The 144179-nt window shown below is 39.9% G+C and overlaps 1 protein-coding gene across 2 annotated transcripts; it reads right to left on the bottom strand.

Moving 5' to 3' along the window:
- Positions 1-56402: 56402 nt before the first annotated feature.
- On the bottom strand, positions 56403-128523 carry LOC129020605 (zinc finger protein 728-like). 2 transcript variants are annotated; one of them, XR_008495861.2, is made up of 3 exons: positions 128376-128523; positions 107295-107390; positions 56403-56444 (listed from the first exon to the last, which is right to left on the bottom strand). XR_008495861.2 is itself a non-coding variant. In XM_054465181.2 (3 exons), the coding sequence occupies exons 1-3, from the start codon at positions 128376-128378 to the stop codon at positions 107287-107289; spliced, it is 234 nt and encodes a 77-aa protein (XP_054321156.1). In that variant the 5' UTR covers positions 128379-128523. The 2 variants fall into 2 exon arrangements, 1 of the variants encoding a protein (XP_054321156.1); XM_054465181.2 differs by lacking the exon at positions 56403-56444 and adding an exon at positions 108858-108984 and having other exon boundaries at positions 107287-107390.
- Positions 128524-144179: the final 15656 nt, after the last annotated feature.

The raw sequence follows: 144179 nt of genomic DNA, 5'->3' as shown, positions 1-144179 counted from the left end.
ATTTGGTTTTCTGATCCTGCATTAGTTCTGTTAAGACAATGGTCTCCAGCTGCATCCATGTTGCTGCAAAGGACATGATTTCATTCTTTTGGATGGCTGTGTAGTATTCCATGTTGTATATGTGCCACATTTTCCTTATCCAGTCCATTGCTGATGGGCACCTGGGTTGAACAATGAACACTGATTATCAGCCTTTCTGAGTCAAGAGTTTCTGGGTCAAGGATTTGGTGGCTTGGCCATGGAGTTCTGGCCCAGGGTTTCTTGTGAGGTTGCAGTCACATAAAGCCTCACCTAGGGTTGGAAGATACACTTGAGGCTCAGTGGGAAAGCCACCTGAGGCTTACCTACATGGCGAGTTGGTGTTGGGTGCTGGTGGGAAGGAAGTTCCTCCATTCACGGCTCTAGTCTCCGAGCTGCTTGAGTGTCCCCCTGACCTGGCAGCTGGCTTCTCTCAGAGCAAGCAATCCCAGAGAGAGGGCTCCCAGCAGAAGCTATGCTTTTTATGAGCAGCATTATTCCCATACATACAGCATGAGCCATATAGCATCACTCCCGTCACATTCTCCTAATAAGGATCATTACACATGGCCCACACATGGGGAGGGGGTTAGCTCACCTTGCAAAGGGAGGAGGGCCAAAATATTTATGAGGATATTTAAAAATTACCACATAGTGGACAAAAATAAATAGCTTTTAGCGTTTGTGCCTATCTATCCCAATCTTTACACCTTCTTGCTCCGCAACTCCAATCTGGAACACAGGGGTCCTAGGGCCCAGCAGAAGCCTTGGGAGGTGAAGGATAGCCCACAGGGACCCACCAATGCAGGAAAGTGACAGAGATACTCGGGAGACCCTCGGCAGCATGTGTGGACACTGTACAAAGTTGAGGACTCCAGCAGGGCCATGCATCTGGAAAGGCTGCACCTGGCCTGAGAGGCTTGGCTGTATCCCAAACCATGCACTGACAAGGGCGCATCTGTAGCTGAGCTGCAGGTGAGTTGCAGGAAAGGCACCTGCCCTGGCTGAGCCCAGCCCTGAGGAGCTGCGGGAGTGCAGGGAGACAGCCACGTGGCTGGTCCGACCTGTGGGAGGCCGGAGGAGCTCCGGGCCAGTGCCTTCCTCCAGCGCACCAGGAAAACAGGGCCCAGGGGAGGAAGTGACATGCTCAGGATCACATGATGAGCTAGAGGTCATGGTCTTATAGTGAGTCACAGGGCACAGGGGTGCCTAGAGTTTTTCACTCTGCAATGCTGTCTTTCCAATGGGGTGCCCAGCAGAAGCGACTCCTGGCAGATACAGAAACCAGGTGGAGGCAGAGGAGAAAACCACAGTGGGTCTAGGGTGTCAGAATGGCTTCTCCTTCCAGTAAGGGGATGCACGCTGAAAACTCATGAAGAAGGGGCGGCCGGGAGTGCGGAAGTCAGTAGAAATAAGGTGACGGACACAAGGCAGACCCATGAGCCAATCTTTTAAACCAAGATACAAAAACCAAGCCCAGTAAATACAAAAGAAATATTGGCCCAGGAAACAAACCATGGCTGTTTATTAGACTAAAGCACACACAGCTGTGCTCTGTAAATGGCAGTGAAAATGCTAATAGCTCAGTCCAGCGTTCATCGAGGAGCCAGCAGCACCCATGGTGTGAACATTTTCTTGAGCGTCTCATATGCTGTGCTGGCAGAGGGCTGGGTTTGGTTCCCTGGGCCTTGCACTGTGTCCAGCCCAAGTGGCACCAAACTTGGGGTCTTTGAGGAGGCAGCCAATGCAGAAAAGATTGCAGAATTGCTTAAGGGGTAGAAGCTCAGTTTCTGTCTTGTTGAGTATTCCCAGGGATCTGCTGAGGGCTGTGGAAGTGGCTGGAATTCGTCTTTGGGATAATTGGGGGCGGAGGACGGAAACTGCCCAGGCTGGTTTAATTGGGAAAAGGACATGGGGCAGTTCGGGGACCCCATGAGCTGGACGCAAAGCCAACCTCCCCAGGTAGGACTTGGCAAAGCAGCCGCTGTCTCTATCTTCCCTTCTCTGTTGTCTCTCTTCTCTCGCTGCTATCTGGCCTTCTCTGCTCCTTCTTCAAGTTAGAAATGACTGTCTCAGCCCTTCGTCCCTCCCAGCTCGAGCACAAGAAAGACTGACTAGGGATTGATTCCAGCCTCAAGTTCTCAAGTGGGAGGATGCGATTGGCTCAGCCCAGCACAGACAATGGGTAGTTTCCCTGGTCCCCCAGGTCCCACGACCTCGAGTGGGCCAGGTAGCTGTGCCCAGTGGAGATACCTGTATCCCGGGATTCCCTGGTCTCATCTCTGCATGGGCACTGTTCTCAGACAATGGGGTGCCTGTTCTGCGTACACCTTATAAAGGGGCTGTCTCCGGTAGTTGATAAAACTCTCAAAGGCATTTTTTTCCCAGCTGAACCAAGGGAGATTTTGCATCCCATGCTCTCCGTTTGTGGAATACTGAACAGGCACATTGAGGAGGTCATTGCTGGAGAGGAGAGGGAGACACCCTTGAAGCCACATGTTTAGGGACCTGGTCTGTAAGAACGCTGAGGCTCTCCCGCTGAAGACAGGGCTTTCAGCCCCTGGTTTTCCCAGGGGTTGGTTTTTCCCTCAAGTCTATTTAAAGAATGTTAAAACAGACTTGAATTTTTTGGAAGTCCTAGACGGGAGGATCACTTGAGCCCAGGAGTTTGAGACCAGCCTAGACAACATAGGGAGATCCCCATCTCAAAAAAAAAAAAAAAAAAAAAAAAAAAATCCAGGCATGGTGGCACATGCCTGTAATCCCAGCTACTCAAGAGGCTGAGATAGGAGAGTCACTTGAGCCTGGGAGGTCAAGGCCACAGTGAGCTATGATCACACTGCTGCACTCCAGCTTGGACCATAGAGCAAGACCCCATCTCAAAAAAAGAAAGAAAGAAGGAAAGAAGGAAAGAAAGAAAGAAAAAGAAAGAAAAAAAGAAAACCTCTGCAGATCTTGGAGGAAGTGAAGTCTGGGGGTCTGGGGGCTTTTTCCTCCTCCCCATCAGTGACATGTGTGAGAGCCATTGCCGGGGTGGCCGAGGAAGCTGCCTTGCGTTCTGCTTGTAGGCTGCAGCCAGAGACAGGGAGGGCCTCACACACCAGGCTAAGAAAGTTGGATTCCGTTCTGTTGGCAGAAAACAGATATGTTGAAAATATTATTTTAGGAGGGTGGATAAACCCACACAAAACTGGAGCTCTGCCAGGCTCCCTCAAAGCTCTGATTCCATGCTCTAACTGCGAGCGGTGTCCTCAGCGGGTATGTACATTGGGCATCTGTGGAGTCCCTGGAGGTGCCTGCTACTGCTCCTGGCCCATTTCCCCCTCCCAGGGATTGGAGTCCTTGCTGGGTGATGTGCCGTGAAGGGGCTGCACCTGGCGGTATGTGGGTGGCCTTGGCACCCCCAGCCCTTCAAGAGGCTGAGCCTCATCCCGTGAACTCTTTCTCCCAAGGGACATCCCCACCCCAAACATGTCCCATCCACCTCCTGCCACCTCCTCTCTCCCTTGGCTCAGGACTCCACATGCTGGTGCTGGAAGCTGGCTTCGAGGCCCATTTCAGCACCACCCCTCACCTCCAGTTCCTGTTTCACCCTGGGCTGCCTCCCCAGCACAAGACTTCTAAATTCTATCCCTAAGTAACATCAGAGTCCCTTTTGTCTTGGGTGGCAACTTCTGTCTCAGATATCTGTCTGGTGGAATCCTGCCTCCAAAGTGGGCCTTTGTCTGTGCTGGGTGAAAACACTCCAGAGCCTTCCCCCCACAGAGCGGGGCTTCAAACTGAGGTCAGAGGTGGGACTTGACTCCGCAGGCAGGGCTCAGACACCAGACCAAATTGAGGACTAGCTAAAACAGGGATAGGGCAGAAGCAGCTTCCCATCATACACGCCCACCAGAGTGCCATGTCAGTTTACCATTGCCATGGTAACACCCAGGCGGCGTTACCACCACTTTCTATGGCAATGACCCAAAGGTTATTACCTCTACCCTAGAAATTCTGCATAAACCACCCCTTAATCTACATGTAATTAAAAGTGGGTATAAATCTGACTGCGGAACTGGCCTGAGCTGCGGCTCTCAGCATACTGCCTGTGGGTAGCCCTGCTCTGCAGGGGAAATCACTGGGCTGTATCATTCCAAGAGCTGTAACACTGCTGCTTCTATAAAGCTGTTTTCTTCTACCCTACCACTGTCTCACTGTTGAATTTTTTCCTGGGTGAAGCCCCACGTTGGGGCTCACATGTCCTGCATCACAACCCCCATCACTAGTCCGGCAGCCAACGGGGAACAGAAATAATAGCAAAGGCCACTTGTTCAGCTCTCATTGTGTGTTGGCAGTGAATTCAGTGCCTCGTGTGCATCATCTCAATGAATCCTCAGAACAGCCTTATTAGGTAGACATTCTTATCAGCCTCACTGTACAGAGGCACAGAGAAATGAATTCGCTTTCTGAGTTCCCAGAACTCCTAAATGGCAGAGACAGAATTCAGATGCAGATCTGTCAAACTGCGGGGCTCTGAGCTCTTCACCACTCTGCTGGGTGAAGGATATTTGGGCCAGAGGCTTGGAGGACAGCACAGTTAAAAGAAAATTTTAATTTTATTGTAAAGCTGTGCCCTATAATAAAGCCCTCAGCCTCTCACAGGGAACGGCATTGTACACAGGTTACTCACGACGTTGTCTGTTCACTGCCCAGTTTTTCCAGCAAAGCTGTGAGCTCCTTGAGTAAAGGTGGCAGGTCTTATTCATATTTGTGTCTCCAGAACCTGGCACGGTGTCTGGAACTTAGTAAGTGTTAAATACACCAGGCTGGGCACCCAATCCAAGCCAAGCCCACGTTTTCTGGAGCTAGTGGTGGAAAGTGGGAGCTGTTTGGGTACTGGGGTTGCTTGGCTTGAGGATGTAAGCCTGGGGCAAGCTTTCCTGAGAGTGAAGTCAGCTAAGAGCAGGCTGTAAGTGGAGACAGGTGGATGCCCAATGGCATCTTTAAGCACCTGGATCTAGCTTGCCTGAAGTTTGGATCTGCCTCTTTTTATTTGCATAAGGCAATATCTTCTGATGACTGAGCAGTTTGAGTTGGGCTTCCATCACTTGCCATCTGACTAATTGGGGGATCTGCAGTACCTGCTTTGATTGAATGGAAACTCAGCAGAATCTTAAAGAGGCCAGCCCTGCCTCCCATCCCAGTTCCCGGTAACAAGCTCTGAGCCCTCCTGGCTCCTCTTTTTTTTTTTTTTTTTGGATGACGTCTCACTCTGTCACCCAGGCTGGAGTGCAGTGGAGTGATCTCAGTTCACTGTAACCTCTGCCTTTAAGGTTCAAGTGATTCTCCTGCCTCAGCCTCATGAGTAGCTGGGATTACAGGCACCCGCCACCACACCCGACTGGTTTTTGTATTTTTTTTTTTTTTTAGTAGGGATGGGGCTTCGCCATGTTGTTCAGGCTGATCTCGAACTCCTGACCTCGGGTGATCCACCCGTCTCGGCCTCCCAAAATGCTGGGATTACAGGTGTGAACCACCGTGCCCGGGCTCCTTTTTTTTTTGGAGACAAAGTCTCACTCTGTCACCCAGGCTGGAATGCAGTGGTGCAATCTGGGCTCACTTCAACCTCCACCTCCCAGGTTCAAGCAATTCTCCTGCTTCAGCCTCCTGGGTAGCTGGCCCAGTACTTTGGGAGGCCGAGGTGGGCGGATCCTTTTTCTGACTATAGGGTCATGAATCCTTCCCCTGCTGGACCAGCCCAAGCCCAGCCAGAGAGAAAACCCTGAGGCTGGACTTGGCAGTAATTAGCATCATGCTAAAAGGGCTCATATGTCTCCACTTTGTCATTGGCACAGCAGCTCTGAGACCACAGTTGCTGTGAAAGATGAATCCGGAACTGTCATTCAATTACATACATGTTCACTGTGCCTGATTATTAAGCCTTTGTAAAATCAATTCTTTATGGCCTTTTAATCAAGAGCAGATAAACGAGGAGAAGGAGCTTGGGGACAGTCTCAAAGAAAAGCCCAATTACTGTTCCTGGAGGAGGCTGTAGATGTTCCCAGCCCAAAGATTCCAGGAGGTGGGGAGCCCCAGGTCACAGAGGGCAAGGGCCTGGCTCTCACAGGGGCAGGGAAGGAGCGTGTGAGGGGAGGGGAGGGGAGGGGAGGAAGAAAACTGGACAGGGAGGGTGCAGCAGTGATGTGGTGAGGGCAGGGAGGGTAAGTGCTAAGTGATTTCAGGTGAAAACTGGAGTGTGCAAATCCTGATTCTTCCCACTGTTGTGGGATTATTGTTGTTCGTGGCTGGGCACTGGTGGCCTCATTGCTGGCCAGGAGCTCCTGGGCTGTGGTCGAAAGAACTCCCGCCTCTGAAAGTCAATGGTAAGACTGCTTTTTGGTTCTCACTGGCAGATGCTGGTCTGTGCTGATGTTTGCCCTGACTTGCAGTGAAATGAGGAAAACAGACTCAAGTTATTTTTTGTATAGCTATACTTATTCAATTAGAGTTTTTCCCAAGTTCTGACCTTTTCCACCCCTTTGGCCTTACATTGCCCTTTCCACTGTGAAATGACAGTGATTATAAATGGTTGTTGACTTGGCAGAATAAAACGCTTTCAAAGGTGTGTCCACCACCGTAGCCTTCTGAAGTACTGGCATCCTTGCTCCTCTCTTGATAGGACCCAGTTCTGCTCAGATCTCCACTGGGGTCCCCACGTAGGCCAGTTCCGGCCTCCTTCTCTCCCCTGCAGAATGGGGCACCCTTCACGCATCTGGTGAGGAAAGCAGTTTCCCTGGAGACCTCCTAGCTCGGTGGGCCTTATGGATGCTCACAACACCCATGCTTAATCCTGAAGTCATGAGCAGAGCAAGAATTAAGTCCCCAGCCTCACAAATGGAGAATTAAAGCTCAGAGAGGTTCAGCCACAAACCCAGAGTCCCGCACAGCTGGAGACAGAGGGAGGACGAGAGCCATAGTGCCTCGGCCTTGCAGCGCCCAGAGGACAGTGTCCTGCGGCCCAGAACAAAGACCAGCTGGGCACAGTGGCTCATGCTGTAATCCCAGCAATCTGAGAGGCCGAGGTGGGATGATTGCTTGAGGCCAGGAGTTCGATACCAGCTTGGGCAACACAGCAAGAACCCCTGCCTCTACAAAAAATTAAAACATGAGCCAGGCGTGGTGGCATTTGCCTCTGGTCCCGGCTACTCAGGAGGCTGAGGAGAAAGGATTGCTTGAGTCCAGGAGTTGGAGGCTGCTGTGAATTTGATGGCATCACTGTGGTCCAACCTGGGTGACAGAATAAGACCCCAACTGAAAAAATAAAATAAAATTTAAAAAAGTAAAGGTCCTGGGGTCCAGTCCCCAGTGTTGGGTTCTGTCTGTTCTGCTTGTGCACTTGTGGTCCTGGCTGAGGCCCTTACTCTCCAGACAGATTTCCTCTCCTGGCACATGAGATAATAATAATGATGCAAATGTGTGCAGCACAGGGAACACTGGCATAGCACATACTCTTTGTTTTGAGACAGAGTCTCACTCCGTCACCCAGGGTGGAGTGCAGTGGCGCGATCTCGGCTCACTGCAACCTCCACCTCCCGGGTTCAAGCAATTCCCTTGCCTCAGCCTCCCAAGTAGCTGGGATTAAAGGCACCAGCCACCACATCTGGCTAATTTTTGTATTTTTAGTAGAGATGGTTTCACCATGTTGGCCAGGCTGGTCTCGAACTCCTGACCTCAGGTGATCCATCTACCTCGGTCTCCCAAAGTGCTGGGATTACAGGAGTGAGCCATGACGCTCGGCCCAACATATGCTCTTAATAAGACTAGTTCCTTTCCAATTTCCCCAGCACAGATAGTGACACAGGAGGGATGGTGGTCATTTGTGCTGTTACCAAATGTGCCCGGATTCCTGCTCCCTGGGCAATGGGTGGGATGCACTCTCAGCCCTTCTGGGTGGGTGTCTGGGTAGGGCCATGTGGAATGAGTCGAGGGGGTCCTGGGGGATCAGCCGTGGAGGAAGTGATGTGCCTGGGAGCCAGTGCTTGCTTTGCTCCCTTCTGCCTTCATCATCATGGAATCACACGTGGAGACAGAGCTTCCCCAGCCTGAGCCCCTGAGGGTGACGAGGACCAGAGTCCTCTTGGCTGACCCATGTGGGACATTCAGTAAAACAGGGATGCCCTTCACTGTGCTAAGCCCTGGAGATATTGGGGATGTTTGTCAGTGCAGTTTGACTGAGCTTCCACTGACTGATGAAGAAAATAAAGCCACGAGTGAAGGGATTGTTATCAGTGCCCTGGGTTCTTGCAGTCTCCCAGGATAGGAATCAAGATGGATCATCGGACATTGCACTTAAGGAAAGAGAAAGCTTCATTTAGCTTTTGCACAAGGGAAGCCAGCACTGCAAAAGGGCAAGGACGGGCTGCTCTGGAGGGTAGCGTGTGGGCTGGTTCTTTCGGGAAGGGTTTCGTCAGGGCATGGACAGGAGATTTCTCTAGTACTTGGGCACTGGTTCTACATCCTTCTTCATACATTGCATGTAATACAGGTGTGACTTTTAGCGTGAAAGGGAGGAAAAGGTCACTATAAGGTGAGTTTAAGTGCAACCGCACGTGGGGGCGGAGGAAGTCCCTGACCCCCTACGGCAGGAGCTCGTGGCTCACTGCTTCTTGGGTCTTTGTTGCTGGTTGGCTAGAAGTTAGGTAAGCTGTAGCATGAGTAAGGGGCTTTTGTTTTTTTCTTTAAACCACATTAAAACAGGAAACCAGCCTGTTGGCCTGTCTCAATTCCATGGGGACCTCGGTGAGGGTGAGACTGTGCACAGGGAAAGTTAGTTTTTGCTGAGATGTGCCTCCTCCTGTCTCCTCTCTTCTGAAATGCCTCTGCTTCCTTGGGGGACCTGCCAAGGACCCTCGAAGCTACTGCAGCAGCCAGGTTGGAAGCTGAGGGACCTGGCTGGCTCTGAGCTTAACATCAGAGTTTAGCAAACAATGAGGCGTGCTCGGTGCAGGGCTCGGCCTGCTGACTGTACTTCCCATGCAGCAACCCCACAGTCCTCAAACTGCAGCTGCAGGAGCTCCATACATGGCTGGGAATGATAGGAGTGGCTTTCTCTGCAGCTCTAAGTACCAGGGGCCAGCTCCCTCCCTGGAGTTCCACGCCAGTGGGAAACAATAAACCACACAAGTAGCCATTAGTGGAAAGTGCTGTTATTAAGACAATAAAACTAGGTGACGGGACAGAGAGAGACGTGGCTGGGGAGGGCAGCTACAGATGGATGTCCTGGGAAGGTCTCTCTGAGGAGGCGACTTGCAGGATGAGAAGGAACCAGCCAAGGAGAAAAGCAGGCAAGGAGGGAGAGTCAGGGTTTGTGTTGCACTGAGCTTCTGTGATAGACAGTAAGTGAGTATCCACCGTGTGCCAGGCTCTGCGCTGAGTGCTAGGGAGACAGTCATGAACAAGCGACAGAGATGTGGCCTCAAGTGGTCCACAGATTAGGGGATGCAGAGATATAGACACAACCGCGGGTGACCATCCTGGCTGAGCTGCCAGCCATGCCTCACACAGCTAATCCTTGCAGAGCCTTAGCAAGGGGCACTGCACTACGGTTGTCATTATATAGAAGAGGAAACTGAGGGCCCAGAGGGTTGGGTAACTGCCCAGGGACTGTGAATACTGGAAGGAGTGGGACCTTGCCAGCGATAAGCCATTCCCAGGGCCGAGGGGTGGGCTGGGAGCAGGATAGAGGAGCCTCCGTGCACACTCTACAGGAAGCAGACCAGCTAGGCTTGTGCTCACAGGTTGCTCCTGGGTGACCCCCAGAGTCCCACTGCTTGGGCCCCCCTAGCTGCTACCTAGGCTGGGTAGCAGCCTAGGGCTACCCAGGGCAGGGGGTGTTAGTGCTTTCAAGAACTGAGCCTTTGTCCCTGGGGAGCAGCGATGGGAGGGATGGATGAAAGAATGCACAAAAATGGGACTGGGTCAGGAGGCCCCAGTGGCCGCCCTGACTGCCTGGGGGATCCTCTCAGTGCCCTGAACCAAGTCCCAGTACAACCTCCTGCACCCTCCCAGAGCTCAGCTCAGCTCCCACGAGCAATGGACAAGTCATTGTGACACATGGATCATTTGGGGACAGAAGCCTCCCTAGTTCTCCACCATGAACACCATGAGCCAGGCTGATAAATATTAATTTCTGCAAATAAGCACCATTGGGGGTCTCCTTTACTTGAGAACGTAAAAGACAAGAGTCCTCCCCCACTCTTCCTGCTGGGCTGGAGGCCGGTGGCGTTGCTCCCATCACCTTCAGGAAGCGAGTGCTTAGCATGTTTTCACGCGAGAGCCACACCTCCTCCTCAGACAGGGCAGTACCAGTAGATGCTGGTGGTAGAAATCAGGGCCTGAGGGATGCTGTCCTCCTAGGGCACCACCCTTCAGAGGGACAGACTCCGCATTCACCGCTGCCAGCTTAGAGACAAGAGTGTGCTGAGAAGAAGGGCAAGAGCAGAGACACCATGGCGCCTCAATCAGGGGAGAGCAGAATATGATGGTGGGGGTGCTGGCAGGACCAGTGACAGTAGGCATCCTGCAAGTTTAGGCGGGTGGGCCACCTACAGAGGGCCACACTTTGCTTTGGGATCCCCTTGTTCTCCCTCCAACACTGCACCCTCCTTTTGCAGCGCTGTGAACTCCCCTTTGGAGATAGGGCCCCGTTGCTTGGATCTCGTTCTGACTCCTCACTGTGGGCAAACCTAGCAAATGTGTCCAAGATCTCATCTGTCATGGAGCATGGAAGAGGGGGCAAGGTGGAGGCTCATGGGAGTGGGACGTGAGCCACTGTAGGAACCATGATGACCACATTCATCCTGGCCTGGACGTTCTCTGTAGCCAATGGGGCAGGGCCTCCATCATGATGCTTGATCCTCAGATGGCCCTACTCATACCAACACTGCCGTTTATAGAGAGTAAACAAACCAGGGCAGAAGGAGTCTTTGGGACGTTCAATCCCACATGCCCAGAAAGATGCAAGCCCTCCCTGCTTGCTGTCAAATTTTTCCTCCCCACAATGGGCTTTCCATAGAATTCTCCACAAAGTCTGGGTCTAGGTGCACTGCTTCATGGTTAACTGTCAGGTGCCATTGAGAACCTGCACACTGGCCATTCTGGAGTAAATAAATGAAACTGTTTGCAGGCGACCTCAGCCCCACAGAAGTCCTCGTAATGCTTTCAGGATGTGAGGTGTAGGTGTTCATTTCTGCAACCTTTGGTGCTCTGGCATTGGAGCTGAGCAAATGATTGGGAATGCAGGAAAGCTGCACCCCCCCATACCAAGGGAACTGAAACACAGCTCGCTTGCAAATGTGCTGAAGGAGCCAGCCTCCAAGCCTTCCCAAACCCTTTGGAGTTAATAGGATTTCCAAGAACATCTGCTTTGATGTATTGTCCATTTTGCATCTAAATGTTGTATAATGGCAGCTGTTGAGAAATCATGAATATCAGCGGTGCTGAAAGCCTGTGGAAATCACACCCCTGGCAGCAACTCCAGGTGAGGTTGGACTGTCTGCCAAAGGGGATGTGGACCCGACCCTCGCTGAAGGTTTCAGTAAGTGGGGCCCTGTCTGCTGCTGGTTGGCTGGGGAACTTTTGCAACTATCCAAATGCACCCTTATGTTTCCTGCAACTTTACTTTTATTCTAAGAATTGCAAAGCAACAGCTAAGAAATGGGTAAGAAGAACAAGAATATGAGCTGTGATTCCACAGTTTTAGGGCCAAGGGGGCGTGCTCTGACAGAAACCAGGGGAGTGGCCAGAGTCTTGGTGAGAACCTGGCATGAAGGCCTGACCTCATAACCTCACCTGTGGGAACTGCAAGGCGCTGAGACATCTCCAACTTCTGCTGCAGCCGTCTTCCTTCCCACTCACGGACCTGCTGCCCTTTTGGCTGCCCCTGTGTCCTGGGCGTGGCAGGCCCAGTTCCACCTCAGTCCAGATTGCACCTGTCTGCCTTTTGTGTGGCTCAATTTTTCACATCCACCCCATATTGACTTGGAGTCACTGCAGGGATGCCCTCTCTGACCACATCATTTAAAAGAGCCCAGGATTCTTTATTCCCTTATCTTGCCTACTTTCCTCCATTGCATTGATCACTGACTAAAATCACACGTCTTTTGTTTGCTCATTTGTTTATCGCACACAGCCCCTCTGAAAATGTGGGTTCCATCATGGCAGCCAGGGTCTGCCTTTGGGTGGAGATCCGTTCAGCAAGCGTGAGTGGACAAGGCTGCCATAGCCTGCAAGGCTGGGCTAGGACCCCTGGAGTCAGGAGAAAGAAACCCTGCAGAGTCAGGGCTGGAGCTGCCAAGACCCTGGGCTGAGGGACCATGTGGTTTGCTTCTTGAGGTCTCACTTTTCTGTTTGATAAAACCTGAAAGGAATGATTTGCTCAGGGCCCCTGGACGTTTTCACACTCAAGAAACAGTCATCTGATCTGGCATTTTCTGGAGGGATTCAGGTGGAACATGAAATAACTTAAAACATTTTCTTTTAGTTAAATATTTTGAATGTATTAGGGGAATATATATATATATATATACACACACGCACATTTATAGACACACACACATATAAACTCACAAATTAAGGTGTTAGTTTTATGAGGCTAAGGTATTTGAGGATTTAAAAAATGCATGCCTAATTCACAGAAAAGTCTAAAGCAGGACTTTGGAAACTATGGACCATGGGCCAAATCCAGCCCACTGCCTGTATTTGTGCATAGGTTTTATTAGAGCATAGCCATGCTTATTCATTTACATAGTGTCTGTGGTTTATTTGGTGGTATAACAGTGGAGTTAAGTAGTTGTGACAGTGACAGTACTGCCTGCAGAGACTAAAGCATTTACTATCTGGCCCTTACAGAAAAAGTAAATAGCAAACAATTGGAAACAAAAATCAAGGAAATTCATGAGAGGTGAAGAGCTGGCCTCTTGTCAGCAGTGCAGTGGGAACTGAAACTGCACACTGGTCATGCCCCATCTGTTTTGAGTACAAAGCCTCCTGCTGGGTCTCTGCCAGGATGGTGGGGCCAGATTCTGCCGCACCCACCTGAATGCTCTCCCTTTGTTTAGGGGCTCAAAATGTCCCTCTGGCCCCACCTTCAAGGCCAAGTTGGAAATAGAGCCAGTTGCCCAATCAGAGAGAGGGTAGATTTATAAGGCAATTCAAGACCTTCAAGGTGGAGCTAGCTTCTAGCAAAAGGAAAGGCAGAGAGTCAGGAGACCGGTGGCCTCCGGGAAAGTGAACACCATGCTGATGCTGGACCAAGCGCTCATAGCCAAGGACAGGCCACGCCAGGGTGCACCCTTCTCTTCTGTTTGTGCCTCATGAGGAAACTGCAGCTTCATAAGCAAGTCAGTGATTTTAGAGACCCTTAACAACACCAAGGCAACTTTTCAGATATCCAGAGAGACCACTCTCAGAAAGAAAGTTCATTTTTTAAATTTTTTATTTAATTTATTTTTGAGATGGAGTCTTGCTTTGTCACCCAGGCTGGAGTGCAGTGGCACGAACTCAGCTCACTGCAACCTTGATCTCCTAGATTCAATTGATTCTCCTGCTTCAGGCTCCCCAGTAACTGAGATTACAGGCATGCACCGCCACCATGCCTGGCTGATTTTTGTACTTTTAGTAGAGACAGGGTTTCACTATGTTGTCCAAGCTGGTCTTGAACTCCTGACCTCAAGCGATCTGTTCACCTGGGCTTCCCAAAGTGCTGGGATTACAGTCATGGAGTCACGGTCCCCAGCAAGAAAGAAAGTTCTTGGTCCCCAGGAAAAGAGTCCTGAATGGGCCTCAAGTGGGACTGGAGGGGAAGGAGGAGGCCATTGTGATTAAAAGGAGGTGATCCAGGTCAGACAGAGCACCCACGGCCTTGCACATGAATAGTAATTATACTCGGAGCAAAGGGCCATTTGGAAGAATGACATAATAGAACTCCCAAACTGGTCGGTATAATTTCCCCTGGCACCCAGCATGCATGAATAACACGCGCAGTCAAACAAAAGAGTAATCAGATGAAATATTCCTTTAATAATACGTTTGCCAGATCAAATATTGAAAATAGGAGACGGAAAGAAGGAGCAGCCATCTCCCCAGTGGTATCAGTTCCATAAATATTGTTTCATTAAGCTGTCTGTGTCGGTTCAAAGAGATGGATTTGGAAATGTGGCCAAGGTTCCAGACTGCCTGTTGCGATGAGGCGGAAGACTCTGCGCTGCCAGCGTCACCTCGCCTCCCCACGATGCGCTCGCCGCCCCAGTGAGGGGCCATCAGTTAACAGCCGGAGCTGGCCCGACATCTGTCCAAAGGACGTGTGTTTATTTATTTGGAGTCAAGCCTCTTCCATCGGTGCACCAGTGGCTTCCATCCCATCCAAACAGCGGGGAATTAATAATGATGGCATTTGACTTTCTCAAGACCTTCCCTTGGCAAAGTTTGCATTCATCTTACTGGCATCTCTCTGAGGTTGGAGGTAGGATGGAGATGGTGGAGGCTCTGTTGGTAACCCAGGTCTGTGTTCTGTAAGGAAGCAGCTCAGGGTGAAAGCCGGGCCCTTCCAGGCCCTGGGCTTTGATGGAGTGGTGTACGCAGGGATGGAGGGGCTCCTTGGTGAGGGTAATCAAAGGATTTGGAGGGTTGAGCTGCATCTCAATTTTAGGTCACAGATATTTGCTGTTGGGTCCAAGCTCCATCCTAAGGGGTGGGAAGAATAATTACTTAAAAATCAATTGTCAGGAATAGTCCTTTGAATATAAATGAGACGTGCCTGGGTGTGGTTGCTCACAGCTGCAATTCCAGCACCGCAGGAGGCCAAGGTGGGAGGATCCCTTGAGCCCAGGAGTTTGCAACCAGCCTGGGCAACGTGGTAAGATAGTATCTCTGGAAAAGAATTAAAAATTACCCAGGAGTGGTGGCACACACCTGTAGTCCCAGCTACTCAGGAGACTAAGGTGGGAGCATGGCTTAAGCCTAGGAGGCCAAGGCTGCAGTGAGCTATGATCACACCACTGCACTTTAGCCTGGGTGACACAGCAAGATCCTGTCTTAAAAAAAGTAAAATAAAAATAATTAATGTGATGCATTGTCTTGACTCAGGCTATCTATGCCTGTCAATAACTGCAGGAAAGTTTGGATTTTGTGTTAGAGATCCAGGACTAGTCAACTCCTAAAGATGCTGATGCAGGGTCTAACTAACTGACCAGTGATGAGCCTCTATTGTCTGATGCATAAAGAACCTCGATTCCTAAGTTTATGAAATCGTTCTTCTCAACTTCATATCTGTCCTTTGCTAAAACATTGTTTTTGGGAAATAGAGCTCAGAAAACAAATTAAAGGGTTGAATTTGGTCAAACCTTATTTGATCTTCAAGGCCAAAGAGCTGGTTTGATTGAATGTTAAGCATTTTAAAAATGAAATGTTATATAAATATATATTAAATACATCCTATGTGCTAGGCTCCATAGGTGTTTTGGCAACTTCTGATGACTTCTAGGATGAATCTGACCTGGACCTTCACCAAATGCTTCACCCTGGTGGGGTGTGTGTGGGGGTCACTGTCTGTCACGGGTGCCCCCTAAGCTTTGCATCTTCCTTCTGTCTGTAGCTTGAGGCCAGTAGATGCCATGCTTCTTATCTGCTTATGTTTACCTTGAAACACTTTCCACATCCACACTGCTTCCCTAGCCACCTCCCCTTCTAACTCTAGGACTGCAGGATTGGGACAGGCTAGACAGGAACAAACATAAGGCAAGTGATGCTGTCGGAAGACCAGACACACTCCCTCCACCTCCATACACACTTCCCACCCAGGACCACCCAGATGCCATGGGTCAACTTGTCACAGGGGCCATCCTTTATGTATTGAAACTTTGAGAGATTTGCCTATGGAAACTTTCGGGGTTGCTTAGCAGTCCCTATGGCCCTAGATGGGGGTGCTTCACACCAGGCACAAGCAACATGCTCCTCTCCTCCCACCGCACCTAGTGAGCTAAGTCCTGCCTGCGCTTCACTTAGAAGGGCTTGTCTGGGCCAGGCGCAGTGGCTCACGTCTGTAATCCCAGCACTTTGGGAGGCTGAGGTGGGCAGATCACTTGAGGATAGGAGTTCGAGACCAGCCTGGCCAAGATGGTGAAACCCCGTCTCTACTAAAAATAAAACATTTAGTTGGGCTTGGTGGTGCATGTCTGTAAATCCCAGCTACTTGGGAGGCTGAGACAGGAGAATCGCTTGAACCTGGGAGGCGGAGGTTGCAGTGAGCCAAGATAGTGCCACCGCACTCCACCTGGGTGAAATATCGAGACTCTGTCTCAAAAAAAAAAAAAAAAAAAGCAAAAGAAAAAAGGAAAAAAGAGCTTCTCTGACGGTCCTGCCCATCTGCGCATGCATTCTCCCCTGTGGCAGACAATGCTGTTGCATGCCCCTCCTAGATCCCCTTTGGCCTGCACCATGAACACACGATGTGGTTCCTGCCATAAGTGCTAAGACTCCGCCGAAGCCTTTTCTCTGGCTGCAGGAACCTGCTTTGCTACCTGCATGCATGGCTGGCTGGAACTGTCCTGGAATCAAAATCTCCAGGAGCAGCCCTCAATCAATGCTGGCAAGAGTCGGTGGACAAATGACCCAGCTCCTCTGCCCCTTGAGTGCAGCCATTGTGAGGTGTGGTCCCCAGCAAGACTGTGCTCTGGCTGCCCACAGCAGTAACTGCTCACTAATGCACCCTCTGTGGGCTTTCTCCTCCTCGCTATCTCACCCTCCACTCTGTCATCTGTGGGCCCTGGGATCATCTCCTAACACACATCTTGCTAGGAATTCTTGTATCAATTTCTTTCTCTGGGGAGCCCAGCTGAAGTCACTGGTCTTGTGAACTCACTGGACACTGAGTCCTGCCAAGGACCCTCATTAATGCTGTACACACCATGCTTTGATTACGCAGTGTGCCCTGATCTCCAGTGCTCAGATACTAAGTCATTCCTCAGGGCTTGTTTCTGACGTCTCCTTCTCCAGGAACCCCTCCTGCACATTCGAGTGGATTCCACTGGCCCTGCCTCTGCTTCCTCATGGCACATGGCTTGTGCCCCTAGAGTGGGGAATATTTGGTCTGTTTGGTGATGGAGTTGGTTGTATGTGTCTTGGCCTCCCCACCACCCCAACCCCCAGGACTGTGTGCTCTTTGGCACTGGGTCTGTGTCTGCAATTTAGGATCAGAGATTCCCCACTCAAAAGCCTGGAGGGTCCAGTCAAATAACAAATACCAAGTCCTGTGGGCCAGGAGTTTATTGGAGGGGAGCATGGGGCCTGGGATAAAGCTGGAGGGCAAGCCATGCCTGTGTTTCAATTGAAAAGAAAGAAAAAACTGTGCCTAGCAGACATAGAACACCTGTGGGGCTGGATGTTGAGTTGAATGAAGCCGCCTTTCAGGGCAGAGGGTTTGTGTTTCTCATCATAGCCTGACAGCCCTGACACCTGACAGCCACTGCATAGAGAGGGTGTGTCATGGGAGTTTTATCAGGATGATGGAGAGAGTGAAAGGCCTGGGGCCAGGAAGGAGGCTGGATGGAGAGACAGCCTGTCCCTGACTCAGACACCAATGTTGAAGAATAGCCTGGCTGCAGGTGGGCCAGGCCACCCCAGGAAAGGGCACATTGTTACCTACAATCTGGTCACCTCCTTCTTTCTACTGGGTCTTCCCCAACCAGTGCACGGACCAGGAGATCCAGCCACTTGGGTTTTTCTGTCCCCCTCACACTTCAGCAGCTACAGGGGGATGCAGGTATTGGTACCTGTGGGATTTCTGGGTCCACCCCTCTGGCTGACCCAAGGTCTGTTTCTGGGATGCTCTGATTTCTGTGTGCCCTGGGGGAGCCCAGAGGCCACACAGAGGCCATTCCCAGGCCACATGGAAGCTCCATCACAACAAATTCAGTGGGGGTGAAGTGTTGGGGGCATTTCCTAAACGCTTCAGGGCTGTGGTTACTGAGGATGGAGCTCTGTGCCATGCAGGGGAGAAGAGTTGGCTCGACAAAGGCAGTAAAGGACTGCTTTACCTGAGAAGTGCCTCCACCTTGCAGAGGACCCAGGCAGATCCAGGGCTTGCTGTTCTGGGCCAGTTCCATTGGACATGCCGGCCCTTCCTGTCTGCAGGCGGGACAAGGGGAGGCTTGGCACTCTGTGGTGCTTGGCAGGGGTCTGGAAAGAGACTGAGTGCACCCATGTGGTCTGGCCTCTCATCTCTTGGGACCCCCAGGTCCCTGGCAACTCCCTTCCTGGTGATATCCTGGCAGGTTTGCTCAGTTTAGCATCAGGGTTCTGCCTCCCAACTGCAGGGTCTGCAGGTTGAGGGGAAGTGGACTCCCAGGTGAGCAATGCTGCCCTTGGGTGGGGTTGAATAGGAAAGCTGCTCCCTAGGCCCAATAAGGGAAGGAGGCCCCAGGGCAAGTGCCTGCTGCTTATACTCATGAAAGGAAGCACCTCCTTCTGTTACTAGCTGAAAAGTCTTGATGGTGAGTTTTTTCATTGAGCAAAATGCACAAATAGAGCAATAAAAGAATGAAACAACGAAAGCACAGATTGATTAAAGCAAAACTACCCTCTGCAGAGTGGGAGTGGACTCGAGCAAGCAGCTCAAAAGCCCCGATTGGAATGTTCTTTAGGGTTTTTATTAAGCTAGAAGAATTTGGTAACACCCCTAGATACTCTTTAGAGGCCTCCAGTTGGTTACACTCTATGCAAATGAAGGATTGGCCCATGATCAATTAGAGGTATTTCCCGTTTGTGACGTAGGGGAGACGGTGTTTTGTAGAGGGTGGGGTCTCTGACCTCTTGTCACTTGGGCACGGAGAGGTGGGGTTTTCCTTTTGGTCCGATTCCAAGAAGTCACCCTCGGGTTGGCTTTAGGCTTGTTGTCTCCAGACCCTATTCTTCTGTCTCAATTCTGGAGCAGGGGGTACCAATCTTGGGAAATTGATAGCTCAAAAGACGCACCTCCCCAGGCCATGCCGGGTGATGCCAAGCTTCACGGAGGGACGCAGGCACTGTCTGGGGGCCAGTGGCCTTGCCATCTGCAATCAGAGAGAGGTTGCCCACCTGTCAGCTACCTAAGGGACAGTCTCCTTTCCCCTGCTGGTGGCTCCATGGGGCCATTGTGTCCACGCTCCATGATCTGTGTCTCCCAGCCATCTCGGGGGTGTGTTCTACATGAAAGAACAACATGTCTAATTGTACAGCGTCAATTCACAGAATTCGTCACACAGACCTATCCATCATGTCTAAACCATTCCTAAAAGCATTAGGATAATATATCATCATTTTGTATTAAATGAAGAAGCAGCCCCTTTCTCAGAATGGCTGTTCCCTCGTAATTATGATAAATGGAAAATCCTGGACAGGTGAATTTTAATAGGCATCCAAGTACACTTAGATTAATTAGATTACATTTTTTAAAAACTTTCCTCTTTTGCTCCATAAATCTAAATGGGGGCCTCTAAAAGATAACAACCATCCACACACTAAAATGCATTATGATGTCATAAAAGATTATTGATGCACATATGTAGTTAGACATTATGTTGGATGCGGCAGAATGGCGTAAAACATGGCTGGAGCTGTTCTGAAGCATGTGTTTGCTGACAGTGGTTAGTGGGACTCCCTGGCTAAAGTGTGCAAGGCGAGTGGATGGGAGGAGCTCAGTGCATATTTCCACTTCCGAGTGGATCTCGTCGGCAACATTTCCCTCCCTGGCCCTTTCAAAAGCAGGGAGCTTGATTAGAGACACACCAACCACATCTTCTGGCTCTGAGAGATACAGAACACTGTTTTTTGTTGTTTGTTTGTTTGCTTGTTTGTTTGTTTTGAGACGGAGTCTTGTTTTGTCACCCAGGCTGGAGTGCAATAGCACCATCTTGTCTTACTGCAACCTCCGCTTCCCGGGTTCAAGTGATTCTCCTGCCTCAGCCTCCCTAGTAGCTGGGACTACAGGCACATGCCACCACGCCTGTCTAATTTTTGTACTTTTAGTACAGATGGGGTTTTACCATGTTGACCAGTCTGGTCTCAAACTCCTGACCTCAGGTGATCCATCTGCCTTGGCCTCCCAAAGTGCTGGGATTACAGGAGTGAGCTACCACGCCTGGCCCAGAATGCTATTTGACAGCCAGAAAGGGAACCATGGGGTGGGGGAAGAGCAGTATCATCCGATAAGTCTTGGGATTGAGGAGACATCAAGGTCACCTTCAAGTCCTGCCTTCCTTTCCTACCTCTGACCCTGAGCTTCTTGTAATTTCTTTTTTATTCACTTTTATATTTAATCATGGATGCTTAATAGTTTCACATGTTTATGGGGTACAGATGATATTTTTGATACAAGCATATGATGTGTTGTGATTAGATCAGAGCAACTGGGGTATCCATCACCTCAAGCACTGACTATTTCTTCGTGTTAGGGACACTCCAATTTCATTCTTTTAGTTATTTTGAAATATACAATAAATTGATTTCTATGGTGAGAAAAGAAATGTTCTGCCATGGGGGACACATAACATTGGCCTTTATGGAAAGTTTAACATTTGGAAAGAGCTAAAAGGCAGACAAAGATCCTGAGGAAGGAGAAGAGGCACTGAGAGCTCAGTTGATCACCCTCATAGCCCCTGACAGTCACCAGCGTAGGAACCCTGTGCTGGGCCAGCAGCATCTCAGCTGGTCTCAAACCCCCTTGAGACATGCACTGCTGTCCACTTGGAAACAGTAGGAAAACGAGGTTCAGCAAGAGAAAGTTGTTGGCCAGATTTAGCAAATGAAAATCAGAGCACTCAGTTACCTTTGCATTTTAAATAAACAATGGATAATGTTTTAGTATGTGTTATATGTGGAAAAATCTGTTATGTATCTGAAATTCAGATTTTTGTGTTTTACTGGATATTTGTGTTTTACCTGGTAACTCTGGCCCAAGGGCAAAGCTACATAGCTGTTAATTGGCAGCATCTGGACTTAAATCCACTCCGGTGTGGTCATTTCTGTGTTTTGCCATACATTTCCTGCCTAACTGGACTAACTGGTCACCAAACTACATATCAAGGTTACTCTCTGTCATTAAACTGGGGCTGTGGTAGCAAAAACACCAGCTTGACATTCTTGTTGGCTGAGCACCCTGTGGGAATAAAACAACAAGGTCTCTGATCTCAACGTGGCATAGGACTGCCAAACCTGATGCCATGCTGCCTTCTGGGGCTCTGATGGAGAAGTCACCTGCACACACGCCACTGCCTGAGACATAGCACATCCTGTGGCTAGGGCCAATAAGGAGTGGCTGTGATGTGGCCCAGGGCACGCAGGGGCAACCATGTCCCCCCGGTCTCTGTTAATGTCGCTGGAGTTCGTGATCAGTGGGACTGCCTTGTTTTGGGCCACCCTGTTATTTTTTGTTTGTTTGTTTTTTGAGATGAAATCTTGCTCTTTTGCCCAGGCTGGAGTGCAGTGGTACCATCTAGGCTCACTGCAACCTCCGCCTCCTAGGTTCAAGCAATTCTCCTGCCTCAGCCTCCTGAGTAGTAGCAGGGATTATAGGCACGAGCACCACATCCAGCTAATTTTTTATTTTTAATAGAGATGGGGTTTCACCAAGCTGGTCTCTAACTCTTGACCTCAAGTGATCCTCCCTCCGAGGCCTCCCAAAGTGATGGGATTATAGGCATGAGCCACTGTGCCCGGCCCAGCCACCTTGTTTTTAGTCCCTTCCCACTCACCAGCATGCATGTTCTGTCCTCAAGGATAAACTTATTCTTCCTCTGCTATCTTTGCTTTCTAACCTCTCCAAACACCGGCAAATAAACCATGTGTGTCAGCTTCAAGCACAAGAAATATTTGTTTCTCCTTGTCCCAGTCGTCTCCCCTCTTTCGGTTTTGATACCACCTGCAAAGGACAAAATTCATCCTACAAGGATCTTTAGAGTTTCTCTTGCATTTTCTCTGATGTGTGGCTCCTTGCAGCTCAGGGAATTATACCCCACTGTTCACATTTTCAACCAGTTAGGCAGGAATTTTCCTCAGAAAGCCTGGCTCCGTCAGGGACTGTGCATATTTAAAGACTGTAATTAAGGGACTGTCAGTCAGAATTCCCATTACAAGTACTTGCTTTGAAGTTTATGACTTGGAGTCCTCAGCTCACAACATGTTTGGAAATGTGACATTTGGATGCATGGTTCAGGAAGATTCTTATTTGCAAAAAAGAGGGGGTTTCATTTTCAAGCTGTAAACGGGGTGATTGCAAACTTAGCTGACACACAGGCATTGAAGAGAGCAGGACCCGCAGTTGATTAAAGCAGAAGGAGGAGGCGGGAGGCAGATCCCAGTTAGTGTATCTGGGTCTGCTCTTGGGAGAAACGAGGTGGGTCCAAGGAGGTGAGGCACACCCTACACACTCCAAAAATAACTGTTCCTGGTTTCTTTCATTCAACTACCATTTACTTATCTTTACACTTGATCTTAGCCACGAGGCCAAGAAGCAACCGTTTATTTATCTTTAATTTGAGAAATTGCAAAAGCACGGAAAAACACAAACAGGATATGACTCCATTCATTCAATAAAGACTTACTGAGAAAAAATATAGATTCCCATTTAATTCTATTAAGGACTGGGTTGCATAATTTCTACAATTCTGCAGTAATGCAAAATAGTATACACTGTAAATTTAGTTCTTATAATCTAATTATTCTATAATGACAGGAACTTACTTTTGCATGTGATGTTTACCTGGAGAAGAGTTCATGGAAACTACCAGTAGAGATTAATTTCTGATTTAAGCCATAGGCTTGCATCATTTGTTTCCGTTTGGGCTGGATGTGCCACTCTACCTCTGATTTGGACCCTGGAGGCCCATCTGTTTCCTGAAAAACCCCCTCACACCTTTTCTTCCTGAACTCCAGACCTCGTTAGGTGAGAACAGAAAGGCAGGGTCAGGGTGGGTTTCTTTCTCTTTTCTACCTTCCAGAACAGTTGCATCTTTTTTCTTTATTCATGAATAACACACAATTTGCTATTAATCACCTCACAGCAATTGAAGTGTATTCAATTTGACACTCAGGCACTGTGCTGGGAATGGGGCAAAAAGAGTGAATTCACAACAGACCCGACTGCGTGGCTGAATCTCACAGATGCTGCGCCGTGCAAATGAAGACAGACACGCAAGATTGTGTGCTGCCTCAGTCCGTGCCTATGAAGCCCCACAGCCACAAACACTGAGCTGTGGTGTCAGGAGAGATCAGTGGTTGCCTTGGATGGGGCATGAAGGCATTGACCTGGAAGGGGCACAGAAGAGCTTTCTGGGGTGATGGGGATGTTCTATATTTTGATGGCAGCTGTGGCTACATGAGTATAATCCACGGGTGAACATTTCTTGAAACACATCAAACTACACACTTAAATGGTTGCATCTCAGTGCATGCAAATTAGGCCTCAACAAATTATTGCACGGACTAAATTTTTAACAATATGGGGAAAAGCTTGTCCCCAAGGAACTGAAATCTCATGAAGTCACGCAAATGCTCGCACGCACACACGTACATGCACGCACACACAGAACTAGGTGCTGCATGAGCACAGAGACGAACTAGATAATCAGTGCTCGGATCAGGTGGGGGTGAGCAAGGAGAGCTACTGTCAAATGTGAGATGGACAATGTAGGGAAGGGCATTTTAGATGGAGGAATGGCCTGTGTCTATTCTACCATCAGACATTCATTATGTACCTGCTTTGTCCCAAGTCCTGAGGACAGAGAATACCCCTTCTCCTTCCAGAACAGTTCCCCACTCAGTGGAGGAGAATGACCCACAATTGGTGAAGTACACACCAGTGGCACAGCATGAGCAAGGGGACAGAGGACTGGACATGCTCAGGCTTCGAGAGGAGAGGGTGACATGGTGTGTTGGAGCACAGAGTTTGTGAGCAGGGAAGGGTGTGGAGGGTGGTGGGGCCAGCTCTTGCAAAAGTTTTTGTGTTGGACTAAGGGGCTGGAGCTCCAACCTGAAGCCAAGAGAGGAGGGTGATTTCAGCATAAAGGTGGAGACGGAGGAGAGTGACATGCTCAAAGCCTTGGTTCAGAAAAATTGTCCCAATGTTTCTACCCTGGGCTGTCTGGCTGGTTGCATGCACACCCTGTGTCAGAAGAGGGCGGGGGGATTGAACAGGAGCTAGGGACACCAGCCAGGAAGCTGTTGCATGGTGAAAAATGGATCCCCCAGGGCTGGGACCAGCCTGTGATATGCTTGTTTGATGGCTAACGAATAAACAGCCACACAATAGAATATTATTTACCACTACCAACAAAAAGAAATAAAGTTCTGATATAGGCCAAAACAAAGATAACTCCCGAAACACTACACCAAGTGAAAGAAGCCAGTCACAAAAGACCATGTTTGGTATTATTTCATTTATATGAAACATCCAGAATAGGCAAATCTATAGAGACAGAAAATACTGTCTAGGCTTGGTGGGGGACAGGAGAAAAATGAGGGGGTGACCACTAAGGGGCACACTATTTCTTACTGAAATGATATAAATGTACTCAAAATTAGATTCTGGTGATGCTTGCACAACTCGGTACTGTATACATAAATAAATGAACAATACAGAATCTAAATATAGGTGTTTCAAAGCAAATTGGGTCATTTTCTAGCATTTAAAAATTACATTTCACAGAAAATTCAGACATCCAGCTTATCTTGGGGAGAAAGAATGAGAGAGAGGAAGAGAGAATGAGAGTGAGAATGAGACAGAGACAGAATGAGAGAGGAGAGTGAATGAAAGAATGATAGAGAATGAGAGAGAGAATGAGAGGGAGAGAGAATGAGAGTGAAAGAGAGAGAATGAGAAAAAAGAGAATGAGAGAGAGAAAGGGAGAATGAGAGTGAGAGTGAGACTGAGACAGAGAGGAAGAGTGAATGAGAGAGAGAAAGAGAGAATGAGAGAGAGAAAAGGAGAAAATGAGAATGAGAGAAAGAGAGAATGGGAGAGACAGAATGAGAGAAAAGAATGAGATAGAGACTGAGAGAGAATGAGAGAGAGAATGAGAGAAAGAGAATGAGACAGAGAATGAGAGAGAATAATAGAGGAAGAAGGAGAAAGAATGAGAGAGAAAGAGAGAATGAGAGAGAGAAAGAAAGAGAGAGAGATGGAGATGTGACAACTCTGGCACCCCTACATCTGTGGCCACCCTCAGTGGAACTGGGTGTCAGCATGAGCCATCTAGTTTACCACAGTCCCCAACACAGCCTACTCTTCACCCCAGGACTGGTTTCTGTGGCTGTTTGAACGTGTGACTCCCCAGTTAAAGCAAGCATAGAAAACAAAAATGTTCAGCATCAACATTTTGGTCCTACTATGGGCCTAGGACAGTGGGCATGCCTCTGCAAACAATCTGTGCACTTACAGGCAAGATGAAATAAAACTGGAACCAAGGGAAGTTTATTTTCACAGAGCACCCACCTGAGCGATTTGAGCAGCTTTTCTACATTCCAAAAACCAAAGCCATTGTTTCTTATTTACCAGTCTCTGCACACAGCAACCTGCTGTGCTTTTAACCCCGACAAGGTACATCCCAGCAGGGGCTTGGAATGCTCAGGGGGCTTGCTCCACCTTCTGCCAGGAGGAAGCAGAGATAGGAAGTGATTCTCCAGCTGCAGATTTTGTCCCGTGGCCCCCTGAAGGCACAAGAATTCCATTACAGACCTTCTCTGGTTGGAAGAAAAAGAGGAGGTTGCAGTAATTAAGGGAAGCAGAAGACGGAAGTTAGGGAAGCTTGCTCATTAAGGCAGAACACAGTCTTTGAATGTTTACTATGTGCTAGTGCACCACGCGATTTTAAAATCCAACTCGGTACCCAAACACGAGATGTATCGTTGTCCTCCCACTCAGGAGCACATAACACTCTTATCTCCTTTCCTCTATCCCTCCTTTCTTTATCTTCCATCCTTCTCCTTTCTTTCTCTCGTCCTCCTTCCCTTCTTTTCCTCCCTCCTTCCTCCCTTCCTTCCCTCTCTCCATTCACTTATTCATTCAATATTTATGTAGTGCCCAACTGTAAGAGTTGCCAGAGACACAATAGGGAAAAAAAAAGTAAAAATCCTTGCTTTTGTCAAGCTTAAATTTTAGTGGGAAAATCACAGTGAGATAAAGAAGCACGTTATATAGCATATTAGATGCTGCACATTGTTTAAAATATTAGATGATACACGTTATACAATAGATTAAGTAGAACTGCCAGGTGAAATGTGGTGTGCATGTGTGGATTAACTTATTTCTATTTTACTATTTATGTGTTTATTTTTCAATTGCTGTTTAGAGATATATATCCATTATGGAATGACTAAATCAAGCTAATTAACATGTTCATTACTTCCCATACTTATTTTTTGTGGTGAGAAAATTTAAAAATCAACTTACTCTCTTAGCAATTGTGGAGTATATAATTATATGTAAGTACTCCATAATTATATAACTATAATTACCTTGCTGTACAATAGATCTCCTGAATGTATTCCTCCTGTCTACTTGGAATTTTGTATCCTATGACCAAAGTCTTTCCATTCTCCTACCCCTACCCCAGGCCCTGGTAACCACCATTCCATTCTCTGCTTCTTTAACATTTTAGATTCCACATGTAAGTGAGATCAGGTAGTATTTGTTTTTCCATGTCTGGCTTCTTTCGCTTACCATATACCCTCCAGGTCCTGCCATGTTGCTGCAAATGATAGAATTTTATTCTTTTTTATGGTGGAATAATATTTCATTGTATATGTGCACCACATTTTCTTTACACATTCATCCATTGATGGACACTTGGGATGATTCCATATCTTGGCTATTGTGAATAGTGCTGCAATAACAGTGAGAGTGCAGATGTCTCCTCAATAAACTGATTTCAAATCTTTTGGGTAAATACCCATAAGTGGGATTGCTGGATCATATGGCAGCTTTATTAGTAATTTTTAAAGGAACATCATACAGTTTTCCATAAAGACTATGCTAATTTACATTCCCACCAACAGTGTACAAGGGTTCACTTTTCTCTACATCTTCACCAACACTTGTTATTGCTTGTCTTTTTGATAATAGCCATTCTGACAGGTGTGAGATGATAGCTCATTGTAGTTTTAAATTGCATTTTCCTGATGATTACTTAAGTTAAATATTTTTTCAAATACCTTTTGACCATTTGTATATCTTTTGAGAAATGTGTGTTCAGTCACCTTGCTCATTTTTTTTTTTTTTTTTTTTTTTTTTTTGAGACGGAGTCTCGCTAGCTCTGTTGCCAGGCTGGAGGGCAGTGGTGTGATCTGGGCTCACTGTAACCTCTGCCTCCCTGGTTCAAGTGATTCTTCTGCCTCAGCCCCTCCGAGTAGCTGGGACTATAGGTGCACGCCACCATGCTTAGCTAATTTTTATAGGTGCGCGCCACCATGCCCAGATAATTTTTGTATTTTTAGTAGAGACGGGGTTTCACCATGTTGGCCAGGATGGTCTCAATCTCTTGACATCATGATCTGCCCACCTTGGCCTCCCAAAGTGCTGGGATTACAGACATGAGCCACCGCACCCAGCTCATTTTTAAATTGAATTATTTGTTTTCTTGTTACTGGGTTGCTTGAATTCCTTATACGCTTTGCATATTAGCTCCTTATTGAGTGTATGGATTGCAAATATTTTCTCCCAATTTGTAGACTGTCTCTTCACATAGTTAATTGTTTCCTTCACTATGCAGAAATTTTTAAATTTGTTTTAATCTTATTTGTCTATTTTTGCTTTTTGGGCCAAATCTAAAAAATCGTCACCAAGACTAATGTTATGCAGTTTTTCCCCTGTATTTTCTTTTTATAGTTTTACAATTTTCAGTGTACATTTAAGTGTTCAGACCATTTTGAGTTGATTTGCATATATGGTGTCAGAAAAGAGTCCAATTTAATTCTTTTGCATGCAGACTTACACTTTTCTTAGTACTATTTTCTGAAGAGACTATCCTTTTCCCATGGTGTATTCTTGGCACTTTTGTCAAAAATTAATTAACTGTACATGTATGGATTTATTTCTGGGCTATTTTGTTCCATTGGTCAATGTCTTTATTTTTATGCCAGTACCCTGCTGTTTTAGTTACTATAGCTTTGTAGTATAATTTAAAATCATGTAGTTTAATGCCTCTAGCTTTGTTCTATTTGCTGATGATTACTTTGGCTATTTGGGTTTTTCTGTTGTTTCATACAAAATTTTAGGATCTTTTTTTTCTATTCTGTGAAAAATGACATTGGAATTTTGATAGGATTGAATGAATTTGTAGATCACTTTGGGTATAATAGACATTTTTATGGTATTACTTCTTTCAAGCTATGAACACTGGATAGCTTTCTATTTATTTGTATATTCTTTAATTTTTTTATAAATGTTTTGTTCTCAGTGTAAAGGTCTTTGACCTATTTAGTTAACATTATTTCTAAGTTTTGTGTGTGTGTGTGTGTGTGTGTGTGTGTAGTTATTGTAAATGGCATTTCTCTTTTTTTGGATAGTTCATTGTTAGTGTATAGAAATGCTACTGGTTTCTTTTTCTTTTCTTTTCTTTTCTTTTTTTTTTTGAGACCGAGTCTCACTCTCTTGCCCAGGCTGGAGTGCAGTGGTGCAATCTCGGCTCCTGCAACCTCCACCTCTCCGGTTCAAGTGATGCTTGTGCCTCAGCCTCCCGAGAAGCTGGGACTTCAGGCACACACTACCACTCCCGGCTAATTTTTGCATTTTTAGTAGAGATGGGGGTCTCAATATGTTGCCCAGGCTGGTCTCGAACTCCTGATCTCAAGCAATCTGCCTCCCAAAGTGCTGGGATTACAGGTGTGAGCCACCCCACCTGGCTGAAATGCTATTTATATATATATATATATATATTTTTTTTTTTGAGATGGAGTCTCCCTCTATAGCCCAGGCCAGAGTGCAGTGGCATGATCTCGGCTCACTGCAATCTCCACTTCCTGGGTTCAAGTGATTCTTCTGCCTCAGCCTCCTGAGTAGCTGGGACTACAGGCATGCGCCACCACTCCTGGCTACTTTTTGTATTTTTAGTAGAGACGGTGTTTCACCATGTTAGGCAGGATGGTCTTGATCTCCTGACCTCATGATCTGCCCACCTTGGCCTCCCAGAGTGCTGGGATTACAGGTGTGAGCCACTGCACCCGGCCAATGCTATTGATTTTTTAATGTTGAGTTTGTATCCTGTAAGTTTACTGTATTTGTTTATCAGTTCTAAAAGGTTTTTGGTGGGGTCTTTAGGGTTTTCTATATCTAAGATAATGTCACCAGCAAATGGTGACAATTTTACTCTGTCCTTTCCTATTTGGATGCCTTTTACGTCTTTCTCTTGCTCAATTGTTCTGATGAGAATTTCTAATACTCAGTCGAGTTGAAGTAGTGAAAGTGGGCATAATTCTCTTGTTCCAGATTTTAGAGGAAATGTTTTCAACTTTTTAACATTGAGTATAATGTTAGCTGTGGGCTTGTCATATATAGCCTTTATTGTGCTGAGGCACGTTACCTCTATACGTAATTTCTTGACAGTTTTTAATCATGAAAGAATGCTGAATTTTGTCAAATTCTTTTTATGCATCTATTGAGATGATCATATGGTTTTTGTCCTTCATTCTGTTAATATGGTGTATTACATTTACAGGTTTGCATGTATTGAACCATCTTTGTAACCAAGGGATAAATCCCACTTGATCATGGTGAGTGACCGTTTTAATGTGCTGTTGAATTTGGTGTGCTAGTATTTCGTTGATGATTTTTGCATCTATGTTCATCAAGAATATTGGCCTGTACTTTCCTTGTAATGTCCTTGTCTGGATTTGGTGTCAGGGTTATGCTGGCCTTATAAAAAAGAGTTGAGAAATATTCCCTCTTCTCCATTTCTTTTGGGGGTAGCATTTGAAAAAGATTGATGTTAGTTCTTTTTTTTAAATATTTGGTAGAATTCATCCATGAAGTCATAAGGCCCTGGGCTTTTTCTCAAATGGGAGACACTTTATTACTGATTTAATCTCCTTACTTATTATTGGTCTGTTGAGATTTTTTATTCCTTCATGATTCAGTCTTGGTAGGTTATATGTGTCTAGAAATGTATCTTATTTTTTCTAGGTTATCCAATTTGTTGGCATATAGTTGTTCATAGTAGTTTCTTATGATTCTTTGTATTTCTGTGGTATCAAATATAATGCCTTCTCTTTCATTTCTGATTTTATTTATTTGCGTATTCTCCCCTTTTTTCTTAGTTAAGCTAGAGGTTTGTTGATTTTGTTAATTTTTCAAAAAAACAGTTCTTTCTTTTTTGATTGTATTTTTTTTCTGTCTCTGTGTCATTTATTTCTGCTCAGATTTTTATTATTTTATTATTTCCTTCTTTTTTCTAATTTTGGGATTAGTTTTTCTCTAGTAACTTGGAGAGTAATATCAAGTTGTTTATTTAAAATCTTTCTTCTTTTTTTGATATAGGCATTTTTTGTTGTTTCTTTCATAACTGCTTTTGCTGTATCCCATAAGTTTTGGTATGTTGTGTATCTATGTTCATCTGTCTCAAGATATTTTTAAATTTCTCTTTTAATTTTTTCATTGACCAGTTGATTATTCAGCAACATGTTGTTTATTTTTTATGTATTTGCAAATTTTCCAAAATTCCTTCTGTTATTGATATCTAGTTTTATATTATTGTGGTCGTAAAGTACTTCATACGATTTCATCTTCTTAAATATGTTAAGGGCTGTTTTTTTGATCTAACATGTAATCTATTCTGGAGGATGTTCCATGTATGGCTTGAGAAAAATGTGTGTTCTTTTGTTATTGAATGCAGTGTTCTGTGTATGTCTTTTAGGTCCATGGGTCAAAACTGCTGTTCCAGTCCAATGTTTTCTTTTTAATTTTCTGTCTGGATGATCTATTCATTGTTGAAAGTGGATATTGAAATCTCCATTATTGTATTGCTCTCTATCTTTTCTTTCAGATCCTTTAATATTTGTTTTATATATTTGGTGTCCTAATATCAGGTGCATATGTATTTACATTTTTGTATCCTTTTGGTGAATTGACACATTTATCATGATATAATATTCTTTGTCTATTTTTACAGTTTTTAACTTAAAGTCTATTTTGTCAGATATTAGTGTAGCTATCCCTGCTCTCTTTTGGTTCCATTTGCGTAAAATCATTTTTTTATCCCTTCATTTTCAGTCTATGTGAGATGAGTTCCTTTAGGCAGCATATAGTTGTGTCTTGTCTTTTAAAAAATCCATTCAGTCTCTCTGTCTTTTCATTGGAGAACTTAGTCCATTTACATTCAAGGTAATTATTAATAGATAAGGACTTACTACTATTTTGTTAATTGTTTTCTGGTTGTTTTATAATATTTTACTGTAGTGGTATACTGTTAAGTCTTTCAATTTTTGTTTTGTGTTTCTACTAAATATTTTTTGTTTTGTGGTTACCATATGGCTTACATAGAACATCTTATACTTAAAGCAGCCTATTTCAGGCAGATAACAACTTAACTTTGATTACATAAAACAACTCTACACTTTTATTTCTCCCCCCTCATTTAGTTTCCAATGTCAGAAAGTACATCATTTTGCAATGTGTATCCCTTGTCTACTCATTTCAGCTATACTAGTTATTAACAGTTTTGTCTTCTAACGCTTGTACTAAGAATAAGATTGCTTTACACACCGTAATTATAGTTCTTGAATATTCTGAATATGCCTCTATTTTTTAATACCATTGAATTTTGTGCTTTTGCATGTTATTAATTAGTGGTCATTTGTTTCAGCTTAAAGAACTCCCTTTAGCAATTCATGTAAGGAAGGTTTAGTGGTTATAAACTCCCTTAGCTTTAGTTCATTTGGGGAAGTTTTTATTTCTCCCTCATTTTTGAAAGACAACTTTGCTAGGTAAAGTATTTTTGGTTGTCAGGTATTTTCCTTCATCATTTTGAATATATTATTCCACTTTTTACCGACCTGCAGGGTTTCTGCTAAGATATTTGCAAAGAGTTATACTGACACTCCTTCATATGCAACTGATTCTTATCTTTTGCTGATCTCAAAACTTTTAGTCTTTGATTTTTGATAGATTGATTATATATCTTGGTGAACTCCTTTTTGGGTTAAATTTGATTGGAGACCTCTACACCTTCTTGTACTAGAATGTTGGGATCTATGCCCAGATTAAAAATGTATTTGGCCATTGTTTTTTAAAAATATGATTTGTGTCCCTTTTTCTATTTTTTTCTCCTCTGAAAATCCTATTATATAAAGGTTTTGTCTCTTGATGGTGTCTCACAACTCCTATAGGCTTTCTTTATTCTTTTTTATTCTTTATTCTTTTTGATCCTCTGACTGGATAAATTCAAATGTTTTGTCTCTGAGCTTAATGACTCTTTCTTCTGGTTGATTTCATCTGCTTTGAAGTTTTCTATTGAAATTTTCAGTCCAGGCATTTTATTCTTCATCCCTAGAATTTCTATTTTTTAAATTGTTTTTATTAATTTGTGAAAATTCTTGCTTTGTGTATTATTTTCTAAATTTTGCTTAATTTTTTTACCCAAACATTTTTGTTATTCATTGAACTTCTTTAAGATAATTATTCTAAATTCTTTGCCAGTCATTTTATAGATCTCAATTTCTTTAGGGTTCATTATTGTATCTTTATTAGTAATTTTTGAAGGTGTCAATCAAAACTTCCTTGATTTTTTATAATCCTTGTGTGTTCTTTGGTGGGGCTAGATCTTCAATATTTAGTATAGACTATAATTCTGAAAGGAGCAGCTAGTGACAACCCCTGGCAGGCAGAGCTTGTTGTGGGTTCACCAGTTGGCTGGGAAACTTTGCTCTGATGTTTGGTGGGGCTTCTATCTGGGTTACCCTATCTGAACAGATTAGTTGCTGGGCTTTGCTATTAGTTGAAACTGTTGGCTGGGTACTGTAATAGCCTCTTGTCAGGCTGGTTGCAGGATATATTCCTTTGTTGGACGGTTCTGTTATTTGGAATTTGTGGCTGGACAAGTCTGCAAGCTGGGCTCTGAGGTTAGGTGAGGGTGCTGCTCAAGATGGGTGGGATCAGAGACTATGCTCTTTAGAAATGCACAGTTGAAGATTGCCTACCTATTTGGGCAAAGCAAAGGGGCAGGATTTTGATTGAGTTGAGCTGCTGTTTGATCTCCTGGGTTGAGCAGGTCTAGTCCCTACGCTTCTCCAAAATGGGCAAAGGTGAACGTCTCACTGCCTGGGTGACATGGGCTTTTGGTTAAACTGAGCCACTCTTTGGACTCTCAGGCCAAACAGATCTATTTCCTTTGCTTCTCTAAAATGGGGAAAGGTAGGCATCTCCTGGCCTGGGTGGGCGTATTGGGGTTGGCATTGAGTCTGGGTGTAAAGTCTAGCCATCTAGGGACTCTGGCCAAGTTAAACTTTCCACCATGCTTCTGAAAGTGACCAGTTCAGCTTTGTGAGTGGGCTATGCAGTTGGCTGGTATCTTAAACTGGGCACCAAAGCTAGGAGAAACACAGTTATGACGAATATCTACACACTGGTCACTGTGAACTCTGTTTCCTTTCTTTGTTTTTACCTGACCCTTGGATGTCTAGCCATGCTGTTACCCCCAGTGAGGTAAGACCAGAGTGGTCTTCCTAGAAAGCATTCAAGTGCCAGGGAAGCTGAATGACCTCCTCTAGTTCTTTTTCCCTCATGCAGACACCATAGGCCCAGGGGGATTTTTGTCTTCTGACATTGTGCCCACTTGGGAGAGGGGAATATATATCATTTGCTTAATATTTTCTCCCATTTGATGAGTTGTCTTTTTTATATTCTTGGTAGTGTCATCCTTTGACACACCATTTAAAAAATTTTGATGAAGTCTAATCTATTTTTTTCTTTGCTTGCTTTTGCTTTAATTTAGGTGTCATATCTAAGAAACCATTGCCAAATCAAAGGTAACAAAGTTTGCAACTATGTTTCCTCCTAAGAATTTCATAGTTTTAGTTCTTACATGTAAATTTGAGTTGATTTTTATATGGCATGCTGTAGGGGTCTAAACTCATTCTTTTCATTTTGATATCTAGTTGTCCAAACACCATTTGTTAAAAAGACTATTCTTGGACAATTCTTTAAATTGTCTTGGCATCCTTGTTAAAAATCAATTGACCACAAATGTATGGGTTTATTTCTGGACTCTCAATTCTATTCATTTGATCTATATGTCAAACCATGCTGTCTTGATTAATCTAGCTTTGTGTTAAGTTTTGAAAATGGGAACTGTGAGTGCTCCAACTTTGTTTTTCTTTTCAAGATTGTTTGACTATTTTGAATCCCTTGCCTTTTTATATAAATTTTAGGATTCAACTTCTTAAAAAAGCGGTTGTAATTTTCATACAGATTACATTGAATTTGCAGATCAGCTTGGTGTCTTAACAATACAAGGTCTCATAATCCATAAACACAGGATGTCTTTCAATTTTTTAGATATTTAAATCTTTCAACAATGTTTTGTAGTTATCAGTATATGAGTCGTATACGTCTTCTGTTAAATTTGTTCCTAAGCATTTTTTCTTTCTGATGCTGAGATAAATTGCATTGTTTTCTTAATTTCACTTCTCAATTGTTTATTGATAGCACATAGAAATACAACTGATTTTTGTATATTGATCTCAGACCCCATGTATTAGTCCTTTTTCACACTGCTATAAAAAACTACCTGAGACTGGGAAATTTATAAAGAGAAGAGGATTAATTAACTCACAGTTCTGCATGGTTGGGGGTGACCTCAAGAATCTTAAAATCATGGCTTAAGGTGAAGGAGAAGCAAGAATCTTCTTCACAAAGCTGTAAGAGAGAGGGGGTGGGGGGAACTGCCAAACACTTTAAACCCATCAGATCTCATGAGAACTCACTCACTATCAAAAGAACAGCATGGGGGAAACCACACCACGATCCAGTCACCTCCCATCAGGTCCTTCCCATGACACAAGGGGATTACAATTCGAGATGAGATTTGGGTGGGGACACAAAGCCAAACCATATCGCCCTGCAACCTTGCTGAATTCATATATTAACTCTAATAGTTTTATTTGTGTGTATTTGTGTGTGTATTATTTAGGAACTCCATATCTATCTGTCTGTCTATCTATCTATCTATCTTATATATTTGTTAAATTCCACATATATTTTAACTTATATATAAGTGGTATATATATGTGTGTGTATTTATATATTTTTGTGTGTGTGTATACATATATATGCAATTCCTAAGGAATACACAAACACATACACACAAGTTATATATGTAACTTATATATGTACGATTTATATATATATAAATATTCCCTAAATATATTCCCTACACATATTCCTTAGTTGGTCCCAATACACACACACACACACACACACACACACACACACACACACACGCCACCTATAAATGGATATAGTTTTAATTCTTCCTTTACAATCTTTATGTTTTAAAATTTATTTTCTTGGCTAATTGCCCTGGCTAGAACTTCCAGTGCAAACTTTTTTTTTTTAAATTATACTTTAAGTTTTAAGGTACATGTGCACAACGTGCAGGTTAGTTACATATGTATACATGTGCCATGTTGGTGTGCTGCATCCATCAACTCATCATTTACATTAGGTATATCTCCTAATGCTATCCCCCCCTCCCCACACCCCATAACAGGCCCCAGTGTGTGATGTTCCCCTTCCTGTGTCCATGGGTTCTCATTGTTCAATTCCCACCTATGAGTGAGAACATGTGGTGTTTGGTTTTTTGTCCTTGTGATAGTTTGCTGAGAATGATGGTTTCCAGCTTCATCCATGTCCCTATAAAGAACATGAACTAATCATTTTTTATGGCTGCATAGTATTCCATGGTGTATATGTGCCACATTTTCTTAATCCAGTCTATCATTGTTGGACATTTGGGTTGGTTCCAAGTCTTTGCTATTGCGAATAGTGCTGCAATAAACATACGTGTGCATGTGTCTTTATAGCACCATGATTTATAATCCTTTGGGTATATACCCAGTAATGGGATGGCTGGGTCAAATGATATTTCTAGTTCTAGATCCCTGAGGAATCACCACACTGACTTCCACAATGGTTGAACTAGTTTACAGTCCCACCAACAGTGTAAAAGTGTTCCTATTTCTCCACATCCTCTCCAGCACCTGTTGTTTCCTGATTTTTTAATGATCGCCATTCTAACTGTTGTGACATGGTATCTCATTATGGCTTTTATTTGCATTTCTCTGATGGCCAGTGATGATGAGCATTTTTTCATGTGTCTTTTGGCTGCATAAATGTCTTCTTTTGTGAAGTGTCTGTTCATATCCTTCACCCACTTTTTGATGGGGTTGTTTGTTTTTTCTTGTAAATTTGTTTGAGTTCTTTGTAGATTCTGGATATTAGCCCTTTGTCAGATGAGTAGATTGCAAAAATTTTCTCCCATTCTGTAGGTTGCCTGTTCACTCTGATGGTACTTTCTTTTGCTGTGCAGAAGCTCTTTATTTTAATTAGATCCCATTTGTCAATTTTGGCTTTTGTTGCCATTGCTTTTTGTGTTTTAGACATGATGTCCTTGCCCATGCCTATGTCCTGAATGGTATTGCCTAGGTTTTCTTCTAGGGTTTTTATGGTTTTAGGTCTAACATTTAGGTGTTTAATCCATCTTGAATTAATTTTTGTATAAGGTGTAAGGAAGGGATCCAGTTTCAGCTTTCTACATATGGCTAGCCAGTTTTCCCAGCACCATTTATTAAATAAGGAATCCTTTCCCCATTGCTTGTTTTTGTCAGGTTTGTCAAAGATCAGATAGTTGTATATATGTGACATTATTTCTGAGGCCTCTGTTCTGTTCCATTGATCTATATCTCTGTTTTGGTACCAGTACCATGCTGTTTTGGTTACTGTAGGCTTGTAATATAGTTTGAAGTCAGGTAGCATGATGCCTCCAGCTTTGTTCTTTTGGCTTAGGATTGACTTGGCAATGCAGGCTCTTTTTTGGTTCCATATGAACTTTAAAGTAGTTTTTTCCAATTCTGTGAAGAAAGTCATTGGTAGCTTGAAGGGGATGGCATTGAATCTATAAATTACCTTGGGCAGTATGGCCATTTTCATGATATTGATTCTTCCTACCCATGAGCATGGAATGTTCTTCCATTTGTTTGTATCCTCTTTTATTTCATCGAGCAGTGGTTTGTAGTTCTCCTTGAAGAGGTCCTTCACGTCCCTTGTAAGTTGGATTCCTAGGTATTTTATTCTTTTTGAAGCAGTTGTGAATGGGAGTTCACTCATGATTTGGCTCTCTGTTTGTCTGTTATTGGTGTATAAGAATGCTTGTAATTTTTGCACATTGATTTTGTATCCTGAGACTTTGCTGAAGTTGCTTATCAGCTTAAGGAGATTTTGGGCTGAGACAATGGGGTTTTCTAGATATACAATCATGTCATCTGCAAACAGGGACAATTTGACTTCCTCTTTTCCTGATTGAATACCCTTTGTTTCCTTCTCCTGCCTGATTGCTCTGGCCAGAATTTCCAACACTATGTTGAATAGGAGTGGTGAGAGAGGGCATCCCTGTCTTGTGCCAGTTTTCAAAGGGAATGCTTCCAGTTTTTGCCCATTCAGTATGATATTGGCTGTGGGTTTGTCATAGATAGCTCTTATTATTTTGAGATACATCCCATCAATACCTAATTTATTGAGAGTTTTTAGCATGAAGAGTTGTTGAATTTTGTCAAAGGCCTTTTCTGCATCTGTTGAGATAATCATGTGGTTTTTGTTGTTGGTTCTGTTTATATGCTGGATTACATTTATTCATTTGCGTATGTTGAACCAGCCTTGCATCCCAGGGATGGAGCCCACTTGATCATGGTGGATAAGCTTTTTGATGTGCTGCTGGATTCGGTTTGCCAGTATTTTATTGAGAATTTTTGCTTCAATGTTCATCAGGGATATTGGTCTAAAATTCTCTTTTTTTTGTTGTGTCTCTGCCAGGCTTTGGTATCAGGATGATGCTGGCCTCATAAAATGAGTTAGGGAGGATTTCCTCTTTTTCTATTGATTGGAATAGCTTCAGAAGGAATGGTACCAGCTCCTCCTTGTAGCTCTGGTAGAATTCAGCTGTGAATCCTTCTGGTCCTGGACTTTTTTTGGTTGGTAAGCTATTAATTATTGCCTTAATTTCAGGGCCAGTTATTGGTCTATTCAGATATTCAACTTCTTCCTGGTTTAGTCTTGGAAAGGTGTATATGTCGAGGAATTTGTCCATTTCTTCTAGATTTTCAAGTTTATTTGTGTAGAGATGTTTATAGTATTCTCTGATGGTAGTTTGTATTTCTTTGGGATCAGTAGTGATATCCCCTTTATCATTTTTTGTTATGTCTATTTGATTCTTGTCTCTTTTCTTATTAGTCTTGCTAGTGGTCTATCAATTTTGTTGATCTTTTCAAAAAACCAGCTCCTGGATTCATTGATTTTTTGATGGTTTTTTGTGTCTCTATCTCCTTCAGTTCTGCTCTGATCTTAGTTATTTCTTGCCTTCTGCTATGTTTTGAATGTGATTGCTTTTGCTTCTCTAGTTCTTTTAATTGTGATGTTAGGGTGTCAATTTTAGATCTTTCCTGCTTTCTCTGGTGGGCATTTAGTGCTATAAATTTCCCTCTACACACTGCTTTAAATGTGTCCCAGAGATTCTGGTATGTTGTGCCTTTGTTGTCTTTGGTTTCAAAGAACATCTTTATTTCTGCCTTCATTTTGTTATGTACCCAGTAGTCATTCAGGAGCAGGTTGTTCAGTTTCCATGTAGTTGAGCGGTTTTGAGTGAGTTTCTTAATTCTGAGTTCTAGTTTGATTGCACTGTGGTCTGAGAGACAGTTTGTTATAATTTCTGTTCTTTTACATTTGCTGAGGAGTGCTTTACTTCCAACTACGTGGTCAATTTTGAAATAAGTGTGGTGTGGTGCTGAGAAGAATGTATGTTCTGTTGATTTGGAATGCAGAGTTCTGTAGATGTCTATTAGGTCTGCTTGCTGCAGAGCTGAGTTCAATTCCTGGATATCCTTGTTAACTTTCTGTCTTGTTGATCTGTCTAATGTTGACAGTGGAGTGTTAAAGTCTCCCATCATTATTTTGTGGGAGTCTAAGTCTCTTCGTAGGTCTCTAAGGACTTGCTTTATGAATCTGGGTGCTCCTGTATTGGGTGCATATATATTTAGGATAGTTAGCTCTTCTTGTTGAATTGATTCCTTTACCATTATGTAATGTCCTTCTTTGTCTCCTTTGATCTTTGTTGGTTTAAAGTCTGTTTTATCAGAGACTAGGATTGCAACCCCTGCCTTTTTTTGTTTTCCAGTTGCTTGGTAGATCTTCCTCCATCCCTTTATTTTGAGCCTATGTGTGTCTCTGCATGTGAGATGGGTTTCCTGAATACAGCACACTGATGGGTCTTGACTCTTTATCCAATTTTCCAGTCTGTGTCTTTTAATTGGAGCATTTAACAATATTAAGGTTCATATTGTTGTGTGAATTTGATCCTGTCATTATGATGTTAGCTGGTTATTTTGCTCATTAGTTGATGCAGTTTCTTCCTAGCCTTGATGGTCTTTACAATTTGGCATGTTTTTGCAGTGGCTGGTACCAGTTGTTCCTTTCCATGTTTAGCGCTTCCTTCAGGAGCTCTTATAGGGCAGGTCTGGGGGTGACAAAATCTCTCAGCATTTGCTTGTCTGTAAAGGATTTTATTTCTCCTTCACTTATGAAGCTTAGCTTGGCTGGATATGAAATTCTGGGTTGAAAATTCTTTTCTTTAAGAATGTTGAATATTGGTCCCCACTCTCTTCCGTCTTGTAGAGTTTCTGCCAAAAGATCAGCTGTTAGTCTGATGGGCTTCCCTTTGTGGGTAACCTGACCTTTCTCTCTGGCTGCCCTTAACATTTTTTCCTTCATTTCAACTTTGGTGAATCTGACAATTATATGTCTTGGAGTTGCTCTTCTCAAGGAGTATCTTTGTGGCATTCTCTGTATTTCCTGAATTTGAATGTTGGCCTGCCTCGCTAGATTAGGGAAGTTCTCCTGGATAATATCCTGAAGAGTGTTTTCCAACTTGGTTCCATTCTCCCTGTCACTTTCAGGTACACCAATCAGATGTAGATTTGGTCTTTTCACATAGTCCCATATTTCTTGGAGGCTTCGTTCATTTCTTTTTATTCTTTTTTCTCTAAACTTCTCTTCTCGCTTCGTTTCATTCATTTGATCTTCCATCACTGATAACCTTTCTTCCAGTTGATTGAATCGGCTACTGAAGCTGTGCATTCATCACGTAGTTCTTGTGCCATGGTTTTCAGCTCCATCAGGTCCTTTAAGGACTTTTCTGCATTGGTTATTCTAGTTAGCCATTCATCTAATCTTTTTTCAAGGTTTTTACCTTCTTTGCCATGGGTTCAAACTTCCTCCTGTAGTTTGGAGAAGTTTGATCATCTGAAGCCTTCTTCTCTCAACTAGTCAAAGTAATTCTCCGTCCAGCTTTGTTCCATTGCTGGTGAGGAGCTGCTTTCCTTCGGAGGAGGGGAGGTGCTCTGATTTTTAGAATTTTCAGTGTTTCTGCTCTGTTTTTTTCCCCATCTTTGTGGTTTTATCTACCTTTGGTCTTTGATGATGGTGACATACAGATGGGGTTTTGGTGTGGATGTCCTTTCTGTTTGTTAGTTTTCCTTCTAACAGTCAGGACCCTCAGCTGCAGGTCTGTTGGAGTTTGCTGGAGGTCCACCCCAGACCTTGTTTTCCTGGGTATCAGCAGCGGGGGCTGCAGAACAGTGAATATTGCTGAACAGCAAATGTTGCTGCCTGATCGTTCCTCTGGAAGTTTTGTCTCAGAGGAGTACCTGGCCGTGTGAGGTGTCAGTCTACCCCTACTGTGGGGTGCCTTCCATTAGGCTACTCGGGGGTCAGGGACCCACTTGAGGAGGCAGTCTGTCTATTCTCAGATCTCAAGCTGCATGCTGGGAGAACCACTACTGTATTCAAAGCTGTTAGACAGGGACATTTATGTCTGCAGAGGTTTCTCCTGCCTTTTGTTTGGCTATGCCCTGCCCCCAGAGGTGGAGTCTACAAAGGCAGGCAGGCCTCCTTGAGTTGCGGTGGGCTCCACCCAGTTCAAGCTTCCCAGATGCTTTGTTTACCTACTCAAGCCTCAGCAATGGCAGGCGCCCCTTCCCCAGCCTCGCTGCCGCCTTGCAGTTTGATCTCAGACTGCTGTGCTAACAAGGAGTGAGGCTCCGTGGGCGTAGGGCCTTCTGAGCCAGGCAGGGGATATAATCTCCTGGTGTGCCGTTTCCTAAGACCATTGCAAAAGCACAGTATTAGGGTGGGAGTGACCCAATTTTCCAGGTGCCATCTGTCACCCCTTTCCTTGGCTAGGAAAGGGAATTCCCTGACCCCTTGTGCTTCCCGGGTGAGGCGATGCCTCGCCCTGCTTCAGCTCATGCTCAGTGCACTGCACCCACTGTCCTGCACCTACTGTCTGACAGTCCCCAGTGAGATGAACCCAGTACCTCAGCTGGAAATGCAGAAATCATTTGTCTTCTGCGTCGCTCACACTGGGAGCTGTAGACTGGAGCTGTTCCTATTTGGCCAACTTGGAACCACCCCCTACAATTTTAAATAACCTTTTATAGATGCCCTTCATTAGGTTGAGGAAGTTCCCTTTGTTTTATTTTGTTGAGTGTTTTTTTTATTAAAGAGTGTTGGATTTTGTCAAATGCTTTTTCTGTGTATGTTGAGATAAACATGCAGTTTTTCCCTTTATTCTATTAATATGTTGTTTTGCATCGATTGATTTTTCTATATTGAACTAACCTTATATTCCTGAGATAAATCCTACTTATTAATGGTGTGGGATCCTTTTAAAAATCTTGTCAGTAAAATACTTGTAAGATAAAATTAACTGTTTTAACCATTTTTAAGTGTACGGTTCAGTGGTATTAACTATATTCATATTGTTGTAGAATGATCACCACCATTCATCTCCAGGACTCTTCTCAACTTGTGAAACTGAAACTCTATACACATTAAATAATAACTCTCCATCCCCTTTACCCCCTTCCCCTGGAAACCACCATTCTATTTCTATCTCCATAAGTTTGACTACTTCCTATAAGTGGAATAATATAACATTTGTCTTTTTGTACCTGGCTTATTTCATTTAGGATAATTTCCTCAAGGTTCATCCATGTGGTATATGTCAGAATTTCCTTTCTTTTTAAGGCTGAATAATATTCCACTGTATGTGTATACCACATTTTGTTTATTCATCTGTTGATGGACATTTGAGTTGTACCCATGTTTTAGCTTTTATGAATAATGCTGCTATAAACATGGGTGTATAAATATGTTTTAGAGATACTGCTTTCAATTATTTTGAGTATATCCCCAGAAATGGAATTTTTGGGTCATATGGTAATTCTATTTTTAATTCCTTGAGGAACTGCTGTACTCTTTTCAAGAGTAACTGTGCCATTTTACATTCCCTCTAACAGTGCACAAATGTCCCAATTTCTCCACATGCTCACTAATGCTTTTTTTTTATAGTAGCCATCCTAATGGATATGAGGTGGTATCTCATTGTAATTTTGATTTACATTTTACTAATGATTAGTGATGGTGAGCACTTTCTCATGTGATTATTTGCCATTTATATATCTTCTTTGATAAAATATCTAAGTCCTTTGCAGATGTTTGAATCAGGTTTTTTTTGCTGTTGTGTTTTAGAAGTTCTCTATCTACAGTGGCTATTAATCCCTTATCAGATATGTAATTTGCAAATATTTTCTTCTATCTTGTGGATTGCCTTTCTACTTTGTTAATAGCATCTTTTGATGCATAATTTAAAAAATTTATGGAATCCAATTTATCTATTTTTCTTTTGTTGTGTCTTTGTTTTCATATCTAAGAAATCATTACCAAATTTGATGTCAAGAAGCTTTTGCCCTGTGTTTTTTTTCTAAGAGTTTTATAGTTTTAAATGTTACATTTCAGTCATAAATTCATTATTAGTTAATTTTTATATTCAGTGTTAGGTAGGGCTATTGTAAATGGAATTATTTTCTTAATTTCTCTTTTGGATTGTTCATTGTTTGTGTATAGAAATGCAACTAACTTTTGTGTGTTCACTTTGTATCCTGTTACTTTGCTAAATCATTTATTAGTTCTTAAAGCTTTTTTTGTATGTGAGTGTGTGTGTATGTGTGTGTAATCTTTAGGGTTTTCTACATATTAGATTATATCAGCTCCAAATAGAGATGTTTTCACTTCTTTTCCAAAATGAATGTATTTTTTTTTGCAGCCTAATTTATATGACTAAGACTTGTAATATTATGTTGAAGAGAAGTGCTGAAAATAGGTATCTTTGCCTTGTTCCTGACCTTAAAGGAAGCACTTTCAGTCTTGTACCATGAGTACAATGTTTGTTGCGGATTTTTCATATAAGCATTTTATTATGTTGAGGTAAGTTCCTTCTATTCCTGATTTGTTGAATATTTTTATCATGAAAGAGCGTTAAATTTTGTCAAAGGTTTTTTTCTGCATCAGTTTAGATAGACATGCAGCTTTTTTCTTTCATTCTCTTTATGTGCTGTATTACATTGATAGATTTTCATATATTAAATCATCCTTGCATTCCAGGAAAAAATTCCACTTGATAATGATGTATAACCCTTTTAATATGCTGCTGAACTCAGTTTGTTAGCATTTTGTTGAGGATTTTTGCATGAATGTTCATAAGGGATATTGGTCTGCAATTTTTATTTCTTCCAGTGTCTTTGTTTGGATTTTGTATAAAAGTAATGCTGTCCTCATATAATGAGTTAGGAAGTGTTTTTCATCTTCAGTTTTTTGAAAGAGTTTAAGACGGATTGTGTTCGTTCTTTAAATGTTTGATAGGACTCATAGGAGAAGTCATTAAGTCTAGGAGTTTTCTTTGTTGGGAGATTTTTTATTACTGTTCAATCACCTGGTTAGTTATAGGTCTATTTAGATTTTCTATTTCTTCATAACTTTTGTGTTTCTGGGAATGTGTCCATTTTATCTAGGTTATCAAGTTTATTTGGTACAATTGTTAATAACATTCTCTTCTAATCCTTTTTATTTGTACAGAATTACTGGTAATGTCCCTACTTTCATTTATAATTTCAGTAATTTGAGTCTTCTCACTTTTTTACTTAGTACATCCAGCTAAAATTTTGTCAGTTTTGTTGATCTTTTAAAATAACAAACTTCTGATTTTGTTGATTTTCTTTATTGTTTTTGTATTCACTATTTCCTTTATCTCTGCTCTAATCTTTATTATTTGCTTCTCTCTGCTAGCTTTGGGTTTAGTTTGTTCATTTTCTTGTGTTCCTTAGGTTGTAAAATTAGGTTATTAATTTTAGATCTTTCTTGTTTTTTGATGTAAACATTTATAATTATAAATTTTCCCTTTAATACTGTTTTATTGTGCCCCATAAATTTTAGCATGTTCTTTTTTCATTTTCATTCATCTCTAAGTATTTTCTAATTTCTCTTTTGATTTCTTCTTTGATCCATTAGTTGTTTAAGAGTATTTTTTAAAATTTCCACAAATTTGTGAATTTTTCAGTTTTTTTTCTGTTACTGATTTCTACATTTATTCTGTTGTGGTTTGAGAAGATAGTTATATGATTTCTGTCTTTAAAAATATATTGAGACTTAATTCATGCCCTAACATATGGTCTATCCTTGAAATTGTTCCATATGCTATTGAAAAGATTATGTGTTCTGCTGCTGTTAGGTAAAGTGCTCTATATATATCTAGTTGGCTTATTGTGTTAAGTCTTCTAATATTTATCTTCTATCAGTTTGTTCTATCCATTATTAAGAATGAGGTATAAAAGCCTCCAAATATTACTGTAGAACATTTTATTCCCCATTCAATTCTGTCAAATTTTACTTTACATATTTTTATGGTCTGTTATTAGGTGTGCAAATATTTATAATTATTATATCTTCTTGGTATATTTAATCTTTTATTAGTACATAATATTTTCTTAGTCTCTTGTAAACTTTTTGCTTAAAAGTTTATTCTGTTTTTTATTAGTATAGCCATTCCTGCTCTCTTTTGGTTACTGTTTGCATGAAATATCCTTTTCCATCCTTTTCTTGTGATGTCTCACTTTCAATCAATTTGTGCCTTTGTATCTTAAGTTAGACTTTTGTAGACAGCATATGCTTGGATCACTTTTATTTTTGTCCATTGGGCATTCATATCTTTTGATTGGAGAGCTTAATCCATTTTCATTTAAGTAATTACTTGTAAGGAGGGCCTTACTTTTGTCATTTTGCTATTTGTTTTCTATGTACCTTATAGTTTTTGTCTCTCATTTCCTACATTACTGTTCTCCTTTGTGTTTAGTGAGCTTTTGTAGTAAAGTGTTTAAATTTCTTTCACATTTCCTTTTGTATATGTTCTTTGACTACTTTTTATGGTTACCATGGTGATTATATTTAACATTCTAAGTGATAACACTCTAATATGAATTTAAACTAGCTTAACTTCAATGACATATAAAAACTGCTCTATTAACAGCTCCATCTCCACCCCTTTCAGTCATTAATGTCACAAAAATACATCTTTGCACATTGTGCATCCTAAAACATAAGCTTATTTTTCTATGCACTAGACTCTTAAATTATGTAGAAAAAAATGTGAAATTACAAACCGAAGTTACAATAATATTGGCTTTTGTGCTAACAATTGTTCTTTTAAAAATGCATTATTCTCTTAAATCACATAGAAAACAAAAATTGAAGTTATACACCATTTTTACAATACTAGTTTATTCATTTTAAATGGAAAAATAATAGTGTATATTTATGAAGTAGAATGTGATGTTTTTATCCATGTATACATTATAGACTCACTTAAGCTAATTAACTTACTCATCGCTTCATCAATTTGTCATTTTTTGTGGTGGAAATGTTAAAAATCTATTTTAGCAATAATGTACTGTATATTACAATGATGCTAGTTTTTAAAATGCCCATAGATTTACTTTTACTGAGACCTTTATTTTTTAATATAGCTTTAACTTACTGCCTACTGTCCTTTTATTTCAACCTACAGGATTCCTTTCAAGCATCTCTTGAAGGGCAGGCCAAGTGGTAACAAATTCCATCAGCTTTGGTTATCTGGGAATGTCTTAATTTCTCTTTCACTTTTGAAGGACCATTTTGCTGGTTATAGGATTCTTGGTTGAGAGTCTTCCCTTTTATTGCTTTGAATATATCAGCCCATTGTCTTCTGGTCTCCAAAGTTTCTGATGTGGTTAGCTTTCAACAGTTTGATTATAATAGGTATTTGTATGAATTTCTTTGAGTTAATATTATTTGGAGTTCATTTAGCTTCCCCTGGAAATTGAAAGCCTGCAACAGACTCCAGAGGTCCAAAATCATTATATCAGATGGTTTCTGCCAGTGCAATTGTTGTCTAGGTGGAGAGATATTTCCGGTGATTCCTACTCTTCTATCTTATCAGAGTCCTTCTGTATGATTCTTTTTATATGCTTTTAGATTTTTATTTGCTGGTATTTTGTTAAGGATTTTGCATATCTTCTCATAAAGGATATTGGTCTATACTTTTCTTGTGATGTCTTTGTCTGGTGTTGGTATCAGAGTAATACTAGACTCAGAAAAAGTTAGAAAGTGTTTCCTACTCTTCTATTTTTGGAGAGTTTATAAGTGATTGGTGTTAGTTCTTCTTTAAATATTTGGCAGAATTCACCAGTAAAGCCATCTGGTCCTAGAATTTTCTCTGTCAGAAGGGTTTTGCCTATTAATTAAATCTGTTTACTTGTTAGAGGTGTCTCAGATTTTTTATTTCTTTTCAAGTCAGTTTTGGTAGTTTGCACATTGCTAAACATTTGTTCATTTCATCCAGGTTTTCTAATTTATCAACATACAATTATTCTGGGTATGTCTAAATTTCTCCGTCATTTTTGAGGGATGATGTTACTGGATATAGAATGCTTGCTTGACAGTTTTTTTTTCCTTCCAGCACTTTTAATGTGCCATCTGGCTACCTTCTGGCCTCCTTGGTTTCTGGTGAGAAATCAGCTCTAAATTTTATTGAGAATTCTTTGTTCATTGTAAGTCACTTTTCTCTCACTTTCAATATTTTTTTCTTTGTCTTTTGACAAGTTCATGAGGCTGTGCTTAGGTGTGAGTCCATTTGAATTTATTCTGTTTGGAGTTTGTTGAGTTTCGTGGATGTGTACATTAAAAGTTTCATCAAATTTAGGAAGTTTTTGTTCTGATTTCTTTAAATATTTATTTTGTCCCTTTCTCTTCTCTCCTTCTGGGATTCTCATTATGCATATGTTGGTACTCTTGAGGTTGCCACACAGGCCTCTAAGGATGTGTTCATTCCTAATTGTTTTTTCTTTCTATTCCTCAGACTAGGTGATCTCAATTGATCTATCTTCAAGTTTGCTGACTATTCCTTCAGCCTGCTCAAATCTGCTGTGTTATTTTTTAATTAGTTATACTTTTAAGTTCCAGTTATAGTTCTTTTAAATTTTATGTTCAGTTCATTTTTAAATACTTTCTATACATTGATATTCTCTATTTGGTGAGACATTGTTCTCAGACTTTCTTTTAATTGTTTAGACATGATTTTCTTGGCTTTTTAAAAAATTTAAATACTTAAAATAGGTGACTTTGTCTTTATCTTAAATATTTATCTTAAGTCTGATGTCCTGGGACAGTTGCTGTTGATTGCTTTTTTTTTTTTTCCTGTATATGGGCCAAAATTCTTATTTCTTCACGTCTTGTAATTTTTTTGTTGTTGTTGAAAACTGGATAAAATAACATGACAACTCTGTCAATCAGATTTCCCCCTTCTTCAGGATTTGTTGTGGTTGCTGCTTGTTGAATACGTTATTTGTTTAGTGACTTTCTGAACAAATTCTGTAAAGTCTGTGTTCTCTGTTGTGTGTGACCACTGAAGTAGTGGTTAGCTAATTACTGGACAGAGATTAACTTAAATGTCTGGAACTAGTAAGCCTTCCAGTCTGTTGCAAGGAGCTCTGTGTGTTGATGCATGTCTTAAACATATAGTCAGGCATTTGGCAACTCTGCCTTCCTTCCTTCACTTCCTGCTTGTTCAGCACCTCTTAATCACTAAAGATAAGTTATTAGGGTCTTTTCAACTGCTTCCTAAGCACGTGCACAGCCCTGGGCATCTATGTGGTCTTCCAGTTTGCCAGGAATATGTCAGAGCTTTTCAAAGGCCCTACGAACACCTTGTTCCTCAGTTTGTCCTTATAAAACTTTTGTTTAGTCTATTGTTTACCAATTCTTATCCACCTTTGAAGTGAGCACTTCAGCTAGCTGTAAAGTTAAGACATTTGCCTCTAAATTGTTTTCAACAAAAGTCCCCTGAAGAGGAAACTTTTTAGTCTGATCAAGCTTCAAGTCAGGTTATATACAAACAGCTTTGCAAATGTGGTCTTCAGGTCAACTTTCAGACAGGTCAGATATTGGTAAGTTTTGGGAACCAGGCCTTGAAAGAGCTCCAGATCTCTTTTTCTTCCTCCTGTGACTGCCAGACTGCACTGGGAGTGTGGGCTGTGATTTTTCAAAGTAGTCACTGGGTTGGAAAGCAGGGCATGGGAATAAGGCAAGCTAACATCCCATAAAGCTCACTGTTTTTGCTGAGATACAGCCATTTTTCTGGAATAAATGCTCCCTAGTTTGTTGCAAGCCCTTGGTTAATTTCAAGAGTTCTGAAAAAAATGGACACTGACAATTTTTGTAAGCTTTCTTATTCCTTTTATGAAGGAGAGAATTTTCAGAGGTTCTTACTCTACCATTGTTACTGACATCACTCTAGTGTTAGATTTTAAGGAGAAAATGAAGGGAAACTGTGAGGAAAATGGATAGGGATAGAGAGTGTCAGAATGATTTCAAATCTTTTATGGAGAAGAAAAATTTAAGAAAGGCCTGAAGGTGGTGAAGTATAAACCAAGCAGACACCTCTGGGGGAGTGGTTTGGACATGTGCCAAGACTGCAAGAAAAGGGCCTGTCTGGGATGTCAGAAGCTCAAGTAAAGAGGCTGGTGACTCTGACACACTGAGAGGTGAAACTCATTCATGAGATTTGGCCAATGCAAACTTGGATATAAATGGCCTAGAAACCTATGCAGGAATCCTGGGGCAGGCTGAAAGCAGGAAGGAAGGCTTCCTGAAGGGTGCAAGGCTATAGTCCTAGGCTCATTCTTCAAGTCATGGGCTTCATCCATGTAGCATCTACAGAAGGGAAGAATAAATGTTCAGTTTTCCAGATAGCCTAATTTCTAGTGTAGACAGCTAAGACACTTCCCCAGCCTAAGCCTTATTTTTCTCCTCCTCCTCCTCCTCCTCCTCCTTCTTCTTCTTGTTCTTCTTGTTCTTCTTCTTCTGAGTCTTGCTCTGTCATCCAGACGAGTCCAGTGGCATGATCTCAGCTCACTGCAAACTCCATCTCCCAGGTTCAAGTGATTCTTGTGCCCCAGCCTCCAAAATAGCTGGGACTATGGGTACACACCACCAGGGCCAGCTAATTTTTCTGTTTTTAGTAGAGATGGAATCTCACTATGTTGCCTAGGCTGACCTTGAACTCCTGGCCTCATGTGATCTGCCCTCCTCGGCCTCCCAGAGTACTGGGATTATAGGCATGAGCCACCATGCTCAGCTGAGCCTTAATTCTGAAGAACTATATCATGATCCAGTCTCTGGCCTTTTGTTGATCTCTGGCATCTCAAAGTTTTCCCCAAAACGTTGTAATGTTTGTCCTTCTGCCTCTATAGATGCACATCGCAAACATTCTCAATGTTCTGGCCATACCCTGGGTTAAGGTCAGGGCCTGGCATTACACTAACACTAACCAACAAGAACCTTCCAGAAGAATTCTCAGTGGTTGGAGCTGCATAGGATAAGAGAAAGCTCCCTGATTAAGGCAATACAGCAGCATGAAACCATGGCCCGGGCAAGGCACAGGCTTGGACAAAGCCTTGTGGCAGATCAGAATACAATTTAGGCTTGAATTTGGATCCTCTGGCTTTCAAAGATGTGCCCTCCTTGCCATGGCAGGTAAATCTTCAAAAATGAATTTATTAAAAATAATGTGGCCCGAAGCTGCAAGCATCCCAAGACTTGTGATAAGTTTCAACCATGCAGCCATGTTGCAGGGTTCAGTTCTCAAGGACAGTGTGGGTTAGACTTTCCCTGTCAGGCACTGCAGCTATAATTGGGCTGAGTGGGTGAGGAGGCAGTCACTATTGCCCTGAGGCCCCAACAGCCAGGCTTCTACTGACTAGGCAACAGCTCTTCCTCCTTCACTCCCCCTTCTTCCTCCTCCTCCTCCTATTTTTCCTTCTCTCCCCCTTCTTCCCCTTCTCCTTCCTCCTCCTCCTCCACTTCCCCTTCTTCCTCCTCTTCCTTCTCTTGGTTGAGGTCTTGTCCTTGGGTCTTTCTGGCTCTATCAGATTACTTTGCCTTTCTCATCAAAGCAACCCTCTCTGAAGGAGATGCTGTCAGTATAGAAGGTAACTCCTTCTTCTTTGGCATGGGGGCATGGGAGAAGAAACGGGGAGAGGTGGAATGAAAGCAGCTTAAAGAAAGAGAGCAATTTCACCCATGACTCCAATCAGCCCAGGCACCCCAGAACTAGTGCAGGATGAAGAGCAACCCTCCCTTTCCCTCTTTCAGTCTCAATCAGCACAGCCCTCTCACAGTGTGAGCCCTTGGCTTAGGTGAGGGTGACTCTTATATTTGGATCTTTGTATTTTCTGTACAAAGTGACTTCTAAATACAAACTAACATTCTGGCAATTTAGTGAAGAAGCAGAATCTATTCCAGCATCTGCTGGAAGCTTCCAAAATTCATTCAGACAGGAATTTTCATCTTCTGTGATGACTTTAGCACCTACCTGCCACGGATAATAGAACTCCACGGAAGTTGCTTTGTTCACACTCAACCTTGGTCCCTGAACACCCCCCTACCTTTTTAATCTACCTATCTATGCACTACCTGTCCTTATTTTTCTCATTTTGCAGCATCCTAGGAACCAGTCCATGGGTTCCCAGACCAAGAAAGAACTCATAACACATTTAAAATAACAGGTGTGTTTGTGTGTGTGTGTGTGTGTGTGTGTGTGAAAGAGAGAGAGAGCGAGCCAGAGGCAGAGAGACTGATTTACTCAGACCCTCCCCACTTCAGTTTTCTCCTTCACTATTTATCTGTCCCTGGAGGCAAATGCAACCAGACATGAGTGCACAAATGGCCACCAACTGGCAGTATTACTTAAATCTAACTTTTTTTTGGGGGCGGGGAGGAGGTCATTATTCCTGCAAATATGTCTATTCTTAGATGGCTGCAATCACCAATATATTGCTTGTTGTAGCATTCACTAGGAGTGGAAAGTATTATCAAATGACCTGCAGAAAAAGTAATCCGGGAACTTTAATGCTTTTCTCTGTGGTGTTAGGACCAAGTGTTGTCTGAACCCAAGTACCTGGCAGTGCCTAAGGCTGGTCATGGGTCTGTTTGTGAGGAGCAGTCAAAGGGCTAGCAATAAACACTTAAGAGAATTGAACTCGTTTTTAAAAATGAATTTTTTTAAAATGACATGCTTTCCTGTGGGTAGAATAAGAAGGTCAGGTGAGATCAGTGGTTTTCAAATGTCAGCCAATGGACTTGTTCCTAGACTGCTGCAAAATGAGAAAAGAAAAACAAGGACAGGTAGTGTGAGTGTGTGTGTGTATATGTATATACACATATATGCATATATATACACATACATGCGTGTGTGTATATATATGTGTGTACACACACACACACACACGCAGGTAGCATACACACATGGACACACACACCTTCCTAAATTTATTTGCTATAAAGGACTTTTCTTTATTCCAAGATTATATGATTATATCCCGGTGGTGAGTGATAACAGATGGCCACTTAAAAGACATGCCTTTGATTGACAAAATTTAAAAGTGAGCAATTTGATACCAGTCATTAAGTCACTTCAGTCCTCTCCCCTGCTGCTTTTATCTCCAATATGAGTCCCAAACGTCTGAGCAAACTACCATTCCTGTAGCAAACTCATGTACTTTCATGTGTTTGAATATGGTGCATTTTCCGGGAGATGAATGTTCTCACCTTGTCCTACAAGGGAGTTTGCATTCACCCTCCAAGACTCACATAGAGTGTCACCTTCTCTAAGAAGCCTTCCCTGATGACTCTCACCCACATTCATGCCTGCAAGGTACCTGTTCATTCTATGGTGCCACAGATCTGAATCCATATTTCTGTCATGGCACCTGGGAGTTTGGGGTGCGGTTTTCTTTTGTATTTATGTTTCTTCTGTGAGCTAGAGAACCTTGAACACGGTGAAGTGGCCGTCTGTTTATTTCTCAACTCTGTAACTCCAAGTCGCAGCACTGGGACTGACATATGAGTTCTCTCAATCAGGGCTCAGCTGAACATACTTGGAACACTCAAATCAGGGTAGCCTGAAGAGATTCTGCTAGAGACTGTAAGCCTGGTGTAGAGGATTCACAAGGAATAGGACAGGAGTCTGCATCCAGGAAGAGCAAACACTCCATGGTTCCTGCCACCATATCTGGAGTAGAGGCAGGGGCGATGGTGTGGAGAGTGCAACCAGCAGGAGCTGAGACCATCCAGGGAGCAACCAGGCCATCGTGGCCAATAGGGAGAGAGCCGAGGCCTTTCCCTCCTTCCTCCAGTCTCCTGTAGGGACTGCCCCTTGGGTGGAAGCCAGGCCTTGAAATGCCTGGGAAAGACGGGAGCAAAGGTTTTACTTCGTCAAAAAGCAATCTCACTTCAGTTATGGGCTATGTGAGTCTTTGTACTACACTGATTATTTAAGCACATTTTACAGATGAGGAATTGGAGGCTCAGAGAGGTTAAGAAACTTGTCCAAAGTCTCAAGCTTCTTTGTGAAAGCAGCTGTATCACAGCTCTGGCTGACTCTCAAGCACATACACTTTTACCTCCTACTCCATGTATCTCTTGGTTTCTGGGTGACATCCCTCAGCCAACCTTCGAAGACAACCAACACAGAATGGGGTTCACATTTTTGGTAACCTATCCAACACTTATCTCATCATGTTTAATGGATGAATAGAGAGATGGAGACATGGTTGAATGGAGGAAGGGAAGAAAGGAGGATGGATGGATGGATGGACGAATGGACAGATGGGTGGACAAATGAATAGACAGACAGACAGATGGACAGACTAATGGACAGACAGATGGAGAGACGGATGGATGGTTGGATGAATGGATGGATGGACAGATGGACAGACAAGTGGATGGATGAATGGACAGACAGATGGACAGAAAAATGGATGGATGAACGGACAGACAGATGGACAGAAAAATGGATGGATGGACGGATGGATGGATGGATGGATGGATGGACGAATGGACAATTTAGCAGTGTTGACTGTGTTTAAAATGTGAATATTGACATATGAGAGAAAAAATGTTGATAACAAAAAATACAAAACAAAGCATGATAGTGTGAATGGCTTTTCTGATACCTCAGTTGTTGTCTTAGTTTCAAAAAAATTTAAACAAGAGACCAACAACAAAGAAGATGCAGCATACAGTAATTTATTGCAAAGGAGTAAGTCTATTTTAAAGGTTAGGTGCAGAATACCCAGTACACCTTGAGAGAGAAGGGATTGAGGGTGTGTTGCTTACAGAATGAGAAAACAAAGACTGGAACTAGGGACTTTATTTATGGGAGTCTAATTATAAAGAGGTGGAAAGCGGTGCTACTAGTAATTGTTCTGGGTGGCCCTATTGATGCATAGACACAGTAGCCATACGTGCTTGTTCATATTTCACATCTCACTAGCATCTTAAATCTCCACTCACAGGTGTGATTTTTACTATTATAACGAGTAAAAGGTCAGTTTGAGGAAAGGTAAAATCAAAATGTGCCTGTTGTTTATAGGGGAGTTTCTCTATTGGAGAGAGCTTTGCTTGAATAAGCTGGAATGCAATGCAAATACTGGGGCTTATTATGTTGGCAATATGCAGCCACTGTACAATGGCCATGTTTGCTGCATCCCAAAGACATAGTCACTTTCTTGACTACCCATCCTTCCTCAGTAGTACTTATCTTGATTTATTCCAAACTACCAACTCTGAGACTAAGATTTAGCTGTTATGTCAACATTGTCAACAGTGGGAAAATTAAAATTTTTAAATCAAGCATATTTCAGCTTGATTTGGGTAATTAGCTGTGTGCCCAGGAAACAATACTTTACATCATTGGAGCTTCGATCATTATTAACTAAAAATCCTATTTTCCCACAGCTGTTTTAATTCATACATGGTAGCTATAAGTATTTTTTACTGAAAGTCTTGTCTAAATAATATAGTATATATTTAAGAATAAGAATAAAACCATACATATTTCAAAATATTTTATTATAAGTGAGTGGGTATATTTTGTCATATGCAATATATTTATTTTTTCTAAAAATGCCAAAATAAGAATTTGATGATTTGTTGTGGAATAACAGGTTAAGGGTTTCTACATTGTGACTTTGCTAATTTTTGCATATGATTTTGACTACTACTGTTGAATTTAGGTTGAATTTTAAATCCACTGTTGTTTAGCTTGTGTGGTTTTTGGTTCATTTGGGGAACCAAATATATTAAGCATGGACTGTTTGGGGTAACTTGGCTTCACTTCTGCTTTCTTTCTGTTATTACATATAGGGCTTCACAAATGACTAGGATTCAAATAAGGTTGGTTTGGAAACAAGGAACAGAAAATCCCAGAAAAGACTGAGGGAAATATCTACTGAATAGTGCCTTTTAGTGAGATTTATACATGAAACAGAGTTCAATGAAATTCATAAAATTGTTGCAAGTTTGTTAAATTTAGAAACTAACTGCAAACAACATATTAGACACTAAGTCTTAGTTTGTCTATGGCATCTGCAGCTTGGGGAAGCTGACATTGCAGACAAGAGTACTGCTACTATAACAAGATATGGAACAAATACTAATGCATTTGTAAATATTCCCTTTAATAATCCTTAGATACATGTCATTCTGGCTCAATACTTTTAGCACAATTCTGTATAATTCCAGAGACTCTATTCCACCAAATTAAAGTCATGATGTTCTCAGCTTTTTATGTTTATTTTTACCCAGTAAGATTCATAGTTGATATCATTATATTGAGGTCCCCCAGGCAATTGCTGAGCCTTAAAAATGACCATCCTATCTCATTTTTTTGTTTCACATGTCCTGTTAATGAGTCTCTCTCACTCTATATTTAAGCCTTAGTCAGGCTTAGAAGAAACAGAGGAATGGGTTGCCATATATGTTTAGTTGAGGATCAGGATCCTCCTGTGTATAAAGACTTTTACATTTATTATGCTTAGTACAAAGGAGTATTTTTAAGATGTGGACATGTTAATTCAAATTAAAGATCAATCATTTTTATTAGTATGCCACTGTGACAAAACATCTGTATAAAGTTTATGCATTGGTCTCTTTCATACCCTCCCAAAATAAGGACAAATATGTATGCACTGCTGGATCTTAATTTTTTGTTGTTGTTGTTGTTGTTTGGTGTATTTTTTTGTTTATTTACATTTTAAAGGATTTTTTCCTAATTTATGATAATGTTAATCTACAGAAAGCTTACCAAAAGCTCTATTTTGCTACATTTTTTAAAACCTAAAGTCCAAATACTCAAACATTGAAAGTGACATTCTCGATTACCATTTTTCACTTGATGTATCTACACTTATTACTACTGCATTGCAGTTTTTTTCTTATGTGGTGCAAGGTTATAAAAGTGCCTTCCAGTTGATTTTTTAGGTAACAGTAGAATCTGTTTTCTCAGACAGTAACATGAGAATTTTGGATATATTACATTTTGAGTTACTACAAGCAACTTGATAAATGTGCAGAAATTTGTCTTTGTTAATAGACATTTTATTCAAAGATGAAAGTTGGCCAGGTGCGGTGGCTCACACCTGTAATCCCAGCACTTTGGGAGGCTGACAGTGGTAGATCACAAGGTCAGAAGTTCAAGACCAGTCTGGCCAACATAGTGAACCCCATCTCTACTAAAAATACAAAAATTATCCGGGTGTGGTGGTGTGCACCTGTAATACCAGCTACTCGGGAGGCTGAGGCAGGAGAATTGTGTGAACCCAGGATGCAGAGGTTGCAGTGAACCAAGATTGCACCATTGCATTCCAGCCCGGATGACAGTGCGAGACTCTGTCTGAAAAAAAGAAAGAAAAGAAAGAAAGTCATACAAACACACTGAAAATAAATTGGAATCTGGCACCTGACACTGATTAACAGGTTGAGCAGATTAAACTAGACCTAAATCCCTGTAAACAACATTGAAAGACAGAATTTTTAAATTAAAAATATCTTCAACAATTTAATAAACCTATGGGATTAGCAAGAAAAGATTTGTTTACCCATCATCAATCAATATTAGGTTAAACTAGAAAATTTTGAACACACCGTTTATAAAATAAAATTAGTAAACTATCCCCAGAGCTAATCTGATTAAAACAAGACTTCTGGATATTTAGAAACACCAAATTATTGATAAACATATCTATTTTTAACAGATCTTTGATCTTATATATATACTACTATTAAGTAAAACCTAGTACTAATAGATATGATTTATAAAATATTTGTGAATATTTATTACTATAGTAAAATATCAAGAAATTATTTAAATCTATTGTCTAAAAACTTTTCATTAAAATATTTGGTATTTTAATTGAATGCCAGTATTCATATAATAAGGCAACCCACTCATTTCTTTACTATTTTGTCATTTTATAACTGAAGCCTGAATTTGTAGACATTTTTTTAAAAAACAATATTTTCTCAAGAAAGATTTACACATCAAAATATAGAAGTATTAATGTTACATTATAAACATAGTTTGCTAAGCCCTACAGCAATTTGTAAAGTTTGTTTGTGTATACCAATCTTAGATTTTCTAAAACATAATAAAGTTTTTTTTTTTACATTGTCTTTAACACACAAAAGTCCAAAATATATCCAGACAGGCAGGAACTATGGCTGCCACTTTTTAAAAACAAATGTTTTAACACTATACACTATTCAGTGTATGTAAAGACAAATAATCAAACTTTGAACTTTTCAAATCATAAACAGATACATTATTTGTTACTTTGAGTTTAATATGTAAAACAAATACAGTTCACTCTTCTTAGTTTAAAATATACTTACTTTGAACAATTCAACTAACGCAAGACTATCGAAAACTTCATAAGCCATACAAATGTCAACTTCATTTTCAAAATTATAAGAACTCAAAAAGAAAAAAGCTAAAGCATGACGCTTGAGTTTAAAAAAAAGATAAATAACTTTTTATTTGCACTTGTGTTGAGAATCACCTTTATTCATTTAGGAATAAATGGGAAATGGTGCAGTTGTAACTCGCTGTGTGGTGACTCTGATGGTATTTGCTGTCCTAGGGATGGTGGGATCCAGTGGACCAGAATGGTCAGCACCTTACCATGTTCACTGCTGTCCTTTCGTTCTGTCACTAAGATTAGTTTCCGAGACTCATCAACGCTTTCTATCATGGTGTGAACTGCTTTGCACTGCATTAGCATCTGCCTTTGGTTTCTGCTAATTTTCTTTGACTTTCATTTTTCTTGTCCTTCTCTGGTGTTTGCTTTGCTGCTCCACTTTGAGGAGTTTGGGCAGGTTTACCCTCAGCCGCTTCAACAGTTCCACCATTTGGCTGAAGCTCTCCATTCTTCTGCTCTTGGCGTCTGAGATTTGTCAGCAAGGCCTGGTTTACAGGGACTATGGCTACCGCCTCCTCTGCGGGGCACCTCCTTCACTTCCGGAGGGCGCCAGTTCCAGTCGTGACCCGGCTGAGCACAGCAGGAACCGCCGCAGCAGCCGGAGCGCCCACGCCCACGGTCGCCCAGCCCGGGGACACCTCGGCTCAAAGCCGGGGTCGCGGCTCAGCTTAGTGCGCAGAAATCCGAGGTCAACCAGAGCATTTCCCACAGCTGGCCGAGCCCTCTTCGATCTGCAGGGCCAGTTCCTCCCACTGGCTTTCTGCTGCCACCTCCCCTTCCATCAGAGGGACGCTGAGGATTGTGCAGGGGCCTGTAGACACCGTGAAGAGTCCAGGGAAGTGAGGAGGGGCTGGGCCGGGCAGGCTCAAGCCCAGCGCATGGCCGCACCCCTCACTCCTGAGCAGAGATCAGCCACTGCCACCGCGGGGAGCACAGCGGGACCCAGGATTCCTCAGCCAGCCTCCCTCTGCGTCAGGAGAGGAGGGAACTATTTCCAAAAAATATATAGAGAGAGAGAGTAGAACTGGCATATCTGACCCAATCGAGTTTTCAGTTTTTCTTTTCTTTTTTACCTTTTCCTCTCAAACTATGCTCGCCTAAAGTAAGAGTTCATTTTTCATTCTCACGTGGCAATTTAATTTTATAATGGTCACAAACTTAGAAACTAAAAATTTTACTCTATTTTACCTAAGAATGATGAGGTAACATCAAACTTTTAATAGTGCTTTCTGAATTTTACAGTTTATTACCTTCTATTTGATTCTATCAACTAAACAATAATAACTAATAAAGTCTTGGTTTGCATAGCTTGACCGTTTACAAAGGGGATGCGTTTATTCATTTAACCGGTAAATGTGTGTTGAGCACACACGTTGTGCCATACTTTTTGCTAGCCTTAGGAGATAAAATGGAGAAAAAAAAATTGCTCTTTACTCTTATAAAACTTTCAGTCTTGCTACATAAAATCCTCACACACTCCTGTCAAGTCAATACCTCTAAAGTCTTCTATTAACCTCCTACCCCAAAGTGACCATTATCTGAATTTTGTGTTATTTACTTTATGCAATTTTATCTATTAACAATATGTGTTTCAGCGTTACCTATTTGCATGTATATACATGCTAGCATGAGTTTTCATCTGTGACTTGTGTTGTATTTATAATTGTTTTATTTTCATGTTGCTTTGCATAGCTGTAGTTCTACATTTTCACTATTGCATAGTGTAAATATACATCAATTTATAAATCAAGTCTATTGCCAGTGGATATTTGTAAATTCGAGATGTTGCTTATCTTCTACCAACTCTTGGAATTGCTAGACATAATTTTTTGACAAAAGGATTAATTAGAAAGACATATTATTTAAAGTTTTATTGAACATTTCCATAGTTACTAATGAAGTTAGTATTCCTCATAAGTTTGTGCTTTAAGACTTGCGATCTGTCCTATTTATGTTTTCCATGTCCTTGTTTATTCATACATATTCTGTAATATGTATTTTCTAAATACTAATTTTTTGTACTATGTATTTTTAAACTATTTTCCCCCAGTTACGGTTTGCCTTTTCATCATCTTTATAAAAACATGCTTTTATGTTTTTGATAATCAAAAATTCTTAAAATTGATATAGTCTAATTTATAAATATTTTAATGCATTTTTATTTTTAGATAAAGTCTTGCTCTATCACCCAGGGTGGAGTGCAATGGCACAATCTCAGCTCACTGAAATCTTTGCTTCCTGGGTTGAAGTGCTCTTCGTGACTCAGCCTCTCGAATAGCTGGGACAACAGTCATGAGCAGCACACCCTGCTGATTTTTGTGTTTTTAATTGAGATGGGGTTTTATCATGTTGGTGAGGCTGGTCTGGAACTCCCGACTTGAAGTGATCTGCCTGCCTGGGCCTCAAAGAATGCTGGGATTACAGTTACAAGCCACTGCTCCCAACCTATGCATAATTTTTATATTGTGCGACATCTAAGAAGTTGTTTTTCTCACAGTTACAATAACAATATTATTCTTCATGTTCTCCTAGAAGTTTTATTTTTTGTTTTGTTTTGTTTTTTGTTTTTGAGACAGAGTCTCGCTCTGTCACCCAGGCTGGAGTGCAGTGGCGCCATCTCGGCTCACTTCAACCTCTGCCTACCAGGTTCAAGCGATTCTTCTGCTTCAGCCTCCCAAGGCACCATGCCTGGCTAATTTTTGTGTTATTAATAGAGACAGGGTTTCACCATATTGGCCAGGCTGTTCTTGAACTCCCCACCTCGTGATCTGCCACCTCAGCCTCCCAAAGTGGTGAGATTACAGGCATGAGCCACCCTGCCAGGCCTCTCCTAGAAGTTTTAAATCCTCGATATACATGAACAATTTTATGTTAGTTGCTTTGCAGGGATCCAATCTACCTAGGTAGAACCAATAGTTTAGCTGTTAGTTTATTGACTAGTTCTGCTTTGCCAGTATAATTGTATAACTGATTTCTGATTTTAACCTGTTGGCTGAAACCATGGATGCAATGTTTAATAAAAATCTTGAACACCAACATAATTATTATGTTTATGACATTAAAAGACAAGCTTTCAGTAGTTATGTACATTTGCTGTACTTTATTTGAAATACCTCGTATATTTAGAAAATAACATAAAATATTCTTTTATTTCTAGTTACCAAGCTCTTATTCTGTGCCTATTTTATGTAGTCATGTAGATTATACAATGTTCGACTTATCCTGTACTCTTGAGATAAACTTATGGATGGTTTTATTCATTTTATACAGAGAAAGAGTCACTTTGTTTGTAATTGGTTTAAAAAATTTTTGTCTTGACTGGGTGCGATGGTTCACACCTGTAATCCCAGCACTTTGGAAGACCAAGGCGGGTGGATCATGAGGTCAGGAGTTCAAGATGAGCCTGACCAACATGGTAAAACCTTGTCTCTACTAAAAATACAAAAATTAGCCAGCCATGCTGGCATGTGCATGTAATCCCAGCTACTCAGGAGGCTGAGGCAGGAGAATTGCTTGAACCCGGGAGGCAGAGGTTTCAGAGAGTTGAGATTGGGCCACTGCACTCCAGCCAGGGCATCAGAGCGAGACACAGTCTCAAAAAAAAAAAAAATTGTCTTTATGAATGAGATTGTCTATCGTTGTCCTTGTTTTGTCTCTGTCAAGCTTTGATGTTAACTCAGGAATTGAGTTGTGCAGTATTTTTACCTATTCTACTTTTTAGAAAGGTTAAGTAATATCAACCTTATGCTTTTCAGTTTTAAATTTTGAATGCTTAGAATACTTACCAGACATTTTTCTGAGACTGATATTTATTGCATATGTGTTAATTTCTACTGATCTAGCATCTAGTTTACTGGTTCTGTCTTGTACACGTAAGTTCAAATGTGGTTAGTTTTTATTTTAGTTATTGTATTATTCATTTTACAACTTATATTTAGAATCTTTATATAGTTTCTTCTTTCCTGCAGACACTTTCATTTGTCTTTTTTAGATATGGTAAGCATAGTTGTTTTTGATTTTTTGTGTCTGATAATTCTAATATTGGATGTCTGCAGATTTGTTTCTGTTATTATTTTTTTCTGGTGTCTTTCACACGATCTTATTTATTGTGAACTTTGTCATATTTGCTGGCTTGCTAGTCATGGCACATAATGGAAAATTGTTTGCAAGGTTCATCAAGGTCTGGAATAGATGTGAGTTTCTTTGGGAGTGTTTACTTTTGCTTCTTTCTGTTTCCTGGGGATTCTACAATTTGAAGCAATTATTTGTACAACTTCAGGTAATATGGTTCATTCAGAATAAATATAATTGATGGACAAATGCATGTAAGACCAATGTGTAGAACCAAGTTTGCAGACTTTTTTTTCTCTTTTTAAAAATTTTTCTTTATGACCTGTCCTCAACTTGAAGACAACCTTGTGTGCCATTCCTTGGTGTTGGGAAGAAAACAACTGTTTGGGCCATACATATTCTTTGGAGTCCCAGGTTAATATTGAGAAGGTTTTTATAATATATCACAAGTGCTAAACATCTAAAAGTACTTGATACATGTTAGAAAATATCATAATACTAGTAATTCTCAACACAAATTGTAAGGAATTAAGGTGCATTACTAGGTTCTATAAAGACAATGTTTTTGTTTGGAATATTTTTTGATAGATTGATTATGTTTTATGAACTGTGAATACATTTTTAATATGTATAAGGCAAAGAATGAGATGTTTGGATTCAAAGATGCATAAGATCAAACACTGAAGAAATTTTCTGTGTAGTTGAGGAGAAAAATAACGTTGAAAAAGCCAACACAGCCCATGGATTGCAAGTTTCTGCCTCCTGCCCTCACCTTACCTGGCTGTGCCTGGCTGCCAGACACCAAGATTTGTTTTTAATCTTTGAAGAAAAAGCTTCCCAAAGTGATGAGACTACAGGTGTGAGCCACCATGCCCAGCTATTTTTTTCTATTTTTAGTTGAGAAGAGGTCTCACTGTGTTGCCCAGGCTTGTCTTAAATGCCTGAACTCAAACAATCTTTTCCCCTTGGCCTCTCAAAATGTTGTGATTGCAAGCATGAGCCAGCACACTTGACCCAATAAGTACTTTAAAAAATATGACAGAGAGCACTTTGGGAGTCTGAAGCAGGAGGATTGCTTGAGCCGAGGAGACTGAGATCAGCCTAGACAATATAGCAAGACCTTATCTCTACAAAAACAACAAAATAACAATAAAAACAGAGAAGACTTCTTCTATGTGACCTTCTACACCCTCAACCGGTGACTTTTCTGCAGGTAAACACTGTATAAGTTCATTTTATCTTTACACATATTTGCATGTGTATATGTGATTTTATGGACCTTTAGAAATAGTATTGCATGTGTGTTTCCTGGATGACACTGTGTGTTCAATGGTTAGAAGAGCAGGCTCAGAGTACCTGTGTAATCTTGGGCAGGTTTCTTGACTTCTCTGACTCATTTGTTACTCAGGGGTAATGGCATGTGAGTAAAATTAGTGCTGTTCTTTGAATGTAATAATAAAGTAGATAAACTATTTCAAGAGAAGTAAAAATTTTACAAAAGACAAAAGAGGACATTTAGATATACATTCAAGATTCAAACTTTTTTTTAAATGTCGTGACATTAAACTTGAAAATTTAGATGAAATTATCTATTTTCCAGAAAAGTATGTGACAAAAATTGATTGTGGAAGAAACATAAGACATAAATAGAAAAATCAAAAATTATGTTTTTAATTTTACACACATAAAAAGCACATATATTATAAAATAACAGCTTTATAAATTTTTACAAAATGCATATATCATGAACCCAGCACCCAGTGATGGACGAGTGTGAACAACACAATTTCAACCGTGGACTGCATCCACTTGCCATATGCAGGACCTCGTCAGTGGTCTCTGTCCATGTGTGGGAGTGACAAGCCTCACTGTTTGCTGGGTATGCCTATTAGAATCACAATTTTAACTTTGTGCTGGGATCTGTTATGACACTCTCTGTACCACCCAAGGGGGTCATACAATATGCGTGAGTTTTGTAATCTTTTGTGACCTTCATATAAGTAGAAAGCCCAGGACCTGCCCATTGTGCCCATTGCTTGAAGGCTCCCTGTGAGAGTCAACATATCTCCTATGGCTATGTCCGGGTATGCAAGTCTGTGCCTCTGAGCTGAGTCTGGACATCAGTCACTATTCAATCTGTTCTCAGATCTATGTGTGACAATCAGAATTTTAACTGTGGACTGCACCTGCATGTGGGGTTCAGGACCTCACCAGTGTGCTACTGTCATGTTTGGAAGTGATGATCCTAATTGTAGGCTTGGTATGCCTATGAAAGTCACAATCTCACTATGTGCTGGGCCCTTATTATAGTGTCTGTATTACTCAAGGTATTTATAGAATATGCATACATTTTATCAACTTCTGTTACCCTTCTAAATGTAGGAGACTTCGGACTTTACCCACTACTCAAAGTCTAGCTAACAGAGTCAAAATCACTCCTAGTGTCTGCTTTTCTATATGAGCATGGGCATAGTGCCTGTGAGCTGGGAAAAACACATAGGTTAAAATTTAACCTGTGAGAATGGAATAGGCAAGATAATCAGATCACCTGAATGCTGGACCAAAAAGATGTCAACATCCACTCTCTGGGAAGGGCCATGGCAGTAAAGTCACATAACCTGGGAATTGGGCCTAACAGTATGTCACAAAGCCTCCTGTGGGCAGGGTTCAGTTAGAAAAGTTACATTACCTGTGTGTGGGGCACAGTATTGTGACAGTAATATGTCACAATCCTTCCTGTGTACAGGGCCAAAGCAGAAAAGTAGAGTCATGTTACTTAAGTGACGGGTCCACTTATATGCCACAACTCTCTCTGTTGGCAGGGCCCAGGCAAAAGAAGATAATCATTTAACCTAGGTGATGGGCCCAGTGATGCATCACGATCTCCCCTGAGGACCTATGCAGTAGAGTCAAATAACTTACATGGAGGGCTCAGGTACATGCCACAATTCCATTTGTGGGCTTTTCCCCGGCAAGAGGGTCAAATATTTCAGGCTCTGGACAAAGGTATATATGGCAAATACACCAGCAAAAGATCCAGAAATAAAATTTAAACTTTCACGTATTTTCTGGTTCCAGGTATGAGAGTCAAGACCTCCTGTGAGTTGGGTCTAAGTACATGAGTCACAGTCTTAATAGTGGACTATATCCCTGCATGAGAGCCACAATTCTGAATGCAGATTTCTCAGTACCTGAGTCACAGCCTCACAGGCATGCTGAATCCTGGTCTTTGAGTCATTATCTTACCTGTGGACGAGATGTATTCATGAGAGTCACAATTCCAACTTTCGACTACCTGCACATGTGAGGTTCACAGCCTCAACAGTGGATGGTTTCCATGTGGGAGGGTGACAATGTTTACTGTTGGCTGAGTGTGCGTAAGAAAGTCACGATGTCACCTGTGTCCTGGGTCCTGTTATGACACTCTCTGTACCACCCAAGGGCTTTATGTGGTATGAGTGACAGTCACAAACTCTTCTTAAAGAAGGAGGGGTTAAAGTTTCTACTAAAAAGTTAATTGAACTATGAGGTTGTAGATCTTTGCCCTTGGTTTCTGACTGAGGAAACTTTAGAACTTAAAGATTGGGATGAGATTGGCCAACAATTCAAAATTGCTCATAAAGGGGGACATTTTATTCTGCCCACCATTTGGTCAATCTGGGCTTCAGTTCACTCTGTCTTAGACTCCTTACAGACTCAGGAGGACAACATGTAGACTGATCCCTCTTTCCTCTCCTCTGAGGCGGTTGAGGAAGTTCTCAGTTCTCTTTACCTTGAGGATACTGCACAAATTGAGAACAAAATTTCATAGGAGGACTTCCACTCTGACATGCCTGTGCCACTGCCACCTATGCCAGAGGCTACCGCACCCCCATTGTTACTTTATGATGATCTTTTAACTGACCTGAATGCACTTATTTCTCCCAACCAGCAAAACCCAGCTGAAACATTTCAACAGCCATTGCGGCCAGACTCTCCTGTCTGTCCTCACTCTCTCAAAGCTGCTGCTGTGCACATAGTGGATGAGATCAAGCAGCCTAAAAACGAGTCTATAAATTATGTTTCTATGCAGCCTGCTACAGAGGCTCCAATATCTAAACAGCCCAAAGAAGAGGCTTCCAATTCTCAGCCCGGTAATGAGGCCTTCAACCCTATTCCTCCACAGCCTGATCTTCTCATGCCTGATTCCTTTCCTACAAATTGGACTCAGAGTCACAGGCTCCCTTGAAGCCTGGTTTCCTTTCCTGACAATTGGACTCAGTTAGAGTCACAGGCTCCCTTGAAGCCTGGTTCTTTTCCTCCTAATCAAACTCGGTTAGAGTCACAGGCTCCCTTGAAGCCTGGTTCCTTTCCTCCTACTCAGACTTGGCCTGGTCTGCAGTTGCCATGGCAGCCTGAATTTCAGGCCCATGAAACACCTGCTCAGCAGGTAATCTCGTCTACCCTTGCCACTCACAAGCAACAAATTACATACATCCCTGAAAATGACACTCCTCTTATGAGGGCTGTAGCTCAGGCAAGGGAATACGGGGATCCCAAAGCCTGGCAATTTCCTGTAATTTTACAACCTCCAATACCTGCCACCCCAGCATCACAAAGTCACCCACAGCCTGTTGCTGATCTTGCTCAGCAGGCAGCTGACCTCATGGCACCTTCATGCTCTGTATTAATATCTTGTTTTTCTGCAGTATGACAAGCAGTTACAGTAGCTGGTTTGGTTACTGCCCCAGAAAAAATACAGACTTCTTCTCCTTATCACTATTTAAGAATGCAGCTAAAAGACAAGGTTATGAAGCCCTCCCCCACAAAAAAAATCATTGTTCCCCTCACCCGATTACAAGTCCAACAGACTTTTGCAACCTACATCACTTGGCAAGTACATTTGGCAGGTTTCCCGGGTATAATTGATAATCACTATCCTGATGTAAAATTATTTCTGTTCCTTAAACTCACGTCTTGGATTTTATCTAACATTACTTGAAACACCCCATTACCTGAAGCTGTCACTGTTTTTACTGATGCTTCCTATAATGGCCGAACAGCATATACAGGGCCAAGAGAACATGTTCTTAGCACAGGAGCTATTTCAGCACAATGAGCTGAACTGCTTGCTGTTATGGCTGTCCTTGAAAATTTCCCTGAACCAGTTAACATTGTCTCTGACTCAGTGTATGTAGTACATGTTGCTTACAACATTGAAACTGCCTTAATCAAATTTTTGCCTGACAATAACCTACTGTTTCTTTTTCTATGGTTTCAGTCTGTGCTCAGAACAAGGTCTTCTCCTTTCTACATTACGCACATTCGGGCCCACACACCCCTCCCCGGGCCCCTCTCAGTAGCAAATGCCAGAGCTGATACATTAGTTACTCCCATCTTTACAGATGCAAAAAATTTTCATGCTTTAACTCATGTCAATGCTGCAGGACTCCGAAAAAAAGCTCCCCCTTACCTGGAAACAAGCTAAAACCATTGTACATCACTGTCCTACTTGTCAAGTGTTAATTTTACAGCCACTGTCTTCAAGAGTTAACCCTAGAGGACTTTCACAGAATGCTCTCTGGCAAATGGACATGACTCATTATCCTGCTTTTGGCAAGCTTTCTTTTATACATGTAACTATTGATACCTTTTCTCATTTTATTTGGGCCACTTGTCAAACAAGAGAAAGTACAGCTCATGTTAAACAACATATTCTTTCCTGTTTCTTGGTTATGGGCTGTCCCGAGAAACTGAAAACTGATAACGACCCCGGCTACACTAATGCTGCTTTTAAAAAGTGTACTCAGACATGGGCATTTACTCATACAACTGGCATCCCCTATAATTCTCAAAGACAGACCTTGGTTAAATGAGCCAATAAAACACTCAAAGATCAACTTCAAAAACAGGATACTAAATCAAAGAGAGATGCTGCTACTCCTCATGTTCAATGAAATCTAGCTCTTTTTACACTAAATTTGTTAACTGTAACAAGAAATCAACCTTTTACAGTGGGAGAACAACATTTCACTGGAAATAAATTTGATCCACAAAAAGGAATGCGGGTACGGTGTAAAGATTCAAAAACTAACACATGGGAATTAGGCACGGTCATAACTTGGAGTAGGTTTTGTGCTTGCGTTTCCTCAGGAAAAGGACTACAGCCCATGTGGGTCCCCTCCTGACAGTTAAAATTCCACCATAACTTCAAAGATAAAACGCTCCCACAAACAAAAGGCAAAGACCCCTTGGAAACCGAACAGCTACTTTCACCGCCTGACACATAAACTTCATGACATTAACATTGACACAAAATCTCGCCATGTGACCTACAACACCACTCGTTCAACTCTACCAAATGGGTCAAATAAAGGTTTATCACATCAAACAGAAAATTTATTAAAAGAAAAAGGAATCCCAAAAACAACCAGTAATATAATTCTGACTGCCTCTATGGTAGTCAGTGCAGCGGTAAGTATACCACTGGTTGGGGCAATTCAAAATTATACTTACTGGGCCTATGTTCCTTTTCCCCCTCTAATTCAGTCTGTCTCCCAGACAGACTCCCCAGTAGAAGTTTACACTAATAATAGTGCATTCATGCCGGTCCCTAATGATGATAGGTTTCCAGCTCAACCAAAAGAAAAAGATATGCACTTTAATCTGTCAATTGGCTATAAATATCCACCACTATGCATTGAGATGTAGTCTGGCTGTTTAGCTTATTCTCACCAGAATTGGATGTGGACCATACTGTCCTTTACAAATAATTCTTATCGAGTACATAATGTTTTCAGTACCAATTCTTTTCAACTTCTCAGTGTCAAACTTACTCCACATGAGGGATGGAGAGTTCCTCTCACTACCAAAAGTAATAAAACAAAAGGACTGCCAGACTGCCCAAAGAAACCTACAAAAGGACCTTTTATAATGACTTCAATTTTATGGAATAATTTTAATGCTCCCAAGGCCATTGTGCTCCAAAATCTAGCCATGGGTATTGTTATTGATTGGGCTCCAAAAGGGCATTATTGGCAAGATTTCTCCTTTGCTCTGGCAAAAATACCTCATGTTCAGAGTTTAATTATTTGTTAGATTATATAGAGGATGGATGGCAGTCATACAGGCTGAGACAATGGGTGTCTCCTTACCCATTTAAATGATGGGCGCAGGCATTGCTCCTCCTAGACCAAAAATTATTCATCCCTTTGTTACCTCAAAACATCCTCAACTATAAAAATTAGCTGCAGCTATGACAGGAATAAGGATATGGAGCACTACCTATCAACTCCTTCGCACTAATACCAAAACACCCACATTCAACATCACCTTCATATCTAAACAGGTGATACCCATCAGGAGCTGTGTCAAACCCCTTTACATGCTGTTGGTTGGAAATATAATTAGCATTCCCAATACACAAACTATACAATGTGATAACTGTAAGCTGTTCACGTACATTGATGCTACTTTTAATCCCACTACAAGTATTCCCTTAGTAAGGGCTACTGAGGCGGTATGGATACCAATTTCTTTACATCATCCATGGGAGTCTTCCCCCTCTATTCACATAGTCAATGAAGTTCTTAAAGTTATCCTCAAAAGAACAAAGAGATTTATTTTTACTCTTATTGCAGTTATTGCAGGACTAATTGCGGTTACTGCAACAGCAGCAACTGTTGGAGTTACCATCCAAAATTCTATTCAAACTGCTCAATATGTTAAATCATGGCAAAAAAACTCCTCCAGACTTTGGAATTCTTAGGCTCAAATTGATCAAAAATTAGCTAATCAAATTAATGATCTCTGCCAAAGTGTAATCTGGCTGGGAGATAGGGTTCTGAATTTGGAACACCATATGCAATTACAGTGTGATTGGAATACTTCTGATTATTGCATAATATAATATGCATAATATAAGCCTTATGCTTATAATAAAGATCAACATAGCTGGAAAAAGTTCTCAAGACATTTAAAAGCCTGGGATGATAACTTAACCTTGGATATTTCAAAACTTAAAGAGCAAACTTTCGAGGTGCCACAAGCTAATTTATCCACTGTTCCTGGCTCAGACATTTTTGAATGCATAACTAAACAATTATCTGATCTTAATCCCTTCAAATAGATCAAACCCCTCAGACAATCATTGTTGTCACTGGCATTATTAATATTGGTATGCTTATGTTGTCTCCTTTTAGTCTCCAGATGCTTCCAAGGAGTCTGAAAACAAGTGCGAAGTCAATGACAAGCAATGATGGTGATGGCTATCCTAGTTAATAAAAAGCGGGGAGATGTGGGCGGCAAGCCATCCAGGTTCCAAGGCAAGAGACCAAGGGCGTGAGCTGTTCCAGTATAATAAAATATATAAAACAACAAGAGTTATACTAGATCTAGATCATAGACATGATTATATATTAATATCATTAATCATTAGTTTGTAGCAATTACTCTTTATTCCAATATTATAATAATCCTCGCTCTATAATCATAACCTAGGAAAAACCAGGCCATACAGAGATAGGAGCTGAGGGGACACAGTGAGAAATGACCAGAAGACAAGTGTGAGCCTTCTGTTATGCCCGGACATGGCCACCAGATGGCTCCTTGGTCTAGCACTAACGTCAGCATCTGGGAAGATGCCCCTTGCCAAATGGACTGTGGTCTAGTGGTAGCGTCAGTGTCAAGGAAAAACACCCGCTACTTAGCAGACCGGGAAAGGGAGTCTCCCTTTCCTCAGGGGAATTTAGAGAAGACTCTACCCCTCTACCTCTTGTGGAGGGCCTGACATCAGTCAGGCCCTCCCACAATTATCCAGAGGCCTAACCGTCTCCCTGTGATGCTGTGCTTCAGTGGTCACGCTCCTAGTCCACCTTCATGTTCCATCCTGTACACCTGGCTCTGCCTTTTAGATAACAGTAGCAAAATTAGTGAAAGTACTAAAAGTCTCTGATATGCAGAAATAATGACATAAGCTGTCTCTTTCCCTCTCTCTCTGCCTTGGCTGCCAGGCAGGGAAGGGCCCCCTGTCCAGTGGACACATGACCCACGTGACCTTACCTATTATTGGAGATGACTCACACTGTTTAACCTGCCCCTTTTGCTTTGCATCCAATAAATAACAGCGCAGCCAGACATTCGGGGCCACTACCGGTCTCCACAACTTGGTGGTAGTGGTACCCCAGGCCAAGCTGTCTTTTGTTTTGTCTCTTTGTCTTGTGTCTTTATTTCTACACTCTCTTGTCTCCGCACACAGGGAGAAACCCACCGGCCCTGTGGGGCTGGACCCTACAGTTCCTGCCTGTCTGGATATATTTTGGACTTTTGTATGTTAAATACAACTTAAAAAAAAAACTTTATTATGTTTCAGAAAATCTAAGATTAGTATACAAAAACAAACTTTACAAATTACTGTAGGGTTCAGCAAACTGCGTTTATAATGTGACATTAACACCTCTACATTTTGATGTGTAAATCTTTCTTAAGAAAAGATTGTTTTTCAAAAAAAAAGTCTACAAATTCAGGCTTCAGTTATAAAATGACAAAATAGTAAAGAAATGAGTAGTTTGCCATATTATATGAATACTGGCATTCAATTAAAATACCAAATATTTTAATGAAAAATTTTTAGAAAATAGATTTAAATAATTTCTTGATATTTTACTACAATAATAAATATACACAAATATTTTATAAATCATATCTATTAGTACTAGGTTTTACTTAATAGTATATATATAAGATCAAAGATCTGTTAAAAATAGATATGTTTATCAATAATTTGGTATTTCTAAATATCCAGAAGTCTTGTTTTAATCAAATTAGCTCTGGGGATAGTTTACTAATTTTATTTTATAAACCATGTGTTCAAACTTTTCTAGTTTAACCTAATATTGATCGATGATGGGTAAACAAATCTTTTCTTGCTAATCCCATGGGTTTATTAAATTGTTGAAGATATTTTTAATTTAAAAATTCTGTCTTTCAATGTTGTTTACAGGGATTTAGGTCTAGTTTAATCTGCTCAACCTGTTAATCGGTGTCAGGTGCCAGATTCCAATTTTTTTTCAGTGTATTTGTATGACTTTTCTTTCTTTTTTCTTTTTTTCAGACAGAGTCTTGCACTGTCATCTGGGCTGGAATGCAATGGTGCAATCTTGGTTCACTGCAACCTCTGCATCCTGGGTTCACACAATTCTCCTGCCTCAGCCTCCCAAGTAGCTGGTATTACTGGTGCACACCACAACACACGGATAATTTTTTGTATTTTTAGTAGAGATGGGGTTTCACTATGTTGGCCAGAATGATCTGGAACTCCTGACCTTGTGATCTACCCCCATCAGCCTCCCAAAGTGCTGGGATTACAGGTGTGAGCCAAAGCATCCGGCCAACTTTGGTCTTTGAATAAAATGTCTATTAACAAAGACAAATTTCTGCACATTTATCAAGTTGTTTGTAGTAACTCGAAAGGTAATATATCCAAAATTCTCATGTTATTGTCTGAGAAAACAGATTCTACTGTTACCTAAAAAATAAACTGGAAGACACGTTTATAACCTTGCACCACATAAGAAAAAAACTGCAATGCAATAGTAATAAGTGTAGATACATCAAGTGAAAAATGGTAATTGAGAATGTCACTTTCAATGTTTGAGTATTTGGACTTTTGGTTTAAAAAATGTAGTAAAATAGAGCTTTTGGTAAGCTTTCTGTAGATTAACATTATCATAAATTAGGAAAAAATCCTTTAAAATGTAAATAAATGAAAAAAAAACCAAACAACAACAACAATAACAACAACAAAACTAAGATCCAGCAGTGCATACATATTGATCCTTATTTTGGGAGATTATGAAACAGACCATTGCATAAATTTTATACAGATGTTTTGCCACAGCAGCATACTAATAAAAATGATTTACCTTTAATTTGAATTAATATGTCCACATCTTTACTGCTTTGTACTAAGAATAATAAATGTAAAAGTCTTTATACATAGGAGAATCCTGATTCTCAACTAAACATATATGGCAACCCATTCCTTTGTTTCTTCCAAACTGAAGCCTGATTAAGGCTTAAATATGGAGTGAGAGAGACTCATTAACAGGACATGTGAAACAAAAAAATGAGATAGGATGATCATTTCTAAGGCTCAGCAATTGCCTGGGGGACCTCAATATAATGATATCAACTATGAATCTTACTGGGTAAAAATAAACATAAAAAGCTGAGAACATCATGACTTTAATTTGGTGGAATAGACTCTCTGGAATTATACACAGTTGTGCTAAAAGTATTCAGCTGGAATGACATGTATCTAAGGATTATTAAAGGGAATATTTACAAACATATTAGTATTTGTTCCATATCTTGTTGCAGCAGTACTCTTGTCTGTAATATCAGCTTCCCCAAGCTACAGATGCCATAGACAAACTAAGACTTAGTGTCTAATATGTTGTTTGCAGTTAGTTTCTAAATTTAACAAACTTGCAATAATTTTATGAATTTCATTGAACTCTGTTTCATGTATAAATCTCAATAAATGGTACTCTTCAGTAGCTATTTCCCTCAATCTTTTCTGGGATTTTCTGTTCCTTGTTTCCAAACCAACCTTATTTGAATCCTAGTCATTTCTAAAGCCCCATATGTAATAATAGAAAAAGAGCAGAAATGAAGTCAAGTTGCCCCAAACAGTCCATGCCTAATATATTTGGTTCCCTAAATGAACCAAAAACCACACAAGCTAAACAACAGTGAATTTAAAATTCAACCAAAATTCAACAGTAGTAGTCAAAATCATATGCAAAAATTAGCAAAGTCACAATGTAGAAACCCTTAACCTGTTATTCCACAACAAATCATCAAATTCTTATTTTGGCATTTTTAGAAAAAAATAAATATATTACATATGACAAAATATACCCACTCACTTATAATAAAGTATTTTGAAATATGTATGGTTTTATTCTTATTCTTAAATATATACTATATTATTTAGACAAGACTTTCAGTAAAAAATACTTATAGCTACCATGTATGAATTAAAACAGCTGTGGGAAAATAGGATTTTTAGTTAATAATGAAGATCGAAGCTCCAATGATGTAAAATATTGTTTCCTGGGCACTCAGCTAATTACCCAAATCAAGCTGAAATACATTTGATTTAAAAATTTTAATTTTCCCACGGTTGACAATGTTGACATAACAGCTAAATCTTAGTCTCAGAGTTGGTAGTTTGGAGTAAATCAGGACAAGTACTATTGAGGAAGGATGGGTAGTCAAGAAAGTGACTATGTCTTTGGGATGCAGCAAACATGGCCATTGTACAGTGGCTGCAAATTGCCAACAAAATAAGCCCCAGCATTTGCATTGCATTCCAGCTTATTCAAGCAAAGCTCTCTCCAATAGAGAAACTCCCCTGTAAAGAGCATGCACATTTTGATTTTATCTTTAGTCAAACTGACGTTTTACTCATTATAATAGTAAAAAGCACACCTGTGAGTGGAGACTTAAGATGCTAGTGAGATGTGAAATATGAGAAAGCATGTACAGCTACTGTGTCTATGCATCAAGAGGGCCACCCAGAACATGCTTACTAGTAACACCACTTTCCATCTCTTTATAATAAGACTCCCATAAATAAAGTCCCTAGTTCCAGTCTTTGCTTTCTCATTCTGTAAGCAACATACCCTGAATCCCTTCTCTCTCAAGGTGTACTGGGTATTCTGCACCTAACCTTTAAAATAGACTTACTCCTTTGCAATAAATTACTCTACACTGCATCTTCTCTGTTGTTTCTCTCTTGTTTAATTTTTTTTGAAACTAAGACAACAACTGAGGTTTCAGAAAAGCCATTAACACTATCATGCTTTGTTTTGTATTTTTTGTTATCAACATTTTTTCTCTCATATGTCAATATTCATCTTTTCAACACAGTCAACACTGCTAAATTGAAAATTTAAATGACCACAAAATAATTTATCATAAAAGCATGTATATCTCTCATGTTTCACCTTCACCACACTTTCTATCTATTCAACGTTTTAAGAAATTTGATAGTCAAATACATATATCAAATGTAATATTTTATTTAATAATTTGAATTCAATTCCAAAATGATTTATATGGAAATATATTGTTATATTTACTTTTGACTAAATTTAGCTTTCCAAGCTAAGGTAAAACTGAAGCATGTTTTCAAAGAGTTAAAGAACTTAACCTTACTAGCATTGAGAAAAGTTAGCTAGCTTGCCTTAGGTAGATAGCAAGGGAAGGGTTTATGGAGAGCCCTCAACCCATGGGTTAGTGCCTTATCCCCACATAACAGAAAAAGCAGCTTGGAAAAAAAATAAGCTCCAGACACTATTAAGGGAACTAGCACAGGGGGTTGTGCCTGCACTCATGCCCTCAGATGCACAAGTAGGAGAACATAAAGCCCATTTAGATAAAAATTTGTACACACCTCTGGCTTACTTAGACAAGGGAACAAAGCCTGACATAGAAATGACTTTGCTCTTTCCATAGTCAGTGGGCTCCCAGGAAAAAGTTTTTTCTATTTTTGTGGGCATGAACACAGTGGGCTTTGATGGGTTCCGTGGACACTTTCTTTTCTTTTTTAACTGTGAGTCTGGTATTTATAAATTATTACTTTAGCCCTTGATTGGTCATGGGCCAAAGCCTTTGGCCAAGCATTTGCATCAGCTTCTAATAGGTTCTGGGCCAACCTGAACAGACTTTATGAATCTTTATTTCAGCCCCTGATTGGTCCAAGGCCAAGGCCCCAGTCAAAGCTGAGTCACACATTCTCTAAGACAGCTCACAAACTAAGCACAATTTTTTCCCATTCCAGTTTATAAAAACCCTGGATCCCAGCCTTATAGTGGACAACCCATTCAGGTCTCCCTCTCTGCTGGAGTAGGGCTTTCTTCCATTTGCATATTAAACTTCTGTTCCAAACCTCACCCTTGTGTCCACACTCCTTAATCTTCTTGAATATAGCACAAAGAATTCTGGGTATTATCTCAAACAACAGAGATTGTTACATCTTGGTTCACTGGTAAAACTACAACATATTTTGGTGTGCTGGCCAGGGAGAAAGGAATTCATCAGAAGGGTGATGAGGAGTGAGGCTCCTTGTCCTCAGTTACTTTCTGAGGCTTCTTGTCCTAAGTTTTTGTCTCTCAGAGACAACCTTGAAAACATTGGCTCTATTCTAATCCAGTTTCCTTTCACAAAGGGCCTACCCACTGTGTGGAAGAGAAAGGAGGTCCTAAGGCAGCTGAAGGTTCCTGGCTGAGTCTATACCTCAGTGTTACCTAAAAGCCCTTGGACTAACTCCAGACCCCAACAGCCAATGAGGGTGATGGCACAAGAACTTCCCATCCTTTTTTTATTTCATTTTTTTTTCTTCTTTTACTTTTTTTGTACCTATCATTTCTCTTATCCATTCTTTGTATGCAATGTGAATATTTTTACATCCTATGGATATAATCATGCTAAGCAAAGTCAGTCCGTGTCTTAGTAATCAGATATGTAACTCAGAGTTGTTGTTTTATAATTTCCTAGAAACAGGGCGAATTCAAAATCTCTCTAAATTTTTACATAGTAAGAGCCTTTCTTTCCCACAGTAATAAACATTCATGGCACTGTATGAGAGAATATTTCACCCTGAGTAAATACCCTCCTTTGCATTTGGTTTGTTTTTTCTCTCCAAGTGAAAGCTCAGCACTGTCCAATGAGTCTAAACAGTTCCTTTATGAGACAAGTTCATTATTTTTGTTCTGGGGCATATGCTATAGGAACAGCCTATCAAAACCCAAACCTCCTTCTAACTTTTGCCTAAAAATATAAAGTTGGAGTTTTTGCCAGTGTTTCTAATTTTACAGCACCCCTAGTGGAATGGGATTGTTCTCCATAGGAAGCCTTGTCAATGCTCTCTCCATAACTTACAGTTCCCCAATTATTTTCCCTTTTACACCCCTTTTTCACTGATAAGACCTCATGCCATATTTGTAAACAGAAAAACTTAACTTTCAACAGCCAGAAGAAGCCATGCTAACAAAACAAATCTTCAATTTTTACACATTTTTAAGGCACCTGTTCTTCATCAAACTATACTGGAATTTGAACAAAAAGGAATTTTATGTTTGAAAGTAAACTCATCCCATTCTCTGGGATTCTGATGGTTTCCTGGGGCCATAGCAAGGGAAGCCAAAAATGGTATTAGGGCACTCCCTTTATAAAAGTATCTTGTCTAAATCCAACTACTGCATAATCTCTCCCCAGCCACTGGAGTACCTTGAGAGCCTTTTGGGCTGAGTGGGCCTAGAAAACGAGCAGGATGGAAAGCCAAGTGAGAAGGTGAGCATAACGTGTCCTGCCGATGAACTCCTCTGGACCCATGGGTGAAGGTCATGCTTGCATCCATGTGTAACATCTATGATGGTTGCTGGGACCCAGAGGAAAAAAAGGAAGGTCGAGAAGTGGTATGCCCTTTTTCTTTTTCTGCCACACCGAAAAGAGAAAGAGGACTGAGGAATGCCTTGTCGCCCCTTTTTCGAGATAGGTAACAAACCGTCTACAGTTTGCATTCCCCTCTAGTGCATTTTGAAACACTGGAACTTCTTTAACCCTGAAACTCTAAAGAAAACATGGCTTATATTCTATTGCACAAACCCATGGCCATCTTAGAGACAGGAGGCCTGGCTTTCTAAGGGAAGTACTGATTCCAACACTATCTGACAAATAGATCTTTCTTTGCCCTGTGAGACAAACCAGATCTTTGTAAGCATTGTAAAATTAAATCTGCCCTCTTGGCAGCCATATCAGACAAGCCTACAAAATATAATTACCAAAAGTTGAGACACAAACCCTTGGGGAATCCTCAAATGCAACTTCCGGGTGTCTCACCAGCCTCCCAAACTTCGGGTGCCCAATACCCGTATATCATCAGTTCCTCTGGTTGTGCCACTGAAGAAACCCACAAAATAGCTGTTGCCCCTACAGAAAATGCCCAGTAGACACAGTGTTACTAAGATTCAAGTTCCCTTCTCATTGGAGGACCTTAAGAAAATAAAGTGAGCCCCAGGCAAGTTCTTTAATGACCCTGGTACATATATAGAGTCTTTCCAAAATTTAACCCAATGTTTAATGTTACAGGGAGAATGCTATGCTGCTTTTAAGCTAAACCCTAACTGTTAAGAAACAGGCAGTCTTACAGGCAGCAAAAAAAAACTCAAAAAACAAAGAGTAGGTTTCCTACAACCAGTCAGGAAAGAAACCCAGTTGAAATGGAAAAAAAGAGACAGATTCCCCATTCCCAATAAGAATAAAAGCAATACCCATTAAATATTCTAATTGGAGCCCTTGTGAAGTGGAAAAGTGTAGGGACCAGCCCCACAGGGTCGGTGGGTCTCTCCCCGTGTGCGGAGATGAGAGAGTGTAGAAATAAAGACACAAGACAAAGAGATAAAAGAAAAGACAGCTGGGCCCAGGGGACCGCTACCACAAATGCGCAGAGACTGGTAGTGGTCCCAAATGTCTGGCTGCACTGTTATTTATTGGATACAAAGCAAAAGGGGCAGGGTAAAGAATGTGAGTCATCTCCAATGATACATAAGGTCACATGGGTCACGTGTCCACTGGACAGGGGGCCCTTCCCTGCCTGGCAGCCAAGGCAGAGAGAGAGGGAAAGAGACAGCTTATGCCATTATTTCTGCATATCAGAGACTTTTAGTACTTTCACTAATTTACTACTGCTATCTAGAAGGCACAGCCAGGTGTACAGGATGGAACATGAAGGCAGACTAGGAGTGTGACCACTGAAGCACAGCATCACAGGGAGATGGTTAGGCCTCCGGATAACTGCGGGCAAGCCTGACTGATGTCAGGCCCTCCACAAGACGTGGAGGAGCAGAGTCTTCTCTAAACTCCCCTGGGGAAAGGGAGACTCCCTTTCACAGTCTGCTAAGTAGCCAGTGTTTTTCCATGACATTTTTCACTACCGCTAGACCACAGTCTGCCTGGCAATGGGAGTCTTCCCAGACGCTGGTGTCACCACTAGACCAAGGAGCCCTCCTGGTGGCCCTGTCTGGGCATAACAGAAGGCTCACACTCTTGTCTTCTGGTCACTTCTCACTGTGTCCCCTCAGCTCCTATCTGTGTATGACCTGGTTTTTCCTAGGTTATGATTATAGAGTGAAGATTATTATAATATTGGAATAAAGAGTAATTGCTACAAAGTAATGATTAATGATATTCATATATAATCATGTCTGTGCTCAAGATCTAGTATAACTCTTGTTGTTTTATATATTTTATTATACTGGGACAGCTCATGCCCTCTGTCTCTTGCCTCAGCACCTGGATGGCTTGCCACTCACAGAAAAGAAGAGAAGTGAAAAAGAAAACACTTTCTGATGTGCACATTAGGAAGTTTGCAAAGAATCACAATCAAGCATGTTAATTATTCTAACCTGTCCCTGTTAAATCACAAACCAGATAAAAATCCCATGGCCTTTTGGAAAAGCCTGAGAAAAACTTTAGTAAAACAAACCTCCCTGTGTTCTGATACAATAAAAAAAGGTTTATTACTTAGGCAGGCTCTAATATCAGAAAGAAGTTGCTAAAACAGGCCCTGTTCAAACATCTTTCTATGTTTTGTCATACTCAATTTGAAACTTTGCAGTATTTAAATAACATTGTTCTCTGTTCCCCAACTGAGGAGGTCTCAGGAAGGCACTAAGGCTTTCTTCAATTTATTAGCTGAAAGGGAATATAGGGCCTCAAAATTTAAAGCTCAGCTTTGTCAAACTGCAGTAAAGTAGATAGGTCTAGTCAGAAGGTAAAAGAACACCAGATAAAGAAAGAATTAAACTTATTTTCTTCTTTTCCTTTCCTAAAAGTCTTAAAACATTGGGGGGACCTTAGACATTACTGGTTTTTGCAAACTCTGGGTACCTGGGAATGGTGAAATAGCCAATCTTTTATACCACCTTATTAAAAAAACTCAAGCAACTAAAAACTCACTCACTAAGTTGGGAACCTAAAACTAAAAAGCCTTTAAACAACTAGAGCAAGCCTTACGAAAAGCACCAAACCTCAGTCTTCCCATAAGGAAGGCATTTAATCTCTATGTGTCAAAAAGGAAGTGAATGACCCTGGGAGTTTTAACTAAGGCTCAAGTTCAAGCTCAATAACCAGTGGGTTACCTAAACAAGAAACTTGACTTGATGGCTAGAGGATGGCCAGCCTGCCTCTGAGCAGATTTGGTGATGGCTTGCTGCTACCAAAGGCCACGAGGTTAATAATGGGAAATAACTTAACTGTCTGCATTCCCACATAGGACTGCTGTTCTCTAATGGAAGCCCCTGGCTAATAATCACTTCCTCAAATATCAAACTTTGCTGCTAAAAGGATCTGCAGTCCAGTTAAAAACCTGCCCTTGCCTGAACCCAGCCACTTTCTCCCAGAGGAAACTAAAGAGCCTAAACAGGATTGTAAACAGGTAGTGGTGTAAACTGGTAAAAGAAATAAGAAGAATCACTGTTTATATTCCCTGTAAAGTTTTAATTAGCTAAAGAAACATTTTTAAACTGCACTCAGCTTAATGAGAAGTGAATATGCAAGCTATAAGTATATTCAAAAAGCCTTTCTATTTTTATCTATATAAAACTTGTTTTCCTGGAAGAGGATTTTTTCTCACTTAACTAAATTACTTTTATTCATTCTTTCTTGTCACTGTTGATGCAAGCATAAAAGGCCCTAAAATAAAGTCTGGTGGCCTGGGACTTCTCAAGAAAACAAAAAAGCCACCACAAATTGCACTTTAAAAGAAATCTCTGTTTTTTTTTTTCATGAAACCCCCAGAATTAAAAGTAATAAGTCCCTCTCAAAATCTCTTTTTCTTCTAGCTATGCTTGTTTATTAGGCTCTGGAAACTATATTCCTACCCCTGTTTTTTTTTATCTGGGACAGAGTCTCACTCTGTCACCTAGGTGGAGTGCAATGGTGCAATTGTGGCTCACTGCAACCTCCACCTCCTGGGTTCAAGCAATTCTCCTGCCTCAGCCTCCTGAGTATCTGGGATTACAGGCACCTGCCACCACACCCAGCTAATTTTCTTTATTTTTAGTAGAGATGGAGTTTCACCATGTTGGCAAGGCTGATCTCAAACTCCTGGCCTCAGGTGATCCACCCACCTATGTTTGATACCCAATCTGTGTTTGATACTTGTACCTGAAAGTGATGGGGAGAATGGAACCAAGTAAGAAAACGTTCTTCAAGATATTAGCCAGGAGAACTTCCCCAACCTAGCAAGGCAGGCCAACATTCAATTTCAGGAAATACAGACAACACCACAAAGATACTCCTCGAGAAGAGCAACTCCAAGACAAATAATTGTCAGATTCACCAAGGTAAAAATGAAACAAAAAATGTTAAGTTTAGCCAGAGAGAAAGGTCAGGTTATCCACAAAGGGAAGCCCATCAGACTAACAGTGGATCTCTCAGCAGAAATCCTACAAGCCAGAAGAGAGTGGGGCCAATATTCAACATTCTGAAAGAAAAGAATTTCAACCCAGAATTTCATGTCCAGCCAAACTAAGCTTCATAACTGAAGGAAAAATAATATCCTTTACAGACATGCAAATGCTGAGAGATTTTGTCACCACCGGGCCTGCGTTACAGGAGCTCCTGAAGGAAGCACTAAACATGGAAAGAAACAACTGGTACCAGCCACGCAAAAACATGCCAAATTGTAAAGACCATCAATGCTAGAAAGAAACCATCAATAAACAGGCAATTTTGTTCATCTTTTCAATAAAACAGCTCCTGGACCAATTGATTTTTTTAAGGGTTTTTTGTGTCTCTATCTCTTTCAGTTCTGCTCTGATCTTAGTTATTTCTTGCCTTCTGCTAGTTTTTGGATGTGTTTGCTCTTGCTTCTCTAGTTCCTTTAATTGTGATTGTAGGATGTCAATTTTAGATCTGTCCTGCTTTCTGTTGTGGGCACTTAGTGATATAAATTTCCCTCTACACACTGCTTATAATATGTCCTAGAGATTCTAGTATGTTGTGACTTTGTTTTCATTGGTTTCAAAGAACATCTTTATTTCTGCCTTCATTTCATTATTTACCCAGTAGTCATTCAGGAGCAGCTTATTCAGTTTCCATATAGTTGAGCAGTTTTGAGTGAGTTTCTTAATCCTGAGTTTTAATTTGATTGCACTGTGGTCTGAGGGACAGTTAGTTGTGATTTCTTTTCTTTTCCATTTGCTGAGGAGTGCTTTACTTCCAACTATGTGGTCAATTTTGGAATAAGTGCAATGTGGTGCTAAGAAGAATGTATATTCTCTTGATTTGGGGTGGAGACTTCTGTAGATGTCTGTTAGGTCCACTTGTTGCAGAGCTGAGTTCAATTCCTGAATATCCTTGTTAACTTTCTGTCTCATTGATCTGTCTAATGTTGACACTGTGGTGTTAAAATCTCTCGTTATTATTGTGTGGGAGTCTAAGTCTCTTTGTAGGTCTTAAGGACTTGCTTTATGAATCTGGGTGCTCTTTCATTGGGTGTGTATATATTTAGGATAGTTAGCTTTTCTTTTTGCATTGATCCCTTTACCATTATGTAATGGTCTTCTTTGTCTCTTTTGATCTTTGTTGGTTTAAAGTATGTTTTATCCATGACTAGGATTGCAACCCCTGCTTTTTTTTTTTTGACTTTCCATTTGCTTGGTATATCTTCCTCCACCCCTTTATTTTGAGCCTATGTGTGTCTCTGCAGGTGAGATGGGTCTCCTGAATACAGCACACTGATGAGTCTTGACCCTTTATCCAATTTGCCCATCTATGTCTTTTAATTGGAGCACTTAGCCCATTTACATTTAAGGTTAATATTGCTTTGTGTGAATTTGATCCTGTCATTATGTTAGCTGGCTATTTTGCTTGTTAGTTGATGCAGTTTCTTCACAGCATCGATGGTCTTTACAATTTGGCATGTTTTTGCAGGGGCTCATACCAGTTGTTCCTTTCCTGTTTAGTGCTTCCTGCAGGAGCTCTTGTAAGGCAGGCCTGGTGGTAACAAAATCTCTCACCATTTGCTTGTCTGGAAAGGATTTTATTTCTCCTTAATTTATGAAGCTTAGTTTGGCTGGATATGAGATTCTGAGTGGAAAACCCTTTTAAGAATGTTGAATATTGGCCCCACTCTCTTCTGGCTTGTAGAGTTTCTGCCAAGAGACCCACTGTTAGTCTGATGGGCTTCCCTTTGTGGATAACCCAACCTTTCTCTCTGGCTGCCCTTAACATTTTTCCCACCAGGCTTTGTTCATTTCTCTTTACTCTTTTTTCTCTAAACTTTTCTTCTCACTTCATTTCATTAATTTAATCTTCAATCACTGATACCCTTTCTTCCACTTGATCAAATCAGCTACTGAAGCTTCTGCATGTGTCGTGTAGTTCTTCTGACATGGTTTTTAGCTTCATTGGGTAATTTAAGGTCTTCTCTATGCTGTTTATTCTGGTTAGCCATTCATCTAATCTTTTTTCAACGTTTTCAGGTTCTTTGAGATGGGTTCGAACATCCTCCTTTAGCTCGGAGAAGTTTGTTATTACCAGTCGTCTGAAGCCTTCTTCTCTCAATTCATCAAAGTCATTCTCTGTCCAGCTTTGTTCCATTGCTGGTGAGGAGCTGCATTCCTTTGGAGGAGAAGAGGTGCTCTGATTTTTAGAATTTTCAGCTTTTCTGCTCTGGTTTCTCCCCATCTTTGGGGTTTTATCTACCTTTGGTCTTTGATAGTGGTGATGTACAGATGGGGTTTTGGTGTGGATGTCCCTTCTGTTTGTTAGTTTTCCTTCTAGCAGTCAGGAACCTCAGCTACAGGTCTCTTACAGTTTGCTGGAGGTCCACTCCAGACCCTGTTTGTCTGGGTATCACCAGCGGAGCCTGCAGAAGAGCAAATATTGCAGAATGGCAAATATGGCTGCCTGATCCTTCCTCTGGAAGCTTCATCCCAGAGGGGCACCCAGGTGTATGAGGTGTCAGTCAGCACCTTTTGGGAGGTGTCTCCCAGTTAGGCTACACAGGGATCAGGGACCCACTTGAGGAGGCAGTCTGTCTGTTCTCAGATCTCAAACTCCGTGCTGGGAGAATGACTACTCTCTTCATAGCTGTCAGACAGGGATGTTTAAGTCTGCAGATGCTGTCTGCTGCCTTTTGTTCAGCTATGCCCTGCCCCCAAATGTGGAGTCTACAGAGGCAGGCAGGCCTCCTTGAGCAGCAGTGGGCTCTGCCCAGTTCGAGGTTCCCAGTCACTATGGTTACCTACTGAAGCCTCAGCAATGGCAGATGCCCCTCCTCTAGCCTCGCTGCCAACTTTCAGTTCAATCTCAGACTGCTGTGCTAGCAGTGTGCAAGGCTCCTCGGGTGTGGGACCCTCTGAGCCAGGCACGGGATATAATCTCCTGGTGTGCCATTTGCTAAGACCATTGGAAAAACACAGTATAAGGATGGAAGTGTCCCAATTTTCCAGGTATGGTTTGTCACAGCTTCCCTTGGCTAGGAAAGGGATTACCTGACCCCTTGTGCTTCCCAGGTGTGGTGATGTCCCACCCTGCTTTGGCTCACACTCCATAGGCTGCACCCACTCTCTGAGAAGCCCCAGTGAGATGAACCCCATACCTCAGTTGAAAATGCAGAAATCACCCATCGTCTGTGTCACTCACACTGGGAGATGTAGACTGGAGCTGTCCCTATTTGGACATCTTGGAACCTCTATCAACTAGTTATAAGTATTCTTAACTTACAATATAGTTGTTTACATCAGTGAAACAAAAATCCATTTTCTATTTTTGTTTTCTTTTGAGACATAGTCTCACTCTCTCTGTGGCTGGCATGCAGTGGCACAATCTCAGCTCACTGCAACCTCTGCCTGCCAGGTTCAAGTGATTCTCCTGCCTCAGCTTCCAGAGTAGCTGGGATTACAGGCATGCACCACCATGGCCAGCTAATTTTTGTATTTTTAGTAGAGATGGAGTTTCACCATGGTGGCTAGGATGATCTTGATCTCTTGACCTCGTGATCTGCCCACTTCAGCATACCAAAGTGCTGCAATTACAGGCATGAGGCATGGTGCCCAGCTGAGATATCCATTTTCTTATGCAATGAAACACAATAGAAATATGTTAGTTCTTTTACCAAGGCTTTAATTGGAGGGGTGTGTTTTCCTTTAAGAAATCAAGTTTAAGTTGCAAAGCCAGTAACAGCCTCTTGGGAAAGCTGGTCTCATACCTTGTCTACAGTCCTCATACAAAATTCCTGGTCTGTGGTGAGTAAAAAAAGTCACTTTCTAACAGACTCAGAAACACTATGCTCTTGGAACCTCAAAAATACAGGAGTTTAACCAACTCACAGGTATTTAAGAGTACAAATCCATGGCTTGGCCCAGCTTTAAAAAGTCCTATCTAAGATTTCTTTTGGAACAGAGTTCCATCAAACCCTATCAAAAAGGCCTAAGGAGAGATAGTTATTCTTGCTGCTCTATGTTCAAATAGTTAGGCCAAGTATGATACTAAAGTGTATTTTGCTAACAAGTCAGTCTATTATGAGTTGTTTTTAACAAAAAAACTTAAAAAAAGAAATTATGTTTCAAAACTTATACATTTATCATGAACTTCTAGTCTCATTCATTGTTTTAAAGTTTTTGATGACATTTTAAACCAACCCTGCTTATTCCTGTAAGCCAACCAGCAATCTCTGCCTGCAGCTCAGAAAAAAAAGAAAGGGATGGGTAATGTAAAAATCTAAGTCAATATTCTAGTTCTAAGCAATTATTCTGCAAATCTGACTGGGTGATGGAAATAAATAAGGTGCCAATAACCCAGACGTTTCTTTTATCAGAAAGTAAGATCACGGGAACTAACCAAAGTCAAGCCTCATGCACCCAAATCTTAGCAAATACAACCATAGCTACCAGCTGTCAGGGTGTGTCAGTAGCCTCAACATTTTTAGGTGTTTCCTACCCTCCTTGTTTCATTTCAATTCAAGTCCTCTACTAAATCAGATTGTTTCTTTTTCCCTAAAAACTATCAAGCTCCAAATGGTAATGCAAATAGAATGATGCATAAACACACGTTTCTTCTGAGACACTTAAACCAGCCCTGGAAGAAATCCTAGCTGCTGTTTTCTACACAGCACCCTTCTCCAGTGAGGAATAGCCAAAAATATCAATGCCTATTCTCCCTAACAGCAGTTAGGGTCTCCACTCCTGAGAGGAGACTGAGAGGGATTAGCTAGCTAGCCTAAGGTAGACAGCAATGGAAGGGTCCCTGGAGAGCCCCCAACCTATGAGTCAGTGCCTCATAACCACATACCTACCAAGCCAGGCATAATGGCACACACCTGTAATCCCAGTGACTCAGGAGGCTGAGGCATGAGAATTGCTTGAACCTCAGAGACAGAGATTTCATCAATATTTAATAGTTTTATATCTGAGCACTTAAGTATCAAGGACAGGACCCTGGATGATGAAAAGTGCATATTTAAATTTATAAAGTAAAAAATGACCATCAGAGTCTAATAAGTGATTAATACAACACCATAATACTTCACAAAATCAATCTGGGTATGTTTGACAAACAAGAATGTTAAATAGGACCTTCTTGCACTACCAATGTGAAGTGTTCTTCTCTCATTTTAGTCTCAATGCCCAACGTTACAATTACCACATACTCACATACAGAGAATAAGAAAAATTAACTTATTTTCTTAGAAGGCTGTGATTCACATTTTATTCTATTACATCTTTTCCATATTGCTGTTACAATAGTGTTGAAGTGAACCCTCTTTCACCAGAATACCTTTGTGAATGTGAATAGACTGACACTGGAGAAGACCAGCTCAGCACACTCACTTGAACAATCCCTTTGCTTTTCAGGTAGTAAAAATGCCTTCCAGGGGGGAAAATAAAGTGACTGCAGATTAAGCAGACAGTTATACATGGAAAAACGTTTGTCAATTGTTTGAAGATTACATTGCATGCTCTACAACTTTTAAAATATAAAATGCATAGCATAAATACTGCACAAGAAAACAGAATAAAAATGATGGAGTTGGCCACAAAGGAGCCAAAGCTGTATTATAGCAATATAAAAATATATATATCTACTGTCAGAAGAAGGTAACTTGAAATATTTGAGAGATGTTCTTTAAGAAACTAAAAATATTTTTAATTTTAGATTCTGTAAAAAATGTTTAAGCATTTTTAATTTTCAAAAAAATTTGAGCACATATTTTCTCAGCTTAGTATTTCTGAAGAATTTAAATATAATAGAGTAAAATAATACACATTAAAAGTAACTTTTCTGGTAATAGAGCAGTTTAATTTTTAGATTAAAAAAGTAAAATTTTACAAAATTATATACTGACCAATTTAATGAGAAGCTTCTTTCTTACAACTGTGAGAAATGACACAAAGATTCAACTTTTATGTTGGGTGTGAGAGAAAATGATTACCAGGGGCTAGAAAATTGTTGTTTCACTAATCAGTGTTGATTTTTATTGCTATATTGTCTCAAATTATGTTAATAATACTGTAATGGCCTTGATTCAAAAAATTTTTTAAAAATTCATTGTTTCAATCTGCCAAAATATTAACCAAAAAAAGGTGTAGAAATAAAGGTATTTAATAGTAATAATTTGTAGTATAAAATTAAAATATTTCTAGAAATAAAAAAGAAAAAAGAGGTACAAAAATAAGAAAAGGAAAAAAAGTGGATTACTCACAATAGCTAAAGCATGAAATCAACCTAAGTGTCCACAACAGGTAAATGAACTTTAAAAAGTGGTATATTTACAAAATGGAATGCTCTTTATTCCTTAAAAAGAAAAAAGTCTTAGAGGTGGGCTCAGCAGTCTGTGTCTTACCAAGCATTGCAGGGACTCTGATGCATGCTGAAGTTTGAGCGTCACTGGAATGGATAGTGTCCATATGATTGCTGGGTCACCCCACCTATCCTGAATGTCAAGATCCCAAGTGAGACCAGTCAGTATATTGCAGCTCTTTCTCCAGCCACAACCAGAAAGTCTTTGCTTCCCCTTTACCTTCCACCATGATTGTAAGTTTCCTGAAGCCTCCTCAGCTGTGTGAAACTAGAAAAATACATACACCCAAAAGCCTCATTTGAAACTTCCAGACAGAAAGCCAAGCATTTGGAGCATCTCTTTGGACAGTTTTAAACACAATTGCAGAAAATAAAGCAACTCTACTCAATGTGAAGATGATAAGAATGAAGACCTTTATGATGATCTACTTCAACTTAATAAGTAGAGATTCCAGAATCCTTAACACAGCACTCAGCTACCAATGCCAATGAATAAGAATCTGCATCAGAGTTGAAATCTGTTTACCACTCCTTTTGTAGATGTTCTGAATTGTGTACCAGAAGTCACTTGTTATCAGGGAAACCCACCCCCAATATTTCAACATATGTTCTTTCTATTTTCCGTGTCAGCTGGTCTGAGAAATAAAGAGAAAAAGTACAAAGAGAAGAATTTTGTAGCTGGGCCTCTGAGCCACAAAACCAGCAGGTTTTTATTAAGGACTTCAAAAGGGGAGGGGGTGTAAGAACAGGGAGTATGTCACAAAGATCACATGCTTCAAAGGGCAAAAAGAGAAAAAAGATCATGTTTGTGAGGAAACAGGGCAAGGACAAAAGCAAAGACCACAACTCAAAGGGCAAAATTAGAATTACTGATGAGGGTCTATGTTCAGCTGTGCATGTATTGTCTTGATAAACATCCAACAACAGAAAACAGAATTTGAGAGCAGAGAAGTGGTCTGACCTCAAATTCACCAGGGTAGGGTTTTTTCCCCACCCTAATAAACCTGAGGGTACTGCAGGAGACCAGGGTATATTTCAGTCCTTATTTCAACCACACAAGACAGACACTCCCAGAGTGGCCATTTATAGACCTCCCTGAGGAAGGCATTCCTTTCCCAGGGTCTTAATTATTAATACTCCTTGCTAGGAAAAGAATTCAGAGATATCTTCCCTACTTGCAGGTCCGTTTATAGGCTCTCCTCAAGAAAAATATGGCTTTATTCTGCCTGACCCCACAGGCAGTCCAAACTTATGGTTGTCTTCCTTTGTTCCCTAAAATCACTGTTATTCTGTTGTTTTTCAAGGCGCACTGATTTCATATTGTTCAAACACACATTTTACAATCAATTTGTATAATACTGGTCCTGAGGTGACATACATCCTCAGCTTATGAAGATAACAGGATTAAGAGATTAAAGTAAGATAGGTGAAAGAAATTATAAGAGTATTATTTGGGAACTGATAAATGTCCATGAAATCTTCACAATTTATGTTCAGAGATTCAAGTAAAGACAGGCATAAGAAATTATAAGAGTATTTTTAGGGAAGTGATAAATATCCATATTAAAATGAAATCTTCACAATTTATGTTCCTCTGCCACAGCTCCAGCTGGTCCCTGTGTTCAGGGTCCCTGACTTCCCATAACAAATTGTCTCATTATTAAGATGGCTTCTAAAGTGATTCATTTTTGTGACACATAATAAGTGTTAGCTGAGGTCTAGCTGTATGGTGAAAAGTGCTGATGAAAAATGTCTACAAAGAGGATAGTCAACTTATATTAACTGTGAGTTATACTAGGAGCTATACTTAATTCATTTAGACTTTATTTGGTCAGCTTTTTTTATATTTCAGAAAAAGAAAATTTTTTAAAAATTAGTTTTTGTAAATATATATTCTACTCAAATCACCATTTCCTCTTTTTTTCTGACTAAAGGGACTTTTTCATGATCTTTCAGGGATTATGTTTTCTTTCACCTTCTATCTGCATTCTCTTTCTTCAGCCAATTGATTAAAGAAAAGATGCAGAGAAGACACATTTGTTTCTCATCCACACATCACTTCCACTTGCTATTAGTCTATGTGAGTAGAGCTGAGAATAGAAGCTTTCTAGCATGACAGCAACTTCTCAGAAATAAACAACACTCGGAAACGAAACTATAAATCTTCTCAAAAGCTAATGTTTTTTAAGCAAAATAAGCAGATGCATCAATAATAAAATGCTTGTGGTAGAATCGATTTAATTGATTTCAATTGAGTTCAGATAAGATTTGACCAAAATCTAGCAAATATAGAGCAGAAAAAGGAATATTATCTGAAATAAGAATATTGTAAATGAAGTTAATTTGTCAATAGAAATAAGAATATTACAACCTCATGCTAATAGCCTCAACTATGGTTGTAAAACATCAAATGCTACTTTTTATTATAAACTGTATTTCATATAAGTATTCCATTTATATCACCCTCTTTCACTATTTGAATGGCTTCTCCACTTTATATCAGTGGAAAACAGGCCAGCTGCTTCCAGGAAAGCAGGCAATGCTCTTCTTACTTTAACAATGATGATGAAGAGCACTTGTTTTGGTGATACCCTGTGTCAAAAACTGTTCTTTTCCCTGAAGTACTGGTTTTCTATTTTTCTCTATATTAATAAAATAAAATTCTTAAGCAAGAGGAATTTATCTAATTCAAGTTTGATGGAATTTTGTTTACATTTAAGTGTCTCTGACTTTCCTGGAATACTGATATTTTTATGAATCTAAATTGAGTACTATAAATAAACAATCTTTTACTAAAAGACTTTTTGAAGTGGAGTGATATTTATAAAAACTTTTCATAACATTGAAGAAATGTTTTAACCATGTTCCCAGTAATTACTCTGAACACAGAATTTTCAATTTTCAGTATTAGCTCTGTATCACTCATGGTAAATTGATACCTTTACAAATGGGCAAAAAAAGGTGCTGAGTGGAGGTGCAACACATTGCACATCAATGCTTTTCACATGCACCTATTAGGGTCTTAGTTTAATTGAACTGTCATTTGCATAGCTAGACACTTATTGAATCTAGTCATTCTATTTTTTGGCAACTAATGCCATGTTTGTTACCCTTTAGTTTTATACACTTATTTGCTTGGCTGAAAAAAATAAATCTTCTCTTAATTTACTCTAAATTGAGAGACTAGATTTACAGTCTGGTGCTATAATAGTAGTTGAATGTTTTTAATACTATTCTTGGCAAATTTTCATATATTCACATTCAGAATGGATATAATCTTTATGGAAAGATAGGGAGTTGACAAAAAGTAAAAAATTTCAAATAGGTTAAGTAAGTTTTGAGACCTATTTCACAGCAGGGTAACTATAGTAAACTATAAAGTATTGCATATTTCAAAATAAGAGTAAATTTCAAATGTACCACCACAAAAATGATACATAATCAAGTTCACAGATATGTTATTAAACAAAACTTAATTAGTCCATATTTATACATATACTAAAACATCACATTGTATCCCATAAATTTATGCAACTGTGATTTATCAATCAAAAATACTACTAATACTTTTTTGTATAAGAGAGAGTGAAGTAAGATTTAAGATATTGCACCAGAGAAAAATGTGGTTGTTCATCTTAAAATTTTAGGAAACATATACATATATATATTATTTCAAATGGCTTGCTCACTTATAGATGTAGGTAAGTAAACTTTTAATATCATGAACAGTCAGAACCCAGCACTCAGAAATAGACTGTTGATTTTTAATGTTCAGAATAATATAGTACTTTAAAAGACAGACTCTAAAGCAACTGCTTAGAGTAAAATTCTCTCTAAATTTTTAAATAAATGATTTCCTTCACTTGTTAGAAAAAAATTTTAATATATTTTTAAACTGTATTGAAATTTATCAAATTAACATAAATATATTAAACAAGTAAATAAAAAACAATATGCCTTCTTCCCTCTAATTATAAAACTGACAGACACTCCACATTTAACCAAATACTTTGGTAAATGGATTTTAACAATGATATCTCTCATGACTTAAAACAACCACTAGTTTTAATTTAGAATTATATTAAATTTTTATATTAAAATCTAGGATTAGCCTATTATTACATAGAAAATTTGTGGTCTGCATGTACATCATCATCCACTGAGTGGTCAACAGTTTCTGAGTTTCAGAAACACTAATATAAGAATACTTCTTCCAATTGAATAATTTAAATTTTTGCAGAGACTAAAAAAGATTGGGATTACTGATCACTCACTTACAATGTGGTTTTAAATGTTATTTAGTGAAGATATATAAAGTTTCTTTTAAAAATCATTTTAACATTTCTTTTGCTTTTTCACTTTTATTAGAAAATAAGTATGAAAATTTATGTTACTACAAGCCTATAAATTTTATTTAAATCTAGACATAGTGCTAATCTTAAAAGATCTGTATGTTTAAGATTATGGATAACCTATTTACACTTAGAAGATAAATAACTGCTTTCCGGTAAATCAAATGGGGTAATTTTGACTCTCAATTATAAGCTATTAAAATATTAATACTATCATCTGGGTAGAAATTTTAGGTATCTGCATGTTCAGGTTTTTTAGCATATAATAAATCAGAAACTATAAATTTTTATAAACTATAAATAATAAACTAAAAATATAAACTATCTTTTTGTCAGTTTTGAAATACTGCCATTATTTCTAGGTGATATAACAATTACAGAGGCTGTGGCTGTTGAAATTAGAAATGTCATGGTTCATTCTTCTTTACTTGCTGCCTTTTCATTTCACACAAAGACAGCAGCACAAGGAAGGCAAGAAATGCTACATCTTGATTGCAAACATGCCAGGGCCTGTCTAGGGAGAATAAATGTGTGAGCATATTTACTTGAAATTAATGGCATCTTTTGTTCAGGTACAGACTTTCATATGGAAATTAATAAAGACAAGAATTTCACATGGCAATAGCATAAGAAAAGTACTCTAAAAATACCTCTGACCCATTATTTCTACTTTTCACAAGAATGCTTGTGATGGAATGAGCATTTGCAGCATTGTGGTCTTAAATAACCCCCACTTTCTGTTGAATTATTTTTGGAATATGACCATAAGGCTTTTGTACTTTTTTTTTTTTTTAGAAAAAATGTTTTATATTTCTAGTTCGGTAATTTAGCATAATTTTTAGTCTCACACTTTCACAAATAGTTCATTCTGAAATATGATTTAACCAATTACCACATTTTCCCCCAAAAGAGTACAGTAACAAATTAAGTTTATAGTCTAGTGTACAGTTAATACATAAATAATAAATGTGTAATGTGATTTACCTGCACACTTGAAAATAAAACACTTTTTGGGCCATAGACCAAGAAATTTCAGAGGTTAACTTATAAAATGTGAGGAGACCTGGTATAGAAACATTCACCACTACGCCTTAAGGGGTGAAAAACTTGTCTTTCACCCCTAATTTCAACTATTAGCCTAGCACTGGAAAAATAGAACATGTCATTATACCAAAAAGCATTTTATTATTTTTATTTTATATTTAAGGGGTACATGTGTAGATTTGTAAAACAGGTATACTACATGATGTAGAGGTTTGGATACTTAATAATTCCATTGCCCACGTAGTGTACATCATACCTAAGCAGATTTTCAATTCTTATCTCCCATTCTTCCTCCTTTTTTTTTAGAATTTCCAGTTTATTGTTTTCGTCTTTGTTTCCATGTGCACCCAATTTTTAGCATCCATGTATGAGTGAGAACATATGGCATTTGTTTTTCTGATGCATTAATTTGCTTAGAATAATGGCCTTCTGCTGCATTCATGTTGCTGCAAAAGAATTCATTCTCTTTTTAGCTGCATAGATTTGGAGGTTGTGTAAGTACATCGTTTTTCTTATCCAATAAAACACTCATGGGTAACTTGTTTAATTCTGTTTTTGCTATTGTGAATAGTGCTGCAATGAACATGTGAGTGCTGGCATCTATTTGGCAAAATTATTTATTATTTTTTCGGGCAGATACCAAAAAAATGGGCTTGATTGGTCAAATGGCAATTCTATTTTTAGTTCTTTGAGAAGTCTCCAAACTGCTTTGCACAGGCCCTGAATTAATTTGCATTCCCACCAACAGTGTAGAAAGATTTCCTTTTCTCCACAACTTCAACTTTTTATTTATCTTACTTTTAATAAGTCATTCTTACTGGTGTGAAATGGTATCACACTGTCCCTTAGATTTACATCTTTCTGATAATTAGGAATGTTGGCAATTTTTACATGTTTATTGGCAGCTCTTATGTCTTCCTTTGAGAATAAACTGGCTATTCATATCATGTTTGCTATTTTATTATATGTATTATAGATTCTGTACATTAATCCTTCATTGTCTGCAGTTTGCAAATATTTTATTTCACACTGTAGGTCATCTGTTTACTTCGTTGATAATTTCTTTTACTGTGTAGAAGCTCTTTGGCTTAGATGCCATTTTCTATTTTTATTTTTGTTGCACTCATGTTAGATGTTAGTCATAAATTCTTTGCAGAGACCAATATTATCTAAGTGTTCTTCTAAGATTTTTGTAGCTTGGAGACTCACAGATCAAGTCTTTAATCTATGTTGAGTTTTGTTTTTAATATATAAAAAGGTAGGAGTCCAGTTTTCTTCCACATATGACTAACCAGTTTTCCCAGTATTACTTACTGAATAGGGAGTTAACTCCCCTTTTGTTTATTTCTGTTGGCTTTGTAAAAATAACCTGATTGCAAAGTATAGCTTAATTCAGGACTCTCTCTTCCATTTCATTGGTCTAGATGTATATTTTTATAGCAGAACCATCTTATACTGGTTACTCTGATGCAATCTTGGCTCACTGCAACCTCCACCTCCCAGGTTCAAGTGGTTCTCTTTCCTCAGCCTCCCAAGTAGCTGGGATTACAGGCATGCATCACCACACCTGGCTAATCTTTTGTATTTAGTAGAGAGGCAGGTTTCACCATGTTGGCCAGGCTGGTCTCAAACTTCTGACCTCGGGTGATCCATCTACCTCAGCCTTTGAAAGGGCTGAGATGACAGGCGTGAGCCACCACACTCGGCCCAGATTTATTCTTTTAGTCTGAAGTTGTCTTGGCTATTTGAGCTCTTTAATTCTTTTGTGTATATTTTTAGAATAGTTTTCTTTTTCTAATTCTATAAAAAAGCATCATGGATAGTCTGATAAAAATAGCACTTAATCTGTAGGTTGCTTTAGGCAGAATGACCATTTTAATTATATTCTTTGAATCCAAGAGCATGCAATATTTTTCCATTTATTTGCATTGTCTCTCATTTCTTTCAGCAATGTTTTGTTGTTCTTTGTAGAGATATTCTACCCCCTTGATTTAATGTATTTCTAGGTTTTTTTTTGGTTTGTGGCTATTGTAAATAGAGCTGTGTTTTTTACTTTGTTCTCAGTTTGAATATTATTGGTGTACAGAAATGCTATGCATTTGCCTTCATTTTGTATTCTGAGATTTTTTTTGAAATCTTTTTTCAGGCTTAGGAGTCTTTTGGTGAAATCTTTAAAGTATTCTATGTAGACAATTCTATCTTCAGTAAAGATAATTTGACTTTCTTTGTTTTCTGTTTGGATTCCTTTTATTTCTCTGGCTAGGATTTCATAACTTCAATAGGACTGTTTAGAATGGATATTCTTATTTTTATTCTCATGGAGAATGCTTCCAGTTTTTGCTTTTTTAGTATGATGTTGGCTAAGAATTTGTCATAGATAACTCATTATTTTAAGATATTTTCATCAATGTCTAGTGTGTTGACATTTTTGAGTCAATATTAGGTTTTTTTGAATGCTTTTTCTGCCCCATTGTGTTAAATATTTTTTTCTTTTAATTATCTTTACATGGTGAATCACACTTATTGACTTGCATATGATGAGACACCTTCATATGTATGGAATAAAGCTCACATGATTGTAGCAAAATAACTTTCTGATTTGCTTTTGAATTCAGTTGGCTAGTATTTCATGGAGGATTATTGTTCCAATATTCACCTAGAATATTGACCTGTAGTTTCCTTTTCTTGTGGTGTCCTCACTAGATTTTAGTTTCATATGTTTCACTGATTTAATATAACTAGTTAGGGTGAAATCCCACCTTGATTTTTTGGAATACGTTCAGTAGGCTTAGGACCAGCTTATGTTTGCATATGTGGTAAAACTTGGCTGTGATTTCATATGATCCAGGGCTTTTTATGGTTAGTGGGTTATTACTTATTCAATGTCATTATACATTTTATACATTTTTGCTCTGCTAAAGCCTTCTGTTACTAGGCCGGGCACTGTGGCTCATGCCTGTAATCCCAGCACTTTGGGTGGCCAATGTGGACATATCACGAGGTCAGGAGACCAAGACCATCCTGGCTAACATGGTGAAACCCCATCTTTACTAAAAATACAAAAAATTAGCCAGGAGTGGTGGTGGGCACCTGTAGTCCCAGGTAATCAGGAGGCTGAAATGGGAGAATGGCATGAACCTGCAAGGCAGAGCTTGGCTAATTTTTATATTTCTTTTTAGTAAACACAGGATTCCACCATGTTGTCAAGTCTGGTCTTGAACCCCTGACTTCAGGTGATCTGCCTACCTTGGCATCACAAGCTGTTGGCTTTACAGGTGTAAGCCACTGTGTCTGACAAAAAAAATTCTGTATTTTTAAGAGAAAAGTATACTTTAAATTTAATTATACTCTTCAAAGATCTACTTCTTTTTAAGTTATATACAAGTAATTTTTCTTTTTATCAACTTTAGTTTTGGATTTTTTCCTATACTCAGCAGTCTAATTTAGTGTAATATCTGAAGTTTGAGAGACAGATATTTCTACTGTGAATTATCTGATATTTACATAAACAATTTTGGATTAAATATTTTTTATATTTACTGTATCTGCAAAAATATATTTTAGTATAAATGCTTTTGTGTTTTATAATCTGTAGTTTTTGAAAAAATGTTTTTCCAAATTTATTAAATTTGCAGCGTTATTCTTTAATATAAATTCCCTGAGGTTGAGCAAAGTTGGAACAACTACCTCAGGTTTTCCTGTAGTACAAAATGTGTACAATAAAATCTGTGATACAAGTACATGTACTACAACCCTCTTAATATTTATAATGTGCTTCCTCAATATAAATATTCTTCTGTACTTTAATGGCTTTTATTTTCTGAAAGATCTAGTGACAGTAACTGCACTTTTAATGGTTTTATTTAGTATGAACTCTCTGATGTTTAATAAGCTGTGAGAAGATAATAGTGGCATTTACAAAAAAAAATTTTTTCCAGACAGAGTCTCTCTCTGTTGCCCAGGCTAGTATAAATGCTTTCCTTTGCAAAAGGGATGAGCATTGGTTAAATGTTTGACACATTGTTTCTTCTAGTAGTTTTCTACAGTATGAGTTATCTTACCTAAAATCAAGTATGACAGCCATTTAAAGGCTTTGTCATATTCTTCATATTTCTAGGATTTCTCTTCAGTATGATTTCTTTTATATTCAGAAAAGTCTGAGGTGTTGCCAAAAGCGTCATCACATCTTTCAGTTTTGTATAGTCTCTCTCATGTATGAATTAGCTTATGTCTGTTAAGAATTGAGGATCTGTTACAGGCTTTCCCACATTCTTCACATGTGTATGGTTTCTCTCCAGTATGAGTTGTCTCATATGTAGGAAGCCTTAAGGACTGATTAAAGGCTTTGCCATATTCCACACAATTGTAGGAATTCCCTCCAGTTTCAATTACATGCATGTTTAGTAAGGATTGAGGAACAGCTAAAAGGCCAGGGGGCCAATATTCAACATTCTTAAAGAAAGGAATTTTCAACCAAGAATTTCCTATCCAGCCAAACTAAGCTTCATAAATGAAGGAGAAATAAAATCCTTTACAGATAAGCAAATGCTGAGAGATTTTGTCACCACCAGGCCTGCCTTACAAGAGCTCCTGAAGGAAGCACTAAACATAAAAAGGAACAACTGGTGCCAGCCACTGCAAAAACATACCAAATTGTAAAGATCATCAACACTATGAAGAAACTGCATCAACTAATGGGCAAAATAACCAGCTAGCATCATAATGACAGGATCAAATTCACACACAACAATATTAATCTTAAATGTAAATGGGCTAAATGCCCCAATTAAAAGACACAGACTGGCAAATTGAATAAAGATTCAAGATCCATCAAAGTGCTGTATTCAGGAGATCCATCTCACATGCAAAGACACACATAGGCTCAAAATAAAGTTATGGAGGAATATTTACCAAGCAAATGGAAAGCAAAAGAAAGCAGGGGTTGCAACTCTAGTCCCTGATAAAACAGACATTAAACCAACAAAGATCAAAAGGGACAAAGATGGGCATTACATAATGGTAAATGGATCAATGCAACAAGAAGAGCTAACTATCCTAAATATATATGCATGCAATACTGGAGCACCAAGAATCATAAAGCAAGTTCTTACAGACCTACAAAGAGACTTAGATTCCCATACTATAATAGTGGGAGACTTTAATGCCCCAGTGTCAGTATTAACCAGATCAATGAGACAAAAAACTAACAAGGATATTCAGGACTTCAACTCAGCCCTGGACAAAGCAAAGCAAATAGACATCTATAGGACTCTACCACCAATCAACAGAATATATATTTTTCTCAGCACCACATCACACTTATACTAAAATTGACCACATACGTGGAAGTAAAACATACCTCAGCAAATTTTAAAAAATGGAAATCATAACAGTCTCTCAGAGCACAGTGCAATCAAATTAGAACTCAGGATAAACAAACTCACTCAAAACCGTACAACTACATGGAAACTGAACAACCTGCTCCTGAATGACTATAGGGTAAATAATAAAATGAAGGCAGAAATAAAAAAGTTCTTTGAAACCAATAAGAACAAAGACAAAACACACCAGAATCTCTGGGACACAGACAAAGCAGTGTCTAGAAAATATATAGCACTAAATGCCCTCAAAAGAAAGCAAGACAGATCTAAAATTGACACCCTAACATCACAATTAAAAGAACTAGAGAAGCAAGAACAAACAAATGCAAACCCTAGCAGAGGACAAGAAATAACTAAGAACAGAGCAGAACTGGAGGAAATAGAGACACAAAAAAACCTTCAAAAAAAAAAATCAATGAATCCAGGAGATGGTTTTTTAAAAAGATCAACAAAATAGATACACTGCTAGCCAGTCTAATAAAGAAGAAAGGAGAGAAGAATCAAATAGATGCAATCAAAAATAATAAAGGGGACATCAACACTGATTCCACAGAAATACAAACTACCATCAGAGAATACTATAAACATCTCTATGAAAATAAACTAGAAAATCTAAAAGAAATGAATAAATTCCTGGACACATACACCCTCCCAAGTCTAAATCAGGAAGAAGTCAAATCCCTGAATAAACCAATAACAAGTTCTGAAACTGAGGCAGTAATTATGAGCCTAACAACCAAAAATGTCCAGGACCTGATGGATTCACAGCCTTTGTACCAGAGGTACAAAGAAGAGCTGATTCTATTATTTCTGAAACTATTCTCAACAATAGAAAAAGAGGGACTCCTTTCTAACTCATTTTATGAGGCCAGCATCATCCTGATACCAAAACCCGGCAGAGACACAACAAAAAAAAAAATTTCACGCCAATATCCCTGATGAACATGGATGCAAAAATCCTCAATAAAATACTGGCAAACCAAATCCAGCAGCACATCAAAAAGCTGATCCACCAAGATCAAGTCAGCTTCATCTGTGGGATGCAAGGCTGGTTCAACATACACAAATCAATAAACATAATCGATCACATAAACAGAACCAATGACAAAAACCACCTGATTATCTCAATAGATGCAGAAAAGGCCTTCGACAAAATTCAACAGCCTTCATGCTAAAAACTCACAATAAACTAGGTATAGATGGAACGTATCTCAAAATAATAAGAGCTATGTGTGACAAACCCACAGACAATATTATACTGAATGCGCAAAACCTGGAAGCATTCCCTTTGAAAATTGGCAAAAGACAGGGATGCTCTCTGTCACCACTCCTATTCAACATAGTATTGGAAGTTCTGATGAGGGCATTCAGGCAAGAAAAAGAAATAAGGGATATTCAAATAGGAAAAGAGGAAATCAAATCGTCTCTATTTGCAGATGACATGATTGTATATTTAGGAAACCCTATTGTCTCAGCCCAAAATCTCCCTAAATGGATGAGCAACTTCAGCAAAGTCTCAGAATACAAAATCAATGTGCAAAAATCACAAGCATTCCTAAACACCAATAATATACAGAGAGCCAAATCATGAGTGAACTCCCATTCACAATTGCTACAAAGAGAATAAAATACCTAGGAATACAACTTACAAGGGATGGGAAGGACCTCTTCGAGGAGAACTACAAACCACTGCTCAAGAAAATAAGAGAAGACACAAAAAAATGGAAAAACATTCCATGGCCGGGCACAGTGTCTCACGTTTGTAATCCCACCACTTTGGGAGGCTGAGATGGGTGGATCACGAAGTCAGGAGATTGAGATTATCCTGGCTAACACTGTGAAACCCCGTCTCTACTAAAAGTACAAAAAATTAGCCAGGCATGGTGGCAGGCTCCTGTAGTCCCAGCTACAAGGGAGGCTGAGAAAGGACAATGGCATGAACCTGGGAGGTGGAGCTTGCAGTGAGCAGAGATCGCACCACTGCACTTCAGCCTGGAGTGACAGAGTGACACTCCATCTCAAAAAGAAAAAAAAAATGGAACAACATTCCATGCTCGTGCATAGAAAGAATGAATATCATGAAAATGGCCATAATGCCCAAGGTAATTTATAGATTCAATGCTATCACCATCAAGCTACCATTGACTTTCTTCACAGAATTAGAAAAAACTGTTTTATATTTCACATGAAACCAAAAAAAAAATCTTACATGGCCAAGACAATCCTAAGCAAAAAGAACAAATCTGAGAGGCATCATGCTACCTGACTTCAAACTATATTACAAGGCTACAGTAACCAAAACAGTATGGTACTGATATCAAAACAGATATGTAGACCAATGGAACAGAACAGAGCCCTCAGAAATAACATCACACATCTACAACCATCTGATCTTTGACAAACCTGACAAAAACAAGAAATGGGGAAAGGATTCCCTATTTAATAAATGGTGTTGAAAAAACTTGCTAGCCATATGCAGAAAACTGAAACTGGACCCCTTCCTTACACCTTATACAAAAATTAGCTCAAGATGGATTAAAGACTTAAATGTAACATGCCAAACCATAAAAACCCTAGAAGAAAACCTAGACAATCTTATTCAGGACATAGGCATGGACAAAGACTTCATGACTAAAACACCAAAAACAATGGCAACAAAAGCCAAAATTGACAAATGGAACCTAATTAAACTAAAGAGCTTCTGCACAGCAAAGTGAACTATCATCAGAGTGAACAGGCAACCTACAGAATGGGAGAAAAATTTTGCAATCTATCCATCTGACAAAGGGCTAATATCCAGAATCTACAAAGAACTTAAACAAATTTACAAGAAAAAAAAAATAACCCCATCAAAAAGTGGGCAAAGGATATGAACAGACATTTCTCAAAAAGACATCTGTGTGGCAAACAAACATATGAAAACAGCACATCATCTCTGGTCATTAGAGAAATGCAAATCAAAACCAAAATGAGATACCATCTCATGCCAGTTGGAATGGCGATCATTAAGAAGTCAGGAAACAACAGATGCTGGAGAAGATGTGGAGAAGTAGAAAAGCTTTTACACTGCTGGTTGGAGTGTAAATTAGTTCAGCCATTGTGGAAAACGATGTGGTGATTCCTCAAAGATCTAGAACTAGAAATACCATTTGATCCAGCAATCCCATTACTGTGTATATACTCAAAAGATTATAAATCATTCTACTATAAATGCACATTAACACATATGTTTTTTGCAGCACTATTCAGAATAGCAAAGACTTGGAACCAACCCAAATGCCTATCAGTAATACACAGGATAAAGAAAATGTGGCACATATACACCATGGAATACTATGCAGCCATAAAAAAAATGAGTTCATGTCCTTTTCAGGGACATGGATGAAGCTGGAAACCATCATTCTCAGCAAACTAACACAAGAACAGAAAACGAAACACAACATGTTCTCACTCATAAGTAGGAGTTAACAAGGAGAACACAGGGACACAGGAAGTGAAACATCACACACCGGGGCCTGTCGAGGGGTGGGGGCTAGGGGAGGATAACATTAGGAGAAATACTTAACATAGACAACGAGTTGATGGGTGTAGCAAACCCCAATGGCACGTGTATACCTATGTAACAAACCTGCACGTTCTGCCCATGTACCCCAGAATTTAAATTATAATAAAAAAATCAGCTCCCTCTCCCACTCCCTCTCCCTCTCCCACCTTTCTTCGGTCTCCCTCTCCTTCTTTTTTCGGTCTCCCTCTGTTGCCGAAGCTTGACTGTACTGCCGTGATCTCGGCACACTGCAACCTCCCTGCCTCGGGCTCCTGTGATACTCCTGCCCAGTGCCTGGGATTGCAGGCGCGCGCCGCCACGCCTGAATGGTTTTTGTGGTTTTGGTGGAGACGGGGTTTCGCTGTGTTGACCGGGCTGGTCTCCAGCTCCTGGCCTGGAGTGATCTACCCACCTCAGCCTCCCGAGGTGCTGGGATTGCAGATGGAGTCTCACTCACTCAATGCTCAATGTTGCTCAGGCTGGAGTGCAGTGGCATGATCTCGGCTCGCTACAACCTCCACCTCCCAGCTGCCTGCCTTGGCCTCCTAAAGTGCTAAGATTACAGCCTCTGCCCTGCCGCCACCCCGTCTGGGAAGTGAGGAGCCTCTCTGCCCGGCCACCCCGTCTGGGAAGTGAGGAGCACCTCTGCCCAGCCGCCCCATCTGGGAAGTGAGGAGCGCCTCTGCCCGGCCACCCCATCTGGGATGTGAGGAGCGCCTCTGCCCGGCCACCCCATCTGGGAGGTGAGGATAGCCTCTGCCCGGCCGCCCCGTCTGGGAGGTGAGGAGGACCTCTGCCTGGCCACCCCATCTGGGATGTGAGGAGGGCCTCTGCCCGGCCGCCCCATCTGGGAAGTAAGGAGCACCTCTGCCCGGCCACCCCATCTGGGAAGTGAGGAGCGCCTCTGTCCGGCAACCCCGTCTGGGAGGTGAGGAGCGCCTCTGCCTGGCCACCCATCGTCTGGGATGTGAGGAGCGCCTCTGCCCGGCCACCGTGTCTGGGAAGTGAGGAGCGCCTCTGCCTGGCTGCCACCCCATCTGGGAGGAAGTGAGGAGAGCCTCTGCCCGGCTGCCCCATCTGGGAGGTGAGGAGCACCTCTGCCTGGCCACCCATCATCTGGGATGTGAGGAGCGCCTCTGCCCGGCCGCCCCGTCTGGGATGTGAGGAGCGCCTCTGCCCGGCCGCCCTGTCTGGGAGGTGAGGAGCGCCTCTGCCTGGCCACCCTGTCTGGGAGGTGTACCCAACACCTCCAAAGAGACAGCGACCATCGGGAGCGGGCCATGAGGACGATGGCGGTTTTGTTGAGAAGAAGGGGGGGAAGTGTGGGGAAAGGAAGGCGAGATCAGATTGTTGCTGTGTCTGTGTAGAAAGAGGTGGGCATAGGAGACTCCATTTTGTTCTGACTAGGAGAAGTTCTTCTGCCTTGGAATGCTGTTGATCTATGGCCTTTCCCCCAGCCCTGTGCTCTCTGAAACATGTGCTGTGTCAACTCAGGGTTAAATGGATTAAGGGCGGTGCAAGATGTGCTTTGTTAAACAGATGCTTGAAGGCAGCATGCTCTTTAAGAGTCATCACCACTCCCTAATCTCAAGTACCCAGGGACACAAACACTGCAGAAGGCCGCAGGGACCTCTGCCTAGAAAACCAGAGACCTTTGTTCATGTGTTTATCTCCTGACCTTCTCTCCACTATTATCCTATGACTCTGCCATATCCCCCTCTCCGAGAAACGCCCAAGAATGATCAATAAATACTTAAAAAAAAAAAAAAGAAAGACCTGAAATTACAAGTACCATTTGGACCACCTGTCATATTCACTGTGTGGGACCTAAGGTCATTTGTGGGTTTTGCTATGTTTAGTTGATAGTATCTTGCATGGAAATAATGCCTTTCATTGAATCACATAGTTTTAAAATACTTGTATTTGTTTTTTTATGTAAAGAATTTCGGAAGGGACATAAAAATAATTAACATTTTTCATTTGGTTCATTTTGTAAATAGATTCACATTACAAATATTTTAGCTAAATTGCATGGAAGAACTTTAACTATATATGTCAGTCTTGACTGACTAAATTTAACATCCCAGTACAATTATTTAAAATGAATTAATTACCAGATTGAATGAACTATGAAAGGAAATAATTTGTGGATTTTGCAGAGAAATATTCACTAATTAGACTCTGAAATTGCTAACTCAATCAATAATTCAGTGATTAAATCTTTAAATAAGTAAAAAATTAAAAAAAATCAAAACAATATTAATAAGGAAACAGATTACTTAAAGGTGGTATAAAACAACTATTTCTGACAGAGGTACAGAGAGCACTCCTCAACATCAGGATACACACCCTTCTCAATAGCTCATACAATATATTTCTTGATAGACCACCTCTTAGGCCAAAAAAGAAGTCTTACCAAATTTTTTAGAACTGAAATTTTATGAATTATTTTCTATGACTAAACTCGAATGCCAGTATACAACAAAAATAGAAAAAAACTGAAAACAAAACAAAACAAATATGCCAGGTGCGGTGGCTAATGCCTGTAATCCCAGCACCTTCGAGGGCCAAGGCAGGCAAATCACAAGGTCAGGAATTCAAGACAATTCTGGCCAACATGGTGAAACCCTGTCTATACTAAAATACGAAAAACTAGTGAGGCTTGGTGGCATGCACCTGTAGTGCCAGCTACTCAGGAGGCTGAGGCAGGGGAATCGCTTGAACCCAAGAGGTGGAAGTTGCAATGAGCTGATATCATGCCACTGCACTCCAGCCTCATGATAGAGCAAGACTGCATCTCAAAAAACAAACAAACAAAAAATATATATATATGAATTTAACAAAACACTCAAGCATGCTCTTATGCAAAGGTTGTAATGTTAATATTCTAAAGATGTTCATCCTGCTGAATGTAATCTATAAATTTAATGAAGTTTTTCAAATTTCTCATTCCATTTTTGAAAAAATAGAAACAGCAACCCTAAAAGTATATAGAATCTCAAAAGACAGTAAAGTACCCAACAATCTTAAAATAGTAACAATAAAGCAATGTTGCAGGCATTAAAGTTCCTGATTTCAAAAGACATTCCAAGCTACAGAATTAAAACAATCTGGCATAAGGATGAAAGATTAGACTAATGAAATAGAATGCAACACATATACTTTAACATGTGTGGTTATATGAGAAGTCATTTACAGAGCAATAATTATTACTGTAAGCTAATAGGAAAAGGCAATGCAAATTTCTGTCACCAAATCATTCAGTAAATATAACCTGAAATATAAAAATACCGGAATATCACTCAGTTTTTAAAAAGCAGAAAATATTTACCAATTATAAAGCTAAATCTTGGTAACATTATGCAAAATGAAATGAGTCAGCCACAAAAAGACAAAGATTGTATGAGATAGAGAGATATAAAGCATTTACACCCTTAGAAACAGACAAAAACAAAAAGGTCTCCGATTTGCTTAACCCCCAACAGCAAGAAAGTTTGCCAGTCATCTGTGACAAAAATATCTTAATGAGAGAACCAGGCATCATGGTTAACATCTGTAATGACAGAACCATAGTAAAGTAAGGTTGGAGAATTGCTTCAGGCCAAAATTTTAAGACCAACTTGGGTGATGTAGTGAGACCCCATCTCAAACATAAGTGCCTTTAAGAGAGCTTTGAGATCCAGGGAGGCAATTGTGAAACTTTGCTAAAGCCCAAGATTGAGGAGCACCCTTTCCAGAAGGCAAGCTTTCATTCAGGTGGCAAACTACAGGACCCCTGCTCTTGACTATAGACCAGAAAATGACCCACCCAACTTGGTCCCACGGAGAATTTTGAACTTACTCTGTAACCATCCCAAACTCCTCCCAGCCACAGTCTGTGAGAGGTCTTGGTCTTCCAGAAGCCTGGAGAGAGATACCCATTTAGAGCCATGACGGCAGTCCGGCAGACCTTGGTCCTTACTGTGGTCCCAATAGCAGTTCCATGACTCAGTTCCAGCTTTCTAAGCCACAGTTCATGGCCACTTCTGCCCATGTAGAAACCCACAGTGACCTCAGAAATCCTGTCTGGTACTCAGTGAAACCATACTGATCCACATCCTATTATAAAGCCCACCATATGCAGAACTGACCGCAGAAACCTGCCCTAGCATGTACCCTACTGAGCAAAGTCCTGAAGGATATTTACTCTGTCCAAAAATAAAATGGGAATTACAACTACCCAAGCCCCTTATAATAAACCAACCCTATTGCACAGCCCAGCAGCCTTGTGACTGAGCTACAACCCCTCTCTACTACAAATGCAGAGGGCATTCTATCGCCCTGGGGGCCCAACAAAAGAAGATTTTTACCCTCTGAAACCAGTTTATAAAAACTTCAACAGGTGTTTACTCCTTCAAATTCATACACCAATGCAAAAGTATATTGTGCCCATTGTCAATGCTTCTATTTTAACACAGCACTTGAAGTATGTGGAAGAAAAATTAGTCCAAAAAATTTTAACGTCATTGAAATTTAAGACAAATAAGTAAAACATTGCTGTTTGTAGATCATGCAATGTTCTGTATAAAAAACCATAAACAGTACATTAAAACCTTTTCAAACCAATAAATACATGCAGTAAATTAGCAAACTATGAAATTAACACACAAATTATGATTCCATACACTTAAACTGTCTGATAAAATAGAGGAATAAAACAATCTTATTTACAATAGCACTAAAATAATAAATATCTGAGAACAAATTTAACTGAGGAGCTGAAAAAGTTTTCAAGTGCAAGATTTATCAATGAAAAATAATGAGAACACAAATAAATCTAAATATATTTTATGCCTATCAATTCAAAGAACAAACGTTAAAATGCCATATTATCCAAAGTGATCTCTAGATTCAACAAACTCTCTATCAATATTCCAGTCTTTTTTTTTCACAGTAATGAAAAATACAATCATAAAATTTACATGAAACTACAAGAAACTGTGAAGAGCCAAAGCAATCTTGAGGAAAAAGAAAAAAGCAGAAGGACACCATACTTTATAATTTCAAACTATATTTCAAGACTATAGTAATAAAAACAGGATGAAATGTGCAGAAAAATGAACAAAAAAACCCAATAATACAGAAACCACTACTCTCACACATTTCAGAGATGATGGAAAAAGAGAACTTAAAAGACAGTTTAACATGGAGTATCTTAAAATCATGCAGATATCTGTGTGTCCAGAAAAACAAACAAACAAAAAGATTGTGCACTCTCTTGTATGCCATGAACAGTACTTTGGCTGTCACTGTAAACTTGAAGGAAAATTACTGAAGGGAAAGAATAATTCTTAGAAATTTTAAAAGCATAAGACAGAAGATGCCCCTGTGTGAGAGAAAATTAAAAAATAAAAATAAAAACTTGGCTTTCCAGAAACTACTTCTTTTGGAACACAGCTTCCCGAATCACTTTAAGGACTGGCTTCCTCCTTGACTTTGGACCTCTCATCCATGTTGTCTGTATTCACTCTCACCTACCTGGGGGTTCTTCCACCATCTTATGTCTCTTCATATTCCAGGGCTCTTTTCCTTGCTCCAGAAAAATGATCAGGTCTGGCTTAAAGGTAGCAATACCTGTTTTATTAAAAATGAACAACATGCATCTTGCTTATATTCCCCAATTACCAACTCAGTAATGTGCTCAGTAAAGAGAATGTAATAGAATATTCTAATAGATTTATCCCAAAATACTAAATTATAACATGTTGGGAAAGAGGCTGATGGGGTGCCTGTATAAACTGGCCATAAAAATATGGGACAATAAGTTGTGGAAAGCCACAGGAGGCCTCTGAGGAGGAAATCCTCCTTATTGCCATCATGTTCCCATGACCAGAGCGTGACCTGCTCTCTTATTTATAAACACTGTGCTCAAGGAGAAAGATACTCCTTTGAAACATTGGAATGTGGCCAGATATGCAGGCTCTTAGTTAGGCCCACTCCCCACAGCTGCTCTCCAATAAGTTAAAGAATAAATCAGTAGTTAAGTTTATGCTGCTTCAGCACAAAGAAAATTTACCTAAACCACCACTGTTATAGGTTAGGTGTATGACACACCACCTCCCTTTTACCGTTTCACCCCTGAACATCTGCTTCTTAGATCTAAGTGATTGTACTCAATAAATAGTGTGCAGAATAGAACTTGATGCCTTTTGCAGCCTCCAAAAGTGCAACTGGTCTCCTGGCACCCCACCCTTTATGCATTCTTAACCTGTCTCTTCTCATTCCTTCATTGCCACAGGACTTTTTGTACCCCACAGGTGGTATTGAGGCTGGTCTCCAGAAATAACAGAAATTTCTAAATATTTAGAAAATTCTCTAATTTTGCAGTTCTTAATTTTATCTCCTGGTACTACTGAATTAAAAATTGGTGGTTGCCAGTTAACTTTTGAAATTACCATTAATTTAACATGAAGGACACAGATCAGCTCAAGAATGTGGTAAGTTGAGGTCAAGATGAAACATCTTGAAATTTTTTTTTCTATATGGAAAAATCCCTATGATTTTCTTGAAAACAGAAATCTAAAAGCATAAATTACCAAAAAGAAATTATACAAAAAGGAATGGTTTTGGGAGCTGAAAGCCTGAGGGTCGTGACCACCTCAGCATTCCACTGGAGGCTATATGATAAACAGCAAACAGTTTATCACGAATGCAGAATGTGGGCAAACTTGTTTCTGCTCCTGCCACCAGAAGGTACACTGATGACAGTCACTCCCTGGTACCATGCTCCTTGAAGTTATCTACTGGAACATCTGGAGAGTACTGTTCAAAGAATACAGTCATTCAGGCCTTCATTAAGTCAAGAAGCTGACCACAACCTACCCCTTCTCCGTATCTCCTTTACTCAATAAATACGAAGGGCTATAGAAGCTCAGGACTCTTGTTCACTAGAAGCAAGAAGCCCCCGACCCCTTCTTCCAAATATACTCTTTTGTCTTTGTCTTTATTCTCACCTTCATCTTCCTTTGTTCAGTCCAATAAGGTCTGCAGCAAAATGAAACCTGTAGCGTATACTAGGAATTGCGTATTAGTTATTCTCACCCAGGAAGACCAGGTTTCTGTAGTTCTCTAACATCACATTCCTATATAAATTCTGCTGTGTAGAGTCCAGGCATTGCCACTCCTCCAGGGAGAATTGTATGGCCACATCCCTAAATGTCAATGATCCCTGGAAAACATACAAACACACATATCTACCTAGTGGTCATGGGCAGAATTTTTAATTTGCCTCAAGGTAAAATGGAGAGAGTAAAGAGAGCTGGTTCTGACTCATAAGCATGACTGAAATTATTCAATAAAATAATTTTCAACTCAGAAATATCCTCTAATGTATTCTCTAACTCTGACAAAAGAAAGTGGTATAAGATCCATAACATCAGTGTATATGTAATATTTTTCTAGATAATAAAGTAAAACTGAGAGCATAAACACTAACATGTACAATTGTGAGTGCTATATTTACATCATACAGAATTAATTGTGTGCCGGGCATGGTGGCTCATGCCTGTAATCCCAGCACTTTGGGAGTCTGAGGCAGGCAGATCACCTGAGGTCGGGAGTTTGAGACCAGCCTGACCAACATGGAGAAACCCCGTCTCTACTAAAAACACAGAATTAGCCAGGTGTGGTGGCACATGCCTGTAATCCTAGCTACTTGGGAGGCTGAGGCAGGAGAATTGCTTGAACCTGGGAGGCGGAGGTTGTGGTCAGCTGAGATCATGCCATTGCACTCCAGCTTGGGCAGCAAGAGTGAAACTCCATCTCAAAAAAAAAAAAAAAAAAAGCATTAATTGTATTTTTCAGATGGAAAAGACGTAGTTTAATGTATTATTCAGATGGAATAGACATGTTGAGTTAGAAGGTATCACTCAAATTTTAATCTGTACAATCAGCTAGAGATCCTGTTAATTGGCCCAAAAAGTTTATTTTGTCAAATATCCAAGTAATTGAATGAGCCTGTGTTTTTCTCAGTTTTTCTGGTTTGTAAACAAAATGAGAGCCTTCATTTTCCAAAAACAGACAAATGCAAAGGAAACCAAAGAAAGAAGGGCAGCAGCCAGATTAAATTTGTTGGTTTATTCACATCAGTTGCATAAAGATACTTAATGATGAAGAGAAAAATAATGAATTCTATAGTGAAAAAATGTGTCAGAAAGCTTATCGACCAAGTGATTTACTAACATCAACTACACTAGAACAAATTTTTATAATGTCCTGATGCACCCAGAAGGACATAGCATTACTGCTGAGATATTGCCCCCCAAAAGGTAAAGTACAGTCCAAATTTAACCATAAGGAAACATTAGTTTTATGGAAAGTTCAAGATAGAGATATCTCCCATGTTCTGTAATTTTTAATAGTGATTTTAAATAGTCTTTCTTTAGCACTGTAGAAAGCAGGTATCTCCTAACAATTTTTTAAGAATTTTCTGGGTAATAAATAACATACTGCTTTAATGAGTGTTTTCTTAATCCTGTACTGCATAGACATAATAAACAACACAGACGAAACCTCAACATTACATGTTCTCTATCTTCACTAAAAACCCCAGGTTTTCCTCAATAGGAATTTTGAGTATCTACACCTTCCCATGTTCAACAGCCACAAAGGAACATTTTTAATATTGCAGATTATAAATTCATAGTGAGATTTCTGCATGGCATATAAGAAGCCATAATATAGAGAAGGCTCTGGTATATAGAAAAAATATATATGTTTCAGAGACTTTGATTATTGTAAGAATTTTTTCAAGTAGTTAAGACAAACTCATTAGGGAGGAAAAACACAGGTATAGAAGTACAGGTTTGCAAGTACTAAACACATGTTTTCTGGAGGAAGTAGAGTGGACACAGATCTTGATTTGAGACATGTTTAGCTGAAAAAAAAAGGCCTTTTTTTCTCTTTCTCCTCCTTCTCTAGGATTCCTTCTCAAATAAAATTTTCTGGACAAATTACACCTGCATCTCAAGAATATGCCTTTAAAAGTGTCAGCACCACAGGTCTACCTGCTGTCACCACATCCACAAACAGAAGGACCAAGACAGAAAAACTCCATCCATTTCTGTCCTTTATAGCAGAAGAGATTAACAAAGAGTAGCTCCAGGGAGATAAAAATATGCTTTTCTTTATTTTGTCCTCAGGAGCCATCCCCTGACACAGGCACCAGCAATTTCTGCCACAGTAATGGAAATACGGGCCATGCTGTACTGTCCCTACCAAATCCAAACAGAATTAAGTTCTTGCACCACCCTTTAATGCAAAGATGGAACGTAACTCTCATGAATGTATTTTGAATTCCTCATACTTGATTCTGGCCTCACCTTAGAGTCACATGAGCCACTTAATTAAAACAACATGGATGATTCCACCAAGAACAATAAACAGAATCCATGGACAGGGCACAAGTAAAAAGAGTTCTGCAAAATGGCCAAGTGATACTAATTAGAAGCCTGGGCTGATAACCCCTTAAGTAAGCATTTCCTCTCAAGCTCTAATGAGCTTATAAAATCACTTGGTAATTTTGGCCCCATTCTATGAAATGTAATTCTGCAGGTATGGAAAGGGTCCATAAATGGGTCTTTTAAACAAGTGTCCTGTCAATAATGATGTTGCTCTCACTGGGCTTATTATTAGCATTAGTTAGAGAAATGAGGCACAACACAGAGTCCCTTGCACACAGCACACTTGTCAAAACACAAATACTTCTGGTACAAATGAAGACAATCATTTTTCATTCTAAAGTATTATATTCTTTGCTGACTCTTTAAATTTTACAGAGAAAAAAAGCAGCAATTTCTGAGTAAGTCTGCATTTGGAAAACAACATGTGCACATGTACTACTGCAGTGTTTATTAAGCAGGTACTACGTGCTCAATAGGAAGTTACAGAGCACTGTGATCGCACATTATGTGATTTAATCCTAATAACACCCTTTCAGTTGACACTACATGTTCAATAATTCCAAGGCTTTAAAGGACACAGCATTTTTATTTCTATTTCTGTTGATCTGTCATTGATTTTTTCAAAAATTGTATAGAATAAAACCTAAATATACACAGATGAAAGGGATACAGATGGAAATAGTTTAATGCAATTTAGATAAATTTTTATTGTATTTATATTTACTTTCTTGTGACTTGTGAATCAACTACTAGATCTGCAGGAACAGAAAATAAGCTGCTAAATAATGTCTCTTCAAGCACTGGTTTTAATAAAAAATTTGAAAAGTAAGATCCTATAATACATACTTTATATTTCCCATATATCTGCTTTTAAGTTTCAGAAAATGTTGAGCACCAGCTCTAAAAAGGCAACAGGATTCATGACCCAAAACTCTGATCTCTTCTCATCAGTTCTTTGAGGCAAGACTCCAGGGTAGAGCCAGACATAAATAAGGCCTCCACAAAGGGTAAATATGAACAGGGCTGGGGCAGAGTATAGAGCCAATGTACAATTCTGTTTCCTATGCCACTGGGGGGTACTGTCAGTTCTTTTTTTTAAGCTTACTTAAGTAAACTTAAATCTGAGTTTGTATAATTTTAATCTTTTTTAGCCACTGCCCTGTAAATTTTATATTACATACTACTAAGCAATTCAAAAAAAAATGCCAGCTGGGCATAGTGGCTCATGCCTGTAATCCCAGCAATTTGGGAGGCCAAGGTGGGTGTATCACCTGAGGTCAGGAGTTCAAGACCAGCTTGGCCCACATGGTGAAACCCCATCTCGACTGAAAATACAAAAATTAGCCGGGCATGGTGGCAGGCGCCTGTAATCCCAGCTATTCAGGGGACCAAGGCAGGAGAATTGCTTGAACCCAGGAGGCAGAGGTCACAGTGAGCCGAGTTCACAACATCACACTCCAGCCTGGGGGGCAAGAGAGAGACTTTGTCTCCAAAAAAAAAACAAAAATCCCTGAAGGTTTTCTAGAATAATTTTTTTAGAAGAAAAATAAGTATTCTTAGCAGGGTAAAAGAAATACAAACAATAATAACGACTCTTCTGTTTATAAGTTCAGGTGTAGACATCAGAAACCACAATATAAAGAAAGTGGCTCAAATAAATCCCAAGTTGTTTTTTGCACACATCTCTTTATTGTACCCACCATATGATGCATAATTCAACCATTTTTCCAGTTGCTAGTTTAGACTAAAACGTCCAGGATGGTAGCAATCATGACTGCTTCATCTATTTTACTCTTTTGTTTATTTTTATTTTTTTTGAGACTGAGTCTCAGTTTGTTGCCCAGGCTGGAGTGTGATGGTGTGATCTCGGCTCACTGCAGTCTCCTCCTCCCAGGTTCAAGAGATTCTCCTGCCTCAGCCTCCCAAGTAGCCAGGACTACAGGCATGAGCCACCACACCCAGCTAATTTGAGTATTTTTAGTAGAGATGGGATTTCACCATGTTGGCCAGGCTGGTCTCAAACTCCTGACCTCAGGTGATCCACCCATCTTGGCTTCCCAAAGTGCTGGGATTACAGGTATAACACACTGCACCCAGCCTGTTTCATCTACTTTTTTATGACTATATGAAATGGAAGCATTTAGTTTATCTGTTTGAGCCTCCAGACCTCCTGATTTTTTACCCAACTACCAGGGAACTGAAAAAACTCTCATCTGGGTACCAACCAAAGAAATTTCTTATATAAGGGGTGAAAGAAACACAAGATGACTCATTTCTCTCACACTGGGACAGAAGCAGAATTAATCACTCTTGTCAGGCTGACACAATTCTGCTCTGGACATTCTCAAATGTCTCAGAGATTCATAGGTGATTGTGAGAGGGTTCCCAGTGACCCTGGGCTGATGGTCCAATGATAAGCCAGGCAGAGAAGACTCAGGAAGATTCTAAATAAAAAATGGAACTACTTTGGTTGAACTCCAGAACCTGGGTCATCCATCCTGATTTGCTAGCTGTCCTGATTTGCTAGCTGGTGGGTAAGTAGAAGGACAAGAATACTCTACTCCAGTATCACATTTTACAGGTAGGTATAGTTGTGGTCATTGCTCTGGATACTTTGTGGCCTTAAGATGCTTATTTACACTTACAGATTCTGCCATCAGATTCTATTTACTCCTGGAGCCTCTCACATAACAGGTTAATGCAGAAGATGTGAAAAGGTCAAAAATTCACACTCTCAAGAGGAATTTAAAATGTCTATGTTGATATCTCACAATGCAGAAAATGCCTCCTGTTGGTTTTCTGTAAATTCTCAATCCAAAGTCTGGCCCTGCCTTGTAAATCCCAGCAGAGGCCAGGCTTAACTTGCAAATTCTAGGTGAAATCAACCTCACTCTGCATTTTTGGGTGTTACAGCAAGTAGAGTGAAATCAGAGGAGAGATTGCCTCATAGAGGCTGCTCTAGAATATTCTAAATAATATTTTACCTTAAAGAAGCTGACACAACATGAACATAAGCAGACAGTTTATTTGGGTCAAGCTTAAGGATTTTAACTTGAGACAAAATATTCAAGTTGCCTGGAATCTACACTTTCATTAGCAGCACTTACAAGTGGATTTGTGAAGGCAAAACAGAGGAATAGTGAGTGAGCTGATACAAAATTGGTTGTGAGAAATTCTTATTTATGTAAAGAAATAACTTTAATAGTTGATTGGATATACATCGTTAAGGTTAAGGATATGGAATATAGTGTCCAGTGTGGAATTATTAGTTTAATTTATAGCTACTTGTGGCAATAGTGAACAGTTTCAATAAATATATAGCTGAAAAAAAAGGACAAAAACATAATTGTGCTCTCATTTTAATGGCTGTCTAAGTTTGATAACTACAAGAACTTGCATTCCTCAGATAAAAATTTATTTTTTTCTTTTCAATTCTCAAGACCTAGATTTAGAATATGGAACTACAAATTCAGGTCCTGCATGGGTAAAGTAGCAGCAGGTGTTACCTGAACATTTGTGGGCATTTTAGCATGAGGAGGGAGGGAGAAGTGGATTCTCATGTCTACAGGTCTACTCAATGCACTTATTTTACTCTGATTGGGTTTCTGTGCCCCATGGTCACTGAATCAGTTTCAGGTCTGAAGACACAAGTCACTGAAAGAGGTAAAATGGTTAATATCTGACCTATGAAGTTTGTAGAAATCTGTTCTAGCCTCCCTAAAAGTGACTGTAGAGGATGATAGATACCAAGTACATAGAGACACAATTCCACCTGCATATTTAGGGAACAGCATGCACTTCGCAGCACAATTGTGAATTGACTGGAAGCCTGAGTGGAAAAGGCCCATCTCGAGTAAAGCTTAGTTGGCAACTTATGTGTTTATATTATGTCTGGTAATTTTAGACAAGGTTTGGGAAATATAATTAGAAGCAAAATTTTCTTCAGCCCCAGAGGAACTCCACAATAACAGAACAGAAAGAAAATTGTTTTATTACACAATTACATGTGAATGTGACATGTATTACAGTTAATTTGCTCAAGAGATTGCAAAGACAGAAAGACAGTTGCCATAATTCATCTGCAAGTAGAATTTACAGCACCATGTCATACACAGTTCATCCTAAATTCACCAGGTAGTTGGGAAGGCCATCCCTATATGCTAATTGGTTATAATCAATGACAAAGTAAACTTTTCACATCTTCATGACTAGAGGTAGTTTTGCAACTTGAACCCCAGTGCCTACTGAAGGTAGGCTTTAACTCTTCTACAAAAAGTGTTGATTTGGGTACTATCTTCTTGGTTATTTACATTTTAAAGCAATAGCTCTCTACTCCGTGAGCACTGGGCTAGAACACTCCTGCTTTCCCTTTCTTGGTAGCTAGTGTACTCTCCTGACCCCTACCATCTGCCACTGAGGCACAGCCCACAGCACAGGGCTCACAGCTGGAAACTCACATCTTAGGTGAACCCCAATTGCCACAGCAGCACTCCAGTGACACATCAGACAGTGAAGCCTGAGCAGCAGAGGAGAGCCTGCAGGCCTCCTGGGTAGAATTGAACCTTCACAATAATAGAGAAGGGAGCAGTGTTTCAGCTTCAGTTTTTATTTATAATGGTGACATGAAAAAAATACTGCTGGATTTTAGTATGAGTCCAGGTGTAGATAGCTCTGAGAGTTCTCACTGTGACAGCCCACTTATTTCACAGACACCACAGGATACTAATAGGGCTTCTGAAACAGATACACAATGCATTACAGAGAAAAAGCAGCTCTCATTCTGAGAAAGATTCAGAGAAAAAAGTTAAAAGTGTCTTAAGAAAAAACTGAGATCAGATATGATTGATCAAGTCAGTCAGAAAATATTTCCCTAAGAAGAATTTCTCTCCAAGCACCCAAAGTGCATAGCTACTCTCAGCAAGAGAAATATGAGCATTATTGAATAAAGGGGGCATATTCTCAGCAGAATTTTTTTTTTTTTTTTTTTGAGATGGAGTTTCATTCTTGTTGCCCAGGGTGGAGTGCAATGGTGTGATCTTGGCTCACTACATCCTCTGCCTTCTGGGTTCAAGTGATTCTCGTGTCTCGGCCTCCCAAATGACTTGGACTATAGGCACACACCACCACACCTGGCTAATTCTGTTATTTTTGGTAGAAATGAGGTTTCACCACGTTGTCCAGGCTGGTCTCAAACTCCTGACCTCAGGTGATCCACCCACCTTGTCCTCCCAAAGTGCTGGGATTACAGGCATGACCCACAGTGCCCAGCTCTCAGCACAATTTTAAAAGATTTATCTTACACCCCTGCTGTTCTCTTATTTCCTAACCATTGAATGTGAGATATACTGGAATATATCTGACAACTTCCACAAGCACTTTCTTATAAAAATTGAAATCTGACTGTGTTAATATAGTAGAATATATTAGAGCTTGCAACATAGCTAACTGGAGAGCAACTACAATTTTTGGGTGGCCATACCACTTGTCTTTATTTGTCCTGTAATAGCAGCAAGCTAATTTTGTAAAATATATGACACTAAAATTATGCTTACCTATAATTATTCCCACTGGATAAATTAATAAGCATGTCAGACTAATATCTACTGTAACAGTTTAATGGTAAATTTTTTTGGATATCAGATATAAATATATAAGTATGAATAATTTTATGTACTAGTCATAATGTGTGTAAGATGTTAAAAAATTATCTGAACTATAATTCAGTTGAAACACTATATTTCAAAAATATGAATAATATTAAAATAACTAAGGAATTCAATCAAAGTAAATATGTGGCCTTAAATTCATACTATTATAGAAAATACTGTTTAATTTATGTGAATGCAGGTTGTCTACAAACACTACACATAACTATACTAACTGTACTGAAGTAACCCAAGTACAACAGAATCCACTGTTCAGTTTATACACTGAACTCTTCTGGCTTTTGCAGTGTAAGTATGTCAGCCTGCAAATAATCACCTTGGATAATCAGGTTTCTGCCAAAGAACTTACTCGGTATCTTTTAGTCTTTATTATTCTGTATTGCTAAATTTAATCCGATCTTTGTGCTCAACCTTTTTATGCTCTTGAAATGAACTTTACTCTGAACAAATTTGTGTCTACTTTAAGTATTAAAGATAAAAAAACACAATCTTTTGCCAAGACAAAAAGAAAGCAATGAATCTCACATCCCAGATAAAGACAATTCTGAGTCAAAAAGAATGACAAAAGGTTTGTGTCATTGCTAATATGATTTACATATATTTCAAAAGCAGAAAAAATATATACATATAATCCAAACCTTTTATAAAAATCAGCAAGTTATCTTCCATTATTTTCACATATGAGAATAAAGCCTCTTATTTCTAATTTATATTTTCTCTTACAACAGCCAGGTATCTGGACAAGTTCTTGAACTCTTGGACATCTGAATTTTGCATACTGTGTGCACTTGAAAGAATTTTTATGGGGGGAAAGCAGAAGAGAGAAAGGTGTTATAAAAAAAATCCATGGGTTCACATGAATAAAGCAGGTTCTTAGAGACCTATGAAGAGACTCAGAATCTGACACAGTAATAATCAGAGACTACATCTCACAGGCACTAATGGACAGATGATTGAAGAAGAAAATTAACAATATTACGACCTGAACTCAACACTTGACCAAAGTCTTAATAGACATCTACAGAACTCTTCATCTAAAAATACCATAATATACATTCTTCTCATCATCACGTGGCACATACTCTAAAATTGACCACACAATCAGAAACAAAACAATTCTCAGCAAATTTAAAAATCTGAAAATGATATAAACTACACACACAGATTACAGCTTAAGAAAAAAATGATTCAATACCAGTAAAACAACTGGAAGCTATACAATTAAATAAAAATTAAATGGCCTACACTTGAATAACTTTTTGGTAAATAATGAAATTAAGGCAGAAACCAAGTGTTTTGAAACAAATAAGAACAAAAATACAACACACCAGAATCCCTGCAATACAGCTAAGGCAGTGTTTAAAAAAAAAAAATTATAGCATTAAATCCTCAATTCAAAAAGTTAGAAAGATCTCAGTTTAACAACCTGACATCATAAATAAAAGACTGAGAGCAACAAAAGCAAATCACTCCCTAAGCTAGCAAAAGACAAGAAATAACCAAAATCAGATCTGAACTGAAGGAGATTTAGACACGAAAAACTACAAAATATCAAGAAATCCAGGTATTAAATCTATTTTTTAAAAAAGGTAAATAAACTACTAGCTAGATAATGAAGAAGATACAAGTAAACACAATTAGAAATAACAAAAAGTGACATTACCATCGACCCCACAAAAATATACTGAAGTCTGCTATTCATATAAACAAACAAAAATCTAGATGAAAAAATTCTTGAACAAATACATGCTTCCAAGACTGAACACACACACAAAAAAATTAAAGCCCTGGGCTGAGTGTGGTGGCTCACGCCTGTAATCCCAGCACTTTGGGAGGCTGAGGTGGGTGCATCACCTGAGGTCAGGAGTTCAAGACCAGCCTCAACCTGGGGAAACCCCATCTCTACTAAAAATACAAAATTAGCCAGGTGTAGTGGTGCATGCCTGTAATCTCAGCTACTCAGGAGGCTGAGGCAGGAGAATTGCTTGAACCTGGGAGGCGGAGGTTGCGGTGAGCCGAGATTGAGCCATTGCACTCTAGCCTAGGCAACAAGAGCGAAACTCTGTCTCAAAAAAAAAGCCCTAAATACATAGATGAGCTCAAAAAATTGAATTAGTAACAAATAGCCTACCAATTAAATGAAGGTCAGGACCAGACATACTCACAGCTGAATTCTACCAGGTATACAAATAGAAGCTGATATTATTTCTACTAGAACAATTTCAAAAGATTAAAAGGAAGAAACTCCCCTCCAACTCATTATGTAAGAACAGCATCATTCTGATACCAAAACCTAACAGAGATAAAACAAAAAAAGGCAACTTCAGGCCAATATCCTTGAAAATTGATGCAAAAATCTTCAACAAATGGCTGGGCCTGCTGGCTCACGCCTGTAATCCCAGAACTTTGGGAGGCCAAGTTGGGCTGATTTCCTGAGGTCAGGAGTTCAAGACCAGCCTAGCCAACATGATGAAACCCCATCTCTTCTAAAAACACACAAAAAATTAGCTGGGCATGGTAGCACACACCTGTAATCCCAGCTACTCAAGAGGCTGAGGCAGGAGAATCACTTGAACCTGGGAGGCAGAGGTTGAAGTGAGCCAAGATTGCACCACTACACTCCAGCCTGGATGACACAGTGAGACTCCATCTCAAAAAAAGAAAAGAAAAGAAATCTTCACCAAACAACTGGAAAACCAAATCCAGCAGCATATCAAAAAGCTAACCCACTATGATCAACTATGGTTTATTTTGGGGATTCAAGGTTTGTTCAACATACACAAATCAATACATGTGATTCATCACATAAAAAGAATTAAAGACAGAAACCACAAGATTATCTCAATAGATGCACAAAAAGCTTTCAATAAAATTTAACATTTTTCATGTTAAAAACCCTCAACAAACTAGGCATTGAAGATGCATACGTCAAAATAGTTATCTATGACAAACCCACAGCCAGTATACTGAATGGACAAAACCTGGAAGCATTCCTTCTTGAAAACTGGCACAAGACAAGGATGCCTTCTCTCAACCTCCTATTCAACATAAAATTGGAAGTCTTTGCCAGAGCAATCAGGCAAAAGATAAAAATAAAAGGCATCCAAACAAAAAGAGAGGAAGTCAAACTATCCCTATTTGCAAACAACATGATTCTACATCTGGAAACCCATATACTCTCAGCAGAAAAGCTCTTTAAACTTACAACTTCAGTAAAGTCTCAGGATACAAAAGAAATGTACAAAAATTAGTAGCAGCCCTATATATCAAGAACACCTAGGCCAAATCTGAATCGAAAACACAATCCCATTCACCACTGCCACAGAAAAGAATAACATATCTAGAAATACAGATAACCAGAAAGGTAAAAGATCTCTATGTCAAGAATTACAAAACAATACTTAAAAGAAGCCAGAGATGACACAAAAAAAAGGAAAAGAAATTTATGTTCATGAATAAAAAAGATCACTATCATAAAAATGGCCATAATGCTTAAATAAATTTACAGATGTAATGCTAATTTAATCAAACCACCAAAGTATTTTTTAACAGAACAAACTATTTTAAAATTCACATGGAACCAAAAGAGAGCCTGAATAGCCAAGGCAATCATAAGCAAAAACAACAAAGCTGAAGGCATTACATTACCTGACTTCAAACTACACAATAGTGCTGCAGTAAACAAAGCAACATGGTACTGGTACAGAAACAAACTCATAGGCCAATGCAACAGAATAGGGAGCCCAGAAATAATGCCACACACCTAAAACCATCTGATCTTCAACAAAGGTGACAATAGGAATGTGGGAAGAATTTCCTATTTAATAAATGATGCTAGAATAACTAGCTAGCACTATGTAGCACATTGAAACTGGACCTTTACAACACCATATAAAAAATCAACTCAAGGTAAATGAAAGACTTAAATGTTAATCTTAAAGAGTATATATTTTAAAAAAAACACTGGAAGGTAGCAAGTGCCACTCTAGACATAGAAACTGGCAAAGATTTCATGATGAAGATATGAAAAGCAATTGCAACAAAAGCAATAACTGACAAATGGGACCTAATTAAACTTTTTCACAGCAAAGGAAACTATCAACACAGTAAACAGACATCCTACAAAATAATAGAAATATTTGCAAACTATGCTTCTGACAAAGGTCTACTATCTAGAATCCATAAGGAACTAAAACAAGTTTACAAGAAAAAAAAAAGCTAACTTAAAAGACAAAAAAAAACATGAAAAAGACATTTGATTTCAAAAGGAGACAAACATGTGGATAACAAGCATATAAAAAAATGCTCATCACTAATCATTAGGGAAATGCAAAAGAAAACCACAACAAGAAATCATCTCAAACCAGTGAGAATGATCATTATTATAATTCAACCATTGCGAAAAGCAGTGTGGTGTTTCCTCACTAAACTAAAAGCAAAATTACCATTTTACCCAGTAACCTCACAGTTAGGTATATACCTAAAAATATATAAATTATTCTATCATAAAGACACATGCACAATCACGTTCATTGCAGCGCCATTCACAATAGCAAAGACACGGAATCAACCTAAATGCCTATCACTGGTAGACTAGAAAAAGAAAATACACTACAGTTGGGCAGGATGGCACATGTCTGTAATCCAGCACTTTGGGGGCCGAGCCAGGTGGATTGCCTGAGCTCAGGAGTTTGAGACAGGCATGGACAACACGGCAAAATCGCATCTATTAAAAAAAAATACAAAAATAAAAATTAGCTAAGCATGGTGGCACAGACTTTAGTCTTAGCTACTTGGGAAGCTTAGGTAGAAGAGGATTGCTTGAGTCTGAGAGGATGAGGTTTCAGTGAGCCAAGATCACACCACTGCACTCCAGCCTGGGAAAAAGAGTGAGACCCTGCCTCCAAAAATAACAAAAAATTAAAAACTTAATAAACTTAATAAAAACAAAATATGGGCTGGGTGTGGTGGCTCACACCTGTAATCCCAGCACTTTGGGATGCCAAGGGGGCAGATCACCTGAAGCCAGGATTTTGAGACCAGCCTGGCCAACGTGGCAAAACCCCATCTATACTAAAAATACAAAAATTAGCTGAGTATGGTGGCACACGCCTGTAATCCCAGCTACTCCAGAGGCTGTGGCAGAATTGCTTGAACCCAGGAGGTGGAGGTTGCAGTGAGCTGAGATCATGCCACTGTACCCCAGCCTGAATGACACCGCGAGACTCCATCTCAAACCAAGCAAACAAACAAATATGGTACATAAACATCATGAAATCATGAAATACTGTGTGGCCATAAAAAAAAAAAAACAAAAAAAAAACCACAAGATTATGTCCTTTGCAGCAACATGGATGAAGCTGGAGATCATTATTCTTAGAAAACTGATGCAGAAACAGAAAACCAGATGCATGTTATTGTTTATAAGTAAGAGCTAAATAAGAACACATGAACACAGAGGGGAAAAAAGACACTGAGGCCTAGTTGAGGGTGGAGGGTGGGAGCACTAAAAGGGTCAGAAAAAGTACCTTTTTCATGCTATGACTAGTACTGCAGTGACAAAATAATCTCCACACCAAACTCCCATGACATAATTTTAGCTGTATAACAAACCTGCACATGTACCCCCGAACCAACCAAAAATAAAAGTTAAAAGAAAACAAAGTCCCTGGGTTGGAGAGAGTGCAATGCAGATGGAAGGACTGGTTTGTGCTATAGATAGTGGCCCAGGTGGGGCTGTACTCTGATTTATTTCTGGGTCCATGCAGGCAGATAAGATTATGAACCCTAGGCTGGTGGAGAAAACAGGTTGCTACTGCAGATTCAGTGTCTGAAAATAGAGACATGCCAGGAGACTTGTAGACACTTTTGTAGTGTCCAAAAAACCACTAGGATCAAAAATGCTGTGGTAAAATTCCTGAGGATGGTGCCTTGTCCGGAGAGGGGTGTGGACACATCAATGTCAAGTGGGTGTTTGTGAGTGGTTAGAAATCCTCTGCTGGCAGCTGTGGCAAAAGGGGGTTTGTCATCAGATCTCCTTTAAGTTTTCAGTCCTCTGTCACCCTGGGAGGAGATCTGAAATCAAAGAACAAGGGGCAGTGTGACAGCCTGTGTAGAGGAGAGAAGAGCTTCCCACTCCCAGACACCCAGAGTTTCATTCCAGGCCAGGAGTCTGAGATATCTTTCTTCTGGCACCAAATCTGCAGAGTTTGATGAACACCAACAATTCTCCAACACCAATTCATTGTCTAACACTTGAATGCTGACACCATCCAGAGTCAGCACAGACCCTGATTCAGGGCTCAGTCCCACAACATTGTCCTCACTGCAGATGCCAGTCACAAACTCCATGGGCTCCATCTATGCTTCTGACCTACTGTTTAAAAATTGGGGACTCCCATAACCCTTTTGAAATTCAATAATCTGATAGAACTACTCACAGAACTCAGCAGAACACTAGTTATACTTACTGGCTTCAAATAAAATATACAACCCCCAAAAAGTCAAATGGAAGAAAAGTATAGAACCAAGAAAAGAGGTGAGAAAAATGAAGTATATAGACAATAAATAGCCAGGATTAATAAAATTCTCTATCCTCTGTGTTCTCCAGGAACACCTATGAAAAGAAACACCCTTTACATTGTGACTTAGATGGTGCTCTGTTTTCTTACCTACTACACAGCCAGGAAAACACTGCATATTTTCTTCTTCTCATTAAAAAAAACAGCTGAATTTGTCTTCAGTGGTCAACATAAAACACCTTTTAATCAAACTTCACTTCAGTTTATTTTCTTCCCACAGGATCCTGAACTCTGAGCTACTCTCAGTCTGAGCCACCATACCACCTCATTTTATACTACTGCAGATTCAGTGTCTGAAGAACACTCCTAAGAACACACTGACTTCAGGGTAAAACATTCTCTGATCTAAAATCTGATTATTTCACACTTCATTGGAACATTCCCCTCACCTTCTTTCTAATCTTGTTTGCTTTTCCTTAGGAGAAAAAGCCCTTTTCTACCTAATCTTTGCAATCCTTAAAGATCTTATAGTTTTTACTTCCTCCTGTTGCAATACTCCTTTGGAATTCAATTTTTTTTTTATGTACATCTAACTGGTTTATTTTAAAACCTCTTGAAACTGCCTCAAAACAGTAACAATTTACTGTTTAACAATTTAGGGTTAGGGTTCAGTTTAGGGTTAGGTTTAGGTTTCAGTAAGACACCCCGAAACCCCTTCTATCTTAACCTTAACTGCATTTGCCTGTGGGGCCACAGCTTTCCAGGGCTCTGTAGCTTCTCTCACTATAGAGGCTTCTTCATGGCTGGGGTAAGCAGGCTGGGACATCTGCAGGAAAGGCTTTCCAGAAGGAACTAACTGGGCCTTTAATAACCTCCTTTTGCTGGCTCAAAATTAACCTTAGCTTGCACTCACTGGGCTCAAGCTTTAATTACCATGTCAGAGTCATTCACTTAGTTTTCGAAACTAAGTGTTTGAAAAATCCAGCAAAATGATGCACAAACAGTGTTCATATAAGAAAATTTTAAGGTGCTTACCTTTTGTACCTCAGTAAGAGAAGCAAATGTATTTATTTCTTTTGGACAATAAAACATTATTTTATTTTTTGTATTAAAAATCATGTGGTAAACAGTTATATGGACACTTCTAGGAGGTACCAACTTTCATGACATAAAATTTACCATTAAACTCAAAAATTGAAATAACAGGATATAGAACAAAGATATTTACTTTTGCAAATTTACCCTGCAAATAAAGAAACTGATGTTTTCACATATCTATGTAACTCACCAATTACCTACTACATTTTCTTGTGGAAATATATTAATTCTCTATAGCCAAAATGGAAGAAAAATTTTTATTTTTTTCCTCAGTAGCTAACATTCTAAAAGCTAGATGGAATTCTGTTTGAAATCACTCAGCCACAAAAAACACACCTGAGGGATGGGCACGGTGGCTCATGCCTGTAATCCCAGCACATTAGGAGGCTGAGGCAGGTGGATCATGAGGTCAGGAGATTGAGACCATCCTGGCTAACATGGTGAAACCCCATCTCTATTAAAAATACAAAAAAATTTGCTGGGCATGGTGGCGGACTCCCACTACTTGGGAGGCTAAGGCAGGAGAAGGGTGTGAACCTGGGAGGCGGAGCTTGCAGTGAGATACAGCCACTGCACTCCCGCCTGGGTGACAGAGCAAGACTGTCTCCAAAAAAAAAAAAAAAAAACACCTGAAAAAACTCCTAAATTCACTCTGAGAAAGAAAAAGCTGAATGAGAATTTTCAACAAATAAAATATATAATTAGATATTATTTTTTGAAACTCACCTTTTTTATGCCCTTTGTAAATATTTTCTTATCTTTCAAGCCCTACTAATAAAATGCAATTTACAGTTAAAAAACTGAGGTCAGCTGGGCACAGTGGCTCACACCTGCAATCCCAGCACTTTGGGATGCCAAAGCAGGCAGATTACTTGAGGTCAGAATTTTGAGCTCAAACAGCCTGGTCAACATTGCAAACCCCCATCTCTACTAAAAATACAAAAAGTAGCCAGGTGTGGTGGCAGGCACCTGTAGTCCCAGCTACTCTGGAGGCTCAGGCATAAGAATCACTTGAAGTCATGATGCAGAGGTTTCAGTGAGCCAAAATTGCACCACTGCACTCCAGCCTGGGTGACAGAGGAAAACAGTCTTAAAAAAAAAGAAAAAAAAAAAAAAGGCCAGGCGTGGTGGCTCACACCTGTAGTCCCACCACTTTGTGAGGCTGAGGTGGGCAGATCAGGAGGTCAGGAGTTTGAGAACAGCCTGGCCAATATGGTGAAATTCTGTCTATACCACAAATACAAAAATTAGCCAGGCATGGTGGTGTGCACCTGTAGTCCCAGCTACTTGGGAGGCTGAGGCAGAAGAATTGCTTGAACCCAGGAGGCGGAGGTTGCAGTGAGCAGAGATCGTGCCCCTGCACTCCAGCCTGGGTGACAGAATGAGACTCTATCTCAAAAAAAAAAAAAAAAACTGTGGTCAAAATAAGTGAACAATGCATTTAATCATTTCAAGGTACAGATATGTCTGACTCATGTGTCAAGTCAGGCCATCCAATCACTTGAGAGATTCTCCCACCCCACCCTGTTCACTTAAGTGCTCAATAACCATTCTCTCAGGAGACTCTGAACTATGCCCCAGTGAGTGCCCCAGGTACATTTTACTTTACAAGTTCTTGCACCATCTCACTGGGGTCAGTTTTTTTTTCTTTGTCTGTGCTATTTTTTTTCACAAACTTTTTACCATTTTTATTTCACTATTTTTCTGTCCCCTAAGAGAATCCAGGGGCAAAAATTATTTTAGTTTCCCCTTCAACACCAGCATCTGATTGTCTGAACAACAATATGTCTCCAGGAAATGGAAGCTGGATTGGGTAAAGACAATACTAATATCTCAAGGGGTTAGCTTTCCAAAAAAACAGCACACCAGAAGATGCCTCTCAGCCCCAGGGCATTCGCCTGCTCTCTTAAGAGGCTAAGCTTCATATCTCACGTTGTGTTATGGGAGAAGAGAGGCTACACTGTGTACCTCAGGTTGTCTTAGGGGAGAAAATGACCCCAGGAGCTGATATTCACTAGACACTCTCACAGACATAGCCATGACGGGTATCTTGGTTTTTCCCCAGACAGTACTGAATCTCAGGTCCAAGAAAAAACTGATGGTTGGCTGAGGACACATCTCCCTATAAAGTTTCCAAAGGGAAACCTTGACCCAAAAGCATTCTGATATCTGTGTTTAGGGAAAACAGAAGAAAAAATACTTACAAACAGAAAACAAATCTTTTTAAATGTGCCATCAAATGCTTTGTCAAAAAATGATTAAAATAGGTATCAAAATGTACATTAAAGGACATATAGTTGATCATGTGAATAAAGGAGGGAAAATTGGCATTTGGGAATGTCAGAAGGAACTGGAAATTAAGTATTTTACTGCAAGCCAGAGTCAGGCTGGAGAAATAGGGAGTGGCGGATAGACTTGAGGCCCTGCTTGGGACACATGTGAAAAATGCAAGGAAACAGCAGTTCCTTGTGGGGTGTGAAAATAATTAAGTGGCTGGCAGTTAGACTGAGGAGGCTCTAGTTCCTAATTTCTACTTTTAAAAAATCTAATTCGGCCAGGCGCGGCGGCTTACACCTGTAATCCCAGGACTTTGGAAGGCCGAAGCAGGTGAATCCCTTGAAATCAGGAGTTCGAGACCAGCCTGACCAACATGGTGTAACCCCATCCCTGTTAAAAATGCCAAGTTAGCAGGCATGGTGGTGCATGCCTGTAATCCCAGCTACTTGGGAGGCTGAGGCAGGAGAATCATTTGAACCTGGGAGGCAGAGATTGCAGTGAGCCCAGATGGCGCCACTGCACTCCAGCCTGGGTGACAGAGTGAAACTTGGTCTCAAAAAAAAAAATCTAATTCAAACGCATTTTTTGTAAATTACTACATTGGGGGAAAAACATTTCAGGCTTAACACAGTATAAACTGCCAATTAACCTCTGATTACATAACCAAGAATTTCCATCTTGATGTTACAAATTAAGAAACTACAAGGCCGGGCGCGGTGGCTTACGCCTATAATCCCAGAACTTTGGGAGGCCGAGGCAGGAGGATCACGAGGTCAGGAGATCGAGAACATCCTGGCTAACATGGTGAAACCCTGTCTCTACTAAAAATACAAAAAAGTAACCGAGCGTGGTGGCTGGCTGCTGTAGTCCAAGCTACTAGGAAGGCTGAAGCAGGGGAATGGCGTGAACCCGGGAGGCGGAGCTTGCAGTGAGCCAAGATCGTGCCACTGCACTCCAACCTGGGCGACAGAGGAAGACTCCGTCTCAAAAAAAAATAAATAAACAAAACAAAACAAGAAACTACGTAACTGTACCTAACCAATTATTGAATGTGGTTTTCTTCGTTATGCACCTTATAAAACTCTTTCCGTCAAACCCCTTCAATAGACCATTAACTACAACCCCTAGCTGGGTGCTCTACAATTTTGGAATCACTCTTTGATTAAATTCTTTAATACTTTTGCGGTGACTTTCACAAATTTTTAATAGCAGAAAACAGGAACTGGGAACCTCACGGACCAAAGCTCTTCCCATTCATGAACCCACACCCGGAGTCAGGATTCTCCTCTGAGGACCCTCTCATGGTCCCTGCACATCTGGGAGAGACTCCGCTCTGAGGGTGCAGAGCTGCCCCAAGAGGGCTCCAGGCCAGGGCACAATCACAGCGCAGGGAAGAGACAGGACGCCCGGGGGCCCGACTGTCAGCGCAGCCTCCATCTTATGGCTGAAGGGGACTGAGGTCGAGCTAGGCAAGGAGAACTCGGGGCACAGATGTGGAGCTGACTGCGGGGAGGCCTGAGTCCCGCCACAGCCACTTCCCACCAGATCCAAGCAGCCCGGGCCACTCTCTCCGGATGTCGGACCCGGCACACTCACCATTTCCAGGCTTCCAGGGGGTCCTGGCGACTTAGTTGTGGATCTCCCAATACCTGCAGGTCACAGGGCCACAGAGGCTGGGCCTCTAGGAGCAGAGGACACAGGGCAGTAAGGAAGAGACCTTGACCTCCCGCTGCAGCCAGAGACAAAGGACCTACCACATCCCGGAAGCCGACCTGTCATCTCCAGCTGCATGCCTGATTGGACGGTCCCAGCCCAGCATCCCTGATTGGATAATGTTTAAGGCCCCGCCCTTTCAGGCCCTGAGTGACAGAAGATGTGATCAGATGCTGGGCTGAATGAAGAAAGAGAGCCAGCATAGGCTGCATCCTTTTAAGGCGGGACTTCCTCCCTGAGCTGAGCCAGGCCCACCCCAGAGCATGGGAATATTCTATCTCTTCTTTACTGTCTCTCTTTTTAAATGTATTCGAAATGTGAACGAATATATTTTACTGCCATGCTAATAATATATAAAACTTTGGTTCAAGAGTAAATTAATTTTTACTTTAGTCATAGTGTATTATCAATACTAAAGGCCGGGCGCGATGGCTTACGCCTTTAATCCCAACAGTTTGGGAGGCCAAAGAAGGCGGATCACTGGAGGTCAGAAGTTCAAGACCAGCCTGGTCGATAGGGTGAAACCCCTTCTCTACTAAAAATACAAAAATTAGTCGGGCGTGGTGGTGGGCGCCTGTAATCCCAGCTACTCAGGAGGCTGAGGCAGGAGAATCATTTGAACCCAGGAGGTGGAGGTTGCAGTGAGCCCAGATTGGGCCATTGCACTCCAGCCGGGGCAACAAGAGTGAAACGCCATCTCAAAAAAACAAAACAACAAAAAAACTAAACTTAATTTTAGTGAAACCTTACAAATAAATCCATCAAATTTGTCACTTTTGAACACTCTAGATTTTCATATATATTTTATAATCTCATCTTTTTTAACTTTTTCTATTTTATTTCAATAGACTTTTTTAACTTGAAACAACCTTAAATTATTATTATTATTATTATTATTATTATTATTATTATTATTATTATTTTGAGACAGAGTCTTGCTCTGTCCGCCAGGCTAGAGTGCAATGGCATGATCTCAGCTCACTGCAACCTCTGCCTCCTGGGTTCAAGCGATTCTCCTGCCTCAGCCTCCTGAGTAGCCGGGATTACAGGCGCCCGCCACCACACCCAGCTAATTTAGTATGGTGACCTGAACTTGTAGTACCAGCTATTCAGGGGCTGAAGTAGGAGGACTGCCTGAGCCCAGGAGGTTGTGGCTGCAGTGAGCCCTGATCAAGCCACTGCACTCCATTCTGGGTGACAGAGTGAGACTCTTTCTTAAAAAAAAAATGCCAAAGTATATAAACTTAAGGCAGTTTGGGGGTTTTTATTTTGTCTTAAATTATTATATTTCAATAGTTTTGGGGTATACGTAGTATTTGGTTACATGGATAAGTTCTTTTGTGGTTATTGCTGAGATACAGGTGCACCAATCTCCCAAGCAGTGTGCGCTGTACCCAACGTGTAGTCTTTCATTCCTCACCCCCTCTCCCACCCTTCCCGCTGAGTGCCCAGAGTCTATAATATAATTCTTCTATTTATTTATTTATTTTTTGAGACAGAGTTTCGTTCTTGTTGCCTAGGCTGAAGTACAGTGGCATGATCTCAGCTCACCACAACCTCCACCTCCCAGGTTCTAGTGATTCTCCTGCCTCAGCCTTCCCAAGTAGCTAGGATTATAGGCATGCCCGAACATCCCTGGCTAATTTTGCATTTTTAGTGTAGACAGGGTTTCTCTATGTTGGTCAGGCTGGTCTTGAACTCTGGACCTCAGGTGATCGCCTGCCTCTGCCTCCCAAAGTGTTGGGATTACAGGCGTGAGCCACCGCACTCGGCCCCATTATATAATTTTTATGCTTTTGCATCTTCATAGCTTAGCTCCCACTTATAAGTGAAGACATACAATATTTGGTTTTTTTATCCCCTATTTCTTTTTTTCTTTTCTTTCTTTTCTTTTTTTTTTTTTTTTTTTTTTTTTTGAGACGGAGTTTGCTGTGATTTCAGGCATGAGCCACCGTGCCTGGCCTATTTTTTGATGTTTTAATTATGGTCTTTTCTGTTTGTTTCTTTGTTTGTTTTTGAGATGGAATCTCGCTCTATCACCCAGACTGGAGTGCACTGGTGCGATCTCGGCTCACTGCAACTCCGCCTCCCGGGTTCAAGCGATTCTCCAGCCTCAGCCTCCCTAGTAGGAGGGATTACAGACACACGCCATCGCATCCTGCTAATTTTTGTATTTTTAGTAGAGTTTTGCCATGTTGGCCAGGCTGGTCTGGAACTCCTGACCTCAGGTGATTCACCTGTCTCGGTCTCCCAGTGTGATGGGATTACAGGCATGAGCCACCATGCCCGGCCAATCACGGTCATTCTTGCAAGAGTAAGGTGGTATCACATTGTGGTTTTGATTTGCATTTCCCTGATCATTAATCGTTAGTGATGTTCAGTATTTTTTTTCTATGTTTGTTGGCCATTTGTGTATCTTCCTTTGAGAATTTTTTAAGTCCCATCTGTCTTCATTTTTGTTGCATTTGCTTTGGGGTTCTTGGTCGTGCACTCTTTGCTTAACTCAATCCCTAGAAGTTTTTTCAATGCTTTAGAATTCGGGTTGTTTTAGGTCTTAGATTAAAGTATTTCATCCATCTTGAGTTGATTTTTGTATAAGGTGAGAGATGAAGATCCCTTTTTTTTATTTTTTTACTTTTTTGAAATGGAGTCTCCCTCTGTTCCCAGGCTGGAATGCAGTGGCACGATCTCAGCTCACTGCAACCTCTGGGTCCTGGGTTCAAGCAATTCTCTGCCTCAGCCTCCTGAGTAGCTAGGATTACAGGCACCCGCCACCATACTCGGCTAATTTTTTTTTTTTTTTTTTTTTGTAATTGTAGTAGAGACGGGGTTTCACCATCTTGGCCAGGCTGGCCTTGAATTCCTGACCTCGTGATCCACCCACCTCAACCTCCCAAAGTGCTAGGATTACAGGTATGAGCCACTGCACCCAGCTGAAGATCTAGTTTTATTCTTCAATATGTGATTTCTCAATTATCTCAGCACCATTTATTGAATAGGCTGCTCTTTCCTCACTTTATATCTTTGTTTACTTTGTCAAAGATCAGTTGGCTGTAAGTATTTGGGTTTATTTCTGATTTCGCTATTGTGTTTCATTGGTCTACATGTCTATTTTTATACCCATACAATGCTGTTTCGGTAACTATAGCCTTATAGTATAGATTGAAGTCAGATAATGTGATGCCTTCAGATTTTTGTGTGTGTTTTTGGTTTTGTTTTGTTTTGTTTTTCTTAGACTTGCTTTGACTATGGAGGCTCTCTTTTCAATTTATATAAATTTTAAGATTTTTTTTTTTTTAGTTCTGTGAAGAATGATAATGTTATTTTGATGGAAAATACATTGAATTTGTAGATTGCTTTTGGTAGGTTGATCATTGTCACAATAGGATTGCTACCCATCCATAAGCATGAAATATGTTTCAATTTGTTTTTGTTGTCTATGATTTCTTTCAGCAACGTTTTGTAGTTTTTCTTGTAAAGATCTTTCACCACCTTGGTTAGCCATATTACTAATTATTTTTTTTGCGGCTATTTTATAATGATGAGTTCCTAATTTAATTCTTAATTTGGTCACTGTTAGTGTACACCAGTGCCACCAATTTGTGCACATTCATTTTGTATCCTGAAATTTTACTGAATTTATGTATTAGATTGAAAAGATTTTTTGTTTTCTTTTTGAGACAAGGTCTTACTCTGTCTCCCAGCCTGGAGTGCAGTGGCGTGATCTGGGCTCACTGCAACCTCTGCCTCCCGGGTTCAAGTGATTCTCCTGTCTCAGCCTCCCTAGTAGCTGGGATTACAGCCACTCACCACCATGCCCAGGTAATTTTTGTATTCTTAGTAGAGACGGGGTTTTACCATGTTGGCCAGGTTGGTCTTGAACTCCTGACCTCATGATCCTCCCGCCTGGGCCTCCCAAAGTGCTGGGATTACAGACATGAGCCACCGCACAAAGCCAATGCTGTTTATTTTATTGCTTTAATCTGATTGTTCTGGCTAAGACATCCATTACTGTGTTGAATAGAAGTGGTGAGAATGGGCATTATTGTCTTGTTCCAGTTCTCAGAAAAAATCCTTTCAACTTTTTCCTGTTCAGTGTAATGTTGGCTGTTTATAATAAATAGCTTTTTTTTTTTTTTTTTTTTTTTTTTACACGCATAGAGTCTCACTCTGTCACCCAGGCTTGAGTGCAATGTCAGGATCTCCACTCACTGCAATCTTTGCCTCCTGGACTCAAGTGATTCTCCCGCCTCAGCCTGCCCAGTAGCTGGGACCACTAGGCACCCGCCATCATGCCTGGCTAATTTTTGTATTTTTGAACAGACGAGGTTTCACCATGTTGGCCAGGCTGATCTCAAACTCCTGACCTCAGGTGATCTGCCCACCTTGGCCTCCCAAAATGCTGGGATTACAGGCTTGAGCCACCACACCTGGCCTGTCATAGATGGCTTTTATGACCTTACAATATGTTCCCTCTATCCCGATTTTGCTAAGGATTTTAATCATAAAGGGATGCTGGATTTTGCCAAATGATTTTTCTGCATATATTGAGACAATCATATAATTTTTGGTTTTAATTCTGTTTATTTGGTGTAAAACATGTATTGACTTACCTATGTTAAATCATCTCTGCATCCCTGGCATAAGATGTTCTCGATTATGGTGTACTATCTTATTAATATACTGCTGTGTTTGGTTAGCTAGTATTTTATCGAAGATTTTTGCATTTATGCTCATGAGGAACATTGGTGTGTAGTTTTCTTTTATTATGTCTTTTCCTGATCTTGGTATTAGAGTGATATTGGCTTCATAGAATGATTTAGGAAGGATTCCCTTTTTCTCTGTCTTTTGGAATAGTTGCAGTAGGACTGGTACCAATTCTTTGAATGTTGGATAGAATTGAGCTATGAATCCGTCTTGTCCTGGACTTTTTTTGTTGGCAGTTTTTTTTTTTTTTTTCTTGAGTCTTGCTCTGTCACCCAGGCTGGAGTGCAGTGGTGCAATCTTGACTCACTGCAACCTCTGCCTCCTAGGTTTAAGTGATTCTTCTTCCTCAACCTCCCGAGTGGCTGTAATTACAGTCACAAACCACCATGCATGGATAATTTTTGTATTTTTAGTAGAGATGGAGTTTTGCCATGTTGATCAGACTGGTCTCAAACCCCTGACCTCAAGTGATCCACCCACCTCATCCTACCAAAGGGCTAGGATTACAGGCATGAGCCACTGCACCCAGCTGGCAATTTTTTATTACTAGTTTAATCTTGGTACTTGTTATTGGTCTGTTCAGAGCTTTTATTTCTTCCGAGTTTAATCTAAGAGGTTTGTATATTTCCAGGAATTTATCGAACTCCTCTAGGTTTTCTAGTTTGAGCATGTAAAGGTATTCATAGTAGCTTTGAATGATCTTTTGTTTCTAATTGAGCATATTTGGATCTTCTTTCTGCTTTTCTGGGTTAATCTCACTAATATTCTATCAATTTGGTTTGTCTTTTCAAATAACTAGCTTGTTTTATCTTTTGTATTTTTTTAATTTCAGTTTTATTTAGTTCTGCTCTGATCTTTGTTATTTCTTTCTTTCTTTATTTTTCTGCTGGGTTTGGGTTTGGTTTGTTCTTGTTTCTCTTGTTCCTTGAGGTGTAATCTTAGATTGTTTATTGTGCTTTTTTGAACTTTTTGATGCATGTATTTAATGCTATGAACTTTCCTCTTAGCACCACTTTTGCTGTATCCCAGAGGTTTTATTATGTTGTGTCACTATTATTTGGTTTAAAGAATCATGTAATTTCCATCTTGATTTCATTGTGGAACCAATAATCATTCAGGAGCAGTTTATTTAATTTTCATGTGTTTGTATGGTTTGGAGTGTTTGTATTGGAACTGATTTCTAATTTTATTCCACTGTGGCCCAAGACAGTCCTTGATATAATTTTGATATTCTTACATTTATTCAGGGGCTGAGCACGGTGGCTCATGTTTTAATCCTAGCACTTTGGGAGGCCAAGGCAGGTGGATAACCTGAGGTCTAAAGTTCAAAACTAGCCTGGCCAACATGGTGAAACCCTGTCTCTACTAAAAATACAAAAATTAGGCAGGCATGGTGGCACATGCCTGTAATCCCAGCTACTCAGAAGGCTGAGGTAGGAGAATCCCTTGAACCTGGGAGGCAGAGGTTTCTGTGAGCCGAGACTGCGCCATTGCACTCCAGCCTTGGTGAAAGAGCAAGACTGTGTCATAAAAAAATAAAATAAAATAATTCAGACTTGTCTTGTGGCCTATCATGTGGGCTATCTTGCAGAATGTTTTATGTGCTGATGAAAAGAATGTATATTCTGCAGTTGTTGGGTAGGATATTCTGTAAATATCTGTTAAGTCCATTTGTTCTAAGGTATAGTTTAAGTCCATTGTTTTTGTTTGGTTTTTTTTTTGACATTCTGTCTTGATGACATATCTAATGCTGTAAGTAAAGTATAAAAGTCCACCAATATTTTTGTGTTGTTGTCCCTCTCATTGCATTTCTTAATGGACAACTTAGGTGAAACAAGAAAATTTATATTTCTGAAGCACAGAACTAACATTTTAGGCTAAAAAAAATATTTTTTTCTTTGAGATGGAGTCTCGCTCTGTCACCCAAGCTGGAGTGCAGTGGTGTGATCTTGGCTCACTGCAGCCTCCGCCTCCCCAGTTCAAGTGATCCTCCTGCCTCAGACTCCCGAGTAGCTGGGACTGCAAGCACCCACCACCACGCACGGCTAATTTTTGTGTTTTTAGTAGAAACAAGGTTTCACAAAATTGGCCAGGCTAGTTTCGAACTCCTGACCTTAAGTGATCTGCCTGCCTCGGCCTCCCAAAGTGCTAGGATTACAGGTGTGAGCCACCGCGCCTGGCCTTAAATGTACTGTTTATGTTTTTTTAATATATAAGATTATATGATTTGCAAACAGCAACTTTGTACTTATTTGTCTTCAATTTCAATGGCTTTAAACAATTTTTTTTGCCTAATTTTTCTGCCACATACTTCCAGGGTTATGTTAAAATAGAAGCATTGACAATGGAGAAAATATAATTTTTCATTGCATTGGTTTTTGTAAATTTCATGGAGTGAAAACCTCTTCAAGTTTATACAAACTGATTACAAGAGGTAAAGATCTTCTTTTGTTGGGCCCCCATATTTATAGGATGCCCTTTTTATTTTTAATAGAGAGAGGTGGTAGGTTGGTCAAAAAGCTGCTGCCTCTGCATAGGATTTACCTTAAGTTGGCTTGTTACAGAAGGCTTGGGTAGTTGTAATTCCCATTTTATTATTGGACAGACTGAATATCCTTCAGGACTTTCATCTGTAGAGCAGACACTAGGGGAAGTTGTTGCAGTCAGGTCTGTATATGGTGGGGCTTACATCAGGATGTGGATGAGGATGCCTTTTACCGAGTACTAGAGAGGGACTTCCCAGGTCACTGTGTGGGATTCTACCTAGGCAGAATTGGCCATAAACTGTGGCTTGGAGCTAGAAGTAAAACATTAAACTGTATGGCTACAATGGATGTCTTCCTCCAGCCCTCTTGTACAGCAGGAGCTCTCCTAGGCTGTGGCTGGGAGGAGTTTGGAATGGTTATAGGGTAAGTTCAGAATTCTTGGTGGGAGCAATTTGGGTTGGCTATTTTTTGGTCTGAAGCCAAGAACAGAGGTCCTGTAGTTTGCCACCTTAACGGAAGCCTGTCTCCTGAAAAGAAAGTTCCTCAGTCTTGGGCTTTAGCAGTTTCACAACTCCATTCCTGGATCTCAAAGCTCTTTTGAAGGTACTTGTTTTAGAGATGAAGTCTTTCTACATAACACAGGCTCGTCTTGAAATCCTGGCCTGAAGAAATTCTTCAACCTGAGTGTATTATGTAGCTATCATTACAGATATGAGCCAGGATGCCTGGATCTCTCATAAACACATTTTTGTCAGGGCTGGCTCACAGTTTTCTTGCTGTCAAGGGATAAGAAAATATGTAACCTTTTTTTAAAAAATTGTACTTATGTCATTCACACTATGCATTTTTACTTTCTATTTTCTATTTCAAATTTCTCTGTTATTTTAGTTTCAGACATTTAGGATAATATGTTAGAATTTACATGTTATGCCTGAAGTAAATTAGTAGGCATTCCATATTTACTAAAATATTTAGTTATAAATTTAAGTTTGCTGCAGGCAGAGAGTAATTGTATGATTTCCATTCACTTTCTTCAGCCTATATTTAAATAATAAAAGAAGATCTTCCCAGATACTTGTTTTGTATATCAGATGCTTTAATTATATTCTGCGAGACATTTTTTTTTAATTTAGCAAGGTAAGACTATTCTTTCTTTCTAAAGTTAAATTGCAGCAGTTTCATTTTGTGTAAGAATAGCATATATTCTTTAAGAATATATGTAGCATATATTGTGTAAGAACAGCATATATAATGATGAAATTTACCTCAGTTTTATTTAATGCTTATTTATTAAAAGCTTATCATTGGAATCTTCTATTTATGATTATACTGCAATTTCTCTTAAATTTTACTGCCATGCGGTGCATGCCGATGACTCAAAATACCTGCCTTCGATGAGAACAAAGATCCAGTCAAATATTGCAGATATCTAGACAAATTTTTGTAATGGTACATCAATATTGCATACCAGATCCTATGAGTAAACTTCTCTCTTATTATTATTTGCAGTTCTATATGTGTGCTTTTTAGTGTCAATTTCTTAATATCAATGTATTAGGTTTTTTTGTTTTACTTATGCATTATAATTGTAGACAATTTGCAATTCTGTTTGTACACTTTAAGTCAATGTGGGGTTTAATTAAGAAATAAATTAGCCATATGTCTATCACTATCAGATTATATATTTGTGTGTTTTTATCTATAAATATGACATCAATTATGGTTATGGCTTATCTTGTATGTATTCTTTCTTAGCTGATTTTCAGTGGTTGTTTTATCTTGTCTAAGTGAGTAGTTGTGGAAATAATCTTATTTTTGCCCTGTGTTTATTAATGAATATATATTTCCTTTGTGTGAGAGAAACCCTTTTGTGATTTGAAGGTAATTTTAGAGAAGATTTATAATTCTTCATTTAGTTTTTCATCTAAAATAATTTTTGTAAAAACAGATAACATAAAATTGATTCTCTAAAATCTATTTAAGTGTACATTTTATGGCCAGGCATGGTAGTGGCTCACCTCTGTAATCCCAGAAATTTGACAGATCAAAACTGAAGGATCACCTGAGCCTAAATATTTGAGACTAGCCTGGGAAACATAAAGTCCTGCTGTATCCAAAAAAATTTTTTAAATAACAAGCCATGGTGGTGTGCACCTGTGGTTCCAGCAAACTGGGAGATTAAGGGACTTTATCCTGGCAGTTTGAGGCTGAAGTGAGCCATAATTTTGCCATCACACGCCAGCTTGGGTGACAAAGTGAGACCCTCTGTCAAAAAAAAGCTGTGGATTTCAGGCATGTTAAAGTATATTCACCTGGTTACAAAAAAGGTTTCTAGAGGTTTTACATCTTATAAAACTAAAACTCAATACCCACTAAGTAACAACTGCCCATTTTACCATCTCTCCGGCCCTTGGCAAACACCTTTCAGCTTTCTGTTTTTATGAGTTTGACTATTTAACTTATCTAGTAAATGGAATCATGTAGTATTCATCATTTTGTTACTGGCTTATTTCACATGACATAATATTTTCAAAGTTTATCTTAAAATGTGACAAAATTTTCTCTTTTAAGGCTGAATAATATTCCATATATGTATATGTTAAATTTTTGATGTATTTATAAATCAAGGAACATCTAGGTTGCTTCAGCCTTTTGGCTTTTGTGAAATCTGGTACAATAAGCATAAACATTTGCATATCTCTTCCAGGTTCTGTGTTGCATACCTTGGAAATCAATTTATAAATAAGATTGCTGTAATTGGTTATAATTTTATTTTTAATTATCTGAGGAACATTTATAACATTTTAAAATAATGGCTGTGTCTTTGTTTTCCACCAACAATCAACATTGATTTCATTTTCATAACATCATCAACAGATTTGGTTTTCTTAAAAAATTGATAGTGGCTGTTCTAATGGGTGTGAAGTTATTTTGTATTTCATTGTGATATTTATGAATTCCTCTACAAATTATCAATTTTGTGTTTCCTTTCAAATGCCCTTCCCATTTATACTTTTGATAAAAATTTAGTTTAATTAGTTTTCAATTTCTAAATCCTGTTATTCAACATTATTTTTCAGTTTTAAGAGTTGCTTATATATTCTGAATATTAACTTCTATCATATGTGATTTACAAATATTTTCATTGATTTCCTAGGAGGTATTGTCACTCTCTTGAATTTTTTTTTTGATGTGCAAAAATTTTGGAGTATATTTCAGTTAAATTTTTCTGTTCTTTTCATTGTTGCTCATACGTTTAATGTCATCTAAGAAAATGATTCCAAAACCTATGTCATGTCTTTTCTCCACGTTTTTTAAGGATATTTTTTAGCTATTTTTTATATCTAAGTATTTTATTTAAATTTTTTTTGCCTATGGTTCAAGGAAAGAATCCAGCTTTATCAGTATAGATATTCAGTTTTCCGCATTAATTTTTGAAGATATTATCTTTTCTCTATTGTGTGCTCAAGGCAGATTTGTGGAAGATCATTTATTGACAGAAGGGTTCATTTCTGGGCTCTCTATTCTGATTTATCATCTGTTTATCTGTCTTTGTGTCAGTACCACATTGTTTTTGTTATAGCTTTTAGTATGCTTTAAAATGAGAAAGTATATTGCCTCCTCTTTTTCATGGGTGTTTGGCTAGTTATAGTTCATAATCAAATTTTAACATGTTGAAGAATATTTCTGTTTAAAAATCCTGTGCTATTAGGATTTTTGTAGGCATTATGTTGAATTTGTTTACCACTGTAGGTTGTACTGACATCTTAACAAAATTAAATTTTTTGACTCTTGAGCAAGAATATGTTAAAGAGTGTTTTATTTTTATTTTATTTATTTATTTTTTTTAGAGAGAGAGAGAAAGGATCTTGCTTTTTTTTTTTTTTTTTTTCTTTGAGATGGAGTCTCTGTCATCCAGGCAGGAATGCAGTGGCATGATCTCGATTCAACACAACCTCCACCTTCTGGGTTCAAGTGATTCTCCTGCCTCAGCCTCCTGAATAGTTGGGATTACAGGTATCCATCACCATGCCTGGCTAATTTTTTTGTATTTTTAGTAGAGATGAGGTTTCACCATGTTGGTCAGGCTGGTCTCAAACTCTTGATGTCAGGTAATCCACCTGCCTCAGCCTCCCAAAGTGCTGGGATTACAGAGATGAGCCACTGCACCCAGCTCATGTGTTTAATTTTTATACGCTTTTGGATTTTCCTGTTTTACATTTACTTTAATTTAAAATAATAGCATCAGCAAACCTGTCATGCCAAATAAAAAGAGGGAAAACTTTCAAAATGACCAAATTTTGAAAAAGCATACTGACACTGCATATGCCCTATAAAGAATGCTGAAAAGCACCCCACTTATTCTGAAATTGACCACATAATTGGAAGTAAAACACTCGTCAGCAAATGGAAAAGAATGGAAATCATAACAAACAGTCTCTCAGACCACAGTGCAATCAAATTAAAACTCTGGATTAAGAAACTCACTCAAAACCGCACAACTACATGGAAACTGAAAAACTTGCTCCAGAATGACTACTGGGTGAATAATGAAATGAAGGCAGAAATAAGTAAGTTCTTTGAAACCAATGAGAACAATGAAACAATGTACCAGAATCCCTGGGACACAGACAAAGCAGTGCTTAGAGGGAAATTTATAACACTAAATGCTCACAAGAGAAAGCAGGAAAGGTCTAAAATTGGCACCCTAAAATCATAATTAAAAGAACTAGAGAAGCAAGAGGAAACAAATTCAAATGCTAGCAGAAGACAAGAAATAAGTAAGATGAGAGCAGAAGTGAAGTAGATACAGACACAAAAGACTCTTCAAAAAATGAATGAGGCTGGGTGCGGTGGCTCACTCCTGTAATCCCAGCACTTTGGGAGGCTGAGGCAGGCAGATCACGAGGTCAGGAGATCGAGACCATACTGGCTAACATGGTGAAACCCCGTCTCTACTAAAAATTAAAAAAAAAAATAAACTACCTGGGTGTGGTGGCGGGCGTGTGTAGTCCCAGGTACTCAGGAGGCTGAGGCAGAAGAATGGTGTGAACCCAGGAGGTGGAGCTTGCAGTGAGCTGAAATTGTGCCACTGCACTCCAGCCTGGGGACAGAGCGAGACCCCCATCTCAAAAAAAAAAAAAAAATCAATGAATCCAGGAGCTAGTTTTTTGAAAAGATCAACAAAATAAATAGACCACTAGCCAGACTAATAAAGAAGGAAAGAGAGAAGAATCAAATAGATGCAATAAAAAATGATAAAGGGCCGGGTGTGGTGGCTCATACCTGTAATCCCAGCACTTTGGGAAGCTGAGGTGGGCAGATCATGAGGTCAGGAGATCGAGACAATCCTGGCTAACACAGTGAATCCTTGTCTCTACTAAAAATACAAAAAATTAGCCGGGCATGGTGGCAGGCACCTGTAGTCCCAGCTACTCAGGAGGCTGAGGCAGGAGAATGGCATGAACCCAGGAGGCGGAGTTTGCAGTGAGCTGAGATTGCATCACTGCACTCCAGCCTGGGCGACAGAGTAAGACTCCATCGCAAAGAAAAAAAAAAATGATAAAGGGGATATCAGCACCGATCCCACAGAAATACAAACTACCATCAGATAATACTATAAACACCTCTATGTAAATAAACTAGATAATCTAGAAGAAATGGATAAATTCCTGGACACATACACCCTCCAAAGACTAAACTAGGAGGAATCAAATGTACAAAGAGGAGCTGGTACCAATTCTTCTGAAACTACTCCAAAGAATAGAAAAAGAGGGACTCCTCCCTAACTCATTTTATGAGGCCAGCATCATCGTGATATCAAAACCTGGCAGAGACAAAAAAAAAAAGAAAACTTCAGGCCAATATCCCTGATGAACATGGATGCAAAAATCCTCAATAAAATACTGGCAAACCGAATCCAGCAGCAAATCAAGAAGCTTATCCATCATGATCAAGTCAGCTTCATCCATGGGATGCAAGGCTGGTTCAACATACACAAATCAATAAACATAATCCATCACATAAACAGAACCAATGACAAAAAATAAGTGATTATCTCAATAGATGCAGAAAAGGTGTTCAATAAAATTCAACACCCCGTTCATACTAAAATCTCTCAATAAACTAAGTATTGGTGGAAAATATATCAAAATAATAAAAGCTATTTATGACAAACCACAGTTAATATCATACGGAATGGGCAAAACCTGGAAGCATTCCCTTTGAAAACTGGCACAAGACAAGGATGCCCTCTCTCACCACTCCTATTCAACATAGTATTGGAAGTTCTTGCCAGGGCAATCAGGCAAGAGAAAGAACTAATGGGTATTCATATAGGAAAAGAGGAAATCAAATTATCTCTGTTTGCAGATGACATGATTGTATGTTGAGAAAACCCCATCATCTCAGCCCCAAATCTCCTTAAGCTGATAAGCAACTTCAGCAAAGTCTCAGGATACAAAATCAGTGTGCAAAATTCACAAGCATTCCTATACACCAATAACAGACAAACAGAGAGCCAAATCATGAGTGAGCTCTCATCCATAATTGCTACAAAGAGAATAAAATTCCTAGGAATACAGCTTACAAGGGATGTGAAGGAGCTCTTCAAGGAGAACTACAAATCACTGCTCAAGGGAATAAGAGAGGAAACAAACAAATGGAAAAACATTCCATGCTCATGGATAGGCAGAATCAATATCATGAAAATGATCATACTGCCCAAAGTAATTTATAGATTCAATGTTATCTCCATCAAGCTACCGCTGAGTTTCTTCACAGAATTAGAAAAAAAATACTTTAAATTTCTTGTAGAACCAAAAAAGAACCTGCATTGCCAAGACAATCCTAAGCAAAAAGAATGAAGCTGGAGACATTACACTACCTGAATTCAAACGATTGTGTAAGGCTACAGTAACCAAAACAGCATGGTATTCATCTCAAAACAGATATATAGACCAATGGAACAGAACAGAGGCCTCAGAAGTAACACCACACATCTACAACCATCTGATCTTTGACAAACCAGACAAAAACAAGCAATGAGGAAAGGATTCCCTATTTAATAAATGGTGTTGGGAAAACTTGCTAGCCATATGCAGAAAACTGAAACTGGACCCCTTCCTTACACTTTATACAAAAATTAACTCAAGATGGATTAAAGACTTAAATGTAACACCCCAAACCATAAAAGAAAACCTAGTCAATGCCATTCAGGACATAGATATGGGCAAAGACTTCAACTAAAACACCAAAAGCAATGGCAACAAAAGCCAAATTTGACAAATGGGACCTAATTCAACTAAAGAGCTCCTTCACAGCAAAAGAAACTATTATCAGAGTGAACAGGCAACCTACGGAATGGGAGAAAATTTTTGCAATCTATCCATCTGAGAAATGGCTAATATCTAAGATACACAAAGAACTTAAATTTACAGGATAAAAACAAACAACCCCATCAAAAAGTGGGCAAAGGATATAAACAGACACTTCTCAAAAGAAGACATTTATGCATCCAACAAACATATGAAAAAATGCTCATTATTATCACTGATCATTAGAGAAATGCAAATCAAAACCACAATGAGATACCATCTCACGACAGTTAGAATGCAATCATTAAAAAAGTCAGAAAACAACAGACGCTAGAGAGGATGTGCAGAAATAGGAACACTTTAACACTGTTAGTGAGAGTGTAAATTAGTTCAACCATTGTGGCAGACAGTGTAACAATTCCTCAAGGATCTAGAATCAGAAATACCATTTGACCCAGCAATCCCATTACTGGGCATATACCCAAAAGATTATAAATCACACGCACAAGTATGTTTATTGCAGCACTATTCACAATGGCAAAGACTTGGAACCAACCCAAGTGCCCATCAGTGATAGACTGGATAAAGAAAAGGTGGCACATATACACCATGGAATACTATGCAACCATAAACAAGGATGAGTTCATGTCCTTTGCAGGGACATGGATGAAGCTGGAAACCATCATTCTCAGCAAACTAACACAAGAACAGAAAACCAAACATTGTATGTTCTCACTCATAAATGGGAGTTGAACAATGAGAATGCATGGACACAAGGAGGGGAATATCTCACACTGGGACCTGTCAGATTGAGGGGGGCTAGGAGATGAATAGTATTAGGAGAAATACATAATGTAGATGACGGGTTGATGGGTTCAGCAAACCATCATGGTGGTACATGTATATCTGTGTAACAAACCTGCACATTCTGCACATGTATCTGAGAACTTAAAATGTAATAATAAAAAAGAAAAAAAAAGAATGCTGAAGGCAGTTTCTTTTACTGAAAATAAAATGACTCTAAAAAATGACACATAATCACATAAAAATATAGATACATATTTTTTTGAAATAGAGTTTTACTCTTGTTGTCCAGGCTGGAGTGCAGTGGCCTGATCTCAGCTCACTGCAACCTCTGCCTTCTGGTTTCAAGCAATTCTCCTGCCTCAACCTCCCAA

Source organism: Pongo pygmaeus, chromosome 20, assembly GCF_028885625.2.
Source record: "Pongo pygmaeus isolate AG05252 chromosome 20, NHGRI_mPonPyg2-v2.0_pri, whole genome shotgun sequence".
NCBI lineage: Eukaryota > Metazoa > Chordata > Mammalia > Primates > Hominidae > Pongo > Pongo pygmaeus.
This window is presented reverse-complemented; position numbering and strand designations above follow the sequence as displayed.

What these genes read in the sequence shown, in the direction of transcription:
- LOC129020605 (XM_054465181.2), bottom strand. An exon ending in CAGAAACCTGGTCTTCCTGG is followed by an intron (nt 107,391 to 108,857) that starts GTGAGAATAACT and finishes TTAATAAAACAG; the next exon opens with GTATTGCTACCTTTAAGCCA.